Source organism: Xyrauchen texanus, chromosome 6 (assembly GCF_025860055.1).
Source record: "Xyrauchen texanus isolate HMW12.3.18 chromosome 6, RBS_HiC_50CHRs, whole genome shotgun sequence".
Classification (NCBI taxonomy): Eukaryota; Metazoa; Chordata; class Actinopteri; order Cypriniformes; family Catostomidae; genus Xyrauchen; species Xyrauchen texanus.
The window spans coordinates 29057172-29179367 of NC_068281.1; the positions used below are offsets into that span (position 1 = coordinate 29057172).

At 39.4% G+C, this 122196-nt stretch overlaps 6 protein-coding genes and 1 pseudogene across 9 annotated transcripts; 3 read left to right on the plus strand and 4 right to left on the minus strand.

The window, feature by feature from the left end:
- Nucleotides 1-3144: 3144 nt before the first annotated feature.
- Nucleotides 3145-12733, minus strand: LOC127645624 (actin-related protein 2/3 complex subunit 5-A-like). Its single transcript, XM_052129292.1, has 4 exons — nucleotides 12480-12733; nucleotides 10775-10846; nucleotides 10384-10560; nucleotides 3145-4763 (listed from the first exon to the last, which is right to left on the minus strand). Exons 1-4 carry the CDS (start codon nucleotides 12618-12620, stop codon nucleotides 4701-4703), a joined length of 453 nt encoding a protein of 150 aa, XP_051985252.1. The 5' UTR covers nucleotides 12621-12733; the 3' UTR covers nucleotides 3145-4700.
- Nucleotides 12734-16666: 3933 nt separating this feature from the next.
- On the minus strand, nucleotides 16667-39557 carry LOC127644505 (cytosolic phospholipase A2). Of its 2 annotated transcripts, XM_052127690.1 has the most exons (18): nucleotides 39285-39553; nucleotides 38946-39035; nucleotides 38376-38457; nucleotides 37575-37723; nucleotides 37247-37360; nucleotides 37082-37119; nucleotides 36747-36891; nucleotides 36503-36639; nucleotides 33171-33393; nucleotides 31693-31807; nucleotides 31081-31218; nucleotides 30309-30398; nucleotides 28960-29025; nucleotides 25239-25478; nucleotides 23521-23705; nucleotides 22660-22849; nucleotides 21091-21248; nucleotides 16667-20989 (listed from the first exon to the last, which is right to left on the minus strand). In XM_052127690.1, the coding sequence occupies exons 2-18, from the start codon at nucleotides 38976-38978 to the stop codon at nucleotides 20849-20851; spliced, it is 2244 nt and encodes a 747-aa protein (XP_051983650.1). In that variant the 5' UTR covers nucleotides 38979-39035; nucleotides 39285-39553; the 3' UTR covers nucleotides 16667-20848. The 2 variants fall into 2 exon arrangements, with proteins under 2 accessions (XP_051983650.1, XP_051983651.1); XM_052127691.1 differs by lacking the exons at nucleotides 16667-20989; nucleotides 21091-21248; nucleotides 22660-22849 and adding an exon at nucleotides 22887-23207 and having other exon boundaries at nucleotides 39285-39557.
- Nucleotides 39558-41316: 1759 nt separating this feature from the next.
- On the plus strand, nucleotides 41317-44467 carry LOC127645242 (prostaglandin G/H synthase 2-like). Its single transcript, XM_052128796.1, has 9 exons — nucleotides 41317-41459; nucleotides 41601-41717; nucleotides 41897-42040; nucleotides 42136-42440; nucleotides 42542-42625; nucleotides 42715-42961; nucleotides 43067-43353; nucleotides 43464-43611; nucleotides 43717-44467. The coding sequence occupies exons 1-9, from the start codon at nucleotides 41399-41401 to the stop codon at nucleotides 44133-44135; spliced, it is 1812 nt and encodes a 603-aa protein (XP_051984756.1). The 5' UTR covers nucleotides 41317-41398; the 3' UTR covers nucleotides 44136-44467.
- Nucleotides 44468-53259: 8792 nt separating this feature from the next.
- On the minus strand, nucleotides 53260-69864 carry LOC127645696 (protein odr-4 homolog; annotated as a pseudogene).
- On the plus strand, nucleotides 57866-64555 carry pdca (phosducin a). 3 transcript variants are annotated; one of them, XM_052128797.1, is made up of 4 exons: nucleotides 57866-57942; nucleotides 58979-59045; nucleotides 61985-62133; nucleotides 63479-64555. In XM_052128797.1, exons 2-4 carry the CDS (start codon nucleotides 59006-59008, stop codon nucleotides 63992-63994), a joined length of 705 nt encoding a protein of 234 aa, XP_051984757.1. In that variant the 5' UTR covers nucleotides 57866-57942; nucleotides 58979-59005; the 3' UTR covers nucleotides 63995-64555. The 3 variants fall into 3 exon arrangements, with proteins under 3 accessions (XP_051984757.1, XP_051984758.1, XP_051984759.1); XM_052128798.1 differs by having other exon boundaries at nucleotides 57885-57942; nucleotides 58957-59045; XM_052128799.1 differs by lacking the exon at nucleotides 57866-57942 and having other exon boundaries at nucleotides 57957-59045.
- A 1264-nt stretch (nucleotides 69865-71128) lies between the features above and the next one.
- Nucleotides 71129-104740, plus strand: LOC127645337 (nucleoprotein TPR-like). Its single transcript, XM_052128918.1, has 51 exons — nucleotides 71129-71282; nucleotides 71828-71932; nucleotides 72029-72084; nucleotides 72170-72266; nucleotides 72408-72511; nucleotides 72604-72768; nucleotides 72865-72957; nucleotides 73057-73137; nucleotides 74045-74132; nucleotides 75834-75974; nucleotides 76170-76264; nucleotides 76426-76623; nucleotides 76715-76822; nucleotides 77391-77611; nucleotides 77832-77992; nucleotides 78080-78210; nucleotides 78305-78453; nucleotides 78673-78835; nucleotides 80698-80832; nucleotides 80913-81053; nucleotides 81638-81803; nucleotides 81922-82088; nucleotides 83249-83401; nucleotides 83490-83606; nucleotides 83712-83915; nucleotides 84092-84282; nucleotides 89175-89322; nucleotides 89440-89577; nucleotides 89753-89884; nucleotides 91205-91335; nucleotides 91822-92032; nucleotides 92860-93003; nucleotides 94487-94685; nucleotides 95052-95248; nucleotides 95517-95590; nucleotides 96051-96244; nucleotides 96354-96602; nucleotides 97809-97963; nucleotides 98266-98346; nucleotides 98441-98626; nucleotides 98705-98845; nucleotides 98988-99075; nucleotides 100125-100315; nucleotides 101076-101147; nucleotides 101256-101347; nucleotides 101439-101548; nucleotides 102967-103065; nucleotides 103177-103336; nucleotides 103708-103817; nucleotides 103912-104004; nucleotides 104596-104740. The coding sequence occupies exons 1-51, from the start codon at nucleotides 71129-71131 to the stop codon at nucleotides 104652-104654; spliced, it is 7038 nt and encodes a 2345-aa protein (XP_051984878.1). The 3' UTR covers nucleotides 104655-104740.
- Nucleotides 104741-104881: 141 nt separating this feature from the next.
- LOC127645336 (proteoglycan 4-like) lies at nucleotides 104882-110754 on the minus strand. The gene is made up of 14 exons (XM_052128917.1): nucleotides 110701-110754; nucleotides 110172-110326; nucleotides 109978-110094; nucleotides 109539-109652; nucleotides 109392-109445; nucleotides 107738-107803; nucleotides 107531-107650; nucleotides 107134-107373; nucleotides 106785-106871; nucleotides 106554-106693; nucleotides 105910-106066; nucleotides 105711-105818; nucleotides 105408-105536; nucleotides 104882-105028 (listed from the first exon to the last, which is right to left on the minus strand). Exons 2-14 carry the CDS (start codon nucleotides 110242-110244, stop codon nucleotides 104922-104924), a joined length of 1512 nt encoding a protein of 503 aa, XP_051984877.1. The 5' UTR covers nucleotides 110245-110326; nucleotides 110701-110754; the 3' UTR covers nucleotides 104882-104921.
- Nucleotides 110755-122196: the final 11442 nt, after the last annotated feature.

The following is a 122196-nucleotide window of genomic DNA, read 5'->3' on the forward strand; positions in this document are numbered from 1 at the left end:
GCGTTTTTTGTTTTTTTCAAAACAGCTTTCTGAACCCCCCCATAAATGTCTCTGCATTTTAAGCTTGGATAGGAGTTAGTATGTTAACAAAGAAAAAGTTACATACATTAAGTACATACATGTTACATACAGCTTTAAGGTTAGTCAAATTCTTTTCGTCTGTTTTCCCCAACACTGTTTTCTTTATTTTGTTATGTTTTGTACTTACACCTGCTTTTTAACTCTGCTGCTGCAATGGTTGAATTTCCCTCTTGGGATCCATAAAATCCTTTTGGTTTACCTAGTTCACAAAATCACAAAGCGAAGACCACTTTAATAAGGAACCCTTGTTTTATTTACTTTAGTTTTTTTTTTCAAGCGAGCTCTTATAACGTGTAATGCAGACAACACATATGCCCCTCTCTTCCAACTGAATCTATCCAATATAAATTATTTTACAGGTACTTAAGTATAGAAGCTGAGTTTATAGCAGACTTAAATATATTTTGTGTTAATGTTAAATGTGGGTCTTTTTTAAGATGTGGGTCTTTTAAGATGTAAAGGAATCCAGAGTTCATGTTGGTATAATCCATTTTGAAGTACTTGTATAGTTCAGAGCAAGGCATTGTGCAATTATCAGACTATTGTCACTGTTGATGACAAATATGTTTACATTTCAATTAGCCTTTTGTGAAATTTTGGTGGAAAAAAAAAAATATTGAAAACAAACCTCTGTGATTCCCTTGGCTTTAAAACATGTTTTTAAGATAAACTGGCATATGCATTTCTAAATGATTCTTATCAGCAGTCACAAATCTCTACATTCCTGTTTTGTCAAATCTGTCATTAATCAAATTGATGTAAGCAAAGCTGGTCTCCTTTTTGGTTTTATCCCTCTATGTTGGCTCCTTGGTTGCCATTATATTCTGTATGAGAAGTGTATGCTTAAATCATCCACATATACTCTCTGATTCTTAGTCTTATATAAGTCATCAAAATTGTCTGTGTTACTGTTACGGTTACTAAAGTATTTTTAGATGCATTTCTTAGATGTGAAAATATACAGTGTTTGTGTTGATTTGTGTCACTCGTTTCTCCTCTTCATATGAAATTTCTTATGTCGTTTACACTACAGCACGTGCAGGGAAACAAATAAAGATTTTACGCAGGAGCATTCAAGAGGCATCAGGAGACAGCGAACGAGTGATCGCTTTGGGAATTAATAAATGACAAGACCACAACGCATCTTTTATACCCTCTTATTTACCCGTGTGACCAGTTCTTATTGTAAAGAGTAAGCTGTCTCTCATATATTAATTACTGAAGTGGAGAAATACTTAACTTAGTTCATGGGACCCTGCGCTGTTCTATTTATTATATTTAAAGGGGCCCTTCATTTAATGATCTCCACAGACTCCATCTAGTGGTGTTTTGATTGTCAAACACTTACATTATTGCTTTTTAGCTTGACAATTATCCTAAACATGAATACTTTAAGTAGAATTTTAAGTGTGGTAAATGTACCTTAACCACCATGTATTTTACCACCACGCTATAAACCCTGCCAAGTTTTTTTCTGATTAGAACTTCTTTATAGATGCTTGAATTATTTAATGTCTAAATCTACTGTGATTTGACACAATACAATCCAAGTCTCAACTATCAAATACCAATGCATTGCAAATATAACCAGACCTTTTTGTTATGTTTGTGTAAAAGAATACATCTTCTCATTTCATCAGGTTAAAATGTATTTAATTGGTTAAAATCCCATGACACTCATTTTCATTTAAAGGGATAGTTCACCAAAAATGAAAATTCTCGCATCATTTACTCACCCTCATGCCATCCCAGATATGTGACATTCTTTCTTCTGCAGAACACAAACTAAGATTTTTAGAAAAATATTTCAGCTCTGTTGGTCTATATAATGCAAATGAATGGTGAAAAGAACATGAAGGCAGCATAAAAGTAATCCATAAGTCTTCAGTTGTCTTCAAACGTGCTATGATAGGTGTGAGAAAGAAACAGATTATTATTTTTTTATATAAATTGTCCTCCCTGCACAGTAGATGGTGATATGCGTGGAGAATGTGGAGAAAGTGGAGATTTATAGTAATACAAGATAATTTTTTTTTATCTGTTTCTCACCCACACTTATCACATTGCATCTGAAGACAGGGATTTAACCACTGGAGTCATATGGATTACTTTCATTAGGGATGCAGTGATCCGATACCTGGATTGGTATCGGCTCTGATACTGAAGCTTTTAGACAGATTGTGTATCGGTCCGACAAGCCCGATCCAAATCCTATACTGTGTTAGTCATGTCCATTACTGCCAAGCTAAAAAAATGACATAAAAGAACCATTAAAGCAGTTCATATGACTCGTGCATTTGATTCAAAGCCACTTGAAGACGCGTGTTAGCTCTGTGAATCACAAAAGGCTGTGTTTAATAAGTAAATATATAGTATGCACAGCGCCAGAGCATTAGTGAATGGAGCTGCTCTGTTGACACAAACTCACGCACAGGCTGGTGATGCATTAGCGGCTATTATTAGCCTTCACAGCGGTGCGCAATATTTGAGCACTACTCAAGAACAGCACCTTGTAGATGCTCAATAGTTCAGTTCACTTAAAATATGCATTTAGAATGGCACCGGAGGCAAGTACATAAGTATGAATAAATAAATTTTATATCTGGATCTCAGATAAAAGAAACATGCTAAGCACAGGCTATAATGAGGTTAATATCTCATTCCTTAATGCAAGTACGAGTCTATTGCTTGATTAGTGTCCTTTGGAAGATCAAAGCGTGTCTTAGCCATGACAGTATTACAAATGTCATAGACAGTAATGCCTTTGTATTGAAGGCCAAGTTTAAAATATATCTCTATAAATTCATGCGCATCCATGCTCTCAGTATCTTTGAGTAAATGAATGATGGCAATGACGCAATCGGAAAAGAGCTTTACACACACCGGAAACTGTAAAGCGTGCGCACGAGAAACGTTTCACGCGCGAACGCGAAAGACTCTGTGATGTTTTTTTTTTTTTTGCACAGGTCACTTCAGCGGCTCCGTATTTTGGCGCATGTATGACATAACTCAAATACACATTTGCACCATTAATAAATACAGATGGAAAAAATACAACAGAAATTAAAATACATTGCATTTATTTTCAAAAAGGACAATACAATATAAAAGGAATTTTTGATAAGGCAGTTGGTAAACTAGTTCATCATTTTTTGCATTTAATCAAATTATTGACTGGCGTAATGCAAACTCAACATTCACTAAGAATCTTTCACAAACAAGTAGATACTTCCTCGGGTTGCTTATGTATGGCAAAAATATATGGACCACAGTGGAAGCAACCTCTGCACTCTATCATGTCTCCATTGCAGCATAAACCTGATCTAGAAATGTCTTGCTAGAGAGCTTGCTGCCATGATTGGTTGGAAATGTGAGAGCGCACAAACACTTGTGTGTCACAGAGGTTAGCCATATAATCAGCACCTGAAATAATGTCTGAGTTTAAAGTATGTTAAGAAATTGTTTATGATTTCTGCAATTGGTAACATCTAACAAAGTTCCAAAATGTGATCAATATACATAAGCTTCTGGTGGACAATTTTAATAACACTCAGCATTACAAAAATGAAACTCTTAGTTTTTGTAAAGAGTACAAAAACACTAGTATTAATTAACAATTATGACAATAATATTTTTTTTTGCAACATAAGAAAAGTCATTCCCTTTTTTACTCTCAAAATGTGATCCCAGTGTGATATGAAACCAAGGAGATGTGTCATAGAAGCTGCATGAATTACTAAAGGAACAATAAAGGGAAACAAGCTTATTACCACAATAATTTGGGCAGGAAATCTCCCTCTTGTCTAAAAGCACAGGCATTAAGATAAGGCTATCTTCAAAAATCAACCTTGAAATAACATATGCTGTGCACGCAAGTGGTAAAGAAATCATGGCCATGAATAATACAGCATGTACTACCAAACTAAAATAACCAAGTGAATACTGATTTTGGCATATTCCATAGACCAGCTCTGATTATGTTTATCAAAAGGAGTAGATGATGGGGAGGTTGTGAAAGAATGCAAACTGAAAATCCTCTACAAACGAAATGGATAATTTTCTTAGATAAAACAAATGTGACCTGCTCCATCATTCTGTGTTACTTCGAGCCAGAAACTGTATAGGTTTTATGCATGGAAGTAAAAAGGAGTCTCGGCAACAGTTTGGAGAAGACACAATCACAAAGCTGAGACGGTCTCCTTTTACTTTAGTGCAAAATGTGATTTTAGGTCAAAGTGACTCAAAACAATGGAGTGGATCACAAATAATTATACACGCCAGAGTGCCTCACTGTAACATGTCATTGCTAGCATTACTATGTAATGATTTAGTCAAGCCTTTACATGTTCAGTCATCACATTGGAAGAAGTATGTGAGGTGAAGTAAGAGGCATATCCTTTGATAATAGCTTGTGCTGAGGTAAATAATAACATTTCTCATCGCCATTCTATTGACATACAAGTCCAAGGTGCATATCTTCACTGCAAGAAATCCAAATGAGAGTGTAATGTTTGATCGTAACTGAGCATCCTCTACAGTATGGCATATGGGCATATATAACAGACCACGAGGTGTTGTACCAGCCAGTCCCTCTGCCAACCCTGCCACAGTGCTGAAGTTTACACGGTTTTCCTGGCTGTGAGCACTCTGACGATGGAGCCCACACCACCCACTGAGAGAGCCTAGAGAGGACAGAAGTCATTGCAGTAGTTAAAGAGATAGTTCACCCAAAAATGAAAATTCTCTCATCACTTACTCCGCTTCACGCCTTCCCAGATGTGCATGAACTTCTTTCTTCCGCAGAACACAAACAAAGATTTTTCTAAAGATTTATCTCAGCTCTGTAGGTCCATACAATACAAGTGAATGGGTGCCAACATTTTGAAGCTCCAAAATGCACATAAAGGCAGCATAAAAGTAATCCATATGACTCAAGTGGTTCAATCGATATCTTCTGAAGTGATATTATAGGTCTGGGTGAGAAACATTAAATATTTATGTTCTTCTTTTGTTTTTTGGTCATTCATATTCTTTGTGCGTATCGCCCCCTACTGGGCAGGGAGGAGAATTTATGGTAAAAACTGACTTAACTATTGTTCGGTTTCTCACCACACCCACAAGTCAGTTTTTACCATAAATTATTTTCCCTGCCCAGTAGGGGGGCGATACACACAAATAATGTGAATCATCAGAAAACAAACCTGACTGGTTCTGAGCACGGTTCGGCACAGCACGATTACAAACCGTTCTCGGCCCGGAATTCTCAGCACGGTTAGCTAACCATACTCAACGTGCTGGTGGGATGGTTTAAGGTCATGGCGTCTCATTTAGTGTATCTTCATGATTATATTTGTAAACTGTTAATAATTTATTGATTATTCTAATCATTCACTTTTTTCAATCTTTTAGATTTATTGTTCTAAATCAGCACACTGCTGATATACATTCGGTAAGCCCTCAAGTGTTTTTGGAAGAGAGGAGGAGGGGGGAGTGTTGTGTCTAGTGCACTCAGAACTGATCTATTCTGCCAGGTGAAGATGGACCAGTCTACCTCAGCATTTAACCACAGGAGTTACAGAGATCATTTCATTTTTAGGAAGGAAATTACACCAATGGTGTGCAGCTCACACATTTAACTTAATTGCTTCATAGGATCTAGTGGATGCCATCTCTAAAGGTCCTGCCTGCAGGGTACACAATAGTTTAACTACAAAATGTGCAGCATTATTGCTCATTGCTCTACTGTTGCTGCTGATGTAGTGGAGTCCACTGCATGAAACTTGTCATAAAACTTGACACAATTGTTCCTTGTGTGACTCGGTGGAACTCTGCTGTTTTTAAAATATTCTACTCTTTTAGAATATTGTTGCTGTTCAAAAGATAATATCTTGCACCTCAGCTTTGGAATAGGTGATGGACCATAAGTCACCAGTAAGGGTTAAAAAGGGAGGACTGCACTGCTTGTGGTCACGGGGAAACTGGATTTTTAATCGCCCTACACGTCGCCTACCTGTTGTAAAGGCTCGACCGATGGCCCAGCAAGGAGAATTTGGTTAGTTCTCCTTTTGCTTCAACTATCGGGCAATGTTCATCCTAATCCAGGACCAGAGCTGGTTCAACTTCAAACACCTGATGAATATAAAGCTACAAATGGATTACAGTTTCTTCATTTAAATGTGCGCAGTCTGATAAATAAAATGGACTCAATAAGAGTTTGGGCTGATATGAATGATGCAGACATTATGGTCTTTTCTGAGACATGGTTAAAATCATCAATTGTTGGTGTGAGAAATTGTAAGAATCTGAAGAGTTTACCGCGTTTTATTTATAAAAGATTTTTTAAACATTTTAACGAACAAGCTTTTCTACATTATATTTATAACAGGGATTTGAGTGTTGTAACATATATGGCAGATGTAAATTTAACCTGGGATTATTTTAAATCCACTTTCCTGGCCATATGTGAAAAACATGTTCCTTTTAGACGATTTAGGATTAGTGGTAAAGATAATCCTTGGTTTAATGAAGCTGTTTCTACTTTTATTAGACAAAAGGAATACTACCTAGGCTAAAGCGAAGAAAACAAATGATTCCTTAGATTGGATCTCTTACAGAGCATTATGCATTAAATGTACAAAATTAATAAAAAGTGCAAAATGTGATTATTATCATTCAATGATAAATGAAAATCTAAATAATCCCACAACGTTTTGGAAAATAGTTAAATCTACTTCGGTGTCAAGTTTGTCAACTAGCTTTCCTGATTTCCAAAATGTAATTAAAGGCAGAGCAAATATTGCAGATACTTTTAATAATGATTTTGTTTCTGCTGGTTACATTTTTGATTCTAGTATTTTAGATGTTCATGCTCCCACTGGAACTCCTGAGCCGATCCAACATTGTCCTTTGCAGTTGTTCACTTTTTCTCCTATTACCACCACACAAGTTTGTGAAATTTTAATGAAATTAGACAGTAAAAAAATCAGCTGGAATTGATAAGATTGAGCCTTATTTTTTAAGAATTGCAGCAAATATTGTGGCAGAGCCTATTGCCTCTATATTAAATTTAAGCTAACTTCTACCGTTATACCTAGAATGTGGAAATCGGCAATGGTTGTCCCTTTATTAAAGGGTGTAGATCCTTCTGATCCAAATAATTATCATCCCATCTCCAAACTGCCCGTCTTAGCTAAAGTATTTGAATCTTTGGTAAATGATCAATTAAAACAATTCTTATCTCATAATGATATCAGTCAGGCTACTATCAGTTAGTAATAGTACTATTACAGCAGCTATGTTACTCACAAATTATATTATTAATTCCTTAGTTGGTAAACAGTCTTGTGCAGCATTATTTATTGATCTTTTCAAAGCATTTGATTCTGTAGATCATAATTTATTATTACACAGACTCCAGTATATAGGTCTTAGTAAAGTCACTCTAAAATGGAGTCGCTTTGAAAACTACCTTTCTGAACGAACCCAATTTGTCTAATTTGAAAATTATAGCTCATTTATTCTTAAAGTTAACAATGGTGTTCCACAAGGATCTGTTTTAGCTCCCCTTTTATTCTCAATTTTTATTAATGATCTAGGTCTTGGAATAAATCTAGCTAAAACTCATTTGTATGCTGATGATACAATTATCTATACAGTGGCTCCCTCCTTAAATCAAGCCTTGCAGCGATTTAGGTGTTATATTATATTAATATTTAGGTATTTGGCTTGTTGAAAGATTAGCTTTCGATGTACATATTGATAACTTGTTGAAAAAGCGAAGGCCAAAATTGGGATTCTTTTATTGATTAAAAAAATGCTTCACTTATGGGGCTAGAAAGAAAATAGTAGAGTACTTCTCTATCTGTAATGGACTATGGTGATCTATTATACATGCATTCAGCTACATCCTTACTTAAGAAACTGGACTCGGTTTATCATGCTGCACTACACTTTGTTTGTGGTGCAGAGTCACGTACTCATCATTGTATTTTGTATGAATCGTTAGCTTGGTCATCCTTATATCACTGGAGAAAATTGCATATGTTTGTATTTATTGCCAAGGCACTTTTAGGTAAATTACCCCCTTATGTTTCTAATCTTTTAACCCATTGTACAAATAGCTACTGCACAAGATCTTCAACTCAAATTAAGCTGACAGTCCCAAGGGTACATTCTGAATTTGAGAAAAAAGCTTTTTTTATTTTATGCTCCTTGGGCATGGAATGAATTGCAAAATGTGATTAATTTAAATATACTTCCCCCTTTGAGCACTTTTAAAGATCTTTTACAAACTGTTTTAAAGGAAAATTGTAATTGTTTTTATTGATCTGATTGTATATTATATATATATATATATATATATATATATATATATACACATTTCTTTTTTTTTTTGTATATGTGGAGTATTTATCTTTTAAACTTTATTGTGAAACTATATGTGCTGCCGTCTTGATCAGGACTCCTTGGAAGAGATTGTATTATCTCAATGGGACCTTCCTGGTTAAATAAAGGATATAATAAAAAAAAACAAAAGTGTTTGTGGTGACGGGAGTCAGGCCAAGCGATGTTTGAACAAAGCGAGGCTGGGAGAGACAGAACGGTAAGGATTGACACCTGTAGGAAATCACCTGTAACAGATGTTTGCAGTGAGAGCAGAGAGGGATAAACATAGAGAGAGAGAGAGTTGCATGCAGCAGTGTGTTTAAGTTTGTGATCAGTTTGTAGTTGAAGAGCAGTATTTGAGTTTTGTGTGAGACACTGAAAAGTATGAGAAATAAAAGAGACTTTAGGTTGGAGTGTTCACCTGGCTCCTGCTTCCTCATTCCAAGAGAACTCAAAGTCAGAGACCTTGTTTTATTATTCAGTGTTTTTTAGACGAAAGCTTTGACCAAGCAATGTCATTGCTGTTGATTTTATGGTCATTGATTTTCATAATGTTGCTATTGTTTTCAAAAAAATTAACTTGATGCCTATATTGTGTTTTGAATTATAAACTTTGACCATGCACTGACATTGCTTGTATAGTCAATGTTTTTTTTTTTAAATTTGTGTAATGTTTAATGCACTTTTTAAAAATGTTACAAGGAAATCTTTTTGAGACTCTTTTTGTAAGTAATAAAGAAAAATGTCTTCCTCTTTGTACGTTTATGTTAAAATGACTATCCTACTCAAATGCATGTGACCAAATAAAATAGAATTAGGTTGGAAGTAATCCAAAAGTAATCAGATTGGATTATTTAATCTACGATATTTAATATACGATATTACATTACTGATTTGATGTTTTTGTCAAGTAAATTCACAAGTAATCCACCCAGCACTGTCAGCAAATTACGGAAAACCTTGCGCCTTTTTCTCTTTACTCTTCTTTTTGCATCATGGTCAGTGTATTTGTTGTTTGTTAGCAGAGTAAAACAACAGAAAAAAAGCTATCCTAAAACTGGAATATGCTATCATCCTCCATAGCTCCACCACTCCAATGTTTACCTCTCACGCCGTCGCCAACAGATGGATCTGTTACATTGTACTGATTTCACAGCACCACAGTGGAAAAAGAAACAGTAACTGCACCAACTGGCCCAGATCAGCATGGAATGGTACAGTTTTTTTTGCACGATGGTGGAAAATCGTATCCTGTGGTTAAATGGATTCAGAAGGCTTAGAATATAAGTCAATGTTTGAGTCAATGGACAACATTTATATTGCTTTTTTGGAGTTTTATAAATCCTTTCATCCTATAGTGCTTTTTTGGAGTTTTATAAATCCTTGTTCACTTTTTATCACTGGACATTGTCTTGAAAGCTTGAACATTCTGCCCAAGATCTCCTTCTGTGTGCCACGGAAGAAAATAATCTAAAATTGCAATGACAATGAGTAAATGATGGCAATTTACTTCTGCTTTTCAATTAAAAAAACAAGATAATTGTGCTTTATTGACTAAAATGAGAATGGTTTCTCTTTCACACACCAGACCTGATTCACAGTAGTGCCATCTTTCATTTTTAATGGTAATAAAAATGAGGCTGTGAGGGATAGACCATCTCTTCAAAGCACAGTATAAAGCTGTATAAACCTCCTAGATCACATTCACAACAAATTTTTGTATGGAGTTCTTTGTCTGCTTGTTTTTGGAAAAAATATGCTTTCATTGTTTTGTTCACGAAACGATCCAAAAACACTTTCAACTGCAGTACAGCCAATTGAAGAGAAGGAAAGTCTATCCCACACACCCTCTATGTCATTCCAACCAAAAACTCAAAGATGGATCTGCAGTGGACAAGGACTGTACAGTACACTTACCTTTTCATGCCACTGAAGCAGGATGGCACTACTGTTGTCTGAGGGACTTTCAAAGCCCTTGTAGATGTACTTCATGAGGAGGTCCACTCCAGTTTTATCCAGAGACTGAACAGCCTTTTCAATATCGCTAGCCTTGAAAGAACTGAGTACTTTCGATACGAGGCCTTCAGCCCGGTCCTAAACACATAAACAGACACAGTGAACTGCCTTGCAAAGTAAATTAATCATGAACCAATTAGTTCCATACATCACACAGATGTTCTTACAAAACTGGTGGAAGGTAATAATTGGACTTCTAAAGCAGTGTACTTATTGGGCACTGTACAGAGGATGCTTTTGCTATAAATGTCATGCTTGACTGATACTTTAAGGTGGCTTAGGCTTAATTCACCTTCACATTCTGGTTCTTGGTATTGATTGGTGGATTCTTCAGTACCGCCTGTAAAGCCCCCATCAGGTTACCTGTACACTGCACTAAGGAAAATACCTCAGAACAGATTGTATTCAAATCTTAATATTCAGTTTTAAAGGAATAGTCTAGGTTCAATACAAGTTAAGCTTAATCGAGAGCATTTGTGGCATAATGTTGATTACCACAAAAAGATAAAAAGAAAAAAACTTTAGGTTACAGTGAGTCATTGGGGCCAATTTTTGCAGAATTTAAAGGCAGAAATGTACATTTATATTTAGTAATTTAACAGATGCTTTTATCCGAAGTGGCTAACAAATGAGACACAAGCAATTTGTCATACAAAGTTGAACAACAACTGCAGTATAGGACTGCCAAGTTAAGTAGTAAAGATGCTAGCACAGAAGAGAGACAGACAAGGATTATTTTTTTTTTTTTACATTAAGTGCATGTTTAGTTCAATTGTAAGTGCAATTAATGTGGGTTGGTTAAGTTCTCGCAGAACAGATGTGCTTTCAGCTGGTTCTTGAATGCTGAGAAGGTAACAGCAGATCTTCTTGAGGTTGGAAGCTAATTCCAGCACAGAGGAGCAGAGAAAGCAAACAACTGTGAAATAGACTTCGAGCCTTTTTGTGATGGGACCACCAGGCGTCGCTCGTTCATAGACAACAGAGAGCAAGTTGGAGCATATAGACCTGGAGAATTGAACTGAAGAGGGTGCAGTTCCATTGGCTATCCTGAAGGCCAGAGTCAATGCCTTGAATTTGATGCGGGCAGCTGCAGGTAGCCAGTGGAGTGAAAACAAGAGTGGGGTGACATGAGCCCTTTTAGGCTGACTGAAGACCATCTGCAGTGGCTTAATTGTGTTAGCTGGAAGGCCAGCCAAAAGAGCATTGCAGTAGTCCGGTATTGAAATGACCACAGCTTGGACCAGGAGATGTGCAGCATATTCAGACAGGAAAGGTCTGATTTTCCTGATGTTGTAAAGCGTGAATCTGCAAGACCGGACAGTTGATGAGATGTGTGCAGTGAAATTAAGATAGTCATCTACCACCTCTCCAAGGTTCTGTCTGGGCTGTTCTGTTTGGAGTTAGTGTAGTTGAACAAGGGCTGCACCCGATCAAAGATTTTCTTAGTCGACTAGTAGGAGTTAATTTAAGCCATTAATCAACAAGTCGCACATTTATGATATTAATTTTGTGGTATATACATTATGCCATGAATGCTATCGATTGACATCAACTTATATTGAACCAGACATACTCCTTTAAATTATCATAATGCATACGTTTTGTAAACTGACTGCATTGTTATTATTATAAAATGTGGGAACTGAAAAGCATCCCAGATTAAACGCTTGCAACCGGAAGAAACTGACATCCGGAAGATGTCTGACAAGTTTTTATGTAATTGCCACATCTATCATGTGCAGCTTTATATTCTGCGTACATTAACGAATGCAGCAGTAATTTATTACTTGGGAATTACCCTAAAGAGTAGCTAATTACTTGTGGGAGGAGGTCAGAGTGCATTTACCAAATGAATGAACGTGACTACCACACCCATATCGTCTACCAGACAATTTATCAAATATTTGCAAATTGTGTTTCCAAATACCAACCGATAAAAATGCCATGCAACATGCCTGCTCTTCGAAAAGTAATCACATAGGACTTGAAAAAGGATATGATCTGATGAGAGAATCCACCTCAGCCTCATCCGGACCCAGCTGATTTTCTCCGACGTCCTCTTCGTCGACAAATTTGTTTTCGTCGTACTCATCTACATCAACCTTTCTGAATCGATCTGATACCGTGTTCTTCGACATGGCTGGTTCGATCACGCAATTGGAAAATGATTTGAAATGTGCTTATCTAGTTTTATATAGAGTAGTTCCAGGACTTTCATTAAGCAGCTCTGTCGCTTGTGGACTTCCGCATAAGAAGGCGCCCTCTGTGGTTGCAGCCTGAACTAACACCTTCAGTCAGATATCATGTCATCTCTTGGCTAACTGTAGGAGGCGCCCAAGAGCTGTCTTTCATTTATCCAAAAAAACGGTACATTTACTTTTAAGTTTCCTTCCAACTCAGTTTCCTTCTTGGTTGGTGTAGCTAGCAACCTTATTTGAAGTCTGTGGTCCTAGATTTAGTCTCAGTTAACGCCCCACTCAGGTTTTTAGGCCTGATGTCAAAGATGAATGCAGATCATCCTGCATTATAATAGAGTGTTATTATTGGACAAGTTCTTCTGTAAACAGTGAGTTGTTCCCAAGTAATGAGGTCCAACTCCAGCTCTGCTATCAGTGGTTCTCAACAAGGATGCCTCAGCAAACTTCCAATGGGGCCACAAGATGGCTCCATTCTATTAAAACAGTACAACTTATAGGTGCACTCAGTCATTTTTTACCCCATTAAAAAAATGTTACTCCTAAAGAAATTAAATGTAATTTTTAAACATATGTATAGAATGATGACCACTCACATGAGATGAGAAATCCTCATATCAGTAACCTTATATGCCAGTAACCTGAAAGCCTCGTTTCGTGCCGACAGAAATACAGCTCTCTGCGGTAAGACTCGCGGTGGTGGCTTGTGTGTTTACATCAACACGGAATGGTGCAAGAACTCTATGCTAGTCTCTAGTTACTGTTCATCGCTGTTGGAGCTTGTGACTGTTAGATGCAGACCTTTTATCTACCACAGGAATTCACCACTGTTTGCATAACCGGGTTTACATTCCCCAAGCTAACGCTAAGGAAGCGCTCTGTGAACTGTATGGGGCTATGAGCGAACTGCAGAACGCTCACCCCGACGGACTGTTTATTGTCGCCGGAGATTTCAACCATGCAAATCTCAAGACAGTGCTCCCTAAATTCCATCAGTATGTGGACTTTGCAACGAGAGGGCAAACGCGGCTTGATCTTGTTTACACAAACATCCCAGGCGCTGCACGGTGGAGCCCGCCCCCACCTCGGCTACTCAGACCACATCTCTGTTATGTTAATTCCAGCATACAGACCGCTCATCAGACGCACAAAACGCTTCAGAAGCAGGTGAAAACCTGGCCAGCAGGAGCCATCTCTGCTCTTCAGGACTGTTTTGAGTGTACTGACTGGCACATGTTCAGGGAGGCTGCAACATATGGCGATTCTACCAACTTGGAGGAATACACAGCATCAGTGACCAGCTACATCAGCAAGTGCATTGATGATGTCACTTTCTCCAAGACCATCACCACACGCTCCAACCAGAAGCCGTGGATGACTGCGGAGGTGCGCACGCTGCTGAGGTCCCGAGACTCCGCCTTCAGAGCAGGCGATAAGGCAGCCCTAAGAACAGCTAGGGCCAAACTGTCACGGGCAATCAGAAAGGCAAAGCGCGCACACGCCCAGAGAATCCACAGTCACTTCCAGGACAGCGGTGACACGCGGCGCATGTGGCAGGGCATCCAGGCCATCACCAACTACAGGACAACATCAGTTGCCTGTGACAAAGATGCCTCCCTTCCAGATGCGCGGTTTGAAGTGCAGAACGACGTGATGGCGAGGAAGTCCACCCCTCCTCCCAACGACCAGGTGCTCTGTCTTACCACGGCAGATGTGAGGAAAACTCTACGTAGAGTCAACCCACGGAAGGCTGCTGGACCAGACAACATTCCTGGCAGAGTGCTCAGAGGATGTGCAGACCAGCTAGCAGATGTTCTTACCGACATCTTCAACATCTCTCTGAGCAGCGCCGTTGTTCCAACGTGCTTCAAGGCCACCACCATCATCCCCATGCCAAAGAAGTCTTCAGTGTCCTGCCTCAACGACTACCGTCCCGTCGCACTTACACCCATCATCATGAAGTGCTTCGAGAGGCTCGTCATGAGGCAGATTAAGACCCAGCTGCCCCCTCACTAGACCCACTGCAGTTTGCGTATCGTTCAAACCGTTCAACGGACGATGCCATCACCACAACCCTCCATCTGGCCCTCACCCACCTAGACAATAAGGACTCATACGTTCGAATGCTGTTCATAGATTTCAGCTCAGCATTCAACACAATCATTCCCCAGCACCTGATTGGAAAGCTGAACCTGCTGGGCCTGGACACCTCCCTCTGCAACTGGATCCTGGACTTCCTGACTGGGAGACCTCAGTCAGTCCGGATCGGGAACAGCATCTCCACCACCACCACACTGAGCACTGGGGCCCCCCAGGGCTGTGTGCTCAGTCCACTGCTGTTCACTCTGCTGACTCACGACTGTGCAGCAATGTACAGCTCGAATCACATCATCAAGTTCGCCGATGACACGACCGTGGTGGGTCTCATCAACAAGAACAACGAGTCAGCATACAGAGAGGAGGTGCAGTGGCTGACGAACTGGTGTAGAGCCAACAACCTGTCCCTGAATGTCGACAAAACAAAAGAGATGGTTGTTGACTTTAGGAGAGCACAAGGTGAACACACTCCGCTGAACATCGACGGCTCCTCTGTGGAGATCGTCAAGAGCACCAAATTCCTTGGTGTTCACCTGGCGGAGAACCTCACCTGGTCCCTCAACACCAGCTCTATCACCAAGAAAGCCCAGCAGCGTCTCTACTTTCTTCGAAGGCTGAGGAAAGCACATCTCCCAACCCCCATCCTCACTACATTTTATAGAGGGACTATTGAGAGCATCCTGAGCAGCTGCATCACTGCCTGGTTTGGGACTTGCACCGTTTCGGACCGCAAAGCCCTGCAGAGGATAGTGAGGACAGCTGAGAAGATCATTGGGGTCTCTCTTCCCTCCATCAAAGACATTTACAAAAAACACTGTATCCACAAAGCAACCAGCATTGTGGACGACCCCACACACCCCTCACACAAACTCTTTACCCTCCTCCCGTCTGGCAAGAGGTACCGAAGCATTCGGGCCCTCACGGCCAGACTGTGTAACAGCTTCTTCCCCAAGCCATCAGACTCCTCAATACTCAGAGACTGGTTTGAGACACACGTGTCCTGAGTTGCACTTTAATTACTGTCACTTTATAACTGTCTGCTACCTCAATAACTGCTATGTGCTTAGAACATTATCTCATAGTATGTTATGTTTACATTTTAGAAACTGTCATCTTTTTGCACTACTGAGTACTGGTCGGCGCTGCACTGTCTATTGTCCTGTTCATTGTCAGTAATTTGTTGTACTGTCCTGTACTTTTTGCACATGTTTGCACGTGCACTTTATATAGGTATATATAGGTAGTTTATATAGGTATTTTATTTCGTTGTGTAGTCTCATGTGGTCCTATGTTGGTCCATTGTTGTTTTTATGTAGCACCATGCTCCTGGAGGAACGTTGTCTCGTTTTGCTGTGTACTGTACTAACTGTATATGGTTGAAACGACAATAAAAACCACTTGACTTGACTTGACTTATAAATGCTGATTTATTGTACATGGGGCAGAGGCCCCCTTATTGGGGCTGCCATTTTAGAATCACATGGCCAGCTGAATACTACTCGCTTAATCTCAGTAACCATCTTGTCATTGGACAATTTCACTCTTCGATTAAATTAATCATGGCTGACTGTGAATAGTGAATTTGTACAATGTCATCTGTAACTGAAAACTATTGATTTTGAATGATGTTGCTTCCACACCACTAAATGTCACTGGTAGGCCGATGCAAAGATCGGCAAACAGCCGGGCTGTGAATGGATAGGAGATAGCAGAGGGAAGTGATGGATCAGGAAGTGAGCTAAGAGGAATGGAAGTAAGTGGTGGGAATGATGCAGGTTGGAATCATTTACAGAAGATTAACGGTAGACGAAAGCATAAAAAAACAAAGGCAGCAAAATGCACGTTTTTATTCAGAAGAAACTGATGAGCAAAACATAATAGCAGCAGGAGAACGAAATGATGAGTACAAAGTGATTATTAAACTGGTTCAAGAGGTGCCTCATTTGTTGAGTGGAACAAAATCTCAGCTCACAGTCATGGGGTGATGGTACATTATGCTATTAATTATCCTACAGTGCAATGTGCACTGTCATTGCCAATGGGCAGGAATTAAAAAAAAAAATTGTCTCAAACTTACAGAATAAACCTAACACAACATGCATACAGGAAACATGGCTAAGACCTCAGTGGGATTTTATAATACAGGGTTATACAGCAATTAGGAATGACAGGATGACCGGGAAAGGTAGTGGTGTGGCAACATTTGTGCGAAATGTAGGAAAAGACCACGAATCAATAGTAATCAGAAAAGGATAAAATAACAATAAGTGATTATTATAATCCATGTAATAGAATGTGCCTTGATGCATTTAATACTGTGGGTGTGCAAATACAGAGTAAAGTGATATGGTGTGGAGACTTTAATGCGCATAGTGTACTGTGAGGGAATAAGAGAACGGATGCAAATGGATTAATCATAGAGGAATTTAGAGGACAAGATATTAGGATGTATGAATGATGGGAGAGGTACTAGGTATAAAAGTATTCAAATACAAAATGTGCAATCGATTTAATATTGTATCAAATGGACTTGTATCAAACAAGCTTACTAGGAGTGCATTGCTGTCTGCTCTACTGATTTTCTCTCAGAAAATCTTGTCTCTGAACTTTGTTATATATATATATATATATATATATACACACACACACACACACACACACACACACACACACACACACACACACACACATATATACACACAGTGCATCCGGAAAAAAAAAAAAACCACACGCAAGTATTCACACCCTTTGCTTAATACTTTGTTGAAGCAGCTTTGGCACCAATTACAGCCTCAAATCTTTTTGTGTATGATGCTACAAGCTTGGCACACCTATTTTTGGGCAGTTTCTCCCTTTCTTCTTTGCAGGACCTCTCAAGCTCCATCAGGTTGGATGGGGAGTGTCGGTGCACAGCCATTTTCAGATCTCTCCAGACATGTTCAATGGGGTTCAAGTCTGGGCCACTCTAGGACATTCACATTCATATCCACTCCTTTTTTATCTTGGCTATGTGCTTAGGGTCGTTGTCCTGTTGGAAGATGATGATGCCACCACCATGCTTCACTGTAGGGATGGTATTCGCCAGGTGATGAGCAGTGCCTGGTTTCCTCCAGACATAACGCTTGCCATTCAGGCCAAAAAGTTCAATCTTTTGTTTCATTAGACCAGAGAATTTTGTTTCTCATGGCCTGAGAGTCTTTCAGGTGCCTTTTGTCAAACTCCAGGCAGGCTGTCGTGGGCCTTTTACTGAGGAGTGGCCTCCGTCTGGCCACTTTACCATACAGGCCTGATTGGTGGAGTGCTGCAGAGATGGTTGTTCTTCTGGAAGGTTCTCCTCTCTCCACAGAGAAACGCTGGAGCTCTGTCAGAGTGACCATCGGGTTCTTGGTCACCTCCCTGACTAAGGCCCTTCTCTCCCGATCACTCAGTTTGGCCGGGTGGCCAGCTCTAGGAAGAGTCCTGGTGGTTCCAAACTTCTTCCATTTATGGAAGATGGAGGCCACTGTGCTCATTGGGACCTTCAATGCTGCAGAAATTTGTCTGTACCCTTCCCCAGATCTGTGCCTCGATACAATCCGGTCTCAGAGGTCTAATACAGACAATTCCTTGGACTTCATGGCTTGTTTGTGCTCTGACATGCACCATTAACTGTGGGACCTTATATAGACAGGTGTGTGCCTTTCCAAATCATGTCCAATCAACTGAATTTACCACAGGTGGACTCCAATCAAGTTGTAGAAACATCTCATAGATGATAAGTGGAAACAGGATGCACCTGATCTCAATTTTGAGAGTCATGGCAAAGGCTGTCAATACTTATCCACATGTGATTTTTTATTTTGAATAAATGTGCAAATATTTCAAACAAACTTCTTTCACGTTGTCATTATGGGGTACTGTTTGTAGAATTTTGAGGAAAATAATGAATTTAATCAATTTTGGAATAAGGCTGTAACATTCAAAATGTGAAAAACGTGAATCTCTGTGAATACTTTCCAGATGCACTGTATAAATAGATCAGTGATTCTAGGTATTTTTTGTCTGCTTATTAAACATTAAATCTGCATGTAGCCTACTGGTACATTTTACACTAAAGTGTCACCTGAAGACGAAATTACCACTTTTTTTTACTTTCATCTAGTGGAAACACGGCGGTACTGTGCGCGTGCACGCGAAGTGGGGTAGGCTTCAGGTGGACATTCGGCACAACTTTAGAGTGACAGAAAAAACACCTTGCTAGCATTTTCAAGTAGTAAGGGGGTGCTGTAGACTCACAACTCTTGATGCAAAATACTTTCTGTGCTTCCACACGTAATCCACTTTGATCGACTCTTCTTAGTAGCTTCAGTACAAAACAGGAAGTTAGATGACAAAATTCGGAAGAGCGGAACGCAGAAAAGGAACGGAGCTGAATAAGACGATTATAGCTTAGACTTTTTTTTTTTTTTACTACTCGTCTTTCCAGTATATACCCTCCACCTTAATCCCACTGACCTCAGTTCAGTTTTATTAATGGCTTTACCTGCTTTGATTTACATCTTCAGGCCACAATTAGAATTGATTTAATGATGATCGTCATTATCAAAATATTAAAACAGCAGCAGCAAAATAAGCATGACACAAATAAATAAATAGATGTCTGTCCGTGTGTTGTCAGTGTCCTCTTTGCACCACGGCGTTATCACTGTGAGAAAAGGGGCGTATGGTGTGAGATCAGTGTCAACTGCGTGACTCGCACGCTCAATGCATGAGAGTTGGCAGCCCTTTAATCAAACCCGTCAACACTCCCGTTTTTCACACCCGATTTTGGTACCCAAATGTTGACAGGTATGCCTATAATAGGCATTTGCTGTAAAACTATTTCATGCAGTGTTAACTGCTTTAATCATTAAGTAAACCATGATTAACTTGGTAACACTTTACAAAAAGGTTCCATTTGTTAACACTAGTAAACAACATTAGTTTAAATGAACTAACAATGAACAATACTTTTACAGCATTTATTTATCTTGGTTAGTGTTCTTTTTTTTTTTTTTTTTTGTTAACATTAGTTAATGCCCTACGAAATAACATTGAGCAATTTTATTTTATTAACTAACATTTACAAAGATTAATAAATGCTGTAAAAATATGTGTTGTTCGTTGTTAGTTCATGACACCTAATGCATTAACTAATTTAATGAATGGAACATTATTGTGATAACACTTTCATAAGTGTTACTATAAACTTTATCATTCAGTAAACCAGAGGAGTGATTATGTGGAGAGGTAAAGTTAGATTTATATTATTTAGAACCTGCCAAAATGCAATATATCAATAAACAGGAACTGACTCATCTTTCAAAAGGATCATCAGGTCATTCATTCATGTCCCATCTTGTTATCATTTTTGACATCTCCCAAATAGGTGGAGTCTGGTGTGGGAGGTGTAAGATGGCATTCCACCTTCTTCTCAACCCATGGGCAAGAGAGAGGGCACTTGCAAGCAAAATAAATAGAAGCAGCCAAATCAAGTTCTCAACAAAAGTATTAACATTTCAATAAAATATGAGACTAAAGACACAAACCATCTACTGGTCATAGGTGCGTCACAGTAGAACTGAATGGAGAACATCCGTTGCTTTCTTATCACACAAACAAAAACACTTTATGAACAGAATGTCCTGAGACGCAGGCTGCCACAGAGACTGTAAATTACTCTCACACCTCAGAAGATTATTTGCTTGCTAAAATGCCCACAAAAAAACAAAGCTGCCAGTACTTGGGCTCCTTAGAGAAGTGCACTGCCAGATTTGTCAGATGACTGTCTCAAAAAGTAAGAGCCCTTTAAGATTAAAGGTGTGGGGAACTTGCCCAAACATATTACAAATGTTGGAGAAACATTGTGGGAAATCACAGTAAATGATACATTTGAAATGAAAACATTGTAAACCCCAGCAATAAGGTCGATCCAGTCTTGTCTGATAAATCAGCTTGCTGATTCTATTTCAAATCTGATTCAGCACCAAGGACCAACATAGTCTCAAAACCACAATGTCGAGGCTTTTGTGTATTGCTTTTTGCTTAGCTATCTGTTAGGTGTGTCTTTTTGCATTGCTGGTATTTCGTTTCAGGAACTTCTTGTTTTCGATCTCACTGAGTGAAAGGGAAACCGAACAGCGTGATGGGTTCTCTCGTCTCTGCAGAATGCTGTCTTTAATAGCTTCTTTTATAACCTAAAAAGCAAAATAGGTTATAAAAGCAGACAAAAAAAATAGGGGAAAAAAGTTAACCCCTTTTTCTTATTGAATCATTTTAAAGTTGATTGACCACTGACCTCAATGTTGTTAAGCGTGTTGAACTCCATGAGATCATGAAGCCTCTTGAAGGCCTGATTGGGGTATTGAAAGTTGAAAGTGGAGTAGGGAGAAGCTGAATCATCAAATATGTCAAAGTCACCAAACTCTATCTCACTGTCTGACTGTCTGGGAACTCCTTCAACACAACAAAAAAATGAATCACTCTTACATTCAAACTGAAATTATGCTGTTGGAATTGTAAATTTTTTTAAAAAAAGCTTTGAACTTTTGTTTGATTGGACCCTTTTGTTTCCCACTGATTTACATTTTTTCACCTCATCCTCCAAATAAAGACATGACAACAGAACTCAGGCAATAATCTCACTGGAAAATAAAGCATACTGTTTCAGAGTTATGGCGAGTTTACACTACACGTTTTTAAGCCTGATTTTCACTCGCTGACAGTTTTGTGGAGATCGCCGACAAAAGCCTGAAAGTGATTTGAGAAAAGCGTGACACATCGCCGATGTCAGTGAGATATCTAGCATGTTAAATATCTGGACCTGTCTGTGATTCCACATCACGCAATATGAAATACGTTTTGAATTAATACAACTGCAGCGTTGACCTAAAGCCAATGAGAGAGCAAGAAACGTGGCACAGGAAGTTTCAATGGGAGGAGTCCTGATGTACCTGCAACAGAACATCCACAGTCTCATTGGACCGAAGAAATTGAGGAAAAATTAGAGGTACATTGGCAGGTGCACCAGTGCCTATTTGATGTTTCATCTGAACTGTAGCACAACCGGGTGGAGAAAGAGAAGAGTTGAAGAGAAATTGCCAATTCTCAGGTAAGCAAATAAGGTAGATTTTCAGTAGGATGTACTTTTTCATATTGTAACCATATGATGCCTTTAGGTGATTGAAAACATACACATCATATTCTGAAATGCATAACATATGATCATGCATTTCTTTCGTATCTCGTATCACTTCTCGTGTGTACTCTGTTGTGAAACATAATTTGGAGTCCAGGCAGAGTCGTCGGGGATTCGTCAATAGTGAAATATTTTGTAATGTGTTCACCCCTGTTGCGGATTCATCGTGTTGTTTGAAAACGCTACGACTTCCATGTCAAGTCAGATAGTTGTGTAATATGAACGGTACCACGATCAAACGTCTTTGAAAGTCATGTAGTGTGTAGGAGGCATTAGTGTAACAGTCTTAACCAGATGCAATGCGACTCCAGATTCCAGCAACAAGCGATCTGGCTGTCCACACTGAATGCAAAACTGCTCAGTTCAATCACAGCCGATCAGAATATATTTCATGTTTAATGTCCTGTTATGAGAAGCTGGATTTTTGACCAATGAGAGTTCACAGTGTTACCCGGTGCAACACTGCAGAAAAAGAAACCAAGTGAATGATAGAATGTCCTGTTTTTTGTCGCTTGTCATGTTTGCAGCTGGTTAGGACAAAAACTCTGACATGATAAAGTGGCACCCAATAAGAGTAAAGGCATGTCTTCCAGGTTAACCTTTATTGTGTTTCGCTTTATCACATCACGTCTGGTTAGGATACAGTGTTAATGCCATGCATTATCTTACCTGGGGCTTTAAAGTCCCGAAAGTTGATATTGGCCAAGACAAAATGAATGACAGTGGGGCAGTTTTTGTCTCCCTTGTTAGGTTTGAACACATAACACTCTTTCAGACCTTCTCGGTCAAATACTTTGGAATCAATCTTAGGAAATGGCAGCTTATTCATGCGAGCCCATTTTTCAGCCAGAAGTATCTCCTAATGCAGATAGACAAGAACACAATCAAACGCAGAAAACAGCTTATGATCAAATCCCTTCTATGATCAAATCCCTTCTTCTATGCTCGTTGGAGCTGATTTTAAGAAGTTAAAGAAACTATGGAACAGTTTCAACAGAAACTATTAAACCATTTCAATAGTTATTTTCTGTACAGTTCCTTTTACATGACAACACACACTGCATTCTGTGACCTAAGTGTAAATCACTGAATTACTTAAGCCGAAATCCATATTTGGACGCGTTCATGTAAATCTTAAGATCTTAAAGGTGAAAATGAAAAATTCTCATCATTTACCCACCATCATGCCCTCCCAGATGTGGATGACTTTCTCTCTTCTGCTAAACACAATCAAAGATTTTTAGAAGTATTTCTCAGCTCTTTTGGTCCAGACAATGAAAGTGAATGGGTGCCAAAATTTTGAAGCATGATTTAAATTTTTGGGTGAACTATCCCTTTAAATTAATTTACCATGCATAACACTTTGATTACTAACACTGGATGAATCATATAAAACATAATTTTGTTTATGCAATATAGAAATTCTTATATTTTTCTTTAGATTCTAGGGTGAAACATGACTCTGGCATTTCATGACAGTTTTGATGAGATTCACCCTATATTTCTTCAATCTTCAGGTCAGACACTCACTTTGAATGGTGGGCTGGAGTCACCGGGCCTGGCAGAGAAGTCAAATGAGATGATGAGGTCCACTCCTCTCTGAGGACGCAGGATCAAAGGGTAGGGCAGGTTAAAGGTCAGGCCACTGTCCACAATATGGATTTTTTTACTCTTCACATCAAGGGGCTCATAGATTCGATCAAACTCATCAGGATCTACAGGAAAGACCAAAGCCTGTTTATATCAGTGCTACTGCTGTGGTTTGTAAGAAATACCAATGACCTAAAATGGCCTACAAATGCAAAAAATAAAAAATAAATATAACAATGTTTTAATTGCTGTAGTTTTCGTTAGGATTTTGGTGTTACTGCAGTTTTTACACTCCATGTTCTCTGAATCTGAGCATAGTTGAGCCACAACTGTCTGTAACTGGACAGATTAGTCTAATAAACCCGACTTAAGTAAAATCAATTTTGACAAAAGGTGTAGTTACTGCACTTTGCCTTTGCATAGCATCATACAGGAAAGCCAGCGACAGTACATGCCATCACAAAGATTTACCTGGTTGTTTGCTGCCTACAAATTATTATGATTCTATTGTGCATTAATGTAATTTTCTTTGTATTAACTAAGATTTCTTGTGAAGTGCTCATCTTTTTCTCACACCTAAATATGAACAGGAAGTGCTGAGACACACTATGCTACTATTATTAAAAATGATATGGTGAGACCATATAGACCTTCCTTCACTCATCTAAGAGCTTAATAGAATTAAGCACATTTCAGGCTATTGTTCCACCTACAGTCTGTCACACTCTTTTAACTACATGCTTCACGAGACCAGGGCAAGGTGAGTTGTCAGACATAAAGAAAAGTACTCTGGTGGTTTAAGACCATGGTGGCCTTCAAGGAATTGTTTACCCAAAAAATAAATGAATATCTATTTACTCACTCTCATGTAATTTCAATGCTCTTGTCATACAATATTTGAAAGTGACCAGGAGTTGTCAAGCTCCAAAAAGGACAAAAAATACCATAAAAGTAGTCCATATTACTTGTGTGCATTATTCCAAATCATCTTCATAAAATAGCTTAGTGTGAGTAACAGACTGAAATTTAAGTTGTTATTCACTGCTAATCTTCACCTTCACGGAAGCTCGCATCAAGTTCATGTTCATGTCGCGGTTCTTCAATGGCATATAGACGCCAATATGCCATTGATTCTCAAATGCAACTTTTGAATTAAGAATGAAAGCGTGGGCCAGACACGAGCAGTTTTGGTAGAAGGCAAGATTATCAGTGTATAATTACTTAAAATTTGGTCTGTTTCTCACACAAACCCATCATTGGCCTCAAAAAACTTAGCTGAATAAACTACCTTTGGAACTCAACATGCTATTAGATAATTTTAATTGTTGTTGTATGTCAAGAACTGAATGAAGAAAATTCATATCTAGATAAACTTCTCCAAAATACTGTTTTTAAAAATAAATAATAATAATAATAATAATAATAACAGCATACAGGTTTGGAATGCACGAGTGTGAGTAAATGATGACAGAATTTTCATTTTTGGGTGAACTTTCCCTTTAAAGATCTGTCCTGGTAACCAAAAGATTGTATGTTTAAATCCCTTTAAAAGGGTGATGCTTTAGCCCTTCAGTAAGGTAGCAAACCTTAGGTGTCCCTTTAGTAAGTGTACTGTAAGTTGCTTTGAATAAATTGTCACCTAAATTACAAACTAGTACCTGTAACAGCATCAACCTCCTCATCCACTGAGGTCTGGTTCATGAGGCCGCTGAAGGGTGAGAAGGGCAGGGTAGAGTTCAGGTTAAGCCCCAGCATGAAGTTGTGCACCTTGCCGGCACGGCCCTCACGTGTGGTGAACAGGGTGGAGTCACCCATTATTGAGGTCAACATGCGCTGAACCCAGCTAGCCTGGGCGTGACGCTGCCGTTCATCTTCCACCTCTGCAGACTCTGTGCCTCCTGGAAGAAAAAGAGACAGTAAACTTCTTCCTTCTATCCCTCACCACTTTAGGTAGATTTTTGATGCGCTCTTGACCATGGTTTGCTCACTGGAGGTTGTGCAGCCACAGTTCTGTGTAAAAGCTGTTTTGTAGTATGTACTGTAAAGGGCTATAGAAATTAAATTAAACATAAAATGTAGTTAAAGCTGAAGTGTGTAATTTCTGCGGCACTAGCGCCATTGAATGGAATTGCAAAAACATCTGCTGTTGATTTAACAAACAGAACAAGGCTGCTTCTAGCAATAAGTGGTATAAGCTGCTGCTTAGGTCCACCAAGCAACCAGAGGGCCCCAAAAAGCAAGGTTGTTTTATATTTTATTTTATTTATTTAGATGGATTAGACGTGCTGCTCAAAACAAACAGAGGAATTATAACAGTGCCAGAGAGACATAGTATTTACAGTTTATGATTGCATTAAACTACAACCGCTTACATACAGTTGATTCTGCATATTAAGCTGGGATAGAATAAAGTGGCTGCATCACCGCCTGGTATGGCAACAGCACCGTCCTCAACCGCAAAGCCCTGCAAAGGGTGGTGCAAACTGCCAGACATATCATCGGAGGTGAGCTTCCCTCCCTTTAGGAAATCTATAGCAGGCGGTGTGTGAAAAAAGCTCGGAGGATCATCAGAGACTCCAGCCACCCGAGCCATGGGCTGCTCTCAATGCTACCATCAGGCAGGCGGTATCACAGCATCAGGACCCACACCAGCCGACTACATAACGGCCTCTTTCCCCAAGCAATCATAATTCCAGGATACATATATCAGCGCCGCACTTTAATAACCTCAGACTGGACCCACATTTTATACTTCACTTAATAACACACTGGCTACTGACTATCAAATGACAGCTGAATGTCAACACAACACTTCATATTTATGGTGGTGTAACAAGATGTGTAAACAGTGATATGTGTAAATCAGATGTTTATTGTAATTATGTTGGCTTGAGAAAGCCAACATACTGTTATGCTATTTAAACTTATTATTATAATTCTTATTCTTCTGAGACTAAAATTTCATTTGTCTCCTTTAAATTTGGTAGCTTGCCTTTTCATCTCACCTGTTTGTGGGTCTTTTATGTAATCATCTGCATTAATTGTAATAATATTAGAAAACTGAGAGGATATGCTTCAGTGTTGTGATTGGCTATCTCTTTATTGGTTGCATAAATGTGTAATGCATCAGAGGGACACTCTTGAGGGGATGATCTTATGACAGCTTCTAACACGCACCCGTCTTCATCATTTGGATTGAACATTTTCACCTATTTATCAATAAAGTAGCTTAGAAACTAGATTTCCTTCTGCTTTGAAGTAACTACAACCAGTTTTTTTGATGGTGCAGGTTAGTCTTGCAATATACAATTTATACAAAATACACAATATATTTATTTGATCATAATATGCATACCTATATACTATTTATTAAAAACAGGCTTACATAAAATAACAGGCTTTTGTGTTGATAAAGAATAAAAAAAAACATTTTCAGTCCAATGTTATATAACAAAGAGAGATAAGATACTATTCTTCTATTAAATGGCTTACTCTAAGTAATACTGGATTTAGAGGGTGACAAAGCAGCAGACCCAAAAGGGCAACTATATCAGGGGACTACATATAAGGCACTTGAAGAGCATGTGAAAAGCAAGTGACTTCAAAATACATTGAAATGTCTCAAAAACAGTAAAAAAAAAAAAATCAGATGGCTTCCAAGCTCACCAAGATTTCACAATATTACTGTTTTTACTGTATTTTGGATCAAATCAATGCAGGCTTGGTGTCATGAACGCCGGTGAAGGTGCCTCCTCAATTGGCCACCGGAGATCTAACTCACCCGAGTATTGACTCCAAGACTACATTTCCCATAAACCCGCATACCTGGCCCGATTACACCACAGCTGTTTCCCTGGCTACATTTCTGTTCTACTGTGTATTGACCTTGCCTTGTTTTTATCGACTACGTTTGTTTGCTGCCTGCCCGTCTTGTACCCACGCCTATCTCTTGTTATTTGCTGTCTGCCCTGATCTTCTGCCTGTCTGACTACGATACTGCCTACCTGTGATATCCCTGTTTGCTTGTCTCTTGAACCACCAACCTGCGTCTGCTCTCTTTAATAAAACCACATATGGATCCCTACCAGCCTGAGTCTGCGTTACACTTGGTGAGCAGAGGAGACTTTTGAACAGTAGTGTACATCCAACATAATAATTCTAGCATTATTTACCAATGTAGTATTTACTACCCAAAAAACAACCAAATTATTGATGTGACACTTTGTGATAATAATGTTTGTTCCAAAAGACTTGTTTAAATGCATGAAACAAGTTTATTAGATATTAAAAATATAAATTGTGACAAGACAGGCTGTCAGTCTGTGTTTTAGTGGGTATTTTTCAATGATTTCAGTGCAGTTATATTGTTACATTAATAGGTGACTGTAATGAGTGAGTCAAGTCAGCAGACTATTAAACTATTTCAGTCAAAAAGGCTGCTTTATTCAGTAAAAAACACTACTAAGTTATCAATATGTCAATCATTGCTATTTCAAGAGTGAATCCCGGATCCTCTTAGCAGCATGAAAAACAAGATTTATACAAATTCTGAATGGATTATATATAGCATAGAATGCGCACAATGAGTGCTCCCTTTATAATCACTAAAAAGCTGTCACTCATCTTCATCGCAATCTCTAGCACCCCTGTAGAACCAGGCCTATTATTAATGAACAATGACCAAGCTTACATGTTTCCAATTTATGCAAGGAATACAAAAGCCCTGACATGGGAGTGGATAGATATAGTAGAGAGATATAGAGAAAGAGAGAAAATGACCCCTCAAAAAAAGTCAGTAAGAAGCTTTCTCTTCCCGACTGCGAGTGGAGGTTTATTATTCTCCATTTTTAGCTAAAGTTAGCCTCAGAGAAGCAGCGCCAAGCAAAGCAGTCATGTCAAGGATGTCATGCACTTAGCTGTTTTAGATGTGGGGCGAGACGCCCGGATCTCCCCCTCCCCCTCAATTCGAGCACTGACTAAAACCCACAGCTTCACTATTAATAGAGAGACTTTGCATAAACAGGTAGGACTAATTCAGACACGCAACGGCTCTCTCATTAATGCATTCAAATAAATGTAATCTTACTGTGCTAAGCAGTGCACAAGGCCACTCGAGTTCCAGTCCTGGTTCAAGGTTCGGGCTCTCAAGCCAACATCAAAGTTTGTACACAAACTTTAGTTGTCATATATCGATGTTGCTTGGAACCGCACCCAAGACTTTCACCCACTGTTGCACTGTGTATATGGTTGAGTGACAATAAAGGGATTTGCATTGAAATATTTTAACATAGAAAAATGTACACACGCCTGCTTTAAGTGTGTGTGTGGTTGTGTGTGATAGAGAGAGAATGAAAGAGAAAATATTAGAGTATCTCTCACCTCTTGGAGTTTCCTCCTCATTATCTGTTGAGTCATCTCCCACAATGTGTTCTGGTTTAATTTGATCTGAAAACAGAAGAGAAGGGCAAATCTCATGAAAACTGTTAATAAATGATTGGGTTTTATAATATAAAAAAAATCATTCTTAATACAAATGCAAAAAATAAAACAATGGTATATTATACATTTTTAAAGTACCACTGTAAATGTACTGGATTAAGTAATCAGATTACATAATCAAGTACTTGTAATGACATTGCATTTTTAAATATTTGTGATCAGATTAGAGTTACTTTTTATGGATTACATGATTATATATTAATCAGGCTATGGCAGTAAATTGTTCATAATTTATTTATCCCAAAATTATCCTTTTTATTACTGTTTATACATATTGTATTTTTTAGATTTGTTATAATCAGCCTAAAACTGGTTTACATTTGTTGGTAATAAAGAATGGAATATATTTTCTTCCTCTTTGTATTTGTGTCAAAATGGTACCAGACTATCCTACTCGAAGGCATGTGACATCATGTAAACAAGAGCGAAGTCAAAAGTAATCTGAAAGTGGTCCGATTAGATTACCTAAAACATGTAATTCAAGAGATTATGTTAACAATTAAAATTGTTGTTATGTAATTTGTAATCAGTACCAGATTACTGAACAATTCAGAATAATTCTACCCAGAACTGGTTGTACTGAATAAGAATCTGATATTTCTTTTGCATTACAATAATGATCATTTAGAGATTACATTTTCATAATTGTCATTAAAATAATGTAGACACGATGCAAAATAATAATAAAGAAAATTATCCTTTTTCTCTTGGACTATGATTTTTATTTTTTATTAAGCAAATTGTAGTTTCTTCTTTTAGAGTTAAATATGACCAGGAAGTTTCTTCATTAGATTCAACCCAAAATCCAAAAAGAACACTGAAAGTCCAAACATGAATGACATTAACAAACACCAACACACTGATTAAACACATCTATCATGATAAATGTATGTTGCTCTACATCCACTGAGTCACGTTATGTTTAGAAGTTGTGTTGACAGGGTTTTCGACTGATAGCTTGTTGATCAGTGTGGTAGTGTGTTAACCTTATAATTTCCACACCCTACAAACTGTGTATACATGCAGCAGTATGTGTAAACTGCACATTTCTGTAATGGGAGAACCGGAAGTAGCACGTTTTTAGCAGGTCACACAAACAAAGCAATATGACAAGATATTGTAAAAAATGTCTTGAAATACAGCATACACTGTCCCTTTCATGGTGGGCTTGACTTCAAGATCTGATAGCAAAAAGAGACATAACACTGAAGAGACACAATCTTTCTCACCCAACTCTTCCTCCATTGTGCTACTGTTGGCTGTATCCTTCACACCCAGAACCCGGTTAAAGAGTATGGAGAAAGCACTTCCCCATACACCTGCAACACACACAGAGAACACATCAAACATTATGCAAACACTATGCAACACACACTAAAATGCACAATACCTGGAACTGATTCTGATATTCTACTGAGAATCTTGAAAACAATCAGAGGCTTTTAGGACAGTTCTTCTCATATAGAACTCACTTATACCCTCTTCAACTGATGGTTGCAAGATGCTTGCACACAAGCATAACAATTGGGGAGTACGAATAACCCTGATCAAAGATAATACAATAAATGGGTAAAGTTGACAGTGATTGTTACACCGATTATGGTTAATTAGTTGACAATGTATACGGTCATGTAAAGGTCTTAAACGCTGTTCATTCGTTCGGGGTATGGTCATAAACAGTTTAAGCAAAAAACAATAGATTTTTACCCATTATCCTGATTTTGCTTTGCATATACACACCTTTCCCAGCATTCTTATCTGCTTATCTAATGCAAGCAAGTGTTGTGGGCATGCCTGTTTACATTTTGACGTCAACAGCAGAGACTAATCTGAAAATTTCATAATTTAGGAAATGCAGGCTTTTTGGTAGGTTTAAGCAAATTGATATCCATGTACAGTCAATGCACTCAGTTACCAGTTCATATGGTAGTCAGTATCCATTGATCCAGGGTCTGAATGAGTAAATGGTTCTGTTAAAATTCAGAGCAGTCCCAGTCTTACCCATGAGGAAATGTAAGGGGTTTTCCTCATATTGCTTCACAACACAGCCCATGAAAAACTTGCTCCCAAAGAGCCCTGGAGACATGAAGGTGCCGTACTTGGCCATGCCAATTTCATGCGGACTGAACTCTACCCAATCTGATAGAGAGATGTACAGGAATAAAACATTCACTCAGTATGATCAACACGGAGTCAAATTGCATGCACAAGAGAAAATTACATTACACTACCACAACATTTAATATAGTTGTAATAACAAAATGTAAAAAGTTATACTCCTCATCTATGCGACTCAAGTACACACATCTATGGCAAATGCAGCGAGTAATGTAACTGACTCACTTCCACTTAACAATCAAATCTGCTTGGTTACATGACTCATCTCTAAATATAACTTGTGGGCAGAGCCAGTGGGTCAGGGAAGAAGTCAATCATTAGTTCGGGCACCATAATGAATATTTGCATGTTTTTCACTGCATTAAGCAAATATAAACAAATAGATAATGCCCGCATTTCTATGTAGGATTAAAAAGAGGTGACTGTCAAACAAATGTTCGCTGTATTGTTTGTCTTAACAAATATTGACTTTGTGAACAGACGTTGTCCGCTTACCTGCAAACATGAGCTCAGAGACATTAGGTTTGACGTGCAGACAGGTGAAGAGTGGCAGAGGGCACTGACCTTCATTAATCTTCTCCTGCATGGAGCTAAGTTTTGTGTCCATTCTCTGAACAACACAAACACACACAAAGTATAATGATCTTTCTTTTGAGTGATCACAGCATTTGACAAAAATTTAGTATTTACATTTACATAGCATTTTCTTAAAGGAATAGTTCCCCCAAAAATGAAAATTCTGCATGAATTACTCCAAATATAGGAATATGACTCCAAACCTGACTTTCTTCCGTAGAACACAGAAATTTTTTTTTTATTTTTTTCCATATAATGTATGTGAAGAGTGACTCAAACCTCATGTCATCTTACAGTGAATCTGGACACAGTAGGTTACATTTTTTATATTTTATTTACCTAAAATTGGTCTGCGATTACAAATATTTGAAACAATGCCTCCAGTGGCCAAAGCGATACGTGTAGTTGGGTGGGCATGTGAGCTCCATTTTCCAAATTAAATGTCCGCAGAGAGATGTCAAAATCGAGTTGTGATGCAAGTTATTTTTTAGCTGGAGAGGATGTAATAAAGTGAAGAAGAGTGCACACTTAACCATCAGTGGATTAAAAATGTAATGTTAGTGAAGAAAAAAAATCTCTGAATCATGCTCGTCACTGATTATGCAAACAGAATGGTAAATGGTCTGCACTTATATAGTACCTTTTTTTTCCTTAGCGGTTACCAAAGCGCTTTATACTGTGATCCTGTCATATATTTCCTGTCTTTGTCTAGACTTTTATGTTGCAATTCTTGTTTAGTTCCCTGTTCCTGTTTCCTGTGTTAGTTTTGTAGTCCTTTGTAGTTTTATTTCATGATTGATTCTCCCTGATTGTTTCTCCAGGTGTTCCTCATTCCCTGATTGTTTCCCCAGGTGTTCCACGTGTTCCGTTGTGTATTTAGCCCTTGTATTAAGTGCACTACATACTAGCATAGTAATATTTCCTCAGTATGATCAATGCTTGTTGAACTATAACACTATTTCACTGCAGGGAAAAGGTTATTTACCCAGTCACAGCCAATGCTTTATCAGTAAAGTCATTCTGTTGCATCTGTCTCATCACACACTGTAAATTCTTTCTGTGTCATTTCATAGTCATATGAGAATTTAGATAAACATTGCTATCAGTGATTAAGCAAAACTGATTCAAAACTAGCTTACTGTAGCTGACAAATTCCTTATTATAGAGGCTGTCGGCTTCCTCTATTGAAAAATATTTTCCTGATTCATAGGGCCGATCCTTCCGAAGAGAGGTCAATTTGCATTGGGATGCATAATAGAGAGACAACATACAAAGAAGCCTTTGATCTGAATATACTACAGTGGATTTAAATAAAGTACAGTGCATTTCAACAATTTTGCATAATGTCGTGTTGCAGTAAGAACTCTCAATAACGCATATATTTCTGCTTGTCTCACCCCTGGAATGAGAGTCTCTCCTATCAACATGCCAAAGATGTCAGTGAAGGTGACTGGCTGTCCGGCTGACTTCTTATTCCACAGTGCCTTGACATAGCGGTTGATGTTTTGGGGCAGGAGCAGTTTAAGTGGGTTATTGCTGACCCTGTTCATCAGCTCCTCATTAATATACCCTGGTCCTTTGGCAGGAAACTCAGGATGTGAGTACAGCATAGACATATACCTGTGGAAACATTGTTATTATAGAAAGCTCCTTTTGTATTACAAAGTCTGAAATAGATTTTTACAGTTTCTGAAGAAAAAGTGAGCGGTGCTTGCCCATGTGAAAATCGATGCCACGATGCTATGTTGTTGTTGATGGTTGCTAGGGAGTTGAATGTGATTAATTACTGGCCGAAAGTCAAAAGAACCCACCCCCAAGTCTCTATGATATTCTGGTCCCTATATATGGATTGGGTGCCTCCTTCAATGTCTATGGCACACATGGGCAACTTACATCAACATGGTTTAATCTGGCCTGCAGCTTTTTTTTTTTCATTGGATATCTCAGTTATCTCGCATTGGGACCTAATGCGCCTCTATAAGCATTTTTAACATTCAGGGTTGCAAACCCCCAATCAGAGATTTATACTTGGGCAAATTTTAAAGATTCTGCTTAATGTTATACTTATTTTGTGTAACCTGGAAACCATGCCTGGTTTTGAACAAACAGCGGTCTCTCGTGCAATATTCTTCTGCTCAAGAAAAAGTGTGATACGGCCAATCCGTGTCCATTCTTGAGGCTGCTTGTGCTGTTTGGTGCTACTAAGTTTGTGAGCAAACCTTCTCGATGATGAACTTTTATAAAATATAAACATAACACGAGGAGGGGTAATCACTGACACGTGAGCAAATGCATGCCAGACAGTAATATCTTTTTTATTTGTGTAATTTAGAGAAGTCCCTCGCACCTGTATGTTACTCTAACTCTTGCAGTAATAATTAATCATAGTCATGCAGCCTGTTTTATTGCATAGTCATGCAGCCAAACCATTGACGAGACCCACATCATGACCCTTTTAGCATGTAAACAGGTAATGTTTTGATAATAAAATAAGTAAACTGGCCCATTATTTGACAAACATTAAAAGATCTTTCATTTCGATTTTTAGTTTTTATTAAAACAGACCCCTGATATAGAGAGTGTTAAATTGAATTATAAAATTCCAATGGAAGTATAGATGGTAAAATAAATCATTTATAATTAGGCTAAGCCTTTATTATTATTATTTTTAATGCATGATAGAAAATGTTCTACCTTTGTAGAGCAATACAATACTTTAGGCAATTGCAGAATAGTCCCATCCTTCACATATACACTTCAGAAAATTGAGTACACAACTATTTCTGGGCTAAAAAGATACAAGATCTAAATCAAAGTGGAACATTGTTTTTCAAAAGGAGTAGCTACAATGTGGCCCCCTATGCACTACTTAAAGCTCGATGTAGCCCCTGTACCAAAATAATTGCCCACCTCTGGTCTCAGGGATCCTCCAGGTGAAAGTCTGATCGATTAGAAATGTAATAAGCTGCGATTTGAGGAATTCCATCAATCACAGAGAAGCCAGTTAAGAGCCTGGGGAAAGTCTTCAACAGCACATTTAGGGACACAGCCACACTTCATGAAACCGGGAAGGATTGCTGCAGTGGACATGTCAGGGCTGCCATGCCACGACTCTTCTGGCCACTGCTGGTTTATGATGTCCCCCTAACCACCGTCAAGGGCTTTGAAAGGAAGATCAGCCACACCCTGCGTAGGTGGTTGGGCCTCCCTCGCAGCCTCAGCAGCATAGCCTTGCATGGGAGAAAGAACATGCTACAACTCCACTTCAGCAGCCTGTTGGAGGAGTTCATGGTTTCCCGGGCAAGAGAGGTGCTGCTGTACAGAGAGTCCACTGACACCAAAGTCTCCTCGGCTGGTATAGAGGTGAGGATGGGTAGGAAGTGGAGGGCCCAGGAGGCAGTCGACCAGGCTGAAGCATAGTGTGCTGGTGGGGACAGTGGCATCAGGACGTGCAGGGCTTGGTTGTATACGACAAGGCCCAGGGAAAGGACAAGCATCGACTAGTCCAAGAAGAAATCCGATCAGGGGTGGAGGAAAGACGCATCAGCAGGATGGTGGGGATGCGACAACAGGGGGCTTGGACTCAATGGGAAGAGATAATGTATTGAAAGATCTCGTGGTCAGAGTTGTGGAAAGCAGAGCCACACCGGATCCAGTTCCTTATCCGATCAGTCTACGATGTCCTCCCCAGCCCAAACAACCTCTTCTCCTGGGGCCTGATAAACACTCCTGCATGCCCTCTGTGCCAAAAAAAGAAGGTCCCTGGAGCACATATTAAGCTGCTGCCCTAAAGCCCTGGGAGAGGGACGTTATCGGTGGCACCACAATCAGGTGCTAAGGGTCATTGCAGAAGCCATCAGCACAGGGATCTCCCTCAGCAGTTACCAGCAGCCAACACAGCGCTCAATTGTATTTGTCAAGGCTGGAGAGAAACCACCACAGAGCAGGAACCCAGCAGGGTGACTTCTGGCAACAGCCCGGGACTGGCAGCTAAAGGTTGACCAGGGAAGGCAGCTCTAATTCCCAGAAACCATCGCCACGACTACACTTAGGCCTGACATGGTCCTTCTTTCAGAATCATCACGGCAGGTGGTCCTACTGGAATTGACTGTGCCCTGGGAAGACCGAATGGAAGAAGCGTTTGAACGGAAGAGGGCAAAGTACGAGGAATTGGATGGTGAATGCCGTAGAAGAGGATGGAAGACCCGCTGCCTCCCCATCGAGGTTGGCTGCCGAGGGTTTACCGGCCAGTCGCTCTACAGGGCCCACAAGCTTCTGGGAATAAGAGGACTGCACAACAAGAAAGCCATCAGGAACATCACGGATGCCACTGAAAAGGCATCTAGATGGCTGTGGATCAAAAGGGGTGATCCGTGGATCACACATGCTACCTAGTCACAAGTCGGGGACTGATCACTCCTGGCTGGGTCGCCTGGGCGAGGGTGTATGATGTTGAAAGACCCGAAACACCCGATGACTCCAGGTTACATCACTGATGTAGTAGATTTACACCTGCAAGGTGTATGTTATATCAGAGGTACCCATTTATACGCACAAACAGTGCAGGACGAGTTACCAATCAAATCCCTTACTTTAAGTATGTCCAGTAAGAGTGTTGTTATGCAGTGCTGTAATAATTATAAAAGGCAAACTTCTTAGCAGCCTGTAGCTACCTCACAAAATAAACCATCTTGTGCCAACTACTTGACATTTTAAAGCAAATACTGACCATGTTGATCCAGAAAGTCCTGCAACGTATGTTGCGCAGTCGAGCACTCCAGACTCATATAGAGCCTTCATCACTCCAGAGAAGCCCACCATTGCACGAAACCCTCCTCCAGAGCCCAGTATGGCGATGGTTGGAACCTGAGCACAAACAGAACTGTAATAAGAAAGGGTCTCACTCACTTGCAAAAAAATCCACTTTTTAGTATTGCACAATTTTGATTTTTGAAAGTGGTTCTTGAGTTCACCTCTCTTGGTGAGGCTGGAAGGAATTGCGGGTTTTCCATTTTGAGAAGTTTCTTGATGCTGAGCATAACTCTGTCTCTGCGTTTCTGCATGAAAAGCTTCTCCTGATCACACAAAGCAATGCTGAAGCGCAAGTCTCTGGATGCACTGCACACCAATATGAAGAGTCTCATTAGAATACTACTGTGATTCTCATTTGTTAAGACTACAAAAAGTCTGCATGAACCACAATTGAATGAGCACAATAGGAACTTTTTATAAAAAAATTGTATACATTAAAAATATTTAATGTATAAAACATGCACAATATATTGCATACAAATTTATTCATACATACCACACTTCTAAGAACATATCGAGAAACACTTTGGTTGTCTAGAAGTAAAATAAAAGTAAACAACAATACACTGAAAATCATTAACCATCACATTAACATTGACGGTATACAGATTAATTAATTGCAAGCTAAGAATGTATACTAAAATGGATTTGGGGTTTTCACCTTGCCAATAGGGATTGTCACTTGCTCTGTCTGCCCCACTTTGAGTTTTGATAGGGAATATGTAGCTGTGCCGAGAGTTTCATCCATGACATAATTAGCATCCATCAGTGTCATCTAAATAAAGAACATTCAAAAGACATTATAACATTGTGCTCATGTATACTCTCAAACTCCAGCAATTCAATACAAAACTTTTAAAAACACTCAATGACCTACATATTTTAACTGTCATGGAATGATAATATAACTACAGTAAAATATCTCATAATAAAATAAATAGCTTGTAAAGACAAGTACTCCATAAGTAATTAGAGTATGAATTTTTCACCTCTAAAATGTTGGGTTGATTGGGGTCCAATATGAACTCAAATGTTTCGTTCCACTTTGGATTAATGTCATTATCTATGTGGCGGGTCCGTTTTCTTGACTCTGGGGTGGTTGGAATGGACAACTCCACATAAGGGTCTGGGGTGTCCACTATGAACAAACACATAAACTGTAAAGCTTGTGCACTAATCACTCTGTTTGTTTATTTATTTATTTATTTAAAGGAATACTTCACATTAAAATGAAAATTCTCTCATCTTTTAATCACCCTCATGCCATCCCAGATTTATATGACTTTCTTTTTTCTGCAGAACACAAACAATGATTTTTAGTAAAATATCTCAGCTCTGTAGGTCCATACAATGCAAGTGAATGGTGACCAAATCTTTGAAGGTCCAAAAGGCACATAAAGGCAGCATAATAGTGATCCATAATAGTAACTCCAGTGGTTAAATCCATGTATTCTGAAGCAATCCAATTGGTTTAGGATGAGTACAGAACAAAATGGAACTCCTTTTTCACTATAAATCTTGGCATAAGCAGTGTCCTTGGCTTTTATGCTGCCTTTATGTGTTTTTTTTGGAGTTTCAAAGTTTTGGTCGCTATTCACTTCCATTGAATGGACCTTTAGAACTTAGATATTCTTCTTAAAACCTTAGTTTTTGTTGTAAAGAAGAAAGAAAGTCACACATCTGGAATGGCATGAGGGTGAGTAAATAATGAGAGCATTTTAATTTTTGGGTAAACTATCCCTTTAAGGATTTCTTTTAATAAGAAAAAGACATCATGAGTTTGTTCTCACATAAATCCCCAAATGCTCCTTTAGTCACATTTTCAGCTCTGGCCACAGTTACTTTCAGTCTATGAGAATACTGATGCTCTACCTGCAGATAACATTGATATAAAATGGCAATGATTTAGAGTGGAAAAGGCAGTAAAATGTAAAAAGGTAGCTCATTAAGCTATCCAAGTAGGAAATGGACAACAGGTGAATCCCAGACAGAAGTGTCCAAGCATGGTTTCCGATGTCATAGATTCAAAATTAGCCATTCAAAATAACATTCTGACCATATATTATGATTAATTCATATTCAATTCACATTATGGTATGATGTTTAAATCAATAAACTACTTAATGTAGCATTTTAGCAACTTTCAGCTTATTTCAGAATCAGGTAAATTACAACAAAACATAAATATATACTGAATGCATATTAAAAACAATAACAAATATATATATATATATATATATATATATAAATCACCAAACAAAATGTCATCAGCGTGTAGTACTCTGATTGTAATAATTTAGGTTTTCTTTTAAGACAACTCACTAACATCATAATGAAACTTGAGGAGGACACTAACTTACTATGATGTACTGATAGGGGTCTATGGAGGACATTCTGACAGCAGTTTATGCCAGGAATGCAGTCTTATTTCAGGACAGTCCTGGAAATATCTGTCAAAATTACACAATAAAAAAGGAATTAAAATACTGTCACAAGAAGTTGAAACGTGATACTGTCTTGTCGAAAGAGATATGCAGATTTCAGCTGCTATGCGTCTTTCTGAGTCGAACATAAATGTTCACTCTCAGTTTAGAAGAAAGTAATGATAGAAATTGCTGGTCTTATTTAAGTCATATCGAGGAGTAGGCCTACTCAAAGTTAAAGGACTTTATAGAGAAACAAACCATGAAAGAACTTACCATGGCTGGTGGTACAGTGGTGTTAGACACTTCCGAAAAAAGTCATTTCAGGAAGGCCAAAAGAATGCGAATTATGAGCCGGTTCATTTGAATGACGAGTAACCGAATCGCACAACGTTTTGTTAATCACTCACCTGTAAGCGTGAACGTTTGAGAGTAAAATTGTGAAGAGAGGCGGGTTATATTTGACTTTCAGCTCAAAGAATTTATGAAAATGGCTTTTGTAAAATCGTTTCATTGAAACGAACTATCCAAACGAATCGAATTGTTCAAATGAATCGAACTCCATATTAGGCGGATACTAACTTTTCTCCCGCCCCCAGCTCTTCATATTTCACAAGTGATGGAAATGAGAGGCGCTAGACGTGGTGTCTGTTTCTCTCTGTCTCATAATATGGTGCTAAATGTCAAATGACATTATATGGACGCGTTCATGTTTTCAGTTTTATTTGATTTGAAATCATAACGCCACAAAAACAGTAAATCCAGAATCCACTCCAATTGAAAGTGAATGGCTAATTATGGGATCAAAATCCCGTCAAATCTTTGCGGTCACAAATCCAAAAATAACAAGCATGAATCATGAAAAAATATATAAACACTTTTAAAATACGCTGCAAAAAAATAAACAAATAAAACAGAAAAAATAAAGCCAAGTCATCAGAATTGCAAACAAAATCATGTTTTCCTTGGTTATATTATTGTTTTTGTGCTCTCTGACAATTTTGCTCATGTTTACAAAATTTTGCACGCTTACATTGCATTTTTCTTTGCTTTTATTTCCAAGTTCTGCGCATGATTTTCCAAAACTTGAGTAGAGTTTCATGTAAATCAAGGGGTATTTTGCGTCCCTATTGACCCACTAGTTCTTGATCGACAGTCAATCATTCGAAGAGGGGAGGTGACGTCACTCCAGTGCAACTCCAAAAGCTGCAGCTCAATATTACATTATTTTTGTTTGATAGATACGCATATTGTGTCTGTTTTGAGGCCATTATCATAGTCCGTTAGCATGTATCGAGTCAGCGAAATTTAGTAAGCAGAGTCTTTAGTTTAGGCATTATTTAAGACTTACTTGTTTGTAGGTTATTGGCTGCATATCTAAAATTAAAAATACAAGGCTTGGTTGGTGTGGATGTTTGATTCATATTTTTACTAGCTGTACCAGAACCCAACAGACAATACTCAAAACAGACACAAGCAGCGTGTCTATCAACCACAAATAATATAATATTGAGCAGTAGCATCGGAGTTGCATTGGAGTGACGTCAGTCGATGATTGGCATGAATGATTGGCTAGAGGAGGTGCTGTCAATCAAGAACTAGTGGACCAATAGGGACGCAAAACACTCCCTGATTTACATGAAACTCTACTCACAAGTTTTGGAAAATCAAGCACAGAACTTGGAAACAAAAGTAAAGAAAAAATACATGTGTTTATATATTTTTGATTCATGATTGTTATTTTTTTTAATCTGTGCTATATATTTTAATCTGTGACCACAATACTTTTGACAGGAGTTTAATCCCATAGTTATTGCCTAATTTATTTGACATAAGGTAGCGCTAATAAGCGGAAGTCCAAAGCATCCAGTCTATTGGTGGTGATTAAGTTAGAATTTCCTCTTTTACACCTTAAGCCGCTTTCCAATTAAAACACTGATTTTAAATTAGGCTACAACCGGGCTAAAGGCATAATGAAAATGTGCTTTTTTCTGGTCAGAAAGTGTATCTAGATTGAAATTATAAATGTTTTTTAATGTAATAGGCTATTGATGGAGCAACATTTGTGTTAAAATAAATTATAACGGAAGGTTGTTTTGATTAAAATGCATAAAAAAAGCGGCGATGGAGCATTTTATCCAACACTTGCCAATTTATCTGTAGCTAAATCATCCGGAATATGAGTCCGAAATGTGCAACTTCTGGAAAATTACCGTTACGCAGAGCTGTGACGCTTCCATTTTTGCTTCCATTTTTGGTCTTAACATATCACTTCCTCCAGTTTGGAACAGTTAAAAGGCACAGACGCGTATCAAGGCGCACATTTTCCAGGCACTCTCTCAGAGTACACAGCTCTGCTTCGAAGAGATATTCTAGAACATACTTCTGGAATGCATAGAGTCATTTGCCTGGTGCTACTGTCAAGCCCTTGGATCTTTCCCTGTGAAGGATGTAAGTAAACTGCTCTAACAGTGAGAGTAGAGGTACCTAAGATATGTAAATTCGTATGATGTTTAATTGTTATCCTGTACCCAAATCGATCATGCCTGGAAATAATCTTCACTTCTGTTTTCTTTTTTTTTACTTTTCCAGACAACCCTTGCTGTGCACAACCTTGCCAAAACCAGGGTGTGTGTTTATCCAAGGGCGCTGATGCCTATGAATGTGATTGTACCAGGACAGGATATTATGGTGTGAACTGCACTACCCGTAAGTCTGGCACTTGATTGTCTTTATATAGATGAAAATTGTGTTATATATGCATGTGTGTGTATATATATATATATATATATATATATATATATATATATATATATATATATATATATATATATGTATGTGTAGAAAATGTTTGCACTCAACTGTTTCTGTTTTTTCTTGCATTGCAGCTGAGGTTTTCACACTCCTCAAATCCACACTGAAACCAAGACCAAGCCTTGTGCATCACTTTTTAACACATTATAAATGGATCTGGGACATCATCAACAACATCTCTTATCTGAGAGACACCATAATGCGCTATATCCTGACATGTAAGTTGAATGATTCACATTAAGCACACAATTAAGAAAATAACAAAAAATATGATCAATACCATAAAATTATTTAACCATTGCTCGTTTTCCAGCAAGGTCACACCTGGTTGACAGTCCACCAACATACAATGCAGATTATGACTACAAAAGCTGGGAAGCATACGCCAACCTGTCCTACTACACTCGCAGTCTTGCACCATTGCCCAAGAACTGCCCTGCACTTGATCTCCCTAATGCAAAGCAGGTGGTGGAGAAGGTGCTCTTGAGGAAACAATTCATCCCTGATCCACAGAGGACCAGTCTCATGTTTGCTTTCTTTGCCCAGCATTTCTCTCACCAGTTCTTCAAGACTGACTTTAAAAAAGGACCAGCCTTCACCGAAGCTCTAGGTCATGGAGTAAGTGTCATTCACATTTAACTTGAAGGGGAAATATTACATCCCCTCAAAGGTTTATGTGGAACTGCAGTGCAATTTCTAATGGTTATGTAATGTTCCAGGTGGATTTGGGGCATATTTATGGGGAGACATTGGAAAGACAACACAAACTTCGCTTATTTAAAGATGGCAAGCTGAAGTATCAGGTATGGTGATTTAATGAGATTAACTAACTTGTTGGTTCTACGGTCTTTAACAGGACATTGATTTCATGAAACATGTGATTGGTCCTTAGGTTGCAGATGGAGAGGTGTACCCTCCTCTAGTGAAGGATGTCCAGGTGGAGATGCATTACCCTCCTCACGTCTCAGAGGAACAGAAATTTGCTGTGGGCCATGAGGCCTTCGGTTTGGTTCCAGGTTTGATGATGTATGCTACCATTTGGCTGCGTGAGCACAATCGTGTCTGCGAAATCATGAAGCAAGAACATCCTGACTGGAATGATGAGAGAATCTTCCAAACCACCCGACTCATCCTGATTGGTCAGTAAGATGGCATTGTCTGAAAAACACCCCTAATTCACAATATTTTGCAGATGTGTTCCAAAAAGCAAGGGATTTGATTTTTCTCCTCCCTTTTTCACCCAGGTGAGACCATCAAAATTGTGATTGAGGAATATGTTCAGCACCTGAGTGGCTACCACTTCAAGCTCAAGTTTGACCCTGAGCTTCTCTTCAGTCAACGCTTCCAGTACCAGAATCGCATTGCAGCCGAATTCAACACTCTTTATCACTGGCATCCGCTGATGCCCGACAACTTTCAGATCCAGAATCAGGTCTATGGCCACCACCAGTTCATATTTAACAACTCCATAGTGACAGAACATGGCATCAGCAACCTGGTGGAGTCCTTCACTAAGCAGAGGGCTGGACGGGTGAGTTACACACCTACATAAATAACTACACAAAATGCATACTTTTGAACTATCTTTTAAATTTTTCTCAATACGGTAGACCTAATTTTGACCTTTTTTTGTATCTATAGGTTGCTGGTGGATGGAACCTGCCAGTTGCAGTGCAGGGAGTAGCTGTTAAAGCTCTCGAGCATTCCAGAGCGATGCGCTACCAGTCTTTTAATGCCTACAGAAAACGTTTCAACATGAAGGCCTATTCCTCCTTTGAGGAAATGACAGGTAAGATAAACAGTGAAATTGACAAACCGCTATGTTTGGGAATATAATGAAAAATATAATATGTGACCCTTGATTTAATCTTAATAATTCTGTGTGGTAAAACAGGAGACAAGGAGCTAGCAGCTGAACTGGAGAAGCTATATGGTCATATAGATGCAGTTGAGCTGTATCCTGGTCTTCTTGTGGAGAAGCCCAGACCCAATGCTGTCTTTGGGGAGACAATGGTGGAGATGGGAGCTCCCTACTCTCTCAAAGGCCTCATGGGAAATGCTATTTGTTCTCCTGAATACTGGATGCCCAGCACATTTGGTGGGAAAGTGGGTTTTGACATTGTTAACACTGCCACGTTAAAGAAGCTGGTGTGCTTGAACATCAAAGGACCCTGTCCAATGGTTTCCTTTCAGGTACCTGATGTGAAATATCAGAAAACAAGTTTAGAAAACGTCAATTCAAGCACAGGGCACTCTACGCAAAATAATATTAATCCAACCGTTGTCTTGAGAGAGCGGAGTTCAGAGCTCTAAATCACTGTCAATGTTTTCACCGTGATACTTGATTTAACAATTCAATTTCTATTTATTTGTTAATTTATTTGAATTATTTATTGACATATGTGTTATTTGACATTCTGTGTTATTTGGCATTAAGTGATTTAATATTAATACTTGAAAAAAGAGAAACTCCCTTGTTACGTCAGTTGTTCTCATGAAACCCTCTTATGTTGAAAGGAGGGATATTTTTTTAAAACGATGTTGAATGTAGTTGGTTTTTATACCAACAATGTTATTTTCTCTGAATAAAATAATTTTGACTTTTTACATAAGTTAGGTATCATTTATTGCCAGTTACTCTTGACACACCACACAATACTTATGTATTTGACTTGCTTATTCAAATAAAACTTGATCGCTGAGGGTCCCATGATACATGTCAAAAGTTGTAAGCCCTATTCAAATCTGTGCATAACTTTCAGATGATCCTAAAATCATTGTTCTACGGTCCTCTTATTCTTTGGATGGTGCTTTAGGCAGTGGTTCTCAGCCATGATGCTGGGGCCCATGGGGAGGAGTGGTGCTAAGCAAACTTCCTAGGGGGCCACAAGATGACAGAATAATTTAAAATAAGTTATATTAAAATACTATAACTTAATTAAAACTTGAAATCAAGATGGAGGCCCACAACTTATAAAATTACAGTTGCTGAAACTTCTGGAATAAAAATAATTTAAAAAAATGAATTGTGATTAATTAATCTATTGACACTACTAGTTTCCGGGGGAAGGGGGCATTCAAATATTGTCTTAGGCAATTGGGAGCCATGGAGTTAAAATGTTTGACAACTTGTGGCTTAAGGTATAACCATTAAATAGTGAAAAATGGACAAAGCACAGATTCAAAATGTGCATCAGACCATGACTTTAACCTGAAATAACAAATACTGTTAAGCGCCATTATTTCAAGCTGAAACAATACACAGCATACTAAGCATGTAAACTTTTGGGAATGTGTTTCTGTTAAAAAGGGACAGTAAAAATTTCCCATGGTAACTTAAGTGGGAACTGGGAGATATTAGAGAGAGCGAACAGTTAACTTTTCCCAGACAAAGTCCAAAATACAGAAGATCTTATGTTCTCAAGACTGAAAACGATACACATTTTGGGTGTGTTTACATGCTCACCAATGGGTAACTATATACAGTAGATATAGATAACTACCAAAAATCAGCTTACTCAAAATAATCTGACAATGCAGAAAAACAGTGTTTACACAAGTCTTGAAATAATTGGGTAATCTTTGATTTCGATTTGAAAACATAAACAGGCATTTGCCAAACTCATGCGCAAGTTGAAGAACACCAAATCAGGTTGATGGGCAAAAAAACTGCCAGTGTCAATCTTTTCTTGTGTTTACATGACCACACAAGTTGTCGGCACATTAAGTATAGTTGGTTAAGAACGTGCATTTAAACGCACTCATTGATTAAAAAAGGTAGTGTGCAACAACAGTCAGTTTAAAGAAGCTAGTTTTAGCCCTAGACGGCCTAATCCTGAACCACCCACAGTCTGTGAATGAAATTCTGATGCATTACAAAAATGGCAAGTGCTTTCTGAAATTGCCAGTTCTAATCTAATCTTGATGTGGAGTTATGATGAAAATAAGGTGCATTTATTGTTCTGAGACCAGTGCAGACAGACAGCACACTGGAGGTTCAGTCATTCACTAAATAATGAGCAAGGTTGATCCCAGGATTGGATCTATGGGGGTGCTGGGGTGGGCTTAACATGGTTGGCAGTGTATGGATGATGCTGAGCATTACTTTGAATCAGAATTATTTATGCTAATTTCTTTATTGGTAAAATGCTTCAGCACTGACTATCACTTCGACTATCACTTTGCCAAAGTAGAAAAAAAACATTGCAACATAAAAGTAAAATCAAGTCAAATAATTTGTATAGTTTTTTATTTGTGGTGTCCCAATACACATGGCTTCAAAGCAGCTTTACAGAAAGTCAATTGTAATGTTTGTAACATCTCAAAAACATTTGTAACCAACACTCCTGAACACATAATAAACAATTTGAAACACGTTATGACTTTTTATAGCTAGGTATTATTAAAACTATCATAACATAGTCCCACTGTCCACATATGTGGACATAAATTGTTTTAGGAAAAGTGCTCTAGAATTTTTATTTTTGGCATACACACAGCAGTCATGCTCAGGTCTCAGGAGGTTAAGGAAGACCTAATCTCTGGATTTGCCAAAGATTTTTAGGTAAGTGCCATCAAATCTTTATTAGATTTGGCACACTCCACTGTACTAAAAATGTGTCTCAGCACACAAAAAATGTATTGGTGAAAAAGGGCTACAATTGTGCTGAGACAATGCTCTGGGTGTTACTGGGAGCGTTGCTAAAATAACGTTAGTCACAAGCACCTACAGGCCTTGCCAAAGCCACTGACAAATGTCTTATTCACTTGTGTGTGATGAGCCAAATGTCCTAACTGACAGTTGGAAAAGAGAGATGAATGTTTAGGGAAAAAGTTGAGAAGAGGTCATGTAAGTCACGCAGGTCTTGATTTACACAGCTCATATAAAGGTGAAGAGGGAATACAAATCACTGATGTAATTTAGGTTCTGAATGTCGCTTGCTCCCTGCACGAGTGTTGCGTAAGAAACAGGAAAGAGCAGGAAATTTGCAGATTAGAGAAGTCGGGCCTCCCACACTGCTTTTGCAATTTGATTCCAGTCGGGCCATAGGAGATGGTAAACACATCTGAACTGATGCTAAAATATCTGATAGGAGATAGTGCTTGATAGAACATGCTTGGCATGATGGGGCTAGTGCCAGGGTACTGGAACATTCAAAAGCAACATGCCGACTTTCCGTGTGATCACGTTGCAAGAATTGTGTAGTTTTGCCAAGCCACAATCCTCGACCGATGATGAGATGAGTTTTTTAGATATGCAGGTGTGTACAGTAGTATGCAACTTTGCATAGGCTACATTCCCAGACATACTACATTTGCCATGATGGCATTGTAATTTGTTATTTGACCTATGTCCTACTAACAACAACTGCAAAAACAATTTACTCAAGTTTAAGATTTGTAGAGTTTACAAGTATTTGAATCAAGTATTTGAATATGTTAACAAACAGTTATCGGGGTATGTGCCTGTAGCTGTATGCTAAAAGCATGTTTACATTGTGATTTACCTGAAATGACATTTACTGATGATACTTTAGTGCCTGATGCCATGAGCTCAGTCAAAACCCTCTAAGACCCCTCGCCGCATCAATGGAAACATGGCAACAGACAACCCTCACACATACTCATTCAAACATAAACACAGTGTTGATAGTTTAGACAGTTTCACCAGAAACCACACTAACTACAATGCTCCGATTGTGCAATGTATCATTCACAGACTCCTAGGTTGGTGAAAATGTACACGCCATTCAATTCTGCATACATTCACACAACTACCATAACTATGGCAAAATGCTGACTAATGCCTCATTTAACTGACACTAGATGACAAGCATTGACAGACCTGTCATTGGACAGTGCACATCATTTAGATTTCAAAATGAACATAAATCACTGCACTGCTATGTAGCAGGCTATTCAGTTAAAGTACAGCAGGCCTTTTACGTTTCACTCAATTGGCATCACAGGACAACGTCTATGACTAACATTCAGACTAACATACCTAACATTCTGCCTTACATCCCCATTAGTGTTAAAAGAGCTTATTTTAGTAAATACCAGCAAATAATTGTGTCTAGCTTCATCCTTTGATGGTCTTTGATGTCATGAGTATTGCACACTCTATGAGCTCAGACAATAACAGAAGCTTTGGTCAAAGACTACTGTATAACAGTTCTATCAACCACACCAAGACAAACCCATAGCAACACAAAACATTAAACAATAAAACTAAGTTTTTTGTTTTTTAAAAATCTGCATTCGAAAGCGCGGCCGTAGCTAATGGGGGGAAAGGTGGTTTGGTAATGTTTCTAGGCGCCACAGGTCCAGGAGGGGCCCACAACAAATTTTAAACTGTATTTTTTTTTTATATGAAAGGGGACCAAAGCAATATACAGTCAGGGGGCCGAGAATTCCATGCTGCAACCCTGATTGAAAGTCATATTGGTTAAAATTCCAAGTCATTCAATGGTATCATACTTTCAATCTATTAAGTATATGTACTTAAGAGTAAATTAGATGATGCTCAATTTTTTGTACAGTAAAAATTTAACTCATATATATAATGAATTGAGTACACCTTTTCTATGGAGAAAATATTTCCAATTTCTGAATTAAAAGTAATTTTGATTTTAAAAAGCCCAATGACTGTAAGAGGATAAAACTCTTGAAAAAAAATTAAAATAAAATAATAGCTAAAACTGTGATATATCTGTGAAAATAATGATTAAGATGTGTATCCTCATGGGGGCCTGGGCAAAAACAAGGTATTTTATTTGAACGATCACATTTAGGATCATGTTAGGTCTGGATGGGGCAATTTTAAGTGGCTATTTATAGCTCATTTAACATTGGTTGCAGAGATCATATTTTCAGTTATTACTATCAAACTTTTTTTTTTTTTTCTGTATGTGTTTAAACTTAAAACAAGGACTGGTGGTAATTTCAGAAAGTTTAATGTATATATATAGGAGCCTTGAAAAGGAACTGAAATATGAATTTAGTGGTGGCAATGACTGTCAGTATATTACCACTGGAAGTATCAGTGTTTGTAAACCAAATATAAAAGTGACGTAAAGTGAAATAATCAAAGGACCCCTGCACCTGTGTACACATCTTGTATTTGCTCATAAACATCCTCTTAATGAACTGTAAAAACAGTTATAGTGAGATAAGTATAGTATACAATCTGTTTAATTTTGTCACTATCTTGTTCGAGAATCACTAACAAAATCTCAGTTCATTGTTGGGATTTATGATCTGACTCAGGAGAAAAATGTCTCAAAATAATGAAAATGTGAGGGCAACTGTTTAAACATCTGAAGTACTGTGGACGTAGTGGAAGAGTGAGTGGGTGTGTTTAGACCGGATGTGATGGACATGTAAGGTTAAAGGCAACACGATTCATGTACTGTCACATTCCTTCAGCTCACAACCGGCACACATTTGTCTAATCTCTTAAGTAAGGCCTGTTACAACAGGTCTATTTATTTTTTTTAGGCGAGGCTTAAAACTCAATAACCTGTCAATGCTCAGCTAAAAAATACCTCAAAGACCTCAAAAAACAGCACTGACCAAATTTCAGAGAAACACTTTCTTGGACCTTTGCTCAACAGTTGTGAACGTGTGAATGGTGCGTCTGGGAATTCCAATACGCAATTGCTTCCTTTAATTCACCAACTGCTTTCTCTCATCCTCAAACACTTTTCTCCCACTGACTCATGCTGTGCTGTGAATGTAATAACAGTAGCCTAAAGCAGTGTTCAGCAAAGTGCTGCGCCAGACTGTATGATTCATTAAGCCTGGCAGTTTATGCATGTGGGCAGGAACTCCTGAATTAGGGCTTTGTCTCTGTCTATGCATTCTGGGGTAAGCTGTGTGCTTGGATGCATGCTGAGCACAGCTTGGAATGAAAAAGTCTGTCTTCCATAGACCAATGTTAATGAAAAAGATACAAAATTAGAATTCTGGCCACCTTTATAGAGATAATTATGTAGAGCCATCATACATCTCTCAATTTTAAAAAGGATTTATTATTTTGAATATATTCAATATAGTCCAAAATAAATAAAGTCAGTGAGAGCAAATAGATGAAGTAATCAGGGAGTTAATAGGAGTTAATGAACAGTTGAAAATGTTTGTTAGCAATCAATAACTGAAAGTGTTATATAAGAGAGTAGCTCATGCAGTGATTCTTCCAGCATTTCTGGGAAAGGGGAGATCGCCTTAAAACATTTACTACAAAACATTTAAAGTGATCATTAGGAAACCAAAAACACTTTTCACGTCATCATCTTTCCTCTGGCTATGAATATAAAAGACCAGCTTAGACAACCATGAATTCCCTTGCTGGTTTATACTGGTCAGTGCTGGCTTGGTGCTGGTCTACAATGAAAAGAATTTATAAAAAATTGTCATATTAAATGCGGCAATTAAATACGACTCATTTACATCTCATTTACTCACATCTAAATGAATTTGTTTTATTCCTGTCAATTACATGATTTAATTTTCACTGAATAAATTTGACTATATAGGTTACAACAACAAAAGCAATTTTTATGGGCCAGGAAATATAGCTCCAAAAAGGAACAGTTTACCCAAAAATGAAAATTCTCTCATTATTTACTCACCCTCATGCCATCCCAGATGTGTATGACATTCTTTCATCTGCAGAACGCAAATACAATTTTTAGAATCCAAAAAGCAGTGGTTCAATCCGTGTCTTCAGAAGTGATATGATAGGTGTGGGTGAGAAACGGATCAATATTGAAGTACTTTTTAACTCTAAATTCTCCTACCTGCCCAGTAAGTGGCCATATTCACGAAGAATGAGAATCACAAAAAACAAAAGTGTGAACGTGAAAGTGAAGATTGATAGTAAAAATTTACTGAAACATTGATCTGTTTCTCACCCACACATATCATATCACTTCTGAAGACATGGATTGAACCACTGCTTTTTGGATTCTAAAAATTTTATTTCAATAGGAAGGTCACCAAAATATGAAGGCCTAAACATAAAGTATATTCCATTGTGGCTTATTTTCTACTTTGTCAAAGTTTTTGAATAAAGCTGAGTTAACTGCTATTTTTTTACCCTTGCAAATGCAATGGTGTAACTTCATTTCTCGATATGACGGTTGTACAATGACAGACAGATAGCTACACATTTTGACAATAGTGTTTAACTTAAGAAGGTTTGAACATTCACAAAACATGAGTAAGAATTATGGCAATCATAATAGTGAGCAGGATGTTCGCTTTGGTACAAGAACAAACAAAAAAGATCCATCATTTCAAATTTTGACAGAACAAGACCAGGCTTCTTTAGAGATTAAACAAAGAGCTGGCACATGACACATTGCTGCACATCTATGCTGCATCCCTCTAATTTTAACTGGCTCTGCAATATTTTTGTTTTGCAAACTGTAACAATGTTTCTATGGCAAACCAGAGTCTAACAACGGATAGTTGTTCAAAGCACATCAGACTTGTTCAAACTTGATTATGTGATTATCCATGACAGCACTGAGCCAGACTTTCGCTCTTAAATCCTGATGTATTGAATACCCAGCATTTTATACTACCTTTGACTCATAAAGCTGTTATATAAATGTGCTAGATGGATTCAATAAGCATAAGGATCTCTGACTCCTAATGACTTCAATAGACAACAATATTGTATTGTTGATTGGGAGGTGATCATGTTATTGAAAGTGTAATTCTTTCAGAATATGAATAGCCATAAAATCTTTGTTTTTCATAATTGTTAATGGACCTCAAATATGCTATGATCTGAGCGAGTGTGCAAAGTCCATTTATTATGTATCCTGGTAACTTTTAGAATAAACTTTTACATACTAGTGATGTTGATCACTTTTTTCATTTTGATATAGATTGGTTGTCATATAAATGAAGAAACGCTTGCTCACTGATTTGGTCAAGATTGTGATGATTGTATCAGTATTACCTGTGAGTGATGTTTTCTATTACCTCTGATTTATATTATAAAGTATTCAATTTCCATGGAATACAGTCCTTCCAATTAAAGAAGCTTTGTGGTATTGTGGAAATAGACAACATGATTTGCCCACAGCATTTGAAAAAGACATGTTTAAACTGAATCCACTGGCACAGAGGACACATTTTTATATTATTTTAGGGAACTCAGGTTCCCACTTAACAGGAGTTATGCCCTAGGGGACTGGCTTAGAGCATGGAACAATCTGAATTGTTTTCAAAAAATTGAATTTTTTTTTAATCTTCTTTAGACGTTTAATCATTTTAACTCAGAAAATGGCTAGACTCATGTTATTCTTCAAGTGCTGCAGACTTTTATTTTTTAGATGGATTGATTTTTTTAAAAATAGATATATTTATTTATTTAACTGAACAACTTGCAAGTTCCATTTTTTTTTATTTTGGTAAGGTATACAGTATGTACAAGACAAGTATTCTGAAATCATATCTAAAATAAGAGATCACATTGATATGGAACAATACAAGTCTCAAGTGGCAAAAAAAGGCATATTTTTTGTTATATCCAGTCCAAGAAGTAATTTATGGAAATGTAATATCAGGGAACATCTGAGATGTAGTCAGGGGTTCCTTTGCGTTATACACTGCATGAAAGCAAGCATTCTTGCCTGATGAAGATTGTTTAGACAGTCCAGCTTTGAGGTCACAAAGTGGTGAGCTATGTTTAAAGCATAATTTCCACGGCAGGTAATGATAAAACCATATGAGGTCAACACTGGACACACACATCACTTCTGTGTGCAAGAACTAGAGGAAGTTTTCTTAATGGGTCTGTAGTAAGTGCGGAGATTCAAGCTTCCTCAAACTTTCACTTCTTACACAACATTCTTTATTTGAAATGTGCCAGGCACTGCAGTACTCCATGGGGGAAGGGAAAGTGAACTATATCTTTTTCAATGAATCACAGAGGACTTTTGTAAAGCAATATACTGATATAGTGTTATATTTTAAAGAACATGGAATTGCTTTGAAATCTTTACTTAAAAAAAGAAAAAAAGAAAAGTTAAGTCTGTAAAAGAATGGTCCATCTTCTCCTTTCATTTTGAAAGAATTTGAACCTTAGGTGTACCTACAGTATACTCTATAGTACACAATGTCATTAATATTGCCAAATTAAGCATCTAGATGACTGATATGTAATTTCAGCAGCTCATACACATTAAAATTTATTTTCTGTTCTATTATGTTTTTCTTTATTTTTTGTGACGTTAGGCCAATCATAACATGTTGTGACAGGTTTATTGCTACTTTGTCAAGAAGGAAGCATGACCCGCGTAAAAAATCCACATAAGCTTTTTATTGCACAAATATTTTAGTCTAATACACTCTGTTTGCAACACACAAGACTCTGCTGCATGTGTTTGTTTCATTCTTTCTTTTTCTCTCACTCTCTCTCTGGCAGTTTGGATAGCCCTTTAATCCCTCTCCAGCTCTCACTGCAACACAAAACAGCTGTAAGAGGTGATTTCCCACAGGTGTCAAGCCTTACCATTCTTCCTCTCCCGGCCACACCCACATCACCACACATGTCTGTTTTCTTTCCTGTTTTAGAAAGATATAGGAAAAACTAATGTCATTTTAAAATTACAATATAGTTATATTAACAGAAATAACGTCATCACTATAAGTTTACAAATATGTTAGCTAGATATGTTTTACAGAGCATTACTGTGTGTCCACCCTGTTGCTGCCCACCTAACTCAAGGAAATCTGAAAAAGTCTTTCCACAACTCTCCAGTATTTTGAATTCGGACTGCAGTACCCATTTCAAATGCTTGTTATCTTACATATAGCACCTTTAATGTACCCTTATTGTAAAGTGTTAACCATTAAATGTACCATTCTTGTGTATATGGGTGTTTATTTTAACTTCAGTCCCAGGGGATGATTTTTATTAAAACATCATCTTATTTTATTTTAAGGTCACATTAAAAAATATTTTTACCAAAAAATATTTTTTTTGCCTTCATAATTTATTTCTGGTTGTTTTCAAATGCCTTTTTATGCATAGATTTTGCTGTTCCAGACCTAAACATTCATTCAGACCTAAACATTCACCTAAACCCAACATATTAAAATCCATTATAAAAACACAAATTATTGCATGTTTCGAACTATGAAAATCTAATCAAAGAGTGAAATAAACATATATTATTAAAATTTGTATTGTGTGAAAAGGATTTCTATAAATTTTTCAAAAATTTTGACTGTCCAACATGTATGGTCTTATTTCCACCACACCAAACAAACCAAAAATGTTGCCCCTAATTATAATTTTTTTTTTTTCCAAAAGTGTACATAGATAAATTGTGAGTGAGTACATGCGAGTGAGTGAGTGAATATATGAATATTCAGAATCTGAATGAGCTTTATTGCCAAGTATGCTTATACATACAAGGAATTTGTCTTTGTGACAGAAGCTTCCAGTGCACAAACAATAAAACAACAAGACAGATAATAATTACAAATAATTAAAAATGGAATAAAAAAATAAATAAAACAATTTGAATAGCAAACTAAATATATATAGAATACACAATAAGACAATATTATATATACAAACACACACACACACACACACACACACACACACACACACACACACACACACACACACACACACACACACACACACACACACACACACACACACACAGTAGTGTTTCCATGTTTTATGGGGACTTTCCATAGACATAATGGTTTTTATACTGTACAAACTTTATATTCTATCCCCTAGACCTAACCCTACCCCTAAACCTAACCCTACCCCTAAACCTAACCCTCACAGAAAACTTTCTGCATTTTTACATTTTCAAAAAACATAATTTAGTATGATTTATAAGCTGTTTTCCTCATGGGGACCGACAAAATGTCCCCACAAGGTCAAACATTTTGGGTTTTACTATCCTTATGGGGACATTTGGTCCCCACAATGTGATAAATACACGCTCACACACACACACACACACACACACACACATAAATACAAATCTGTTATATACAGTGCAAGGGAATGTAATGGCAGAAGAGGTAAGGTATGTTGGATAATATAAATATACTTAACTGTGTATTGCACATAATTATTGCTCAATGGGGCAGTTTTAACTGTTCATGAGATGGTTAGCCTGAGGGAAAAAAACTGTTCTGTTTCTTCTGTTGCTCAGAGCTCTGAAGCGTCAGCCAGAAGGCAACAGTTCAAAAAGGTAATGGGCTGGATGATTTCCAGCCTTTTTCCTCAATCTGGAAGTGTATAGTTCTTGAAGGGATGGGAGGGGGCAACCAATAATCCTCTCAGGAGTTTGAAGTGTCCTTTGTATTCTTCTGATATCTGATTTCGTAGCTGAACCAAACCAGAAAGTTTGCACCAGAAAGTGCAGAGGACAGACACAATGACTGCTGAATATAACTATCAGCAGCACCTGTGGCAGGTTGAACTTCCTCAACTGGCGAAGGATGTACAACCTCTGCTGAGATGGTAGTGGCCAGGTACCTGAATGACTCCCCTGCCATCACAGTGCTTTTTAGAATGGTGAGCGGGGTCAATGTTGGGGTCTTTCTCCTAAAGTCCACAATCATCTCCACCGTTTTGAGCGTGTTCATCTCAAGGTTGTTATGACTGCGCCAGACAGCCAGCCTCCCTTCTGTATGCAGACTTGTCATCATATTGGATGAGGCCGATGACAGTGGTGTCATCTGCAAACTTCAGGAGCTTGACAGAGTGGTCCTTGGCGATGCAGTCATTTTTGTAGAGGGAGAAGAGTAGTGGGGAGAGCACACATCCTTGGGGGGCACCAGTGCTGATTTAACAGGAGATGGAAGTGAATTTCCCCTGTCTCACAAGCTGCTGCCTGTCCGTCAGAAAGCTGGTAATCCACTGACAGATAGACTTTAGAACAGAGATCTGGTGTAGTTTAGTCTGGAGTATTGTGTTGCAAGCCGAACTGAAGTCGACAAAAAGGATCCTTACATATGTCCCTGGTCTGTCCAGTTGTTGCAGGATATGATGCAATCCCATATTGGCTGTATCATCCACACACCTGTTTGCTCGATGAGCAAATTAAAGGGGATCTAGAAAGGGTCCAGTGATGTCCTTCAGGTGGTCCAACACCAGTCTCTCAAATTATTTCATGACCACAGACGTCAGGCGAATGGTTTGTAGTCATTAAGTCCTGTGATTTTTGGTTTCGTTGGGACAGGAATGATGATTGAGCATTTGAAGCAGCATGGGACTTCAAACTGCTCTTAGTGATCTATTGAAAATCAGTGAGAAGATGGGGGCCAGCTGGTTAGCACAGGATCTAAGACACACAGATGAAACGATATCTGGGCCCTGTGCTTTCCTTACCTTTTGTTTTCGGAAGACATGGGACACCTCTCCTACACAGAACTTAAGTGTAGGTTGAGTAGCAGTAGGGAGGTGTTGGTATTTGTGTGAAGTGAAGGTCAGTGTGGGTGTGGGGTGTGAGATTGGGCATTTCAAATCTACAGTAGAACACATTCAGGTCGTCAGCCAGTTGTTGGCCCACCACAGGGTTGGAGGCAGGAGTTGTTTCATGACACTCCACACTGATGCTGGGTCGTCAGAGTATCTTCTTTTAGCCACTCAGATTTCGTTAATTAGTGTGTTCCTGGCCTGATTGTACAAGACTTTATATTATTGTCAATAATACAATTTCACCCTCACAACATCACTCTTAATAAAAGCTGCTGATCTAATGATTACACAATTATCAAAGCATCAGAAGTGAAACCATGAATAATGCTATGTAGTCTCCACCCCTCAGTAATGTGTGTTAATACAAGGTGTGTTAACAGCCCAGAAATTAGCCAAAAGAATGACTGTGCACACAGCTGGTTGGCAGATTGCCCTGCACAGAGAGCTAGATAACTGTGGGATAAATCTGTAGGAGTGGTGAGAAATCTCTCTCTGCTCTCCTCTCACAATATCATGAGTAGTAATCCAGAAGGAGTTTCCAAACCCTTATTGGGACCTAATTTTACCACCATCTAATGATGACTGAGAGATTAGAGATATCTCTACACTACAAAGCAATCACCTCAGGCAAATATCCATGCTAATGTTTAGTTTTTCTTGACAATTTCTCGACGGAATGCAGATGAGAGAAGGCAAAAGCCCAGAGGAGAGGGCATGTAGTAGCATGTTCGAATCAAATCATGAACAGACAGGTGGTGAGATCAGAGTGTACTTTCAGTCTCAATGCATCAGATTTAGGACTTGACATGTAAAGGCAGGATCAACTATTACACCAGATCTAATATATATTGCATACAAATAAACAACATGAACAAATACCTATGGTTAAAGTAAAGTTTGTAATGTCGGTACCACTAGCATCACAAATTGCAAAAATAATAACTGTTTTTAAATAGCTTTTCTACACACTTACCTATCTGCCATTGGTTGGGATGCATTTAAAAAAAATTCAGAGGACTGATTATACCTCACATATAACATTTATTAGTAAGCAAATACAAATAGGGTATGGTAAAGATATGATTTTTCTCTTGCTTTATAAAACTTTCTAAAAGCCGTAGAAATGTCTTTCAAGTTACTTGTAGGGTCCCCAAATGTTTATAAAGGTTTCACTGCTGTTCATGTCACTACTCATAAATCAGCAATAGCGACATTAAAAATATATATATTTTAAGAGTTAGGCATTTTAATTTCATAACAAGATTGCATTAAATTGAATTAAGAAATACTTTTAGTTACATTACAATTAATTTGTTGGAATTGTGTTATGAAATTTAAATGCTTAATCTTAAAATATATATATATATTTTAAATATATTATCATAAATGATAAACATATATAAATATACCATGTTAAATATTTGATTATTTATAGGGGCATCTGCCAAAATTCAGCCTGCTTATTTCTCTCAGTGCTTGTGATGAAGACAGACAGGTTTAATTCCTCTGCAGTAATCCTATTACATGACACCAAATTATTATTGAGATAACCAGTATCCATGATGCAATTGAGTCCCACTGCAATTGAGACAGTAAACTGATAACAAAGCACGACAAAGACAGATAGTGACAGCAAGCAGTCAGGTAAGCATGAGATTTCTTTGACCATTTGGCTTCTGGGACTGTTAATTCATCTATTATTAAGCATTATATTCAAGATACACAAAAAAATAGCTGTTTTTGAAAGTTTCCACACTATAGAGGGCCTTGTTCTACTAAAAAATCTCTTTGCTGCAAAAGTATTGTGACACTAGTAACCCATTTTTTTTAACTGTGAGTCAATACAATACAGTAGGTGCGAAACTTGGTTAAGTCATATGTGGAGGGCTTAGACTTGGACAGATCTACCCCAGTGCATGAATTGTGCAACTAGCCTTAAATACAACTCCTTGAGGAAGCAAAATGTATAGGGCCAGAATGAACAAGCTTATTTCTGACATATTTCTGTTTGAGTCTAATGTTGTATTTGACACAATCAGCACATTTCTGTGGTAACAACTAACCCTCTGCTCAGAAGAACATTGTGCAGCATGATAAATGGCTCTGAGAAAGTCACACAAATGTAGTCTGTGGTTTTTTGAGACTGTGGTGCTATTAATTTGCATGCAACTTTTCAGCCATATGCACCAAAACGTATTTGAACACTTTTGGAGAAGTAATCGACACTTAAAAATACAAGAACATCTATTCCAGCCAAGCCTGTTACATCAATATAATATGACTGTAATCTAATCCATCACCTATACCAAAGTAATCTGCTAATTCCACTTTAACCTAAATAATTGTAACAAGCTCTGACAGTGTCAACATCTCATGCAACACAATCAACTTTGTATGCTAGATTATACCAGAATAGTAATGCCAACGTAACCCAATACAAGCACAAAACTTCCCAGCTCTCTCTCGTGTTGTCTGGCTAAAGCAATGTGATGGTCCTCATATTTGCATGGATTTCTTAGATTTTAGGAGGAAGATGCACAAAATGGGCATAGAAAGAACAGGCAAGGAAGTATAAATAAAAGAAAGTTACTAGTTTATCAGAATATGCCCAATTCAATCTCAAGTACAGAAAAATTTACTAATAAAAGCGCTCTCTAGGATCTGTCATTTATATCATCAGGTCTCTAAAGAGGATTCCAGGAAAATCATGTCAACTGAGAATGAGGAACTACCAGCACCAAAAACAGGTTTGAAAAAAGTTGAAACAGATTTAAATAATTGTCTTAATTGATATTAATACAACCACCCTCTTCAAAAATACACTGTCCAGCAGTGAATTCATAATTTGAGGAAGATACACCCCATAGAGATTGCAAAGAACATCTGAGTAACATCAGTTCAATTTCAACAGTAATGTGAGGCAATACTGGGGTTCCCTATCAAAAGCTACACTTTGATGCTGCGCTGATTTAGTGCTTTGGGAACATCTTTTAGGAGTGACCAGCTGTGAATGTGTGTGCAACACTTCAATGAAACTGACTAGAATTTATAGCCTCTGCCGATGACATCGTTCATGGTGGAAACCTCGTACTTCCAGTGTCTTTGTGCCCTCGACGTCGACATATTTGACCATCGTGGGTGCTGAGGCACAGAGGTATTCCATGATACCGCAGGTAGAATATACACTCGCGGGTTATCTCTCGCCTGGCTCGGCATCATCACTAAAGAGACCTACTCTCCCCACAAACGATTGGTTGGTCACGATCGATCTCATGGACGCATACATTCATATAGAAATTCTGCCACAACACAGGAAGTTCTTGAGGTTCGCTTTTGGGGGTGAAGCTTTCCAATATCAGGTTCTTCCATTCGGCCTAGCCTTATCACCCCACACATTCACGAATTGCATGGATGCAGCACTGGCTCCTTTGCGACTCCGGGGCATCCGCATTCTGAATTATATAGACGACTGGCTGATACTAGCACAGTCACAAGAACTGGCATTACAGCACAGGGATATCGTCTTAGCTCATCTGGTTTCTCTGGGTTTGAGACTCAATGTCAAGAAAAGCAGTCTCTCTCCCACTCGGAAAACTACGTATCTGGGGATCATATGGCATTTGATCATGATGCAGGCACAATTGCCTCCTGCTCGAATCGAGACCGTTCAGAACACCCTGAGCAAAGTCAGACTAGGCACTGTTCGTCAGTACCAACATATACTAGGTCTCATGGCATCTGCGTCCTTGGAGATTCCTTTGGGCCTTTTGCACATGACACCATTTCATTTGTGGCTCAAAGCTAGGGGATTTCATCCAAGGGACAGTCCCCTAAGGCAGATAAGGGTTATGCGCCGCGCACTACGTACACTTTCTAAGTGGTTCAGACCCCTGTTCCTCACCTTGAGTCCCACTCTAGGTGTGTCTAGCCGTCGCAAATTGCTAACGACAGACGCCTCCCTGACGGGCTGGGGAGCGGCCTTAAGTGGTCGTCCAGCACAAGGGGAATGGGCAGGTCATCAGCTCGATTGGCACATCAACTGTCTCGAGTTGATGGCTGTATTTCTGGCCCTGAGATACTTCCTCCAGTATCTGAGAGTCTGCCATGTCCTGGTGCAGGTGGACAACATAGCGGTAGTCGCTTACATAAACCACCAAGGAGGTCTACGGTCACGCCAGCTGAACGGACTGGCATGGCAGATTCTCCTTTGGGCCCAGGGCAAGCTCCTATCAATCAGAGCAGTTTATATCCCTGGATGCCTGAATGTGGGAGCGGATTTACTATCCAGACAGAAAATACCAACGGGGTTGTGGAAACTCCACCCCGAGGTAGTGAAACAAATCTGGTTGAGATTTTACAGAGCAGAAGTGGACCTCTTCGCCTCCCAACAGACAACGCAATGTCCCCTTTACTTCATGGAGTCACCAGCCCCCCTGGGTCTGGCCCAGAATGCGCCAGTATGCGTTTCCTCCGGTTTCTCTGCTCCCGGGAGTTCTGGCTAGAGATCGCCAGCAAGGGTCCTGCCTCTTACTGATAGCGCCGCGTTGGCCGAACAGAGTATAGCTCTCGGAGATAATGTCTCTACTCGAAGGCTCACCTTGGGTGATTCCGGACAGGAGGGACATTCTGTCTCAGGCGCAGGGGACGTTACCTCATCCCTGGGCCGAGCTGTGGAACCTTCATTTTTGGCTCCTGAAGGGTACCAAATAAGGGACACTGGCCTTTCACCTGAAGTCATCGAGACCATTCTGAGCACTAGGGCTCCCTCTACTAGAAGTTAAATTGGGTATCTTTGAAAGATGGTGCACTGCACATAATGCAGATCCAGTTAACTGCCAGATTGCTTCAGTTCTGGACTTACTGCAGGAAAAATTATAGGCAGGCACATGCCCCGCCACTCTCAGGGTTTATGTGGCCGCCCTAGTGCGGCAGCGTGGATATACTCGTTCCCAAAGCGCTAAATCAGCACAGCATCAAAGTGTAGCTTTTGATAGGGAACGTCTCGGGTTACTTAACTGTAACCCCTGTGCCCTGAAAAGGCGGAACGAGATGCTGCGCTTCATTGCCACACTGAGGATGCCCCAGGAATGCTCTTCGGACAAAATACCTGACGATGCACCTGTGGCGCATCTGTTTATAGCCCCCTACTACCAGCACATCCTGATGATGTCATCGGCAGAGGCTATAAATTCTAGTCAATTTCATTGACGTATTGCACAAATATTTACAGCTGGTCACTCCTAAATGAAATTCCCAAAGCACTAAATCAGCGCAGCATCTCGTTCTGCTTTTTCAGGGAACAGGAGTTACAGTTAAGTAACCAGAGATGTTATCCAGTATAAAAGGCTGTATAATACATTTGGAAACTGAATTAAAGGAAAAAATACTTGTAATTACTCATACCAGTTATCAACCAGTTCAGAGTCATGCTAAACTAACTTTAAAATAAAAGTGAAAAAAAAAGCATAGATTCTTTGCCCTTCAAAGGACTAACATCAGTCATTTTTTCATAGTGCATGCATTTCAGATTAATATGTTGGTCCACATAGTGCACACATTTCAAATTGCATTGATAATAAACACAAATGATCCATTTAGTAAACTGAAATGTTGATTTAATAATTAGATGACAGAAAATTCTTAAATTGCACAATATCACGGCCGCAAACCTTTTTGTCCATCTAAGGGCCCAAAGGGGTGATCCAAGACTGGAGGAAGTTCAAACTGGAGAGTGAGGACTCTCAAAGCATCCCTCCTAACAAGAGAGAACTTCTCAGACAGATGTCTAACCCCAAATCTAACTACCATGACACACAGGAAAAACTCACTCGCAAGGTAAATGGGAAAATTCCTCAGCTCACATTCTACCATTATGCAAATTCTACAACACAATTACAGTATGATTCAGAGTTAAATCCAGATGTACGAAACATCACCTGGTTTTCATGAAATACCAACAAAATTGAATCATCTAGCAAGCTGCACACACATCCAATGAAAAGTCTGGAATCAATAGGTGTCTCATTCTTTATCATTTCTATTTTCCACATTTTAAAATAATAGTAGTCATCAAAACCAAGAAATGACGCAAATGGAAATTTTGGATTTATGTTGTGCCCAAAAATGTTATATCAATATTATAATTTAGCTTCATCAAAGTAGTCACCCTTTGCCTATAGAACAGCTCTGCAATCTGGGCATTCTTTTAAACAACTTTATGAGGCGCCACCTGGTATGCTTTTTAAATACTATTGAAGATATTCCCATGCATGCTGGGCTTATGTTGGCTGCTTTTTCCTCACTATCTGGTCCGGCTCATCCATTTAAATAATGTGTTACTTTTGTAAATTAAAATGTTGGCACAATATTTTGATAATTTGATTAAAAAAAAAAAAAATTGTAAGCATGTAGATAAAAAAAAAAGCTCTTTTAATGATTAGTTCACCCAAAAATTTAAATTCTCTCAACAATTAATCACCCTTTTGCCATCCCAGATATGAATGACTTTCTTTCTTCTGCAGAACACAAATTAAGATTTTGGGAAAAATATTTCAGCTCTGTAGGTCCTCACAATGCTGACCAGAACTCATAAAGGTCCAAAAAGGCAGCATACAAGTAGTCCATATGACTCCAGTGGTTTAACCCATCTCTTCTGAAGAGATATGATATGTGTGGGTGAGAAACAGATCAATATTTAAGTCCTTTTTTTACTGTTAATCTACACTTTCACATTCAACTGGTTGGGGCTGGTCAAAGGTGGAGATTTATCCTAAAAAAAGACCTACAAATTGATCTTTTTCTTGACCCTCACCTACAATATAACTTCTGAAGACATGGATTTATCCACTGGAGTCGTGTGGGTTACTTTTATGCTGCCTTTATGTCCATTTTGGACCTTCTGAGCTTTGGACACCGTTCATTTGCATTGTATGGCCCAACAGAGCTGAAATATTCTTCTAAAAAATATTTTTAAAATGTTCTTCTAAAAACGTTTGTGTTCTGCAGAAGAAAGGAAGATATACACATCTTGGACAGCATTAGGGTGATAAAATGATTAAAGAATTAAAATTTTGGGGTGAACTATCCTTTAAAGATCATGAGAACCAAATTTAGTCAAGGGTGTCCAAAGTTTTGACTGGTAGAGATTTATTGAAATGGTGTTGTGTTTGCCCACATGCAGATGAGTGTTCAGGAATATGAGATAATCCAAGAGGATGACGAGAGATGTCTTTGTAAGTATCGCAAGCAATGTATGCAGGAGATGCATGAGTGCTTGAGCTTCGGGCCCAAGTTTGATGCCATATTTGAGTTGGATAGTGGCGAGGCCTTCCTGGATGTCATAGAGAAAGAGCATCACTTAACCCTCGTGGTGGTGCACATCTACGATGATGAGATTAAAGGTTGTGACACACTCAACAACTGCCTAACCTGCCTGGCAGGAGAGTATACCAGTGTCAAATTCTGCCGAATTCAGGCTTCTGTCACAGGGGCTCGTGAGCGCTTTTCAGTCGACGTTCTGCCCGCCCTGCTGGTGTATAAGGCCGGAGAGCTGCTGGGGAACTTCCTGTGCATTACAAAGCACCTGAGTGAGGAGTTCTTTGCCAGTGATGTGGAAAACTTCTTAAATGAGTATGGTCTTCTACCAGAAAAAGAGTTTGCAGCCTGTCCCGATGAAGAGAATGCTGATGTGGAATGATCAAGGTGAAAGTGAATTACGTTTGCCAAACAATGAGGGCTGTCAGACTTGTTTCAGAGATAGATCCAGTACTGATGCCGGGAAGTCTAATGGGCCATGACTACAACAATTACCCCCTTACCCACGCATGCACACCTAAAGGCATTTACTCGCATTCAACAAGATGCATAGCAGTTGACAGTGTGCTTAAGCTTGTCACAAAGAGCACACAGTGACACTGTACTTGTCATTTATATTGTGTGTTAAAGCTGCTATTTGCTTTGTAAATAAAATATATAAAAAAATCGACACAGAAAGGCAAATTACACTCCTTGCTCCTTTATGACTAGTTTTGTATTACAAAGGTCCTTCCTGGTAAAACGTGTTGTGACATGTACACACCTAATACCTCAAAGACCACACAATTACATTATTAAAAGGGTTCATGTTTAAGTGTTTGTTTGGAAAAGTGGGTTTAGGTGACTGATTAAGTGACTCATGTCAGTTACTCTTATCAGGATGCACTTGATAATTATGTGTACATTTGTTACTTTAGAAGTGAAAGAGAAGGGCATCATTCAATTCTTACTGTATATCATTATACATAAAATGCTTCCAGCAGTTATATTATTTATATATATATATATATATATATATATATATATATATATATATATATATATATATATATATATATACACACACTCACCTAAAGTATTATTAGGAACACCATACTAATACTGTGTTTGACCCCCTTTCGCCTTCAGATCTGCCTTAATTCTACGTGGCATTGATTCAACAAGGTGCTGAAAGCATTCTTTAGAAATGTTGGCCCATATTGATAGGATAGCATCTTGCAGTTGATGGAGATTTGTGGGATGCACATCCAGGGCACAAAGATCCCATTCAACCACATCCCAAAGATGCTCTATTGGGTTGAGATCTGGTGACTGTGGGGGCCATTTTAGTACAGTGAACTCATTGTCATGTTCAAGAAACCAATTTGAAATCATTCGAGCTTTGTGACATGGTGCATTATCCTGCTGGAAGTAGCCATCAGAGGATGGGTACATGGTGGCCATAAAGGGATGGACATGGTCAGAAACAACGCTCAGGTAGGCCGTGGCATTTAAACGATGCCCAATTGGCACTAAGGGGCCTAAAGTGTGCCAAGAAAACATCCCCCACACCATTACACCACCACCACCAGCCTGCACAGTGGTAACAAGGCATGATGGATCCATGTTCTCATTCTGTTTACGTCAAATTCTGACTCTACCATCTGAATGTCTCAACAGAAATCGAGACTCATCAGACCAGGCAACATTTTTCCAGTCTTCAACTGTCCAATTTTGGTGAGCTCTTGCAAATTGTAGCCTCTTTTTCCTATTTGTAGTGGAGATGAGTGGTACCCGATGGGGTCTTCTGCTGTTGTAGCCCATCCGCCTCAAGGTTGTGCGTGTTGTGGCTTCACAAATGCTTTGCTGCATACCTCGGTTGTAACGAGTGTTTATTTCACGCAAAGTTGCTCTTTCGGCCCATTCTCCTCTGACCTCTAGCATCAACAAGGCATTTTCGCCCACAGGACTGCCGCATACTGGATGTTTTTCCCTTTTCACACCATTCTTTGTAAACCCTAGAAATGGTTGTGCTGTGTGTTCTTTCAAAATAGAAAAAAAAAAGATAATACAAATTGTGTAAATAGTAGTTCATGTAACTAGTTAGTTATTACACAATTATTCTTTCTTTGTGTAACTGTTAGCTATTTTTACAGCATTACGCCATTTCAAATGACAATACAATGAGCTTTCATGAATTATGAATTACCTTTAGTACAAATTAATGTAAATTATTTCATATTACATCACTATGAATATCAATAACATCAATAAGAATATTTACGATCATTTGATCATATGTTGTGCAAACAAATGTACTCACTCACTTCACTCATACAGTGTATGAAGCTTCCATTGTTATTTACTAAAATACACCAGGGATGTGGCTGTGGCAAGGACAGCAATGGCTGCTGCTACTGCTATACCTGTGAGAGAGAGATAAGAGGTGAATCAAGTAGTGAATCAGGTGAGTGGGGCTCCAAGAATGATATGAATCACACAAGGAAAAAACATGGTCATATCTGCCCAAATAACGCAACATGAAGCTATTCATAAATGCTGTATCCAAAAATGTGACAATATAGTTATAACCTTGTGGTATGCAGGTAGATTAATAGTCTGTTTACAGGTCATTAAGGGTTTAGCCTTAATTCATACCAAGAGATACTAGAAGAATTTAGAAGATTTTTTATTTCTGAAATTATTACTAAGAGAGAAAGAGTAACAGATTACATATCCACCAAAGGAAACAATTTTACCAGCATTTTCTTTTATCATAGAGCATTAAACGGATTTTCTTTCTCTGAGTGAGGTCATACACGGTTTAAGATTAAATTGCTGAACAAGGTCGATTTTTACTCATTACCCCGATTTCGTGTTGCATGTAGCGGCATTCTTACCGACTTATCCATTGTACACATTTTATAAATATCATGTAAACACGGTTTTCTTGCTTTGATGGAGTTCTTTTTTTAATTAAGCTGGTTTTGGGAGCTATCAGCATATGTGCACAGACTCAAAGCGAGAGACATTATTTAATTCATGAGGAACTTACCAGCATAGTATTGGTGGGCTTTCTGGCCTATTGGATTTTGAACTTGGACTTGTGCAGTCATATGTTTAATAGAACCATCACTGCCGCTGTCAGTTTTCTCCCATTCAGAAAGAGAAGAAAACACTGAAAGACACATTTAAACAAATGTGCACATTTCTAATCACTAGTTATTGTCAGTTTATAGTAGAAAATAAATGAAGTGAGTGAAAAATGAGAAGAAAGAATAAGAAAAGACAGAAAAAGAAAAATAGAATATTAGAAGAATATTCTAAACAGTACTAGAGGTTTGTTGTCATAGGGAAAATAATCTAAACTTTCCAAAGGACGTGTTATTAAAAGGGATCAGATTTCCTACACCCAGCGGCCAGCAGTAATACCTCTTCGGCTAACAATAAAACCCTACAAAACTTGTGCTCAGTCATCCCTAAAAATCCCAGTGATTTTGCAAGGGCTTGCAGCACATTTCACAATACCCTCTTCACATATCTGAGGTAGCACTTGGAAGCATTGAATTGGTGGATATAAAAACCAGTACAGTGCTTTCAAAAATACATTCCACTATCAAAATAAGCTATGCTACAATATGAGACATTCAAAGCAAATTAAAGAATATAATGTATTACTCCCTGCAGTCTTTGAGAGAAACCATTAGAGGGAAGCTTACATTGACTTTTCCCCAGACTATTATCTATGTCCTCTTCTAGTGGTTCCCAGTCCAGCATCTCTTTCAGACGCTCGGCTACATCAGCTGTGCTTTCATCTGAAAACATGTAGTCACACACTGACAGGCTAGAGATGGGCACTGGTGAAAACACACATTACGGAAGAGCCTGCGGGTCACTGCATGGACCTAGAGAGTCAAAAATAACCATTAAAGTCTTTATTTATTAATGAAGGTATTTCTTAAATTGATACAATAATTGGCATGGATTAAAGGGATAGTTGACCCACCTCAGTCACTATTCACTTTTATAACATGTATTTTCCATTTATTAAAAAAGTGAATAGTAACTGAGGCTACCATTTAACCATCTTCTTTTGTGTTGTATTGAGGAAAGTCAGTCATGCAATTTGCAACAACACAGGTGTTTTAAATGATCCCATTAAGGATGCAGTTGAGAAAAAAAGGCACTTTTCCACCATCTAGTGGTCAGGTTTATGCTTGTAACAGGTAACCTTTTTTTAATTTTTTTACTATAAATCATTTTTTCTGAATTGCCGATTCACATTATTTGTGCATTTTACCACCTACTGGGCAGGGAGGAAAATTTATAGTAAAAAATAACTTAAATATTGATCTGTATCTCTCCCACACCTATCATATCTGAAGACACTGGAGTCATATGAATTGCTTTTTTGCAGCCTTTATGTGCTTTGGTTACCATTAACATGCATTGTATGGACCTACAGAGCTTAAATATTCTTCAAAAAAATCTTCATTTGTGTTCTGCAAAAGAAAGAAAGTCATACACATCTGAGATGGCATGAGTATGAGTAAATGATGAGAGAATTATCATTTTGGGGTGAACTATCCCTTTAGTATACATGTTTGTGCTTTGTCTCACCTTCATGGACTTGTCTGTGTTATCCGAGGAGGATTCTGTCACAGGGATCTGCAGGTTGAGCTCTACAGGGCAGGTCAACATTGTCCAGGATGATGAGACACCCATCTGATACTTCCAATCTGCTGGCTTAGCTGAACTCTGTAAAGCAGTAAGCATGAGTTCCCATATACTAAACTATTTACCCCAATAATTCTTGCCATATTTAAAGAAAAAAATAATAATTTCTTGCACCTTTGGATCTTTCACATCAAATGTTCTACAGACAGCTCTGCACATTGCAGTCAAGGATCATTCAGACCTACAGTAGATAGTTCAAGTTAGATGGAATCCTAAAAATGATCAAATTAACAACACTTTTGCAGGCATAACTTCGCTTTTTTTCCCCCCCAGAGATAATAGCTGTAAAATGGATGGTAGTGTCAAGGATAATTCTTTGTTTTGGAGCAAATGTGCAGCGTGACTCGATCAGTCACATCTTCTTCCAAAAGTTCCCACAGTCTTCCTTTAGTTATGTATTTATCCACAGCAAATATAAGCTATGTGAAGAGACGCTGCATTAACAGACCCAGTGGAGATGGTATTTATGATGGTGTTTTATAATATCATCACTGAGGTCAGGTGAACTACTAAATAAACAACTATATCCATGTATACACACATGCAAATTAACCGTACCCTTTTCAGAGTGTTCTGGGCATCCAGGTTCAGGTGGGGTTATCAAAAACAGGCCAAGAACACAGGGACCTCCTGGTAACATCCTGGATACCTGTAACAAAATCCTTAATTGTGCAACTTAAGTCTAACTTAATTTGACTATGAAACATTTAAAAGCCAATGTGTATGGTCAGATACCAGATTACCCACCTGCCTGGCATTTTCTGTCACCCACTCAACATCAATGCCATCCAGTGGGCTGCCCCCCTCTCAAAGCCTATGGCTGCCCCTCAATCTCCCTGTGAGGAGTCTTCACAGCAAACACCACAACATCTCTCTGAGGGTAGGGCTGTGAAAGAAAATGGCATTTCATTACAGTAAGTGTCAGACCATTTCTTAATTAAATATAGGTTAGTTTTAAGGACAGTTCCTTACTTGACCCATTAGGAGACCAGTGACACATGATCCAGGAGGTGGCTGAATACCACTAAGCTATTTCTCCACTGCCTCATCTACAAAGTAGCTTCTACCCATTCTGCCTGTAAACTAAAAACAAAAGTAAACTTGATATTGTGCCTCACCGAAGTACGATGCAAAATATCTACCAAACATGTTTAATTTCCATGAAACGGGATTAGGTGTAAAATCAGATAGAAAATAATGTTAAACACACCTTTGAGCAATAGAGTTTTCAATGCCCGAATTATGCAGTCATTAGACAGTTATTACCCATATCTCCGTGAAGCTATTCTCTCTACAGCATAGTTTCAAAAAAACCTTGTCAAGACAGAAGCAGTGCAATGTCTCACTATGGATGAAATTGTCATAAAAACTAATTGTAACAGATTTGCACTTCTTTAAACACACAAAGGACAATAAGATTTAAGGGAGTATTCCATTTAATAACGATAGCGCATATGATATTGAGAAGAAAACCCTTTAAACGTACTTTTAGTTCATGCACTTATTCAGACAGCCGATGAGTGTGACATGTCGTCGCATCAGATATACGTCATGTATATCCAAAGACCTGATTGGACATTGTCGTTTAGTGACGCGCGATTCACAAACGAATTGTTCTTTTAAACTGATTCTTTTTTTTTAATGACTCGATCTAACCGATTCGCAAAGCTTTGGAAGATCACCCAAATGTATGGGATGCATAGAAGTAAAACTGTCAAATGGAAACAGTGTTGTATAATAACCTTATTGTTTTAAATGACAACGTTAGTACTTAAGGGAACAGTTCACCCGAAAATGAAAATTATCTCACCATTTACTCCCACTCATGTCATCCCTCATGTTAAGTATTTTCTTTCTTCTGCAGAAAACAAATTAAGATTTTTAGAAGAATATCTCAGCTCTGTAAATCCATACAATGCAAGTGAATGTGACCAAAATTTGAAGCTTGTTAAAAAAAGGACATTAAGGCAGCATAAAAGTACAACTGGGTTAATGCATGTCTTCAAAAGCGATATGATAGGAGAGTGAGAGAAATATGTCAATTTGAAGTCCTTTTTTTTTTTTTTTTTTTTTTTTTATAAATCTACACACTTGACCAGCCCTGACCATCAGGTGCCAATGCACAAAATATGTGAATCACCAAAAAAGTGAAAGTGGAGATTTATAGAAAAAAAAAAAAAAAAGACTTGTTGCTTTGTTTCTCATGGCCTACACTATCTAGTGCTTTTTGGAGCTTCACAGTTCTCACCACCATTAACTTATTAGGGCCTACAGAGCTGAAATATATTCTTTTAAAAAACCTATGTTCTGCAGGGGAAGGAATGTCATACACATCTGGGATGGTATGAGGGTGAGTAAATTATGAGCAGTGTTGGGTAAATTACTCTAAAAAATTTAATAAATTACTAACTAATAACTACATCTTCTACAGTGTAATTAGATTATGAATTACTCTGTCTGAAAAGTAATTGCAGTACTTATTTCTAATTACTTTTTATAACCCTTATCATCCTTGACCAGACATGAAACTGTTCTTTTAATTCTGTATGTATTTGGTCTACATATTATGTTTGTATATTGTTATGTATATTTTGATAAGTCACTTGTGATTTGTATAGTTTTTTTGGCAATAAAGATTACTTAATTTTTTTTTAATTAAATAAAAATTGAAACGAAGTGTCCGAACGAACCGATTAACTGAAATGATTCGGACATACCAGAGAGTTTACCGTGATCGCACAAATATGATGCAATTGCACCGGCTAGCTGCTAATGCTAACTTTTGCAGTTTGCCGGAAAGATGGCGGCGGCACTCTTGCAGCAAGCGCTGGAGAGAACAGAGATAAACAAACTGCCAAAAGCTCTTCAAAACAAACTCGAGAAGGTTCTGTCAGACCAGCAGACAGAAATAGACGCACTGAAAACACACCACGAGAGATATAAAGCAGACTGCGGTAGGTAGTATCAGACATGTAGGCCAGATAGTCATTCAACAGCTGTGTGTAGCAAAACCCAGTGTACTGCCTGCATAGAGAGCACTTTTAGGCATCATTGGCGCGTTCATGATGATGCACAATAATGAACAAATTGTCTAGATTAGGGGATTAATCAAAACATTTATCTGTAAAGTATTGTTTGCTCGCAACAGCTACACATCTGTGCTAGCAAACTGTGTCAAGAGGTTTGCAATAGACAAAAGCTGTCGTTAACTAGTTAATTCTGAGTTAACCATTACTTTAGAAATGTTGACGGACAAAATAAATGTTTGTCTGTTTTGCTTTTTTTCCACTTTGAACCTTGTGTGTGCATTTGACAGATAGCTTGACATTCAGATAAGAGAATGGTTGAGCATGGTTTAATGATTTAAAGCATAATTGATTCACTTTTATTATGGTGGTGTCTGTCCATTTATGCTGTTAAGCCCTTTATCTTAATAATGAATCAAAATAACCAATGGTATGAATGGTCTGAGTAAATCATGTTATGTGCATACCTACAGAGCAACAGTACTTCAATCTTGAGAAGAAACTAGCTGAGAGCCAAGAGCAGTTCTTGTCCCAAAGTAAAGAGTATCACAGCATCAAGGAGGAGAACGGCCGTCTCTGTAAGTTCAGAGCTTTTTTTCTGTTCTAGGGTTGTGAATTGTATTAATGCAAAGCTGCTGTATAAGAGGGGTGTTCTTGTGCTTTTTGTTTTAAAGCTGAGGAACTAAAGAAGTTAAAGGATATAGAGGAAGAGCAGGGTGTTACACAGGAGGTAATTTTATTATTTTTGTTTTTAAGAAAATGCTTCATATTTACATACTAAGGCAAAGAAATTATGGGATGCTTTTTCATTGCAGAGTAAGCCACTCAGACCCAAATATGAAATTGAGGCAGAAAACCGAGAACTTTCACGTTTGCTTGAGAAGAGATCTCAAGAAGTGGAAAACCTCAGTGGTATGAATACATTGTTTTGTGCATCAGTGATCAAAGTTGTCATTTACATTGGTTTGAAAGCGTTATATTCAATACATCATTATCAAAATATTTGAGAGCTTTAAAGTTATTGCCAACGTGATGCTTGTCATCATTACACAGAGGATCTCAAACGTCTCAATGACAAACTTGTGGAAACCAACACAATCAAGATGGAGCTCCAGCTTAAACTGGATGAACTCCAGTCATCTGAGGTTTCCATTGAGGTAAGCATTGACTTTCCTTAATACTGAGTAGTTAAATCTGATGATCTTGATCTGTTTCTAGAGTGGTATAATGATCGGTTCCTTCTCATTAGTATCGTGAGAAGAGGATGGAACAGGAGAAGGAGCTCCTCCAGAACCAGAACACATGGCTGAATTCAGAGCTCAAGAGCAAGAAAGATGAGCTGTTCACACTATCCAGGGAGAAGGGCAAAGAGGTCTTAGAGCTCAGGTGCTCTTTAGAGAGCAAGAAGGAAGAGGTGTGTGTCTTAATTTCTTAGACCTGTCTCTGAATTAACTTTATCTTTATTAGATCACTTATCTGCAGCAACCATATTGTCTGTCATACTGATCAGGTGACCAGGCTTCAGGACCAAGTCAACACACTGAAGAAAAACAATGACAGTATGCAGAACAGTACTGAAGATCTGATGAATAAACTAAAAGAGGTACACCATCACAAACATCATGAAGTTTTTATTTGGTTTACCAGTTCATATTCTGGGGGAAATTTAATGGAAAATTTAATATTTCTATTATAATTTCAGGCTAAAGACCAGCGGACCTCCATGGAGGAAAAGTACCGCAATGAGCTGAATGCCAACCTCAAGCTCTGTAACTTGTATAAGGTCAGTAATTGTTGTATTTCCTTTGGAGGGATCAGTGCCAGTGTTTGGTATGATTAAAGGTGCAAGTAATTTTTCTGTTTATTTCTTCTTGGATTTACACTGACAGGCGAGTATGCAGCATTATTCAAATGCAATAATTTTCAGTTAAAGATGCCATTTTTTAGAAATGTATTCACAGTCAGCCATGATTCATTTAATCCATGAGTGAAAGTATCCAATAAAAGGATGGTGACTGAGATTCAGCAAGTAGTATTTGGCTGGTCATGTGATCCCAACATGGCTGCCTCCATAAGGGGACTTTTTTAAAATGTTTATATATTTATTTTCTCCCCTTTTCTCTCAATTTGAAATGCCCAATTCCCACTACTTAGTAGGTCCTAGTGGTGGCACTATTACTCACCTCAATCCAGGTGGTGGGGGAAAAGTCTCAGTTGCCTCCGCTTCTGAGGCTGTCAATCCAGGCATCTTATTACATGGCTCGTTGTGCATGACACTATGGAGACTCCGCATGTGGAGGCCCATGCTACTTTCCGTGATCCACGCACAACTTACCATGCGCCACATTGAGAGCAAGAACCGCTAATTGCGACTACGAGGAGGTTACCCCATGTGATACTACCCTCCCTAGCAATGGGGCCAATTTGGTTGCTTAGGAGAACTGGCTGGAGTCACTCAGCACACCCTGGATTCGAACTCCCAACTCCATGGGTTGAGTTCGAGTTCGAAAAAATTACCTTTTTTTTTTTTTAAGGTAACTGATATGACTCACTGACACGAGTCATCATTTTATGTGTGTGCTCATAGTTGTGTTTCAAAATGACTATTAATTTCTGTAGGCGCAAAAATGATAAATGAAGGAAAAAATCAGAGTGCACCTTTAAGATCCAAATTTATTTGGTGTCCACAGAATGCAGCATCAGACACTGAATCCAAGAATGCTGAACTGAACAGAGCTGTAGAAGAACTCAACAAACTGTTAAAAGAGTCAGTGGAAGGTTTGTACAGTTCCTTATTATTTTCCCAATTTAAAAAATTGCTATGTTCTGAATGGAATTCCGCATACTGCACAGTTACTTGTGCAGTGTTTAATGCTAATTACTTGAAAAAGTTTTTTATTATTATTATGAATTTAATTCTAATCCACTTTGTAAAATCTGTGGATGGGCATTTTTGAGTAATTTTGTAGTAATTGATTACAAAGGAAAAACAAGTAATTGATTACTCGTAAATTAAAATGGACATTAAAAATAACAAGCATGACATGAACAGTTTGTGAAATTTGTATTTTGATTTATTCACAAACATTACCAAGAATGGTTTCAGAAAAGATAACTAACAAATTATGCTTTTCTTTTGGGAATTTTTTGTATGAACTATATGCATTAATAAGAACAAAACAAACAGTCTGTAACTGTGAGTCTGTGAATGCCGGATGACCACCAGAGGGGGTGCTTGGCACTAATGGATTATTGCAGCACCCTCCATACAGGTCAGGAGAATATATAAAAAGCATGGCAAACCAAGCCGTAAGGATATATGGCACGGTAGCTCTGTGCCCAGCCTCGGAACACTTTTCTCGTGCATTTGGAATGACAAAGAACTCTGGTGGGCATATGTAATATGTAATGAACATTCTATTTAATTCCTCCTAAACCACTAGAGGCAGTGCTTAGCACTATTAGATGACACATACTGTACCAACACAGTCATGATGAGTGCCACCTACCCAAATCATCAAGGTCACTCCAGAAGAACTGCAGATCTCACAGTATGGTAAGCAGCAACATTACTTTTGTAGAAACGTGCAAAGGTGCATGAAGAAGACCAGGTAGCAGCCACGCAGATATCTGCCAAAGATGCTCACTGAAAAGCAGTCCATGATGAAGAGACAACCCTTGTAGAATGGCAAGTAACACCTTATGGTAAAGGTTCAGTGTGAAAAACTTCAGGGGACACTTGTATCAGCCTCAGATTGAAATGAAGCTGTCTGAAAAGCAGCCAGATTAATGGATTTACTGATTCAGACCCCAGAGAGGAACCACCCACTGGGGCATGATGTGCAGTTATGGCGGCAACATACACCTTTATAGTGGAAGACTCTTTTGTTGCCATCTAATAGATATCACAAGAAATGCAATACTTTTGGCACCTCACAGTGCACAGCATCAATCCCTTGATCCTCAAACCATGAAGAAAATATTTTCCAATAGAAAAAAAAACTATTGCATCTGATATTACTTCCATTTCACCCTTTACACTGTAAAAGGAAGGTTGAGTGCATTGCATGGTGGAATTATGTAATGTACCTATTGCAGTGTGCAGTAGGTATGATCAAAGAACATATTTCAAAATAAAATCTGACAACTGGTATCATAAATTGTGATTCTTTACCTCATACTACACTAAAAAACAACAATTTCACGGCTTGTATAGCTAATGCATATGCATGATCAAGAGTTGATTGGCAGGTGATGTCTGTATTTAAAAGGTGATTGACTCTTTTTACCTGTAAGGCGGGACTTCCTTTCTACATCCGTTGACCGTTGGGTGCTCAGAGCTGCTTGGATGAGCATTCCAATTTCTCCCATTCATTTTAATAGAAGTGGCCAATATATGCTAAATAATCTCATTGTGAATATTGTACTGAGTTTTGATGACGTAGTGTTGAATAGACGCTCTGCTTCTTCCATCAATAGCCAATAAAGGTACACAGAAGAAGCTCTCAGAGCTGGAAGGTGTGAGGGAGAAAGCGGAGTCTGAGCTACAGGGGAAGATGAGGAATCTGGAGAAAGAGCTGGAGAACACAAATATGCGGCATGCAGATTTTAAGAGGAGAGGTAAGCTGCTCAAAACACATCTGTCTGGGTTTCTATCAATCTTTGTTGGAGTGTGATAAAAGTTTATGGGAAGCCTAATTTATTTGGCTGGTCATGTGATGCCAACATGGCTTGGTTTTCAGGATTTCTTTTTTTCAAATAAATTCTGACATTGTGCAAGATTTAATTCTGTATTTTACTTGTGTTCTTTAAAAGGTGTTCCTGCTTTCACAGAAGAGGAACTGACAAACATGTCTCCAACCGCAGCAGCAGTGGCCAAAATTGTTAAGCCTGGCATGAAGCTAATGGAAGTATGAAAGATGTTTATTATTACAAGCTAATATATAAACATTTCATTTTTTACCTTTATTTTCTGAAGCTATGGCTGTTCATGCACAGAATTCTCCCCAATATTCACCCCCATATGATGTATGTTGCATCAATGTGCATGACTCTTCTGTATTGTTCTCAGCTGTATAATGCCTTTGTGGAGGCCCAAGACCAGCTGCACCTAGAGAAACTGGAGAACAAGCGTGTAAACAAGGTTCTGGATGAGATAGTGCTGGAAGTGGAGGCCAAGGCTCCCATCCTGAAACGCCAGAGAGAGGAGTACGAGAACATGCAGAAGTCCATGAGCAGCCTCTGTGCCAAACTGGAGCAGGCCATGAAGGTTTGCACATGTTTGAGAGAAAGCAAAAAAGAGACAACATGGTGTTGGGTGGTGGTATATTTAAATCTGTTCATTGTCTATTGGTTACCAGGAGGTCCATCGGCTTCAGAAAGAGACAAATGAAGCCAATAAGAGAGCTTTAGCACTAGAAAGAGATAAGCAGAGATCAGAGAGGCAGCTAGCAGATATGTCTGAACAGGTAAGCTACATGTTGTCTGCCTATTACTGGAATTATTGTCACCCAGTTGACATTTTGTCAACTCAAATGTTGTGTTGCCCAGTGTAGTTACAATAAGAAAGTGCATCAGGACAGATGCTGTCAAGCTCCAAAGTATCATAAAAGTGGTCCATATGACTTATGCACGATATTCCAAGTCCTCTAAATCCATATGATAGCTTTATTTGAAGAACAGACATTTGAGTTAATCACTGAAAATGCTGCATTTGGAGGGCATGGGTAGCTCAGCAAGTTTTGACGCTGCCTACCTCCCCTGGAGTCACGAGTTCGAATCCAGGGTGTGCTGAGTGACTCCAGCCAGGTCTCCTAAACAACCAAATTGGCCCGGTTGCTGGGGGGGGGTAGAGTTATATGGGTAACCTAATCGTGGTCGCGATTACAAGGACCTACTAAGTAGTGGGAATTGGGCATTCCAAATTGTGAGAAAAGTAGATTAAATAAATACAAAAATAAAATGCTGCATTAGTTCTATTTTTGGGTGAACTTTACTTTTATGCATTTTTTGATTATTTTACTTTGCATGGTTCAGGTTCAGGTACTGTTGGTTGAGCTGGAGGAGTCTCGTGGTAATGAGGTGGTGCGGGATGATGTGAGCTCGGCAGTCAGCAGCAGCTCTGAGGTGCAGGGATCACGGCAGGTGGCCTTCCGCAGTGTCCAAGAGCTCCAGCAGCAGAACCAGAACCTTCTGGCCCAGATCAGAGACCTGGAGGAGCAGAGGGAGCAAGATCAGAACCAGGCCAAGACTGCCAGGTACTGACCACTCCACAACCTTACTTCAGTCTCATTGGATGTAGCATTTAGACCACAGCAAAAATGCATGTATCCTGGCCTAGAGTTATAAGGTTCTATCTACCTTAAGGATTTTTTGGGAGACAGGTCTTAAAGTTTTATCCATCTGCCCAGCAGACAAGCATAGAACTTTAAAGAAGCCTCTGAAGAACTGTAAAATAATAATTCTCTGCTCTCTTAGGCAAACTGAGCTGGAACAGAGTATAGAGAAGTTTCAGAAAGAGCTGGAGCAGATCAAAGAACAGAGGAACCACCAGAAACAGCTTGCAGACTCTGCAGTCCGCCAAAGAGACATGTACCGTATCCTGCTACAGACAGCCGGAGTCGAGCTTCCTCCACAGGGTGAGAATTTACTCTCGATCTTTTTTGGCTTCTCATTCAAGTGTTATTTTAAGAGTTACTCCTTCATTTTCTGGTGTCTGTGCTCAGGATCAGAGGGTGCTGGATCTCAGTCCTCCACTCCCAGCAGGCCAGGACCCATGCCTACCAGATATACACCACTGAGGGCTGCAGCCACAGAATCTGTTCAGGCTACACAGGCTAAAGCGGCTCTTAATCAGGTTAAAAGCCTATATAAAGTAGATACAAACTGTAAGCCAATACAAATAGTTTAGCATTGATAAATTACACACTTGATCTTTTTTCCCCAAATAGCTCAATGACGCTTTTACAACATATAAAAAAGAAAAGGCTGAAAACGACAAGCTTCTGAATGAGCAAATTGAGAGACTCCGTGGTCAAATGTCTGACCTGCTCTCACAAAAGGCCAAACTTTCCTCTCAGCTGGAGTTTGCCTTAAAAAGGTGAGCACACCTTACCTGTAATATCTCAGGCTGCAATGCAGTCTTGGTTGTCGGCAGCATTTTATTCAGTTTTTTTCACTTTGACGTGAGTTAAGTAGTTATGCATAATTTTTTTTAATTATCCAAGGTCAATCTAAATAATCCAGTCATAATAAGCTACACATATTTAGTCTGTTGTGTGTAGCTTTATCTTCATCTAATCTTCATTTTGCCTTGCAGATATGAGATGCTTCAGGAGAATGTGAATGGCTACCGGCGAGAGATTGAAGCCCTGCGTGATAAGAATCAGAAGATGACGGCCACACATCAGAGACACGAGCAGATCATTCACACAATAACTCAAGACCTGAGGGAGGCCAATGAGAAACTAGCCATGGCTGAGGTAAAAGAAAGCTCCATAAGTTGTATCCACAATCAGATGCTATTTTCCAAATGTGCATTGTGTATACATTTTATCAGTGTTTCCTGGGAATCGAACCCATGATCTTGGTGCTGCTGGTGCCATGCTGTACAAGTTGAGCAACAGGAACATCAACTGCTATGTACTATAGGTCTGTCAATCAATTAAAATATTCAATCATGATTTATCAAATAATTAAATTGTATTTAAAGCATTCTAATCTAAAGAAAGGAATATTCTAGTAAAATATGTGCAATGCATGTTTAAAGACTCTGGACAGAGGTAGATTTCTGCAGGGGCACCCTTTAAGTGTCTCACTTGCACAAAAAAAACACATACTATTTTTGTGTTTTGTGTTGGGGATGTGCAAAACAACTAATATTTATAATCAAATAGTCGGTGGGTTGTCTGAACAACTAGATGACTAGTCAGTTTTAAAGTGCCCATAAAAGTATAATTGGGCTACTTTATGTTCTCATGACCCTGATCAGATGTGTTTCAGAGGGCTATATAGATGGTAAGTGGTAACTAAAGGATATTCTACAAAAAAAGAAAATAGGCTACATAAGTATTACATCTTGAAATCAAAGTAGGAGAAGAAATAAGAAAGGTTCCAATACAGAGTGTCCAGAACCGCTTGAGCGCATCCTGAACGCAGAATGACGATGTTTCATTGTAATTAGAGTGCTTCAGGGCGATTATCGCTGCACATTCAAAAACGAATAACTGTTTTTATTATTGGTAGCACACAACATCTAGTTCACGATATCCAGCAATATAAAACTCTTTTACCCTAACCATTTATTTAAGCAGTGTCAGGCAGAATAAGCAAAATACTTTAATCTCCCCACAGCACCTCACAAATACAGGAACATTACTCCCAGCTGAGGATTTCATGTCCAACAGTGATCCACTTGTAATATTTTGTTGATATGGCACTTTTTGGGCTGAAACAGCAGTGGTGAATGAATGAACGTTACACTTATATATAGTGCTTTTCTGACACTGCACTCAAAGTGCTTTACATAGTGAACAGTTTGCAGCATCAACCTGGATAGTGTGCCGGCAGCCATAGTGTGTCAGAACGCCCACCACACACAAGATGTTGATGAAGAAGAGAGAATACAGTGAAAAAGCCAATTCATAAACAGGGATTTATTAGGAGGCAATGATTGAAAAGGGCCAAAGGGGGGAATTTGGACCACAGAGAGTCAGGTCCTCGGTTTAACGTCTCATCCGAAAGACGGTGCATTTTACAGTATAGTGTCCATGCCACTGTACTGGGTTAACAGATCACTGGGTGAGCACCTCTTGCTGGCCTCACACCTATTGCTGGCCTCACTAATACCTCTTCCTGCAGCAAACTTAGTTTCCCCCATGAGGTCTCCCATCCGGATACTGACCAGCCTCAACCCTGCTTTGCTTCAGTGGGCAACCAGTCTAGAGCTACTGGGTGATATGGCTGCCTCACTGCTAAGTGCAGCAAGTTATCATCACGCAAAAATGTTATCCATGAAGTAGTGTCAATTTTTTTTGAAAATTGCATCTCTTATTAAAACCATCTCCAATTGAAATATTAATGTTAGTAGTCAACCCCACTAATTGACTTATTCAGTTACTGGATGACTAGTCAATTATTCGACCACACTGGCACGTCCCTATTTATGTGGTGTTTATATTGAACGCTGACACCAGCTGGTGCGCTTACAAATGTTCTGACTAGTCTTTAGTAATCACTACAGAACAGAATAAATATGTTTAAAAAAACTGTTAAACACACTGAACCCCTAACTTCTACTTTAAATTTATGATTAGCTGATTCTAAATTGTTGTTCTTTTGGCAGCTGCGTGCTGAGAACATGTGTAAGGAACGAGACATTTTGAAGCAGGTGGAGAACAGACTGGCACAGGAGAAAGAGTCCATACTGACAGATCAGAGGGGGCAGAACCTCCTGCTCACCAACATCAAATCCATTCAGGTGCAGCTTGTGTACTTATGCCAACTTTGTCAAAGCACTTTTCTCCATGGCCTTTTTTAAAATTATTTTCTCTGTTACAGCTCTCTATGGAACGCTCTGAGGCGGAGACAAAGCAGCGCTACAATAATCAGACCCAGCGGCTGGAGAAAGAGATCATCCAGTTAAAGAAGAAACTGGAACAGGAGGTGGAACAAAGACACATGCTGGAGCGCAAGCAAGATGTAAGCTGATGCAAACATTGTCATCTTTTGTTTTTTCGAGGAACGTTACACTCAATTTTAATTCTGTTACTGTTATTTCACCCTCATATTGTTCCAAACCTGTATGCTGTTTTTTTCTATGTAATATGCTCACAAAAACTTTGAAACTATCTTCACATGGATCTTTTCCATTAAATAACAAAAAGCACTAGAAGTAGAAAGTACAATAGAAGTAGCCAATGTGACATATGTGCTGTTTTCCAAGTCCTCTGAAGCCATGCAATAGCATTGTGTGATGAATAAACCAAAGTTTTACTCACTATTCAATGATATTCTTTCCCCTCCGATGCAGCTAAGCAGCAGCTCTTAAATAAAAAATGCCAATAATGTTTGTTATCTATTGGCTATAACATTCTGCTCCATCCAGATTATCATGACTTTCATAATGAATATTGGATAATTACTTTATTTTTTGCCTGGGCGAACTATCTCTTTAGATTTAGTCTTGTTTGCAAAGGCAAAGTAGAACTGTCTACAGTTTGACTTTTATTTTACTACTGTACAAGTTAACGACTTTAATCAATTGTCTCATTTCTATTGGCTAGACTCAGCTGCTGGAGGCTAAGAAGCAGTTGGAGGCACAGACAGTCCTACATCAGAAAACTAAGGATCTGCTAAGAACTGCTGAACACCAGGTCACATCCCTGAGACAGCAACTGAACAACGACAACCAGAACACACCTAAACAGCCTGTCAGGACATTACCTAGAGGTAACCATACAAATGAGACGGTACAGTGGATTTGTTGGAGAGCATGCTTATATTGTGAGTGTCAAATCCTTTCCATTACTGCTTAAGAACATTTTGTTCCTGTTGTTTTCTGTTAAAGCTCCTGGCGTTCCTCAGCTGGAGGTTGATGAGCTCCGTGCGCGTCTACATCAGGCTGAAGAACAGAACTCTGACCTGAAGGAGCATCTGAAAAACACCACCACCAATGTTGAGCAGTACAGATCCATGGTGCTCAGCTTGGAGGAGTCTGTAAACAAAGAGAAGCAGGTAAAGATGACCTTCAACCATTTTGCCACCCCTGAACATTTTACTCTTTTAACTGCAAAGGCTAAACTGTCCTTTCAGATTAAATAATGAAAAGTAGCATTAACATGCCAGAATGGAGCCAGGAAGTTGGACGGAAGTGGTTTAAAGAAGTATTGGTTATGTCAGCCAAAAAGAAAAGTTATTGCATAGGCGGCGAAAGTTAATGTTTTGATGAAAGATTATGAAGACTATCTTTAAAAAAAAAATTATGTGTACTTATGATTCCTGCAAATTTAAACCAGGATAACCAGGAAAATGAGGAGAGTTTTTGAAAGTCTCTGTTTTTGGTGGAGAAAACTCCATTCATGAGGTGAAATTAATGCAATTTCAAACGAAAACCTAATAGTGTGTACGTGGCCTTGTAGTTGCTCTTCTGTTCAAAAAGTCACCCTTTTGCCTTAAAGGAATATTTCACCCAATTCTTTCATTTACTCACCCTCATGCCATCTTGGATGTGTATGACTTTCTTTCTTCAGCAGAACACAAACAAAGATTTTTAGAAGTGTATCACAGCTCTGTAGTCCACACAATGCAAGTTAAAGGGTGACCAAATCTTTGAAGCTCCAAAAAGCACACACAGACAGCATAAAAGTAATCTATATGGCTCCAGTGATTTAATCCATGTCTTCTGAAGCAATCCAATCAGTTTTGGCTGAGAACAAACCAAATTAATTTTAAACATCTGCAGTCTCCTTGGCGATCATGATTTCAAGCTCATTTACACTTCTTAGTACTTGACGCATGCACAAAGCGCTAAGGAAGTGTAATTGAGTGGTGCTAGGAAGTGTAATTGAGCTTGAAATCATAATCGCCAAGGAGACTGCAGATGTCGAGATTTATAGTGTACAAGAAGTTGCATTTTGGTCACCATTTACTTGCATTGTATGGACCTACAGAGCTGTAATATTCTTCTAAAAGTATTTGTTTGAGAAAGAAAGTTATACACATCTGGGATGAAGAGGGTGAGTAAAGTATGAAAGCGTATTCATTTTTGGTTGAACAACTACTTTTTTTAATTCTTTAGCTGATCTAATCATTTTTGCTTTAACAGAATTATCACGTAGTGTAAACTTTACCCTTCTAGTCACAGTTCTAAAAATGTCCCACCTTTTCACCTCCAGTTGGCTGAGCAGGCACGCTCCTGCACTGACAGCCAGCTGAAGGCAGCGCAGGCATTAAACCAGCATCTGGAGGCCCGACTGGCAGAAGCAGTGAAGGAAAAGCTGGAGCTCCAGGAGGAGAAGTTGAAAGCTGTGGAGAGTGTTGAAGAACATGTATGGAACTTTCCCAAATGGCACTTCCATTATGTTCTTAATAGCAAAGCCCTAATGATTGAAATCCCTTGTTTTGACTGCATGACAGGTGAAGGAACTGAAGAGGAGCGTGACAGACATGCAGACGGAGCTGCAGAATGCCCTACAGAGAGCTACAGCTGCGGTGACCCAAGAGCAGAGAGCCACGCAGGACAGCAAACTTCAGGTGGGTCTGACACTACATCAGCTAAACAATTTCGTCATCCACATTACAAAACAATCAGCAGATAGTTTAAATCATTAACCGTGTGCATTTTATTTTGGGCCCCAGGCTAAGCTGGCAGCAGAGGCTCAGAATAAGTACGAGCGAGAGCTCATGCTGCACGCTGCGGATGTGGAAGCCCTCCAGGCTGCCAAGAAGCAGGGGCAGCTGTCAGCACAGAACCTAAAACGCCTGGAGGAGAAGGCTCAGAAAGCTGAGGCTGAGCTTCGTCAGGTCCGCACAGATTGGGAACAGCAGGAAACGAGACTAAAGGTGAGATCCATATTCAGATTGATGTTGTAGAGCCCTGAATTATAAAATAAATGCTATATTTAATCTTGTATCTATTTAACCTCATACAAAATAAATTGAGGGCTTGCTTAGTATAATTCATTCTGTCTGTCTTTCCGGGGATTTTACTCCGCTGCCTTTCTCTACATTTCTCTCAGGAGGAGTTGTCTAAAGAGCAGAAGAGAGCTGAGGAGCTGCAGAAACAGAACAGCATGCTTCATGAGCAGATGGAGAACCTGAACAGCAAGATGATCACCACTGTTCAGCAGCAGGCAGCCAGAGAGTGCAGTCTGAACATCTCTCTGAATGAGGAGGGCAAGTCTCATGAGCAGATTCTGGAGATTCTCAGGTGAAAACCTCTCCCAGTACCTCTGTATACATCATATAGCCTCTTTAGACAACAGAACCAAACGCATGCATAACTCACTAACAGACAATGCATGCAACCCTCCAACTTGCTAGGTTGAAGTGATTTAGCCAACAGAAAAGCAGTTTAAGGATGTCCACTTAAGGTCACTATTCTGCAAAGGCTCAAATTGGGTTGAGCAAAGGAAGTCAACACAAGTGACAAATCCAACACCAGAAAATGGGATTGCGGGCAGGCATTAAATGTCTTGCACCCTTTAAAAACCTGCCAACAAAAGTATGGGAACTGAAGGGAATAACCACTAACAGGAACACAATAAGCAGAAATGTCTGCAACTTATAACTTTAATGTGGTGGCTGCCTTGCCTGCATCCAAAAGATGTTGCAAGAAACTCAAAACCCTTGGAAGTGTATCTGATCAACCCCAGGGTCTCTGCATCATGAAGAGATTCCAACAAGAGGCATAGAGCTGACGTGTAGAGGCACTAGCAATAGTGTGAACAACAGCAGTTTCACTATCAGTTAGAAGAGGGCTGGACCCAGAGGCTAAACCCAAAGCTGCAGGCTGGCTGGGTCCGGATGCCAAACACCGCCATCCAGCTGTGAGAGGAGATCCGTCATGAGGGGAAGTTGTCACGGACTGCCCACCAAGAGTTTCAAGAGTAGGGGGAACCAAGGCCTGGCTGGCCATTGAGGTGCTACTAGGATCACTCTGTGGTTGAACAAGGATGACTGCACACGCCCCTTTAATTCCATGTTGCCTTCTATCCCTTGAGGGAAGCATTAGTCGTGAGTACTTTCCGCAATGAGGGAATGATACATAGTGGCACATCAGTCATCAGAAACGCCTGCTTGTTCCATTGTGTCAGTGCTTGAATTCAACTGTTTGAAACAACAATCATCCGATGACAATGTCTGGTGGCGCTCAAACGCAAACTGTTGTTCAACCACTGTAGAGGTCTGAGGTGGAGCAGGCCCAATGGAATCGTAAAAGCGCCAGCCATCAGCATCCCATAAGCTGAAGCAGCACTCCGAATGGTATTCACATCATCAGACGGAAAATAACAAGGAGCTGCATGAGTCTAAAGTCATTCCAATAAATGGAACTGATTGTATTGGAATCAAGAAAGTTCTGCACATTCATAAGTATGTCGTGGACAGACTTGTGTCTTGTAGGGCACAAAGTAGCCAATTGTCCAGATAAGGCAAGATTTGCATTCCCCTGGACCACAGGGGAGACAGAGCTGCTCTCATGCATCTCAGAGCCAGAGACAGACCGAATGGCAGGACCTTGAATTGATGGACTTGATTTTGAAAACTGAAACAAAGAAATTTCCAGTTATGAACTGCAACATGAGCATAAAAGTATACATCCGTCAGATTGATGCTTACAAACCAGTCTTCACTTGTCACAGACCCGAAGAACGTCAGCTTTGTGCGCAACATCCTAAAGCTGATGCTGCCCTCGAGATTGCCAATGAGGAAGTAGATAGTCCCAAGTGTCCCCAATTACCCAAGACCTCTGTTGAGCTTGGGGTAGAGCAGTGTTTCCCAAACACTGTGCCGTGTGCCGCGAAAGATTGTCAGGTGTGCCATGGAAAATTATAAAATTCCACAAAATAAATAAATGCATGAAAAAAAATAATAATAATATTTATAATAATTTCAGGCATCCAAACTGCTCACTTTTCTGAGAAATTATCTATTTTGAAACCATAATCGGTCACTTCTGTGATTGTGAAGAACAATGATTAATGTACAGAAGTGAGTGATATTTATATGCGTTATGGGTCATTCACATGACTTGCATCAGCGAGTGTTTTTCTCACACATGTTTTTGCTTCACCAATAATGTCTTTGAGAGTACTAAGCAACAAGATATATTTAAAAACTGTCCAAATTTGTGAAGAGACTTGAATGTTTCATAATTTATTTTAATAAAATATTACCTTATCGTTCACGAATATCAGAGACTCCAGTTATTGAACTAATTTATATTCACCAAGAAAATGCTTCGACCTAAACATGAAAGAATCCTTTTATTACTTTCTGCTATCAAAGCAACTGCAAGCTTTTTTCTCTCTTCCAAATACATGTTTTCAATGTTTATTGTGCACACCTCTCGCTTTTTTACGTGGCACACTCGTAAAATCATCCCGTGATGCTTTCTGCAACTCTTGTCATGTGGAGGGCAATGCGGTGCTTTACGCTGGGTTCAGCCCCCAGAACCAAATTAAAACTGCCACGAGAAGTCGTCAGTCCGAGACAAAGATGCAAAATCGAATGGCAATTACCTCAGCATCAGTCTCCCTTGATGCATTTGATTATGCACAGGCGAGCACCTAGTTTAAGTCAAAGCAGATGTGTTTTGTTCATATTTTAATCGTATATGTTTTTTTGTGATATTGCGTTGTTCGTATTTCAGTGGCCTCCACTGTCACTGTGGGAGGGAAAAAACATTCGTCTGCTTCGTGTGGTGTCTGTTGTTCATCTGTTCTCTTCACAAATAAATAAATGGATAATCTGCTATATTCTCATCCTGTAAGTTCATGATTAAAAATGAAAATGTGAATGAAATAAAAGCAATTTAAATGTATTATCATTAAAATATGAAAATTAAAATGATGGGTAATAATAGATTGTGATGGAAGTTTTACAACCTTGTCCGTCAAAAAAAGTAAACGCTCTACTAAAAGGGACAGAAAACATGGACAAGTTTTGAAAAGGATAAATATTGATGATGGTTGGCCTATGTGGGATAGTGGTGTGCCGAAGAATTTAGTCGTAAAAAGTGTGCCGTGGCAGAAAAAAGGTTGGGAAACACTGGGGTAGAGGATTGTGGTGTTGGCGGTAGCGCTGCTCTGGTTTTGAAAAACAGTGGCAAGCCTGAGCTGTTGGCACCCTAAAGGCAGAAGCATGCAGCACCTGTGTAAGCTGCCGAGTGGTCTTTGACAGCTTCACTCACTTTTCCAGGAACTCTTGGACATTTGGCCCAAACAAGTGCCCTGGAACAGTTGGCAGATCCCGCAAGTTCCTCTTACATTCTTCAGGCAGCCTTACCTCGGCAAGCCACACCTGACGGTGAGCTGTCAGAAGTGTTGCTGACAGCATACCCAACTCGTGAGTCACATGACCCATGGTCAGTAGAGCAGTTTTCAGAAACTGCTGAATATAGGGATCAGTGTTTGCTGGCTCCAACGTGCTGGTGGTAGCAAGGAGTAACTGACAGATCGTGTTCTCCTCCTGGCTTATGTAGGCAGCATACTCTAATGCCTTTTCAAAAGCTAAACTATACGTCCACATTGTGCACTAGGGTAGCGAACATTACCTCGTAGTGCTGTCATGAGCTTCACCCATAGATGCTAGAGCATGAGCAGTCCTTGAACACTGTTAAGGGGGCACTCAAACCCATAAGTGCATTAGAAAATTCAGCCAAATCCTTACATGGTAGCATAACAAAAATAATTTGACGTAGATGACTGCCTGAAGAAAACATTGGATTGGGCAGCCTAGGCAGATGTCTTATCGAGTCCCAGCTGGGCCACTGTTATCTGGAGTACAGCAAGAGTGTCTTCCGAAGAGGATGGAGCATTCACTTTCAAATGAACTGAACCTCCACTTGAATAATCTGTCTACAGGAACATTCTGTTCACAGTAACATCATCCAACTCCACACAATCACGGAAAAGTGTTGGAAGCACACTTGGCTGCTGCAGTAGCGCAACATTTCTGAGCACAAGGTGGAGTTGGCTTGTTCTGCGCAAGTGTAAAGGAAGAGTTAGGATCCAATTCTGCAAGACTGAGCCGTCTCTCTGACATAAGCAGCAAACTGCAGTGCCAGCTCGGGTTTGTGAGAGCATCTTTTAAATGCTGAACTCCCAAGCATGATGGGCAGATATCATGCCCATCGTCGGGAAGGAGGATATTCGGACATATCCTACAGCTCAGCAGAAAGCCGAAAGCAAGAGCGCTGTGAGCCATAATCAGACTAATATGCCATCAATCCCTTTGGATAATGTAGGAATAAGAGGATAATATCCACCAATCAACAAACAATCGCCACCAGATTGCACCATGAGGCTTACAGTGTTACTGATGTTCTCTGATTGCTTCAAGAATTCAACAAACAACAGAGAAATAATTCAGCTAGCAGAGAACCGTAACTTTTCACAGTGTTAAACAGAAACGCCAACCACCGGATAGTACCGTGAGGCTCAGAGTGTTACCGACACACAAACAATCCCACACAAATGACGAAAAACTTACCAAACCGATTAAAAAATTCACAACGGTAGATATATACAGTCTCACAAACTTAGAAAAGCACTGTCACAGCTAGAGAGGCTAAAGCTTCTCTGCTTAAGTAATCTGCAATTGAAGGCAAAAATCAATGACCTGTCTATATTGGCGAGAAAGCAGAAGGTACTGAATGCTGAGCTACTGTGTCTTATCCTCTGAGCTCTGCCTACGTCACCACGTGACTTTGGTATATTTTCTCGACCTATCTGGCTGGCACTGCGATAATCCAATAGTGCTTAAACACCGCCTCTGCCGTTCAGGAGGAATGAAACAGAACTTGCCTTGCCTAAAGAGGTCATGTCATAGATTTTTTTCCCACTTATGTAAGTAAAAGTTTGCACCAAAAACAGTTTTATTTTTAAAGAACCATTTTCAACCAGACTTTGGTCCTCAGTTAGTAGTTCTGGCCCAAATCTATATAGTGCAGAAATAGAGTAGTAAGCTATTCTAAGCTTAGCCTGTGTTTTCAACTTTATCAAGGAAAATTTCATTTCTCATGATATGACACTTTTAAACTTTCTTGCACTACTATACACACACAAGGTTGCTTATGTTGTGGCCTCCCATTCACCTCAGGTTTGTTCGTCGGGAGAAAGCGATAGCTGATACCCGGCTGGAGGTGGCGCAGGTGGAGACCCTGCGTTATAAACAGCGCATGGAGTTCCTGGAGGGTGAGATGAAGGAACTACAGGACAGTCTGACTGCAGAAAGAGAGAAACTACAGGTCCTAACATGCATTCATACCTTTTTACTAGCTCTCAAGCCAGTAAGGGATGCGTAACATGATACATATTTTTTTTAAATGTCGTATGTTGAAATCGGTTAACATGTTGCTGTACAGGTGACTGCAAAGACCATGGCACAGCAGGAAGACATGATAAAGCGAATGGAGAGTATAAGTGCTCTGACTGAGACCAACAAGATGCTGAAGAATGAGAAGAACAAACTGGAGCATGAACTACAGCAGACTCGGGCCAAGGCAAGATCTGAAAAGCATTGTTCAGAATTGTCCAACTGTAAAATCACAATGCCCAGTCTTGATTGAACTATTGCTTTTATAAAACTGCAACACGAATGTTCAGTAAATTATTACATAATCTTCCCAAATACTATAGTCAGCAAGTATGACCTTGATTGTAATGTGTTGGCTGTAGATTTGTAAGCTGGAAGCAGACATCAAACCCCTGCAGGACTCCAACTCTGAGCTGAGCGAGAAGAGTGGCATGTTACAGGCTGAGAAGAAACTCCTTGAGGATGATGTCAAGCGCTTGAAGACTCGCACACAGGTCTCAGGATCTCACTGCATGAAATTCTGTACACTGGGTGTATCATAGAGAACCGGGTTTGGCAACCAATGGCATAATCTAATTTGTAAGGAAAAATAAACACTTAATTTTCACAAGGGGTGTGCTGGTGAGGGATCGGCACAGCCTTTAACAAGGAAACTTTAAAAATGACAAAGGTTGCCAACCCCTTATGTAGAATTGTATCATATTGAACACCATTAGGCTAGATTTGATGATCAGATCTTTTAATTTATTGCCCATTATAACATTGGCAATAAATAAATATTTCACCCAGAAATGAAAATTCTCTCTTTTACTTACACTTATGCCATCCCAGATCTGTATGACTGTCTTCAGCAGAACACAAACAAAGATTTTTGGAAGAATATTTAAGCTCTTCAGGTCCATAAAATGCTGTGAATAGGCACCAAATTTTTGAAGCTCCAAAAAGCACATAGCCATCATAAAATGTATCCATATGATTCCAGTATATTAAATAATATCTTCTAAAGCAAAACGGCAGCTGTAAGAAGTGGATCAATATTTAAAACCTTTTTACAAAAAAATCACGAGGGTTGAGGTCACGTTGGCAAGCGAGAACTGGCACGTGAAATATGGAAAAATATGGAAGCACTGTGTTGTTTAAAATAGAGGAGCATAGATATTCATTCATAGATGCCTCATTCGGCTGGTTTGGATACGCCAACTGCGGCACCATCTTGTAACAGTCAACAAGGAGAGCTGTTTGAATCAGGTTGAATACAAGTGAATGGAGGAGATGCCTGAGAACGAGCTCCTTGCGAAGACCGTTGCACAAACTACTTTTGTGTTAAAACAGTATCAAGGTCAATAAGAAGAGCTGCAAATAAGATATCCATGTATGAATATATATGCAGAGGAGGCTTTCACGCTGCATCACGCAAGTGGCAGTTTGATGTCCACCCTCGTCAACGAGCTGGATGAAGTGAATATCAGTAAAATGTTTTTAATATTGATCCATTCCTTTCACACACCTAGCATTTAGCTTCAAAAGACATTATTTAATCCACTGGAGGTTTGCGTTTATGATGACTGTGCTTTTTGGAGCTTCAATAATTTGGCACCCATTCACTTGCATTGTATGGACCTAAAGAACTGAAATATTCTTCTAAAAATCTTAATTTGTGTTCTGGTGAAGACAGTCATACACATCTAGGATGGCATGAGGGTGAGTAAATGATGACAGAATTTGTCTTTTTGGGTGAACTTTTCGATTAACATTTTGTGAACATTGTGAAAGTATTTCTCATTGTCTCATACGATGATTGATTGGTCCTGCAGCAACTTCTCAGCCAGCAGAAGGACAGCGATCAGGAGGAAAGTAAGAAGCTGCATTCTGAGAGGGAGGCCCATCTCAAGCGTATCCAGCAGCTCACAGAGGAGACGGGCAAACTGAAGAATGAGGTGTCCAGGTCAGTTTGCAGCCTCTACCAGCTAAGGTCTGTTTAATGGTGTGTGCTGAGGCAAGGGGACCCTAAGTTAAGTTGTTCTGCAGTTTGTGGAGATATGTGTAATTGTTACAAATCCCATAGACTTGCATGGAATAAGGGATGAATGAAATAGTAACATGGAGACTTAGGGCTGGGCTCCTTAGGGCCAGGAAGTGAATATCTAACATCCATCAAAATACCCTAGCAACCACTGTAATGGCCCTGGCATTGCCCTGTGTTTCACCTTTGTAACTACACAGCAATGCCCTGAAAACCACACACAATACCCTGACATTGTGACGCCAAGCTTTGCAAGGAAAAACAACACTCGCATTATCTTCAGAAAAATCTAGTTGAATCAGAACTTGTCACACCTCCAACGGTGAGTGTGAATGTTGTATTTGTTGCATCAGAAATGTTGTATACAGGTTTTGATGGAGCAAGCTTAATTTTCTCTCCAACATACAGGAGCCAAGCATCCATCAGCACAGCTCAGAGCCAGGTACAGAACCTGCAGGACAGCCTAGGGAAGGTCGCCACTGAAAGAGATAATCTGAAGAAGGAGTTGGAAGCTAAGACTCTGGACATCCAGGAGAAACTCAAAACCATCACGCAGGTCAAGAAGATCGGCCGCCGCTACAAAACTCAATATGAAGAACTCAAAGAACAGCATGACAAGGTAGAGCAGAACAGACAATCACAAGCATTTTTTTGTTCTTTTTTTTTTTCGCAAAGTTAACCATTTTAAAAGGCTTTTGAGCCTTAAATGAATAGTTGTTTGCTAAAAACTGAAAATTCTGTTATTTACTCACCTCATGTTTTTCCAAACCCATATGAGATACTTCTGCGAAACACAAAATGAGAAATTTTGAAGGACTTTCCATTTGATGATTTCAGTACAATGGCAGTTGATAGTGACTTACTTTTAAATCTTGAAGACCCAAAAGTGTCATAAAAGTTGTTCATGGAATTCATATTCCTATTCCAAGTTTTTTGAAGGCATATGACTCTTTTTAGTTGTAAACAACCTGAAATGCAAGCTATTTTACATTGAAAATCTTGACATTGGTCATAGCTGTCCTATTGACCTTATTCATGCTAGCACCATCTTTGATTTTTAATGGGAATGACAACGAGGCTGTTAGGGATAGACTTAGTCTCTTCAACGGCATGATCGCTATAAAGCTCCTAGATCACATCTGATTTTCCACAGCTCATGTTTTCTGGAGTTTTTTTGTATACTGAATGTTCTTGGACAGATATTTTATCAATGTTTTGTCCACGGCACGCTCCAAAAAAAAACTTTAAACTGCAGTACAGCCAGTTGAAGTCTATCCCTCACAGCCTCATTGTAATTCCCATTACAAATCAAAGATGGTGAAATTAGGTCTATGCACATTCATGAGTGCATGAGTGAAGAAGATCTGTCCTTTCTCCATTTCTCTCTCTCTCTCTCTCTCTCTCTCTCTCTCTCTCTCTCTCTCCATTTTTCTCACTATTTGATAGATGGTGGCAGAGACCGCTGCTAAGCCAGCACAGCAGGAAGAGCATCTGGCATCAGTGCATGAGATTCAGAACCTGAAGAGCTCATTGAGTCAAGCACAGAGCAGAACCTCAGAGCTGGAAACCCAGCTGGACAGCACACATAAGGTACTCACATGAGGTTTAGTGTGCACCTCTGCCAATCTCTGGATACGTTTCTGAGAAATGTTAAATCTTTGCCCTGTGTTTGCCATTCTGCTCTCCATAACCATAAATGTATCAAAGAATGTGGTAGAAAAGACACAAACGAGAAGAACTTGAAGCAGGCTTTGTTGGTGTATTTTATTTTGAGGTAGACCGATAGTGGAATTTGCCTATACCGATAACTAAGGTGGTGGGAAAGGCCTATTAATCGGCCGATAGTTTTTAAAATGTATTTATAGAATGTAAAATATTCTTATTCTTTCCTTGCTATGACGGGCACAGACAACGAGTCCTAAATGAATAAAATCCCAGATGCAGTTTATTTTTCAACCAAAATCCCCAAACTAACTAGAAAAAGTGAAGATTTGGTGCATATCGCAAGACTTGAGATACATAGAGATATATATATATATATATATATATATATATATATATCTCTCTCAAGCAGTAAACACACCAGGAACACTTATTTTGAAATGACGAAATAATGAAAAAACTATTGGCAAATATCACTATAGATTTTTGCTGATAGTGATTTTAAAAAGCAACTATCGCCATTGATTAATCGTTAAAAACCGATATATCGGTCAACCTCTAATTTTATTTAGCTAATACTTTTAATTGCAATGCATGTGCACTGACATTGATCATTGAACGTAGCTCATGCCATTTGTCATGTAGAGCTCTTACCATTGAGCCACCCATATGACAATATTAAAGACCATTCTGTAGGAGGTAACACTTTACACTAAGGTTTAACATTTAACTACATTGGTTAACATGAATTACAATGAACAATACTTTTACACCATTTATTAATCTTGGTTAATGTTTAATTTCAACACACAGTTAGTGAATTTAATCATGATGAGTATATTGTGATCTTTTCAGGGTCCAGAACATTTATTGTAAAAAATCTTTATTGTATCCCTACAACATACAAATCAAACAATGGAAGTTTCCTAACACTGGTTGCTTTAACAGTTTGAATCCAGATCAAAAGATATTTCATCCAAGCACTCAGAGCTTATAAAATTCTGGCTCTGTGAAAAGTAGACAGTAAAAGACAGTTGGCTCAAAAGACACAAGAAACTTTGTTGGGCTCTTCTGTGAGTGTGTAAACACGCTTTTCTGGTTTGGCTCACTAATTAATACCTGAAGTTATATAATATTAATGTGGTTTCCTGCCAAACCAGCAAGTAAGAGAGTAATTGAGTGTTGCTCATTAACTTTTGAGACAGTAAGGTGTTAAGTATGGCTGTGATTATTTTTTGGAGTGAAAAATTGTTGAATGAGTGGGGTTTGTGGAAAGAAGTTTAACAAGGAGTATGCTTTTCCATTGTTGGTTATGAAGCATGTGCAAAGTAATCAAACTAAGAAGAGCCTGGCAGCAGTGTATTTTAAAGTACTCTGTATAGTGATGAAGATTATGTTTATGCATTATAAGACTGTGCAGGAGCATGAAGCAGAGGTGAAGAACCTGCAGGAGCAGCTGGCACAGGTGCAGCCGGAGCTCACCCGCATTAGAGCTGATCTGCAGGAGAAGAGTAACATGGAGGAGCAGCTCCGACAGCAGATTGCTGATAAAGAGGAGAAGACCAAGAAAGCCTTCATGGGCGCCAAGCAGAAGATCAACCAGCTCAACAGTTAGTAAACCAGAACACGTCATGCTTACGGTAGTCCTGCAAATATTCCTCTGATCAAAAGCACTTTATACTAGCAAACAGGAGCCTGATTTACAACACATCACAAATCTATTTCTATTTCCTGCCTAAAACTAGCAACAGCAAGTAGCAAATCATGGTTTTACAGGACTATATCATAATCTAAAGGCAATATTTAAAAAAGCTCTTAAATATGCCATGTCTCAACTTCCTGTTTCAATAGTAAATACATCAACACAGGACAGAAACTGCTACCCTCAAACCATTTCATTGGGTTATTTAAGAACAATAGAAACCAATGGGATGTCCCCGTATAGATGGCTGGGTAAAAGTGCATGTGTGTGTTAGGTGCAAAGGAGAAGCTGTCGAATGAGAATGAAGAGCTGAAGCAGCAGAGAGAGGAGTTGGAGGTGAGGATGAGTGCACTCAAATCTCAGTATGAAGGCCGGTTGAGCAGACAAGAGAGAGAGCTCAGAGAACTCCGTGAGCAGCAGGAGAGACATGGAGACCAGAGAGATGAAGCTCAGGAGCCTAGCCAAAGCAAGGTACAAGAGCACATAGTCTGCATTAACTGCTCATATGTTCTCTGTCAGTAAAAAAAGCTACAGCTCTCAGTCAATGATGTCAATTTGTGTTTTCATTAGTGTGTACAGTGATTTAAATTAAGATTGAGATTTTATATCAGTCAATAGACATACTCAGTTTAAGTAATAATCTTTAATAACTAATATTGATCAAACTGCTTGATGTATCCTACATTTGATCATTGATTCAGAAGCTTTTCAGACACAGTTTGTATTTTATTTTCTCCAGTCTCAGGATGCTCAGAGGTCTTCAGAGGCCCGACAGATCACTCTGAAACCCACACCTGCTGCCGACAGAGGAAGGTAAGGCTCAATACATGTTCCATTAGCTCAACTGGTAGATCATGGGTTTGATTCTTGGGGAACATGCATACTGTTAAAATAAGGGCTGTCGATCAATTGAACATTTTCATCAAATTAATTACATGATGTGCAGTATAATTATTCCCATATATAATTACTGTGAAAATTGCGCTTACTGCCTCATACTGCCATGGATTCGGCAAAACATCAAGGTGGTAATTCAAGCTTGAATTGCTCCTATAGTTGGAAAATTCCTTATGACATTTTTGTATGATCAAAGGGCATGATTAATTGTTAATTTTTTACGCATTACTGTTCATATAATTAGTCACACTAAATTAATGTGAATTTGACAACGCTAGTTAAAATGCATTCCCTGAATACATTTCTGGATTGCCAAATGCATAAATGCAAATTAAAATGCAATGGATATGTTGTTTCTCCACATTCTGTCTGTAAGCGGTGCCAGCACATCAGAGCCCCCCACGGCTAACATCAAACCCACACCAGTTGCAGCTGCCCCCAGTAAGCCTTCACCAATCGCAGGGAGCAAGTCCACCCCTAGGGCAAGCATCCGGCCAATGATAACTCCAGCTCCAGTGACCACGCCTACAGCCACAGTCATGCCCACCACACAAGTGGAAACACAAGAAGGTATGACTCGTGGAAATTAAATTGAAACTATTTCTCCCTGTGCATTCCACAATGACTTGTTGTATTTGGTGTATTGGTTGGGAAGTTTGTCATTGGTTTGTCCCATCAGCCCTCCAGTCCACTGAGAGTCCAGTGGAGCATGTGACTGTCTTTGGCAACACCAGTGGCTCGGTGCGCTCCACCAGCCCTAACATACAGACCACACAGCCAGTCATCAGCCTGCAGCAGAGTCAAGCCACTGCATTTGTCCAGCCCACTCAGCAGCAGGCTAGTCAGGAGGCAGCAGCAACCATTATGGAAGTCGTACATAGCTCACAAATGGAGAGGCCGTCCACCTCCATTGCTGTCTTTGGCACAGGTACAAAGAATCCTGTCCAGGCCAAAACATTTAATGAGGAAGTAAACTTTTCTTAATCTTTTTGAGATGATAGTTCATTGTACTTTGAAAAGATACTGTAACTTTCAGAACTAAAAACTGAAAAAGCATTAAAACTTTGCTAAATTTTTAAGTAGACCCTAAAGTAATAGTTCACTCAAAAATGAAAATTCTCATCATTCACTCACTCTCATGCCATCCCGGATGACTTTCTTATACACAACACAAATTAAGATTCAGCTCTAAGGTCCATACAATGCAATCAAATGATGGCCAGAACTCTGAAGGTCCAAATATTACATAAAGGTATCATAAAATTAATAGATTAGAGGACTCGATGTCTTCTGAAGTGATTCAGTTGGTTTTGGATGAGAACAGACTAAAATGTACCTCCCTTTTCATTGTAAATCTTGACAGCTGTCTCCTTGGCGATTGTGATTTCAAGCTCGATTACGCTTCCTATAGTGCCATCTAGTGCTCTACGCCTGCATCAAGCTCTAGGAAGGGTAATGAGGTTGAAATCATGATCGTGCCTAGAGACTGCCATGGGAAGATGGTACAGTACAGTGAAAAATAAGTTATATTTTGGTCTTTTCAAATGCTCTAGTAGTCCAAGGCACTCAGAGTAGGGTAAAAAAACATTATTAGGTTGTGGCTATTGGATTAAAATATACCACATACTGATGCATTTTGACTTACAAAGCCTTCATTAGGGTAAGGACTAATAGAGCATCTGCACAGAATATCCCTTATCCAAAGAGCACCAGTGGAAATTATTTTACACCCAAGAAGCACTCCTTGCATGCTGTGTTTGACTGTTATGTTTTGGTCTGTTCTCACACAAAACTGATTTGATTTCTTAAGAAGACATGGATTAAACCACTGGATTACTTTGATCCCTTTGTGATATTTGGACCTGAGTTCTGGCCACCATTTGATTTCATTGTATTGACCTTCAAAGCTTAAATATTCTTCTAAATATCTTCATTTGTGTTCAGCAGAAGAAAGTCAAGCGTCTTTGATTGCATGAGAGTGTTTGTGATGAGAGAATTTTCATTTTTGGAGGAAGTATTACTCTAACGAAAAACAATTCTTGATAGAAAGTTTTATCTTCCATATTTATTATGACTTGAAAACAAAACCACATATAGAATTATTTACTTAATGCTTATTTGCTTATTGTGTCAGTGACATCAGGCTCATCTGTGCCCAAACGTGTGCGTGAGGAGGAGCAGGAGAGCTCATCCGCTGAGGTGACTGACACCACACAGGAGGACCCTGCCCACCCACCCATCGCTAAGAAGCTTCGCATTGTTAGGAGGATGGGCCTGGAAGTGAGCAGTGTATGTATAAGTGCATCTGTTGGAAAGGCTTGTGAGATTTTAGCATTGCTTAGGCCATTGATTCCTACAGCAGGCAATGCAATTTCAAATAAAAAATCTAGAAATTTAAAAACGTTCTGATGGCCTATCTATCGATAGGCAGAATTTTTGCTTTTATAGTTGACAAATTACTTATAGCAGGATTATTGTCATGTCCAACTAAGTTAGGACAAGTTGTTAGACTGTTCCTTGAAGTATAGTCAATTTGCCAAAAGGAAAGAACTGTTAGGATGATTCATCATCCCATGATACTTTCTTTGCAGGATGCTTCAGGCACTGAGGAGAGTAATGATGCTGTTGTTGAAGCTTCAACGGAAAGTCAGCAGCCGCCAGATGCTTGTGAGGTACTAGTCTTTATCCCTTTAAGAACAATATGAACATTACACTTGAGGGTGTTAATCAGTGTATCTGATCTTCCCTGGTTATTTTTCACAGCAGGAAGGCTATCCTGTGTTAGGACAGAGGGACGAAGAGTCTTTGTCTCAGTCAGTACCAATGGATCAGGTGAGTGAGTCTCAGATCAGTGGACAGGACTCTGAGGATTATAAACAGGACGTTATTGTCATAGAGACAGACAGTGGTACAGAGGAGGAAGAGGAGCAGCAGCAAGAGGAGCCTGGACAGGTTGGTGTGTTTTCATGGAGAAGAAGAAATCTGTTGGCTGCTGTAACTGTATTGACTTGTACTTCTTGGTTTCGTCAGTATGAAGATGATGATGCTGCAGAGGATGATGAGGAGGATGATGAAAATTGTGATGGAGGGATGGCAGAAGCAGCAGAGGACAATAATGAAGGCAGTGGCAGTGGAGATGAAAATGAGGCCTACGAGGGGAATGAGGCTGAGGTGACCAAATGGATCCCAGACTATAACACTAAAGATTTAAAATATTTATTCTTCTGATGTTCCTTCTGACAATGTTTTAAGTCAAAAACCCACGTTGAACATTTCTATTGGTTATTTTGTGGGAATGGTTTTGTTTTGACAGGATGGTGGGGCAGCAGATCCAGACATTGATGAAGAGAGTCAAGAAGCATCTGATTCTATCCAGATACAAGCAGATTCTCAGAGCAGTGGTAGAACACATAACACATGCATGCACACTTTTTGCCTTCTAGTTCATTGTAAAGGTCCTGCGATTTGTAAAAAAAAAAAATTAAACTATATTCCATGTAGTATCGTTTAATATAAGGTCATAATTCTGCAATTATAATTGTAATTTTTTTAAAGAGTTTTGCATGTCACACCACAGGACACTGCAGTAACCATTTGAAATGTCATGTCAACAACCCCTATTAGATCTTTTCACATATGTAAAGGCTAGCCAGTTAGAGAGAGAAGAGTTGGACCAATATATTGGTTTTACAGAGTAATCTGTGCCAATAGTTATTTATTTATTTTTAAATGGACATGTGCCCATGCATCATATATCCAACTTCAAATCTTGTGAATAATAACAAACCTTGTTCTTCATTAAACCTTATCTGGTGAAATATCTATCTACATGCATACTTTATTGCATATACAATACATAATGTATATACAAAAACCTTTATCTGGTGAATATTTATAGGCTATAAAATGCTTAATTTGGTCCCTGGTGTATTTCGGGCTTGTTAATATTTATGAGTTCAGCGTTATGCACCAAGTCTTTATTTTGTACTGATTATTATGGGGATTTTGGTTAAAAAATAAACTAACTAGGATTTAATTCATTTTGGATTATTGTAGCCTCTATGTCTGTGTCAGTCACAGTAAGTAAATAAGAAAAAATATTTTAGCATCCTAGGTATCGGTATCAGCAAAATCCACTATTGGTCGACCTCTAAGAAAGAGAGTGGAAAATGGTCATGTAAACTTAAATTGATTTGACCAACATTATATGTGGGTGTTGGAAAAAGTGTTGAATATTGGCCCTTTAAGTATAAAAGGCAAGTTGCTAAACTTGGTGCCAATAAGGATGCTAATAAGTTAGCATTTGACATATCTATCACTTCAATGGTAATGGCATTCATATTGCAATGTTGAATTGAGTCATCTAATTATGCATATCCTCTTGCTTTTGATGTCTTTTCATGAATGTGCTACATTTAGAATATGAATAGAACTTGTTTTGGGATTTTAGGTGAAGCTAGTGTCAGCACTATGGAATCATTCCCTGCTGCTGAACCTGTGAGAGAGCACCAACCAGTCCCCAGCACCATCACCTCTTCACTGGGTCCACGCCTACCCCAGTACCCCCGCAGACCACATCACACCCCACCCCCACGTCTCAATATCCACCCTCTCCCTGAGCTTGGCCCCCCTATCTTGCAGGTATAGACCATGTATATGTCCTTTACCTGACTCATTTGCTTAAACACACATACTGAATGTACTGTTCTGTATCTGAACAGTAACAGTACTGAATAGTACAGAGTAAGCTGAATTTGGCTGTGTTTATCTGAGAACTAGCTTTACAAGCTCTTTGCAATTTAAATTCAACTTCATTGAATTATTATTTTTTTGCTAAATATTTTATTGCTTTTAAACTAAATCCATTTGTGTGTTAATTTGAAGTAGATCTATGCAGCTAATGTTTACATTATTTGTCAAGTTTGGACACACCTAGTCATTCTTTGTTACGGTTTTCCACATTTTAGAATAGGCAGTGGATTTAAAAAACACACGCATGAAAGCTTTAAATTATTGCTTCTGAAAAGGAGTCACCCTTTGCCTAGATTCACACTCTTTGTATTCTTGCAACCAACTTCATTCAAAATCTACCTTGGTTGCTTTTTAAACAGTACCGAAGGAATTCCCATATATGCTGGACTTTTATTGGCTTCTTTTCCTGCATTATCTGGTCCAACTCATCCATTTAAAAAAAGTTTTGTTTTAAGTAATACATACATGAGAATTTCATCCATTTATCCATAAGCCTTTAAAAAAAAAAAGTTATTTAAGATCATGATAATTGTACATTCAGGCAAGTGTGTCCAAAATTTTGACTGGTTTGTTGAGGGAGGATGCGGATGATACTGTCCCTTTTGTGATGAAATTTTTTTTTTTAAATCATGTTTGTTCTCTCATACAGAGACAGTCCGGACAGAGTAGACGCCCATCCATGAGTCGTGCTCCCCAGCTCACCCCAGGAATCGGAAGCATGGTGAGTGAGCTTTGTGTATGAAACCCTCATATACCACCTAGCAATATATAAAAATCATCCCTTTTTTTAGGACTTCAGCTTTTTGACTATGTATTTTTGTTCGTACAGCAACACTTCTTCGATGATGATGACAGGATGGTTCCCAGCACGCCCACCCTTGTGGTGCCGCACCGCACTGATGGCTTTGCAGAGGCCATACAGTGAGACACAGCAGCTTTTCACATTACATTATTGTAGCTGGAGGGTGGCATGAATAAATATCTTTATATATCATGCATCCTTTCATCTCAGTTCCCCTCAGGTAGCAGGAGTCCCTCGCTTCCGTTTCGGCCCTCCTGAGGATATGATGCAGCAGGCCAGCTCTTCTCACTCTGACCTGAACCATCTTGCCACACATGGAGGTGAGTACAGAAACGGCAGTGTTAAGGGTCGTTCACATTTACAGCAATTGTCAGCAACAAGGCGACCAGTTTTACTTAAGTGGAACACTTAAATCATTTTTATTGAGAGTTGGCAATTTGAGGTGACTGCAACCATCACTGATGTGATATGGTCGTAAAAAGCGATTCGAGTCGAGAAAAGTTTTGCTTTACGCAAATGAGCAGAGAATTATAATGTGAGTGAAGACAGTGGAACATGTATGATCTGACTCCTGCAAGAGACTAGAGTGTAGTGGATTATCATTCACCTTTTTAATGATATGGTGCAGTATGCATTGCTGCACTGTGGCAGCAGTGGAGTCATTCAGGTTCCTGGGCTCTACCGTCTCTCAGGACCTGAAGTTGTACACCCACATAGACTCCATTGTGAAGAAGCCTCAGCAGAGGTTGTACTTCACCAGCTGAGGAAGTTCAACCTGCCACAGTAGCTGCTGACACAGTTCTACTTGGCCGTCTTTGAGTCTGTCCTGTGTACAGCTATAACTGTCTGGTTTGGTTTGGTTTGGCCACCAAATCAGAGAGAAGAAAACTACAAAAGACATTAAGGGCTGTTGAGAGGATTATTGGTGCCTCCGTGCCCACCCTCTAAGACCTGTACATCTCCAGAGTGAGGAAACGTGCAGGTTGAATCACTCTGGACCCCACACACCCTGCCCACTCCCTCTTCGAACTGTTGCCCTCTGGCCAGCGCTACAGAGCACTGAGCGCCAAGACATCCAGGCACAAGAACAGTTTTTACCCAAAGGCCATTTTCCACATGAACAATTAAACTGCCTCAGGACTCGCTCATAGTGCAATTATGTAAAAAGTTATCTCATATACATATTTCAATTCACATATTTAATTCAATAACTGTACATACCCATACCTTGCACATATATTTCCACTTGCACATGTACATACACCATTCTGTTATTTGTCCTATTATTTGTGTATATTTATGCTCTTACCTTGTTTTATATTCTGTGTCTCACTGTAATGTTCTCTGTGCACTTGTTTCTCCTATAACCAAAATAAATTCCTTGTGTACGTGAGAACACTTGACAGTAAAGCTCATTCTGATTCTGATTGACTTCTTTCATATATATTTGCAAGAAACATTCAATGTTTGTCAGTCCTTGTCAGAATAGATGGACATCTTTTGTTTACCAGCAGTATACTTGATTTGTCATCAGGTTTTCAAAAGCTATGGCCAGTTGTGCAGCCCACCAATAAAATTGTGACCAGCACTAAAGACCTCTACTAGCAACCAACTATAGTCACTTAGTGACCTCCAGTGATTAAAAGAGCTGTCAGTGTGAATGGAGCTTTAGATGGAGCATTCTTTCTGTAATATGGGTGACATGGAAGTGACAGTTTGTCTGTTTGCTGTGCTGCAGGTTTGGGCATGTACGAGTGTCCTCTCTTTTTACCTTCTCATGATGACGAGTCAGGAGGCAGGAGTGTCCCCACTACCCCTCTACAGGTGGCGGCTCCAGGTACGCAGCTACAGGGTGTCTGGTTTGTCATGACTGCTTGGAGCAGTGATGCACGTCTGTTTAGCCAAACAGATATCTAACTGCTTTCCCTACACTTGTCTTTCTCGACAGTAACTGTATTTACTGAGAGTCACACCTCTGATGTAGTAGAGACAGCTTCTCAGTCTGTTCCCATGGTGAGCACATCCACAGCCAGCCTGACTGCCCAAGGAGAAGCTGTCCCAGGAGATGACGCCGATGACGTCTTTGTGGCAGAGGCTGAGAATGAAGGGTAGGGACTCATAATCATACAATCACTAATTACACACAATCACTTAAAAGTGGTGCTTCCTGGTTAAACACCAATATATTTGGCTTCGGCCAAAGAATATGCTCCATTGGCTGATTAAGACATGTTTTTACACCTGGTGTCAGTTGCAAACATTATCAATAGCTTTGTTACTGCACAATTCCTGTTTTCATTTCTTTATTTTTAAGTGGTTTTGAATGCATATAGTGCATTTAATAGAAGTTTGAGTGTGAAGGTTTGTGTTAAAGCTTATAATAATTATTTGTTTGAGAAATCTTGCCATGTTGAAGATGGTTTATTCAGTGACTCGTTTCTTCATTCTGGATTATAATACTTGTGTTAAAACTATGTAGAACTAGTGGTGAGGCATGTCTAGAGAGCCAGTCAGAGCTGGAATCAACACAGCCATCCGATGATGTCAGCCTGCCCTCCACTAGCCAGGAGCCCACGTCCAGCTCTGCAGGTATATATATAAATATCTCACTGGCTTTGTACTTTTATATAAGAATTTGTCCTATTTATCTTCTGCATCTCTACATCTTTCTTTCTCTTTTTAGATACTAGCACCACCAGTACTGGACAGACCAAACCTGCAAGTCGGCTCCTCCCCCAGAACCAGCTGTTCAGGAGGAACCAGCTCTTCCGAAGAGGTTAGCACGACAGACCCCATTACTCAATTCACCTTCTCCTTAACTCGCTCTCAGTTGTCGGAGTTCTACTTGCTACATCCACCCTCATCGACTCTCTGTACTGTTTATAAATACACACATATCGCAGTTTTACATACATCTCCCATACACAAACACAACAAAGAACTTATTTTTGAAAGCTTTACTGGTTTTTAATGAAGCAACAGATATTTTCGTGAATACAAAAGCTTTTCTTTAAGTCAGGATGTTACTCAACAAAAATTCAGTTTGTTTGAACAAAATTGGACTTTTGGATGTTGCTTTTATGAACTTGTTTTAAAAAGATTGAGATCGACGGAGAACAGAATTTGGTTAAAGACCCCATGAAATCACAATTTGAGATTTGTGGCTTTTAGTTAACGTCTATTAGCTTTGAGGTCATCTATGTGCTAGTGTGCCCCAGCCTAAACATTTAATAGGAAAAGCATCAACACAGGACAGAAAACAGTGCTAGTGATTTTAATGGGCTCTTTAAAGCATAAAATGTGGACTATTGCCTTTTTGGATTTGGACTCTTTTTCTTAAAATCTGTTTCTCAATCGTATCCTGCAGGGATGAGTTTTCCTCGAGGAGGTCGTGGTCGAGGACTCAACAGAGGCACTCCCATTTAAATCCACCTGCCTTAACAGCATCTGCCCAGCAGAAACTCTGATCACACACCTATTAACAGCTTCATAGAGTATCCGAAATCAGCTTGTGGCTGTTTGACCTTTTTTGTTATTTAGTTTCCTTCAATGAGCTTCAAAGCAATGGATTCGTTTTGTTATTTTATATTTTTGTGAGTAATCATCCTGATACTATGTTCAATGGTTTTGCTAATAAATGGAAAAATATTCTGCCATGCTGCTACTGGTGTTGTTTGATTAGTGCTGGTTTTTTCAGGGACAGTTGAGCCAGCTTCTGATGTCATTCTGCTGAGAGGGACTGCTGGCAGGAGCCGCCAAAGTAGGCAGCTCACTGCTGATCTTGATATTGAAGACTTTAGCTGTAAATTATAGAGATAAGTGTTATTAAATTCATGGATTAAAATATACTGTTTGAAAAAACTAATATGTGAGGTGCAGTAAAGCACTGAGAAAAGAGACAAGATTACTATATCAATGAGTACAAAAGTAAAGATTGTCTAACATCAGCTCTACATTTGAATCTGTTAGCTATGCATAGAATTTTAAATCTCATAAACTACTTTAGTACAAATTTAAGTCTTGGGTTTGTTCACCCAGAAAATGTAAAGGGAGTTGTTTGGCAGAATTAGGAAGTTAGGAACTGACAGCCTCGGTCTTCTGTGTTTCCCCCCTACATTTTAGGTGAAATATTCCTTTAAGAATAAATGTATAAGACTTTTGCAACAAAATATCACTTACGCCAAGAAAAAACAAGGTAATCGAAACCATCTGATTTTCTGGGGTTGGGCATAGACAAGGCCGAAGTCACAGGGGTGGGGAAGCCCTTCCACGTGAGGCTCATGTTGATCTCTCCTGACAACTGGATCCCTGTCAAATGTAATATTTATTTAGATTAAATGACAAATAAAGGACACATTTTTTGTATCTTATAATATTTTACTTATTTTTTCCATTCATAATTACATTTTAAACTCTATTCCCAGTGCACTGATAGAACTTGGTTTCAAATACCTAATATATGGCATTAAAAATACACACTACCTGCTTGTCTAGCACGTTGGTTCTTGGTGTTGACTGATTTTTTGGATCTCTTGTCACTGCAATTCGGTGCATTTCCAGGCGGATAAGAAACTTTGTGAGCTCTACCTCCTGATTAGAGAAGACACAATCTGATAAATATTCTAATTTGTGCAGCTTGTACTAACACTGCAGTCAGTATATTTAGCAGGAAGAAAGGCACCTTTCTTAAAGAAGTACACCGCCTCTGGTCTCTTTCTGGTGGCAGGGATAGGCAGAGCAGCACTGATCTCTCCGGTGAGGCCACCAAAGTCTGTAGACACTGATCTTGGATATCCAGGCTCCATTACACCATTTTCAAAACTCCAGTAATCATCCCCCTTAGGAGAGAGATTCAGCCAAAAACTGATTGTTGCAAAGGCAAGCCCTTTTATTGCTCATACTTGTAATTTAGAACAAAACATTAACCCAAAGTATTAAACTTCATATTAACTAATTACCCATCAGACAAGAATAATACATCAAATCAAGTGGCTTTTTGCTATTTTCTTAGTGACCAGGCAGTTGGTGTATAAAACAGGCAAAAAGTCTGACTCACTCCCTATGAATGAGGGACCCGAACCATATCTATGGACCAGACATGGGGCGACTCTAAATGCCATAGCAACCACACAGCAATGCCGTGGCAAACACCCACAACCTATTATCGAAGTAGTGAGTTTTGCGTGGGGAAGCATCACTTAGGATGTCTAGTTACAAAAATTACAGTTCAATACATTAAAATGAACACAACTAAACTTAAACTTTTTCACTTCAAGGTTCAGTTTTAGGCTGCAGTCAATGATTGTTGTCCATGTTCTTTAATACCTTGATGATGATGGTCTTGCCCTGGCAGTTGCAGCGAGTGAAAGCGGTGTCGATGGGGGATGGGATGCCCAGCACTTCAGTTATTCTCCTAGCAGGTTCAGCTCTTCTTGTCTTGGGATTCAGCAGCCAAAACAAATGACCTGACATGGATGTCATATTGCAAAATCTTAGGTGCAGTTATGTGGGGGGAAAAAATCCCACTAACTATAAAACAGAAAATAGAAAGCACACCTCTGAAAACTATGATGGAGCCATTGAAGAGAGCTGCCAGTCCATCGATAGGAAGGCCACTGCAGAGGTCAGGGTTCAAACCTGCATCTTAAAGAAGAAATTAAAAAATGGATCGTATATTTCTAACCATATCTTCTAAGCCACATTTATTATGTTTTGCAATAGAGATATAGGGTGAATACAGGTAAAGTGGAACTCTTAAGCCTAACTATTAAATGTATATTCTTTCTTAAAAACAGCATTTAGTTCTACTAACCCAGTAGGACTGTAAACATGTTGATTGATGATGACTGATCTGGTTAATTTCAGGGATGTGCACAAATTCAAAAGAACTATTGTAACTGCATACCTAATTCTGAAGGGTTGTTTGCTCCCATTGACTGGGCAATGTCTGCAAGAGTGCTGGGTCTGCCTGAACTAGAGGCAGGCCCACTGGATTGGCCATCACCTTGTCCACTTATAGTGAGAGCGACCTGTACTGGGATGGTTAGGGGTTTCCCAGAGGAGGGTCCAGCTGCTTGTACTGTCCCAACTGCTGGAGCAGGACCTGATTCTGGTAAAGGAAACTCAGAAGGTTTGAAGCCAATGTCTATGAGGAGAGAAAGGCTTATATTGATTGGAAGCGCTGAGTATCAGTCCTTAAGTAAATGTCTGCAGATTGATAATGGTTGTCTGTCTGTCTCTCTCTCTCTCTTTCTCTTTTTTTTTTTTTTTTTTAAGGTTAAGGAAACTCATTAGGGTGTTACCTGGTATGTCAGAAGGGCTCAGATGGAGGCCAATGTCCTGCGCAATGGGGTCACCAGTAAGGAGTGATGGAGTTTCAGATGGAGCCATCAAATTATTTAGCCCGGTCAGAGCCAAGTTTCCTGAGAGAGAAACAAAAATCTGATAATCAAAGCACAGAACATCCACTAATCTTTACAAGTCTGCTGCTCCCTGCTGTTTGAACTCACCATCTCTCAGGACATCTGGATCTTGCTGGTTTGCGAGACATGCTGCAATACACTTGTCAGTATATTCTAAAACAAAAAGCAGATCAAAAAAGCAGTTTTAATTGTAAAATTGAACATGAAATTTGGAGCGACTGCACCAGTTAGAGGCCAAAGACAACGTCATAGCATTATCACCATGCCAGGGTCTATGGGGCGGCTGGGGCATTGCCACACTGAGTGACGGGCACAGACCTTAGCAGGGACAGAGGCTGAAGGAAATGGAGAGAGTGGGAAGAGAAATCGGTCCGGGAATTAAAATAGAAAAGTTGTTGGGTGGGTGGTGGTGCTGCCCGCTTCAGCTTGTCGGAAGGGGATTGTGCTGTAGCATGCACTCTTAAAGGCACCTCCGCATAATTTTTCTCCCCTCTACCAGAAGGACCCATTTAGATTTAGATAGGACCTCGGTTTAAAGTCTCATCTGAAAGGCAGTGCCTTTTTACAGTATAGTGATCCTGTCACTATACTGGGGCATTGGGACCCACATAGACCTCAGGGTAAGCACCTCCTGCCTGCCTCACTAACACCTCATCAAGCAGCAATCTTCATTTTCCCCAGGAGGTCTCCCATCCAGGTACTGACCAGGCTCAACCCTGCTTAGTTTCAGTGGGCAAATTACGACCACTGGTACACAATGAATTAACCTCTACTGCTTTTCTTCTTTTTTTTTTTACTATTACAAAACTTGAGGTCACTGTTTCTCCTACCGAGATGGTTCTGTAATACACACTAGTGATTATCATCGGGAATTGCCTTACGACCTAGAGTTTATATTGGATAGTATATTGGGTGAGTGGCATCCCTGCAAAGTACCAAAAAATGTTTATTAATTAAAGGTAAACAAAAAAGTCTTTAAAATCAAATATTAAAATATAGCTACATTATGGTTTTTGTGGATGACAACATCTGCCTATTTGGCTATCTTCTACCAAGTGATGTATTAATTTGCGTTAAAAATAAACCCCTGTAAATTAAATTGACGCTCAGCTTTTGACCTCAACATCAAACGATATGGTTAGCATTTTTCTTCTCTCTTTTATAAGTTGATCAGCCACTTAATTTGTCCACAATCCACGATTAATTGGAATTTATAATTTGCTTTTAGCATTATTTTCTGTCCACAAACATCAGAGCAGACCTGCGACCCAATTTTCGGTTGCGACCAACCAGTGGAGAAACACTAATATAAACCACTCCTGTACACATGGTTTCACATAATTATAAGTTATCTTCTGGTCACATTTATGCGACCCAACAGATATCTGTTTTCCTTGTTCTGTAGTTCTAATTACATTTGCATCATTTTAGTTACCTGAAGTTTTTTAGACACTGTCTGACTTTGTGTCCAGTCACCAAAGAATACATTTACTTGTACCTGCCTCCCCACTCTCACTGTCGGAGGGCTTCTTATGGTCTTTGAGAGGCTTGTTTTGGTCTTGGGAGGGACTGAGGACAATTTTGATTTTAGGTCTAAAGTGTTGCTACAAAAAAGAATGTTTTCCTGAACAACAGATACAGTATCTACTGTCAATCAGCACTAAGCAGGTTTCCTCCTGTGGCTAAATTTATCAGAACCATACAACAAATTTGAGAGGAATAAATTGACATTAAAAGATACCTGTTGTTTTGGTTATCTTTGAGCTTCTTGGAGCTTTTAAGTTGGAGATGGCATCTAGGAGAGAATACATTTCAAAACTAAAATATGGGTATCTGACCGCTATAAAACAAGTAGTTTCCTTGTGGAGATTAAAAGCTTTTGGCATACCACACTGTCCATGGTAGTCAGGGCAGCAGGTGTTGTAGAGGACACAGTCTGAATCACAGTCACATTGTCTCCCACGCCTGAACGGCTCATCACACCGACCCCTGCACGAGCCACCTGCCATTTACACACACAGTACCTCTGAACATTTTCTTTTCCAAATTTCTATACAACACATTAACATTGTAACATTATCTATACCAGATAGTGGGCCAGATAGGGCCAAAAATCATCCCAGAAAAGGTTGACTATTTTTAAGAGGCTAAAATAAATATACAGTTTTGATTTTGTTCAACATATTTGGTCACTGAATAATTCCAATACTTCCATTTGTGTTACTTAAATATTATTCTTAAATGTGGAAAATGGCAGTAATAAAGAATGAGTAGATCTGTACAAGACTGAGAACCCTTTATATTTGTTGATGTGGTGAGGGTCTTACTGACGGTGCAGACTTCCTCAAAGTCCTTGCAGCATTCTCCATGGGAAAAACAGTTGTAGTCACAATTACAGACCTGACCGCGGACAAACGGCTCGTCACACCTGCCTCTGCAGCTGCCTGCACAACACATTCTGCATTCAGCATTCACCTAAACTTCATCAGATGGATCTATAAATTATCCATAAATTACTCACCTTGAGCAGCACATAGTGGCAGGAGAACGCACGCCAATGCCAGCAGAGATGAAACCAGAGTGGATCCAGTCATGGTAACCCAGATGTCGCAATGAATCAGTGTAAACTGATATGAACGCCTATGCTTCAAATAGTGTTGTTATCAATAATGAAAACTAAAAAGAAAAATACATGAAAACATTAACACTAACTGAAAGCATAATCATAAAACAATATTTGGAAAAACGTACTACTAAACTTACCAAATGACCACAAATTAATGTAAGTTTTAGTGTTTGATATACAGTAATAGAAAATATTAGAATGTTAAAACTAAAATAGAAAAACTAAAATTAAACAAAGTAGTGGTCAGAGTGAAAACAAATGATTTGAAAGGACAGATTGAAAAAAATATTTTTTTTACAGAAATAAACATTTTATTAAAACGCTGGTCTCAGAAATTCATGACATGATCACAAAATACTGAAGCTTTTATTTTTATGTTATGATGTATCATTGAAATGATGTTGGTATACAGAGAAGGACTTACCAGAACAGAAACAGAACTGCCTTAGTGAACTCACCTTGTTCAGTTCTAAAGGCACTTTGTCTCTTTTATATCATTTGACAGCTGGATTTCTTCTCTCTGAAACTTGTTTAATTAACCACCGCAGCCCAATCAAAAGCATGATGCTGTAAAGGCTGGAGGATCTAACCTCCTACACACACAAATACCAGACAACACCAGCAATGTGTCAGAACCACAAGATTTGTCCACGCTGCTGACAGAAGGGACATTGACCCCCTATTAATTGTCCACTTTTTTTTCCTTTTTTTTTTAAGGTCATTAAAGTTTGTGTCCAGTGGCTCTGAATTTCATTATTCTTCATAAATGCAGTCAGCTCATTGGTCAAAATGAACCGTTACTATTACATTCAGATTTTTAATCATATTCAAAACATGTAATATCAGAGGTCCTTTCCCAGTGTATATTTTGTTGTTACAGATGGTGTTTGATCTTTCTTTTGTGACACTGGTCACAGTGTTTTATTGGTTAAATTAAATCAAATTGAAATTTCACTGAAGCAGAATTCTGTCATAATTTACTCACCCTTGTTTTATTAGCCAGGGGCTGTCTTGCTCCAAAAAGGCCAAACATGTACCATAAAATTAGTTCATTCTCCTTTATTCCAAAGTCTTCTGAAGTCTTATGATACCTTTGTGTGAGGAACAGACTGAAATGTAAGTCATTAATGACTGAAAATCTTGCTTGAAAGCCAAGGTCACCATTCACTTTGATATGCAAAATATATTCTGCTATTAAAGGAATTTTCCTGGTTCAATGCAAGTTTAGCTCAATTTACACTATTTCTGGTATAATCTTGATTAACTCAAAAAAACATTTTGTCTCATCCCTCCCATTCTTTAAAAAAAGCAAAAACCAGGGTTACAGTGATGCACGTACAATGGAAGTCAAATGGGACAACGAAAGTGAATGTGTAAAAGCAGAAATGTGAATCTTATAATTTAATAAAACCACTTACATTCATTTTCTGTTAAAACACATGTATTATTTGAGCAGTAATGTTTTTAAATTGTAATTTTTTCAGTTATTTTAGGATTTTAGGGTTTGTTGACTATACATCGATATGTCAACAGAGTTGTAAAATTGGTTATAACTTTTCTCAGAAAAGGTTAATAAGTGATATTTTCTCACTACAATCATGTTAACACACATATTGTTTATGTCTTATGGCTATACTTTAGAAGAAGTGAGTATTTTACAGTTCAAAAATTGGACACCATTCACCTCCATTGGAAATGCCTCACTAGAACAGATTTTTGATTTTTTTAAAGAAAAGGAGGGACGAGTCAAAATGAAGTTTTGTGGTAATCAATATTATACCACTAATGCTGTTGATTGAGCTTAACTTGTGTTGAACCCAGAATATTTTTTTTTTCTGATAAATACTTTTTGAGTTTCATGCAAGAAAGTCATTAAGATTTTGACCTGACAGTATGTCAATAATGACAGAGTTTAAATTTTTGGGTGAATTATCCTTTTAATCTAACGTTATAATGAAAGATGAGAATTAAGTTGTTTACTATTGACAAAAGATAGCTGGCCCACACAGTAAACTTGAGACAGAGTTCTCTTGATTCACATATCTGTATCACCTTTTGGTACATGTGTTTGCTTTATATGGGAGGCAAGTAGCTGCAGGATAGTGGAATAATGACATATTAACACCCAAATCAAACAAAATTAAATTACAAAAACAGTATTTTTTTGCTATAAAATTACCCTGTCCAGTGAACAAACGTAAGTGAGAGTGAAAACATCCTCTTTGTGGGAAGTCGTTTTCGTCCTGAAGTAATGTCTTTCAGATGTAAATGTAGTTTGCCACACCTCAAAACATACTGCTGTGATTATTTCAAACCTCTGCTGTGGTCATGCACTTCAAAAAGTAAAAATTGCCTCAGGGACACCCACTATTCAGACACATATGCAATCCAAGGCAATAGTTTTTCTGTGTAGACATCTCGTTGTCAACAGTCTGAAAACAAAGCTTGTATGAGAAAAACGAGACAGACCTTAGAACATCAGAGACGGATCATGTTCTCGCTGGGCTTTCATTTAGTTTATTATTTGGTAAGAGAGAATTTTATGACAAGCGGGACCCACTTCATCTGGAGTGTCTCACATCACAATACACTGTAAAATAAATGGTAACCTTTTTACCTTAAAGAGCTATTTCTGCCTGATCTAACCCTTAACCCCTTAAATGTGAGTGTAAAATAATGCATTGAGACTAATTCAGTGATGTTAAAGAATATATTTGAATTGAATAAAACCAGGTAATTTATACAGTATTTTACCACATGAAGTGCATTTTATAGGTTATCAATAATTTTTTCAGTGTACATTCAGGCATGGATCTGGTCACATTTTTATTTGGTCAATCAAGCTATCACATGTGTTGTAATTTTGTAGCTACAATTTATTTATTACGTCAGATAATCTTTCCATGTTACCTTTTACACTTTTGCTGCTTCTTCAATTGTTGCTTCATATTTGTTTTGCTTTTTAAACGTATATGAAAAGCTTATAGTGGTCAATTCAAAGGCAGGTTCCATTGTGACAACTTACCCCATCTAATATGACAATGTGCTCTGCAACACAGCAAAAAAACAATTGTCTTAATCAGTATTTTTGTCTTGTTTCCCAGCAACGATATCTAAACATCATTTAAACAATAAGGAAAATTGCACATGTTATTAAGCCTTTTTTTCAGAGGATATTATAATAAAAAAAATTCAAAAATCGATTTATGATTAAAACAAGAAGCATTAAACAATTTTACAATGGGGTAAGAAAAACATATAGGCCTACACATTCTCACAGGCTTTAATTCAATCAATAATCTCTGAAAGCAAGGTTTGCTGTAATAAATTATGGAATTTCCTTCTCATGTAAATTATTTGGATGTTTACAGTATATATTTTTAAAAGACAATAATAGTGATAAACAAAATTATACATGACAATGTGTGTTTATTTTTCTTGGGCAACAATGTTGAAAATGTTCAATAGCCCCAGTCTCACCTATACCTTTATAAAATGCAACATTACCATGTAACATTCATTTAGTTATTAACTTAATAAGAGTTTGTTTATAAAGTATATATATATATATATATATATATATATATATATATATATATATATAAAACAGTTAGTTCCAGTCCTCGAATCTGATTGGACCAGAGACGTTCCATGAGTGCTGATGTCTCACACCATAAACACTGGGACGCTTACTTGTTTTCATCACACTGTTTTTGTTTTCTTCCTAAACTAAAAGTAAGAGCTTGAATGGCTATATTTACACAGAGAAAATAGGATATGACCAAAATTCCCATTGTCTTCAGCAAGCTGACCAACACAACACTACAGCTTGGGAGTCGCGACACTGTCAGTCGTAGGTAATCGCACAAGCTCAAGTTCTCTCTCTCTCTCTCTCTCTCTCTCTCTCTCTCTCTCTCTCACACTTTCAATTTAAAGTACTTTATTGGCATGATTGTGTTTACATACAATATTGCCAAAGTATTAATACACATAACAGATAATGACAAGACAAATAATAATGATAAAATAGTAACAAATAACAATAAAGATAGAATTAAAATAAGGTGCCAGGTAATGAATCAAATAAAATAAAAAACTATGATAACAATATACACTATAAAATAAAATATGCATTTAACAGGCCATTATGAACATAAGATAATAAATGTATTGTGAATGAAGTACATTAAGGCAGTGATTGGTTTCTGAGGGTGTGCAGCTCAAAAATGAATTTAGCTGCAACTGATGCATGATGGTCCTCCCCCAGTAACACCAGCATCTGATCGGCTTCTGCCAAACTGGAAAACTGTGGCATGAGGTTTGAGAGTTTGTGGAGGTATCTCTCTCTCACCTCTGTAAATTTCTCACAGTGAAGGAGAAAGTGTATCTCTGTCTCGACCTCACCCGTGTCACAGTGAGCACAGACTCGTTCTTCCTTTGGAAGCCATGTTTGTCTGTGTCGGCCTTTTTCTATGTTCAGACTGTGATCACTGAGTCTGTATTTGGTGAGGATCCGTCTCTGTTTTGGATCTCTTAGAGTGTGAGATATTCTGCCAGATTATATGTTCTGTTTAGGACCCAATAACATTCCAATTTACTTTCATTTTCCCAATGGTCCAAATATGAATTTTTGCTTTCTTTTATGATTTGGTTTAATCTGATCTGGTTTTGTTCAGCAGTGCTGGTCTGAAACTGGTGTTTATTAATTGTTAGTGGGTTTGTGAGTTTCAGAGCCAGCTGACAAATGGGACTGGTTTTAGGCTTCAGCTCTTGGGTTTTAAGGGCTTCGTGTTGCAGGGTGTTAGGGGAACTTGAATTTAGGTGTGTCCAAAATTTGAGGGATCGTTTTTCAATATGTATAATAAGAGGATATCTGCCTAGTTTGGCCCAGCATCTTCTAGCTTTCTCTTTTATTGCATTCACTGCCAGACCAAAACCCCCTGAAGCACTGATGTTTAGACCGAGGTAGTCATAGTGTCGGGTTTGTTCTATTACAGTGTTCACCAGAGTAAATGTGTATCTGGTGTCCTGTAATCTGGCTGTAGTTTTTTTCAGATTGACTGTCAGGACCCAGTTCTGACAGTAGTTCTCCAGCAAGTCCAGGTGCTGCTGTAGCCCTTGTGCAGTAGCTGACAGCAGCACCAGATCATCTACATAGAGAAGAAATTTAACTTCAGAATGATTTAGAGTAAGAACGGGTGTTGCAGATTGTTCCAGTAGCACTGCTAACTCATTAATGTAAATGTTGAACAGAGTTGGACTCAAACTGCAGCCCTGTCTCACTCCTCGCACTTGAGTGAAAAATTCTGTTCTTTTATCGACAATTTTAACTGTTTACTGTTAACTGTTTTAACTTTTAACCTGTTGTCCGAATACATAGATTTGATAGTATCGTACATTTTACCCCCAATGCCGGATTGTACAATTTTATAATATAGACCATCATGCCAGATGGAATCGAATGCTTTTTTTAAATCAACAAAGCATGCATAAATCTTTCCTTTGCTTTTTTGATGCACGTGCTGGTTGACTATCGTGTGTAGCATGTGAATGTGGTCAGTGGTGCGGTGGTTTGGTAAGAATCCAATCTGACTCTTACTCAAGACATTGTGCTTGGTAAGGAAGGCCTGTATCCGGGCGTTCAGGATACAACAGAAAGTCTTCCCCAGATTACTGTTCACACAAATGCCTTGGTAGTTATTGGGGTTGAATTTGTCTTCACTCTGATATAATGGGTGTATTAAGCCCATACTCCAGTGTCAGGAAAGTAGCCAGATTGCTCTCTCTCTCTCTCTCTCTCTCTCTCTCTCTCTCTCTCTCACACACACTCTCTCTCAATTTCAATTACATTTCAATTCAATTCAATTAAATGGGCTTTATTGGCATGAAAGTTTCAAAAACAATGTTGCAAAGCATCATATAGAATAAATAAAATAAAAGCTAAATACATTTTGTCCAATAACTTGGACAGTATACAATATAATTATTAGTAATATATAAAAAACAATCATATAAATTACTATTATTATTTATTTCACCACATCACATTGTGTGTGTGTGTGTGTGTGTGTGTGTGTGTGTGTGTGTGTGTGTTTGTCCAGATATTTCACTGTCCCTCAGGTTGTGGCATGTTGATACATATTGGGCAGCAAGATGTGCCCTGTCTCTTTCTCCTTGAGCGCAGAAAAGATTCCCCTACATCAGTTGGCTGAGGCTAATTGTCCCCCCTCAAACACACTTTGACCAGACTCACATCAACACTGTTTTCCAAACACCAATCAGAGTAAACCAAATTAAAACGCAATGCAAAAAAACCTATTTGAAACATTGGAAAGAAGAAACTAAAAGCCAGTGTAGATTAGAATGTTAACTGGCCCTAAACAGAGAGTATGAGTTGGCAAAATATCTCTTTACTGTCAGAGATAGAAAACAGAGACAGACACTAACCAAGTACAGGCTCAGTGACCACAAATTGACAATTGAAAAAGGAAGACACAAAAAATCATGGCAACCAAAATAAAACAGAATATGTGGTCACTGTTCGACAGGTGAAGTCGAGACAGAAATGCACTTCCTCCAAACATGTGAAGCATTCAGTGAAATAAGGAATGTTTACCTAAACAAGTTTAACTCTGAAACTTCAGACTTTAAAGACCTAAAAAATTACCTTTCTCTCTCTCTCTCTCTCTCTTGCTCTTTTGCACTCTTGCTAGTGTTATATTGCTTAAATACGTCAATGCACACTTTGATGCAGATACTTCACAGGTGATATATTATGTTTTTATTCTATGGTTATGATGTCTATGATTATGGTGTCATACTTACCCTTCATTAGTTAACATTTTCATCAAATCATCATATTGTTAAAGCATATGTTATGACATTATCACATATAAACTGCTTTGTTAGTTACATAAATACCATCAGTCTAGACACACAACCGAGGCAGATGAAAGAAGCACATTTCGTTCATGTCTGCTGTAGAAATCATTAATGCTGTTCCTTTCCCGCCTGGTCCAGACACTTTACAAGTGCTTTTTAATTCTGGGGGAAAAGTAATTTCCCAACCAATGAGTCACAAAGTTAATTGATTTAGAACAATCAGACAGACCTGAATAACACAGACACCTGCATTTTGTATTGGCATTTTTTAATTAATGGGAGAAATAAGTTATTGAGAAACTACAGCTTTAAGTGTTTCCTGCTAAACTATGTTTTTGTTTTGTCCAATCATTTCAGTGTTACAAGTGTCATTGCACAATTTTTCTCATCACAAATTATTAATCAGTATTTATGTCTCGTTTTCCATAAAAAAAAAAACATATAAACACCACTAAAACAAGAGAAATGTACTTTAAGCAAAATCTGGGTGGTTTGATGTAGCGTATTTGGACTGGTGACTACAGTGACAAGAGGGAAATCTACACAGATATTGTTCTTACCAATTTCCTAATTTATGTATTTGTTTTACTTCAATTTATTTTTAGTCCTCGTTTTCACAGCTGCCCTTAAAATTTACAACCTGAATGATGATCCCTTAATTATAGGGCTTGTTTACAGATACATACGTTATCAGATATAGTTTTATACAGTTGCCATTTTAATTAATCACAGCAATAGGTTAATTGTCAGGATATTGTGTCCAGAGAGAATTATATTTTTTTCTGTTTCAACTTAAACCTTTAGACCCCTACACAGGGACTGAATACTTATGAAAATCATCAAATATTGTTCCCCGTCTGTCGCTCTCTTCGACATTGTGTCAGAGAAGCGACACTAGGGGTCTCTCTTGAGCACCGAATATACCTCTGATCTATGAAAAAAGGCCAATGAGAAGTTGACAGTCAGTATTTGCATACCCCGCCCCCGGACATATGGGTACAAAGGCGAGGCAAATATTAGAGTTCATTCAGAAAATTTCTTCGTACCTGATGGTTGTGCATGTTGTTCGCGTGAAATCACACCAGTTCCAGTATTCCTCTGACGCTCTGCATGCTATTGGATTGAGGGCGCATTACAGCGGCGATTTCTCCTTCTTGCACGGCAGTGCAAATTGCACCTGGGCAATTCGACAGTGCAGAAACCCAAACTCTGAGAGAGTTAAAAGAGTGATTTTCTCTAAAAGAGCAATACACAGCGGCGTTGAACGTCCTTTTCAGGACTCTGTGTTTCCGCCTCTGTGTAGTTTCTGGATGCGGTTGATTTCTCCCCACCTCTGACGGTCATAAAAACTGCCTGGCGTACCTGGGTTGCGATTACACGCAGGCAGCGTTTTTATGAATGGTCTATGTTTTCAGGGCGAGAACATAGCCATGACAGCATTGTGGTCGGAGGCTTTCTTTTGTCATGAGAGAAAGCCACTTCAGCCGCCCCCCGCGCCTCGCCTCTTTCCCATAGGATTGGGGCAGGCGCCGCGGGCAATGGAGGCGATTTGGGGAAAATGACGGGCTGTGTTCGCTGAGTACATCCCCGCGAACCACCCGCCTCCCCGGCACGCCTGCTGGCTTCCGTCCGAGCTCGGGATGAGCGATTTCTCTCCAATGGGTTATGTTCTCAGTGCGAGACCATAGCTGAGGCAGCATTGCAGTCGCGGCTTCTTTTGTCATGAGAGAAAGCCACTTCAGCCGCCCCCCGCGCCTCGCCTCTTTCCTAAGGGATTGAGGCAGGCACCGCGGGTGATGGAGGCGATTTGGGGAAAATGACCCTTGAACCACCCGCCTCCCCGGCATGCTTGCTTGCTCCCATCTGAGCTCGGGATGAGTGCGGCCCGCTTCGCGGCCGGCCCTTGAGCTCCCGGAATTGGATGACGATAATCACCGCTGCATCGGAGAGTGTTACAGTGGCTTCTGATGTTGAAGGCTCGTCTGTGCCGCCACCTTCAGGTCTGCGCGCCCAGTCTGAGCCTGATGCACAGCGGTCCGCTATGCTTCCCCGGGTACTGCGAGCACAAGGCTGGACCGGAAAATCCCGTTCCCTCACCCTCACGGCTACTTGACTGGTTCCACGGGAACCCCCCCGGTTCCTTTCTTCCCGGACGTGCATGATGAGCCATGCGCTCATCCGCTCTTGCTACCCTTGACGGCGGAGCGCGGACATGCTGCTTCCGCCCTGCACGCAATGGCCCTCCTGCAAGTCCACTAGGCCAAGGTGCTTAAAGAATTGCACGTGGGTAGCCCTGATCCCGACGTGCTGCAGGAACTGCACTCAGCGACCGTCCTCGCCCTTAGAGCCACGAAGGTCACAGCGCAGTCACTCGGGCAGGCGATGGCCACCGTCGTGGTCCAGGAACGACACCTATGGACGAACCTGGTCGAGATGCGTGAGACCGACAAGGTAGTCGCTTTCTCGACCCCCAGTCTCCCGGTTCGGCCTCTTCGGCTTTACCCAGCAGTTCTCTGCAGTGAAGAAACAGACGGAGGCGATATCTCAGATCCTACCCCGCCGCAAGCCTGCCGACTTGGGCCATGCCCCGTCTGCTCACCATGGGCGCCCCCTGCGATAAAACGACAAGCTGCTCCGCCGCAACCTGGGCCCAGCTCTCAACCCACGCGTCGAGCGCTCCGCAGGAAGTAGACGCCCCCGTCTCACGGACCCCCTCGAGGACCCGGAAGGCTCCAAGGCGCTCCTGAGACGGACGACCCAGAGCCCAAGATGTTAGCTCCGAAGATGGTAAGACCACTCCATTCCCCGGTGGAGGGCTGGGAGGAGAATCTTCTTTTGAATTTATTTCATTTGCCGCTCCCCTTAACCGGGGCAGCGATACCCAAATTCTCAATATAAGAGCTATTTCCTTTTGTCTCTGGGTCATCAGGCCCGCATATGCCGTTCTCCCAGCACTCTGTCACCAGATCTCAACAGTCCCAGCACGCTGGACGCGGTCCCAGACCCGCCTTCAGCGCCACGACTGACCCCTGGCCGGCCGGTTCTGACTAGTCCAGAGGACGCCATTCCAAGACCTCCTCCTCAGTCACTAACCCGCCCCCTGCCGAGTGTGCGGGGCAAGGTAAGTGCTTCGAGTCTTTTCTCAGCACCAGAGCCTCGGGACGCATCCTCGCCTCCCGACGGTGTACTACTTGCTCCGCCCTGCCGGGTACGTCAAAAATACTTGTCCCTTTGGTGCCCCTAGCACGGAGATTGGATGCGTGGCTCTCACTTCCCAACCCATCTCGCTGGCTGGCCCGGACCATACGACTCGGTTATGCAATTCAGTTTACCAGGCCCCCGTCCCCCTTCGTGGGCGTCCGCTTTACCGCAGTGCACGGCCAAGACATGCCAAACTCTTGCGTGCGGAGATCGCTACTCTTCTACTCAAAGACACGATAGAGCTTGTCCAACCAACCAAAAAGAAGAAGGGTTTCTACAGCCCTTACTTCATTGTACCCAAGAAAGGCGGCGGCTTACGACCGATCTTGGACCTGTGAGTTTTCAATCGAGCGCTGCTCAAACTCCCGTTCAAAATGCTCACGCACAAGTGTACCTTGACATGCGTCCAGCACCTAGATTGGTTTGCAGCGGTAGACCTGAAGGACGCATACTTCCATGTCTCAATTCTGCCATGACAACGACCCTTCCTACGGTTCCCGTTTGACGGCAAGGCGTTCCAGTACAAAGTCCAAGCCTGTTCCCCTCCTGGGATCTCTCTGTAGTCCTCGCGGGCCTCCAGAGACCTCCCTTCGAGCCGCTAGAATCAGTTGGACTCAGGGCCCTCTCTCTTAAGACTGCCCTGCTGATCGCGCTCACTTCCATCAAGAGGGTCGGGGGCCTGCAAGTGTTCTCTGTCAGCGACACTTGTCTGGAGTTCGGTCCGGCAGACACTCATGTGATCCTAAGACCGCCCCTTGCGGTGTCTGGTATGTGCTTTGCGTACCTATCTGGACCGCACGCAGAGCTTTAGACATTCTGAGCAGCTCTTTGTATGCTTTGGGGGACAGCGGAAAGGAAATGCTGTCTCCAAACAGAGGCTTTCCCACTGGGTAGTAGACACCATTTCATTGGCCTATCACACCCAGGCCGTTTTGTCCTCATGGGCACTGGCCAGGGGTACCTCCCTAGCAGACATTTATAGAGCAGCGGGTTGGGCAACACCCAACACCTTTACGAGATATTACAGTCTCAGGGTTGAGTCAGTTTCATCCCGTGTTTTCTCAGGTCCGAGCCAGTAGAACTCGGTAACATGCTGATGGGCTGGCCGGGTGAATCGCTTGCATATAGCGCCCTTTCCCTCGGTTGAGGTAAAATTGTGTGTCTTTTGTTCCCAGGAGATTCCACATCTCGAATCACTGGTCGATTCCTCCCTAGCCCTCATAGGTCCACAATTCAGCGGAGGAATTGCCGACCCAATCCACTGTGGGTACTCAGTCTACTCTGTACTGGAATAGGTGCTCCGCAGGGTGAGGACTCCTACTCTGACTCCCCCTGTGTGTATTTCCCACGATACGGTCCCCTTACGAGTGGACCCGCGTTTTCCTTGGGTACGTTTCGGCTGCCCCCCGGTCGCCGTGTTGTAGCAACTCCCCCTCGCTGAGGCTGGATCTACCACCGCGCCACTTCCACGTGTCGCCTAAAAACACAGGTGATGTATTCGCCACTTTACCTCCCCGCCGGGTAGGGGTGGTCTTCGCAGGGTCTTTTCTCCCTGAAAGAATAGGAAATTGGGTAAGACCCCCTTCCCTCAATGCATGTAAGGGCCCCGGCTGTCTATTGCTCTATGCGAGAAACCTAGAGAGAAAAAATGTCCGGCCAGGCTTAGCCCGTTCCCAGGTTGGCAAGCGTCGCCTTGTTCCCCTGTCTAGGGTAACCAGAAGGATTCCGACGACTTTTTTGGGGCATTGGGGAAGGGTACGTGCAGTCTGACACAGCCGGTCTTTGGCACGTAAGAAATACCTGCCCGCTCCTGTGTCAGCAGAACACATACACGGCT

Excerpts from the sequence above, each read along its gene's own strand:
- LOC127645624 (XM_052129292.1), bottom strand. The coding sequence starts at position 12,620 with ATGTCGAAGAACACGGTATCAGATCGATTCAGAAAGGTTGATGTAGAT. Across the intron at positions 10,847-12,479 it reads TGGATTCTCTCATCAGATCA|GGTAACCTGATGGGGGCTTT; the intron begins TATCCTTTTTCA and ends GTGCAGTGTACA. Across the intron at positions 4,764-10,383 it reads TGCTTCAGTGGCATGAAAAG|GCTCTCTCAGTGGGTGGTGT; the intron begins GTAAGTGTACTG and ends TGTCCTCTCTAG.
- LOC127644505 (XM_052127690.1), bottom strand. The coding sequence starts at position 38,978 with ATGTCCTCCATAGACCCCTATCAGTACATCATA. Across the intron at positions 29,026-30,308 it reads CACAATGGAGGAAGAGTTGG|ATCAAATTAAACCAGAACAC; the intron begins GTGAGAAAGATT and ends TTCTGTTTTCAG. Across the intron at positions 23,706-25,238 it reads GGAGGTTGATGCTGTTACAG|ATCCTGATGAGTTTGATCGA; the intron begins GTACTAGTTTGT and ends TCTTTCCTGTAG.
- LOC127645242 (XM_052128796.1), top strand. The coding sequence starts at position 41,399 with ATGCATAGAGTCATTTGCCTGGTGCTACTGTCAAGCCCTTGGATCTTT. Across the intron at positions 41,460-41,600 it reads GATCTTTCCCTGTGAAGGAT|ACAACCCTTGCTGTGCACAA; the intron begins GTAAGTAAACTG and ends TTACTTTTCCAG. Across the intron at positions 43,354-43,463 it reads CTAAGCAGAGGGCTGGACGG|GTTGCTGGTGGATGGAACCT; the intron begins GTGAGTTACACA and ends TTGTATCTATAG.
- pdca (XM_052128797.1), top strand. The coding sequence starts at position 59,006 with ATGTCAACTGAGAATGAGGAACTACCAGCACCAAAAACAG. Across the intron at positions 59,046-61,984 it reads ACTACCAGCACCAAAAACAG|GGCCCAAAGGGGTGATCCAA; the intron begins GTTTGAAAAAAG and ends TGTCCATCTAAG. Across the intron at positions 62,134-63,478 it reads AGGAAAAACTCACTCGCAAG|ATGAGTGTTCAGGAATATGA; the intron begins GTAAATGGGAAA and ends GCCCACATGCAG.
- LOC127645337 (XM_052128918.1), top strand. The coding sequence starts at position 71,129 with ATGGCGGCGGCACTCTTGCAGCAAGCGCTGGAGAGAACAGAGATAAAC. Across the intron at positions 78,836-80,697 it reads AGAAACTAGCCATGGCTGAG|CTGCGTGCTGAGAACATGTG; the intron begins GTAAAAGAAAGC and ends TTCTTTTGGCAG. Across the intron at positions 95,591-96,050 it reads CCTGCTGCCGACAGAGGAAG|CGGTGCCAGCACATCAGAGC; the intron begins GTAAGGCTCAAT and ends TCTGTCTGTAAG.
- LOC127645336 (XM_052128917.1), bottom strand. The coding sequence starts at position 110,244 with ATGACTGGATCCACTCTGGTTTCATCTCTGCTGGCATTGGCGTGCGTT. Across the intron at positions 106,872-107,133 it reads AAACAACCCTTCAGAATTAG|ATGCAGGTTTGAACCCTGAC; the intron begins GTATGCAGTTAC and ends TTCTTCTTTAAG. Across the intron at positions 106,067-106,553 it reads GCAAGACCATCATCATCAAG|GGGGATGATTACTGGAGTTT; the intron begins GTATTAAAGAAC and ends CTCTCTCCTAAG.